Here is a 143,255-nt window from a genome sequence, read left to right on the forward strand (position 1 = left end):
TTGACACAACGGCCAAAAAGCAGGAATCCACTCTTTCCAAAAATCTCACACACTTACCAGTCCAAAATCATCAGGATTCACAGAGCAAACAGTGGGAAGTCTCTACCACACCTGTCGCCACAGGTAGGCCCATTTCATTACACTTCATCTGGCTCAACTTAAGAGCGCCGACTGACTTCATTTCGAGATCCTAAAGGTTCTCAAGGGAGCATGTAAACTTATCAGTAAGTTTACTTGGTTTGTATTCAGGAGACAAAAGTGTGTACACAGGAGACACATGATCTATTCTGCACTTCTGCATTGAGGAGTAGAGGGGTGTGCAGTGAGTTTGCACAACGTCAGCAGCATCTCTAGACTAGTTGCCTATTGAGCCGACTGCGAGCTGGGGTAGTTTGTTTCACGTCCAGGGAGGCAAATCCAGGGTGACGCAGGCGAACATGATTCCACTTGTTCCCATAGAGGCAAGTGCGATCAGAACTCAGTCAGATCAAGAATATAAGCGTTCTGAGCTTTGATCAACGCTGGGAGCAATATTTAGATGTTGACCCGTAAAATCCCTAGGAAATCAGCTCAAAGTAATTTTAATTTTGGAAATATGTTCATAAGTATTCCCACCCCACGCATTGCGAGAGAGACATATACTGAGTGTACAACACATTAGGAACACCATCCTAATATTGAGTTGCACCCCTTTTTGCCCTCAGAACAACCTCAATTCGTCGGGGCATGGACTCTACAAGGTGTCAAAAGCGTTCCCCAGGGATGCTGACCCAATGCTTCCCACAATTGTGTCAAGTTGGCTCGATGTCCTTTGGGGGACCATTCTTGATACACACGGGAAACTGTTGAGCTTGAAAAGTGAGAGCCTCAAGGTCGAAGTGAAAGATATCGAGAGGTATCTTTATGTCTATTGATGATGCATTTGTTTTTACCGTGCCTCTTGAGGTGGGCTAGAAGGGATGGATTTGTCTCTGCTGTAAATAGACAGAGTTTTGTTTTGAGGTGATAAAACAGGTCCCCGTGTTTAAATGGTTGTTTCCCGCAGAATGTCTGAAGCTTGTTTTTGGTGGATTTAATTTTCTGCTGGTTTTTGAATTAAACACATTCTCAAGCCATTTATTAGCAAATTTTCGCGTTGCCGCAATTAGGCGGCAACTCCTTCTCACAACGCATTGGAGGAAAGGGTCAGAGGTTCCTCCCCTTGGACCGTCTCCTCCGATGCGTTTCGAGAAGGAAGCGAGGAACGGACATGCGAAAAGTCAAGGAAGTACAATTTGAGATGCACCATTCAGGAAATTCTGTTTAAGCAATCAGAGATAATGTCTCCACCCAGTGGTCACATTTGGTACTGTCTGATGACTTGTAACCCATCTGCATTTCTATGGGTATGTACAGTACATGTTCAAACATTTCCCCTCTGCACCTCTAAGTAGATCTCAGAGCTAACCCCTGACCTGAAAGAGATGGATGGATGGGACAAACCTGTAGGGTCCTCTGTAGGGGCCATGATGTCCAAAGACAATGGCAGCACCCCCACATCACCTCCGGGTATGTATATTAGAATATTATGTCATTATATTTTAAATAGAATAACTTTGTAATAGAGACACATGAAATATAAGGATGATAATGATTGGTAATGTGTTGACATTGGCTGCCATACAACATAAGCCAATCACTGATGTCTGAATTGTGTTCCTGTGTCAACAGTCAACCGGTCCTGTGCGGACCTGAAGTGCTATATGGTTCTGTTCGAGGCGGAGAAGACAGCCATCGGCTCCATCTGTTTCCTGGCCGGACCCTTCACTTTCCTGGAGAATGCTTTGGTCCTGGGTGTGATCGCCGCCACGGCCGCCCTGCGCCAGCGCCCCTCCTACCTCTTCATTGGCAGCCTGGCCCTGGCCGACGTCTTTGCCAGCTGCTTCTTCACCACCAGCTTCCTGGACTTCCACCTGTTCCACCGCCTTGATGGCCCCATCGCCTACCTCTTCAAGCTGGGCGGGGTGACGATGGCTTTCACCGGCTCGGTGGGAAGTCTTCTGCTGACTGCTCTGGACCGCTATCTGTGTATACATCAGGCGTCGAGTTATAAAGTGGTGTTGACGCGCCGCAGGGCCCTGTTGGCTCTCCTTGCCCTGTGGAGCGCCACCATCCTCATCTCCTTCCTCCCTCTGATGGGCTGGAGGTGCCCCACAGGGCTCAGCCCGCCCTGCTCGCGCCTCTTCCCATACATCGACCACCGCTACCTGGCCTGCTGGGTCAGCTTCATCCTGGTGCTGCTGTCACTCATCCTGAGCGCCTACGCCCTGATCCTGTGGAGGGCCAATCGGCATGAGGCCTCCATGACGGGCCTCCAGGGGGCGCCTACCGGTGGTCAGGCCCGCATGCGGCTGGACATCCGATTGGCACGTACCCTGGGCCTGATTCTGCTCATAATGGTGGGCTGTTGGCTGCCGACCCTCTCCTTCATGCTGGCAGATATCTCGGTGCAGCTCACACACACCCAGCAGAGGGCCTTTGCTTTCTGCAGCACCATGTGCCTGGTCAACTCAGCCGTCAACCCACTGCTGTATGCCCTGCGCTGCCGGGAGCTGAGGTTGGCACTGATGCGGCTGTTGGGGGGCCTGAGTGAGGGGCTGGGGTGCTGCCAGAGGCATGTAGGGCGAGACTCGACCACTACCCTTCCCTTAGGCGAGGGCAACAGCTGTAGCGCGCACTCCGAGAGTGAGGAGCCCAGACTCGTTAGCTGCCGACCGAACACAGTCTCAGAAATGGTTGGGAACCAGCAGCTGGACATGACTGGAAAATGAGAAGGGGTGAGAGGCTTACTGTATATCAGGGTTATTATAGTGTGTTGTGAACTTGTGTTTCTTCTGTTGTGTTCATAGCGATGAGGAGGTAATGTCTCTAAAATGAACTGTGATAACAGGGACTAAAACAAAGATATAGACCATGTTACCATAAATTGTGTTGACCCACCTACAAGCCAAGTCACTACGAGATAATATTATTTTATTATTTGTCCAAGGGACAAATAATAGCAACAAGCTATGTGTTTTTTTTTACAAACCAGTAGAAATTAGGGGAATTATCCCAAATTAACACCTTTGGGAAAACAACAGCATTGTTAATGTTGGCAGTGCAAATGTAGATAGCTATGTGTATCCTATGCTTGTTTTAGCTTGAGTGTTTGTCCTTTAGCGTCCAGAAGAGGATCCTGCCGTGTTCCCATCTGCACATATACACCTGTCCTGAACAGAGGCCCTATGGATTGCAAACAATGTTCTCCACATGTGACTGCGAGCAGTGTCGAGATCAGAGGTGTAGGCAAGGCAGAGCCTGAGTGGGTCCACTCAGATTTTGTATTATTTTAAAAAAAAGTTTTTTTTTAATGCTCTTTACTTGTCAGTGTTCCAAATGGGATATTATGTATTTTACCTAAATATGCAAACACTATTAGAATTCATAGCAAGCAGTGCACTGGGTTAGTCAGATTTGATTAAATATAACAAAACAGATGACCTGGAATGACATCACTTGCCAAAAAGAACTAACTGAAAGCCACACCCCCAATGAGCAACGAATATGACTGTATTGAGGCATATGTCACTGTGCTTTTATGGCTACATGCACCATGCCACTACCTACTTCATTTGTTCATTTAGCAAACAAGACAGCTCATAATCCAGCGCCTTTATCACATTCTACACACACCTATATTTTAGTTTTAATTAGCTTTAAAAATCCTACATTTTCTCTCAGCCTCATGGCAAAATGTGTAGAATAGCATGAGATGAGCTGAAAAAAAATGGCACATAAACCTCTAAACCCTATGGCAAAATGTGTAAAATATAATTGGGGGCCCAGACAAATTTCTACAGGCCCAACCAACAACATATTTCTGGCTACGCCACTGGTCGAGATGAGTGGGGCACAGGTCAGAAAGATAGAGAATCACACAACACAGAGACGAGAACACTCTTTTCTATAGAACACTATAAATATCATATCAAATCAAATCAAATTTTATTTGTCACATACACATGGTTAGCAGATGTTAATGCGAGTGTAGCGAAATGCTTGTGCTTCTAGTTCCGACAATGCGGTAATAACCAACAAGTAATCTAACTAACAATTCCAAAATTACTGTCTTATACACAAGTGTGAGGGGATAAAGAATATGTACATAAAGATATATGAATGAGTGATGGTACAGAGCAGCATAGGCAAGATACAGTAGATGGTATCGAGTACAGTATATACATATGAGATGAGTATGTAAACAAAGTGGCAAAGTTAAAGTGGCTAGTGATACATGTATTACATAAAGATGCAGTAGATGATATAGAGTACAGTACTATAGTTCACAAGTCATTTTAGTAGATCAATCACAAAACAATCAAACACAAAAGGTAGATGTTTTGTCTTGTTATGTGTCACATGCTTCTTAAACAACAGGTGTAGACTAACAGTGAAATGCTTAACCACGGGCCCTTTTCCAACAATGCAGAGTTAAAGATAAAAATAGAAATAGTGATATGAGGAATAAATACACAGTGAATAATGAATAACAATAACAAGTTAAAACTCTAAGCCAAACTGCACCGCTGCTAAGACAATTTGGTGTTTACTCTGCAGCATTTGAAACAAAGTGTTGTGTGTTTATAGTCCCCCTCCCTCAAGAGGACAATCCTTCTAAACACAGATGACAGCCTGAAGACAGGGAGTCTGCCATTTCAGGCCAGAAAATAGTGGGAGGGGAAAGGACAGACAGCATGGTTTATGTGAGGGGGTGAGATGGCAGAGACTAGATAGAGACAGTCATTTCTGGGTAACAATTAAGTACCTTACTGTGATTGTTTTCAATTAAAATGGTCAAAAATAAACAAAAATAGCTTCTTAGCTAAGAGCAATTTCTCAAGCAAGACTTTTGCTATGACTGTCTGGGAGTGGTCTGAATGGGGAGGGGGAAACTGAAAATTAGCTCTGGTTGGCAGAGAGGTTTGGCACTCTATTTCTTATAAACTCAGCAAAAAACAAATGTCCCTTTTTCAGGAACCTGTCTTTCAAAGATAATTTGGAAAAATCCAAATAACTTCACATCTTCATTGTAAAGGGTTTAAACACAGTTTCCCATGCTTGTTCAATGAAACAAACAATTAATGAACATGCACCTGAGGTACAGTCGATAAGACACTAACAGCTTACAGACGGTAGACAATTAAGGTCAGAGTTATGAAAACTTAGGACAATAAAGAGGCCTTTCTACTTACTCTGAAAAACACCAAAAGAAAAATGCCCAGGGTCCCTGCTCATCTGCGTGAATGTTCCTTAGGCATGCTGCAAGGAGGCACGAGGACTGCAGATGTGGCCAGGGCAATAAATTGCCATGTCCGTACTGTGAGACGCCTAAGACAGCGCTACAGGAAGACAGGACGGACAGCTGATCAACCTCGCAGTGGCAGACCACGTGTAACAACACCTGCACAGGATCGGTACATCTGAACATCACTCCTGCTGGACAGGTACCGGATGGCAACAACAACTGCCCGAGTTACACCAGGAACGCACAATCCCTCAATCAGTGCTCAGACTTTCCAATAGGTTGGATCGGAGGGTGAGGGCATATGACAAAGAACATTTGATTTGAAGCAGTGCTTTGTTATGATTCTGAACGGTCAGATAGCAAGCAACAATGACAAGAAGCTGCCATGTGTGGAATCGTAGGTTGCTCATTTCAGCTAGTTGTATCTTGTTCTTGATACCATGTCTTATTTTGAGGTGTTTTGACTTATTTCATGTCAATGTTAATATGGCTCAAATTTACCAGCTAGCTAACCAACAACTGTAAAAATGTATTTGAGAGACAATAAGTGCTCATTGTGCAAATGTATTTGTTTTCAATAAACATTTGGCGATGAAATATAGTTTACATGTTGTCAACAATGTAAGCCAACCCCATCTGTTTTGCCCCATCGTTGCACATGTGTTGGTTTTGTTGCTTAACAACCATCCCATCTATTGGTCTATTAACTCGTTTACCGCCTGGGGATGTCACCATGCAGGCAGGCCAAAACTTAATCCCGGCAAAAGTGTATTTTCAAACAGCTCTTACACTAAAGGAGCATTATCATAATTTTAATAATTTCACATTATTATTCCAACCTCAGTGTGGAAATATATATATATATATTAAGTAACATTAAAACAGTATATTCAGTTAAACGCTAGCCTTCGATGAGTTATTGTTCACTACCTCACTTGTCAGGCAAACACTACATGATATAAAACAAGAACCTTCAAGTTTCATCCTTCGATGTCGGCTCTTCCTATCATTGTGAAGCAGAATTCACCAAGTGTTGGATTGTTCACCCACTAATAGGGAACGTGAGCTGGCGTTAGACCGTCGTGAGACAGGTTAGTTTTACCCTACTGATGATGTGTTGTTACAATAGTAATCCTGCTCTATATAAAATACACCAGGAAATCAAGTTATATATAAAATACATAAAATATAAAATACATCAGGAAATCAAGTTTTTGACTGCACTGGGCCTTTAAGGGAATGTGGCACACAAGATGACCACAAATAATAAATCCATGTCAATACATAAAGCATGTCCCTCCCAGGTACGAGGGACCAGAAACCCAATGGATAACTCACTAATGATTTGACTTCAATGTTTATGTGTAACCATACATTAAATGTTACACTCTGAATAAAAAAATATGAGAATAAATTAATCTAAAAGGACACATTCAATTGCTCAGCAGAAAAAGAACACAAAGCCTGCAGATCTACATTGTGCCTGGCCCCATTAACGCTTTGTGGGGGTGAAGTGATAAAATGTCAACTTGATTAATTTAACCGAGAGCCTCCTCAACTGTGCATCACATGAATAAATGTGTCTGGTGTGTGCTTCAGTATCACCCCTTCTATCCACACACAGTGAGCTTGCAGCTACAACATATTGCCTCAGTGTCAGTGACCATTGAGGGTCACTTAGACAACGTAAACTTCTAATAGACAATGGTAGAGAAATAAGCCATGGGGAGAGACCTATAATGACATGACATGCTAATGTCCATCATGCAAAAATAAATCTCCCCTGTGCAGAGGGCTCTAGGCTACATGGTATGCAATGCAATGTATCATTTCACCTGTAGTGTCACAATGGACTCAGTATGTCATTAAATGCATCACAATTAGCAAATGTTTAGGATGTATTCTTGCAGAGACAGTGACATATTAACCTACCTTAGCCAAATCTGTCAATTTGTGGTTCAAAGGTTTTCCCTGTGATATTCTTTGCAATATTGAAAACACATGGATGAAATAATATGAAGGCAAAAAGCAAGAGAGGAGGTGAGATTGCAAAGTAACAAGAACGAATTAAATCGAGCATCTAGAGCTAGCCTGAATGCCAGTCTGTTTTTGCTATCATGATTCATGCCTACTATCACTCATTGTCATGTTTGGCTTGGCAATAAACAATGTAGTTGGAAAGAGCACCAACAGATCTGGTGCTCTTGCTTGAGTTGCTCAACCGTCATTTATAAAGACATCATTGATGGGAAGTGAAAGGACATTTGAAATGCCTTTGGTTTTCATTGATGTATGTGAAGAGGGAATACAGTGTTTTGATTTAGTATTTATAAAGAACATGATAGACATGATACTGACTGTGGCCTACCTGTTAAAAGGAGCAGAGAATGTACCCTCGTTACTCGATTAGAAAACAATCGAGTGCTCACGTGAACCTCAATTTGAGTTAAACTAAAAACAGTCGTCATAAAAGAAAAGGGGTGGATGACAACAATAAACGTGTAAAGTTGTATATTGTTGACTAAATTTACCACACATGTATGCTGAATAGATAAAATGTCAAATTAAATCTACAATTCACAATTTTGCTCTATATACGATACATTATAAGTGAATCATTTATTTTCCTAAGTCTTTAAATTCCCCCTCTTTTTGTAGAATGGTACGGCCGGCAATTGTGACGTATTGGAAATTCAGTGGATAGTCACTGCAGTTGGGTCGTTTGCTGTTTGGGCAAACCGTTGTTGTGGATAGAGGGGAACGGAAAGATAAAGTCGGCTACAGCATTTTTAGAAGATATTTATCTACTGTACATCTTCATTGTCTATTTTGCTCAGGCACCATGGCGTGTGGAGCTACGTTAAAGCGCTCGATGGAGTTTGAGGCCCTACTCAGTCCTCAGTCTCCTAAGCGTAGAAGGTGCAATGCACTACCGGGGGCTCCAAGCACCCCGTCCCCTCAAAGGTGCAACCTCCGTCCGCCAGTTGACTGCCCATCGCACTCGATGTCTCCCCCGACTATGGGAGGAGAACACAGGCTAACTCCAGGTAAGAAATGCCCAAAAGTTAGATTTAGCTGTATTTCAAGGGAATGACATGGGGGAGGGGGTTAGGGTGGAATGGAATGGAATGGGTGTTTCGCGAGAATGGGGGTTGGTTTATAAGAAGCTAATGTTAGCTAACGTTAACTTAGCTGGTTAGGTTCCTACAGTAACTAGCCTAACATTTGCTCGGTAATTAAACGCAGTCAGATAGGTAACATACCATTATAGCGGGCTAACTAGTTAGCCGTTGACTAATATATTACTTTATTTTAATTGCCTGGCATGTTAGCTAGCTAGCACCGTTATCTATGACACAAAGCAAAAAAATGCATGTTTCGGCGTCAGCTTGCGAAGATAGCTAACCTGGCTAGCTGCATAACAACCCTAACCCAGCTAGCTAACGTAATGCTTTCTTTGCATGGTCTACAATCCATGATTGGTCTCGTGTGACTAAATTAAAACATGCGAAGTTAGCAATGACCAGTTGAGTTTGCCTAGCTAGGTACTTAGTGCTGTACATCTAACCCACTTTATTCCATGAACAGACTTTTATATAGTAGAACGCTGCATTGAAACGTCCAAGATTTCTTGTTTAGAAGTGTGGGGGTAGTTGTTATTATTTTTGTTATACCTTCTCTGTTTTCCCTGGGCTGAGAGTTCATTGTTCTAACGCTTTATGCTCCCACCCGCTTGAGAATTTTATCTATCCCCTGTGAGAGTTGAGCGAGTGTGGGGGACTGCAGGGTTGGCAAGATAATTACCTGGATATCTCGACTGCAATCCAACAAAGCTCATTGAATTTGCCGTCACCGGAGTAGAGGCGAGCTATTTGACAGCATCTAATCTTCACAGTTGTCCAAACCATAATTAAAATCCTGCTCCCACTTGGCACAATTTGATGTTATTTCTTTGAGATTTGTGTATAATATTTTAACTGGAGGATTACAATGTAAGGTGGGGGCTGGTCTTTCACTTTTTTTGAACCCCTTGTTAATTTCATGCAGATTTTTTTTTTTTTATTTTGGTGCACCACAGTAAATCCTTTTAAATTCAAACCCTGCAACCTACTGCAATGGACTGGCAGCTCCTGTCACATAATTTCAATGACTCAAATCGAATTTTTACCTTTATTTAACTAGGCAAGTCAGTTAAGAACAAATTCTTATTTTCAATGACGGCCTAGGAACTGTTAAGAGGCAGAATGACAGCTCGGGGGTTTGAACTTGCAACCTTCCGGTTACTAGTCCAATGCTCTAACCACTAGGCTACCCTACCGCCCGACTAAAGGTGTATGATGGACTGCCTCCTGGGCCAGAGTTTGTATGGACTGGGCACTCCAGGTCATTTTGTTTTTGAGGCTCTCCCACCCTTATCATTAGCCAGGCCTGCGTCTTGATGTGAATGCCTCCGCTGTTGAACTGGTTAACTCCCCCCCCCCCCTCCTCCTGGTTTGTCTTTGTCTGGCCGATCTGTTTTTAAATGATTTATTTTCTAAATTGACTGCTTTTCCTTCAGCACCAAACCAAGGCAGTTAGTGGTTGCACCTTTTTACATATTTACAGGGGTGTAAATGTATTAACTATTTTGATATTTGTCATTATACCCTGATGAAGATAGCTTGTCTGTTGAAATGTTGGTTATAAAGTCATTGCGTCTGAGCTCCCAGTGTGCAGATCTCCTTTTCTACTCGCCAGCAACTCGCCTAAACAGGTGTTTTTATTTCTCTTCCAGATTGATCTCAAAATAGGTCATCTATGTGAATCGTGTAGATCTGTAAGGTTGGGTTTGACCAAGTTTGCAGACTCAGACCCATTTCGCTATAAGAGGTATAAAGTAGTGATCACACCGGGGGAAGATCTGTATCTCTCAATGTCTGCGCACAGAATGCATCTCAAAGTGTCCTATAACTAGAATATCAGAGTTAAGAGTATGATGCCAGATATGTCATATCAGAATGAGTCTTTCATCCAATATCACGTGTGGCAGCTGTGAGCAGCCAGCCACATCCCTGAACCAGCCATTAGTCTACTCAGCTGCTTTTCTTCATCTGTTATTTAGCTGGGGTGTGCAGGCAGTGCTTTATTTTGTTACATTTGTTTAATTATTGGTGCAGCTCGAATCACATCTTTTCATTTTGCCCTTGACATGCAGGCCGGTCTGACAAGGCTTCGCTCCCACGCAGCCTCAGTGTCACTGCCATAGAGGAAAAGCGGACCACAGTGACCGGCACTGAAAACCTCTGAAGTTATGCCCCATATTACCGAAGTTACCTTATCCTGCGACCAACGGTCTTGTATTGTCATGTTACCTGGCTAGCTAGCTAACAACATACCGTGGCTGTATAGACATTTGGGAGGCACAGGGGAAAAAAAGATAAATAGCATTTGATGCGTTGGATTGAGTAGAGATGTGAATGTCAGGGACAGGTTTTTGTGCATCACATGTGCCGAATGTATAGAACTGGAACAGGCATCCTGGAGGTTCGCAAACCAAATGTTATCATGATACTTCTTGGTATCGTGATGCCGGAGGGGCACAAACCCTGTGGTATCATGATACTACTTGGTATTGTGATACTAGGACCGGTATCACATCATTAGGGGTTACAGGGTAGCCTAGTGGTTAGTGTTGGACCAGTAACCGGAAGGTTGCAAGTTCAAACCCCCGAGCTGACAAGGTAAAAATCTGTCATTCTGCCCCTGAACAGGCAGTTAACCCACTGTTCCTAGGCCGTCATTGAAAATGAGAATTTGTTCTTAACTGACTTGCCTGGTTAAATAAAGGTAAAATTAAAATGTAATTTTTTAAAATTAGTACAATGCTGTTATTGTCACAACCCCACTCTGAAATCACCTTTTTGGGACCTCACCAGTTTGCATCCCTGTATTTGTCTAAAATTCCTGTCGTCAGAATATTATGTGACACTGAATTCCCATGGCTCCCAGCGTCCCACCTTTGGTCTGGTTTTAGTTTTCTTCTTGGCGCCCATCAACCTTTCAAAGGGGGTTGCACTCTCCTCTACTGTATCTAATTGAATGCCCACACAGTGAATGCCTAACATTCCCCAAGCACTTTTGTTCTCTAACGATGTTACTCCAAAATGACAATAATATCAAAAAAGATGAGCGGATATTAGAAAGTAGCTTTGAATTCGTCATCTGTCCTTGAGATATTTGTGCTTGGTCTGAACTGTGGGTTCCCAAATAGGCCATGATAGTGGTCGTGAAAGGGGAACTGTGACTGGCGACCCAGTTCTGGACAAAGCCAAACAAAGGCAGTTGACCTGGTCCTGTCTAGTCCATCGTACCAAACCAGATTGTGCAACTGACATGTAGACTAGTCCTGAGCCTGTTTTGTTTGTACAATGACTTGTTTCATAGCTACATTTTTTTTTCTCTCTTTCGAAAGGGGACATCTGTGTATCCAGGGTTTATCTGCCATTGAAATCATTGGGCGGGCTGCCTATGTCCAAACAGGGTGTATTCATTTTCTGGGTAGGGATTAACGCTTTCTGTATAAAATTAAACTGAAACCAGATATAAAGTATCTTCAAAAGATGATAGATATCTACAATCATTGAAATAAAGCTAGACAGTGGATTGAAAATTCCATAACAGTACATTTATTCATTGTATTGTGTTTGAGCAAAAGAAAACTGTATTAGCCATGGCAAAAGGCAGGAAGTTAGCTTAAAGGCTATTCTCTCTCGGCTCCATAGCAGAATGTGTAGAATCATAGGAAATTTGGTTTAAACTGAAAAAACAACTTCTCCGCTCCTTTACAAAATGTTTTCGAATTCCATGAAATTAGCTTTCGTGGAATTGCAAGAAATTGGCTTAAATGCAACACTGTCAAGAGGGGTGTCTAAAAATCTAAATCGGCTGTGCCAACGGACCCACCACATCCCCCACCTAAGCCACCTTTTGATCCAGAAAACTCTTATCCATCACAAGCTAAGTCTGATGGCACTTTTGACCCAAAAATCAGAAAAGGGTTTTGGCAGGTTCACACGCATGCAGGTTTCAACAGCTGAAGAAGCTTGTGTAACGGGCAGATGGCGGAAGAGGTGTCTTCTCTGCCTTCCTGTGTGCAATGGATTTGTCTTGCGGCTGTTTACCCTTATCACACAATCGCCTTAGCCGCTTTCCCTTGATTTACTGTGTTTTCTTTCACCACTTTAATGTTTTTTGTATGTACAGGCCAGCTATCCTCCAGCTTCATGCACACTGGCATTTTACTCAGTATCCGCCTCACTTGCTGAATTCCATACTGCATAGCAGCTGCAGAGGGGAAAGGAATGTAAGATGTTGGTGTGTCTGCAGACATTGGGCCCAGATACCTGATCTTATGCTCACCTTTACCCTGCGAGAGGCCACACTGTAGTTCTTTGCAAGCTAGCTTCTCTGCTGTGGGTTTTCCAGTGAATTCAGTTTCTGTTCAGCCCCTCACAAGCCAATCAGGTTTCCTTTGTTGTCGGTCCCAGGGCACATGGACAGGTTCTCCTCCCCCTTCAGCCCACTTGATTGGTATAATTATTAACTGATCTACGAGACTTTAATGAGGACCAGTCAACCTTTCATTCAGGATGCATTGGTGAGTATTAAAACTGTCACCTGTGATAAAGTGAAGGGTGCTATGGTAGAAGGCATCCAAAGGTTTACGTTTAGTGTCTGCTGCTGCAATCTGGTGTCACCATAGTCCAGAAATGGCAGGGAAGTTGACTGTACAATCTGCTTTCTATTTAGGGAGAGCCAAGATCTATTGAAAAAGACTACTTTAAATCTTGGAATTTTAACTAGCTCATCCATGTTTTTAAACATTTTAGTCTTTGTCCATCCAAATGTCCAGATATTTACATGCGGGAACCTGATCGATGGGAGAACCATCTAATGAATAAATGTGTAGTTCACCTGAAATGTTTTTGCAAGAATTAGAAAACAGCATATTTAGTCTTGCCCGCCTTACTTATGTCAGTATCCCTGCTGCACAAATAGCTTGTGATTTTAGTTAGGGATGTGACAAATGTTAACCGATAAAGTGCATTTGAAATATTTTATTTTAAAGTTCCACGCAAATTCACAATGTCGTGGCCAGCAACAGTTTGGGTCTCATGGTGCATTTCCTTCTCATTTAATTTTTCAAAGTATTGCCTGCCATACAGTACTTTGCTGCTGTCGCTTGCCTTTCTCTGCCATTTTTTTACAAAGTTAGCGACTATGATGTAGTGGTGGAGAGTGAATTCCTTGAGTCTTTCCATGTCGACTCCCTCTCAAATATTTTTTTATTTAACACACAATGGTGTATAGGTAGTTTGTAGAGAAGACAAATGTGAAATTCTTTAAACATAAAAGAGCAGACGGATATAAAAAGACCCAGAGTTCTAGGTAAAATAAAAAATCTGAACAAGGACACCCCCCTCACCCCTATTGCTAGGATAACGGGGCAAACACATGTTGCCCCAGGGTAGATGTAAAGATCACAGGTGAGAGTGCATTGAAATGTACAATTTCACAACCCGGAATGGTCCAAATAAGAGTGGCGAGGTTGCCAGATTTGCTCAAATTTGGGTTAATCATTGCTCAAAATATATCATGATTTCCTAAGTGTTTGCAAAATCACTGAGCCATAATTTGGTAGAGGGAACTTCCTCCTTTTTCCAAAACAAACAACAACAAAAAATCCCCAAAATTAGACAAATCTGTTGGCGTTGGGGCTTGGTTAATTTGTGTAGGGTTTCTGAGACTCCCAGGATGATCAGCAGCAGATCTGGTCAGTCAGTCTCCAGAACTTCAGAGAATCCCAAAAAGGGATGTAGGTTAGAGCATAGCGCAAAGCAGTGGAGTAGTGTACCTTCCACAGCATGACATTTATCATACATCCCCCTATATCCTATGCACCTCTAATTTTTGGAAGTGTAATCTGTAAGATCTTGGATGTCTGGAGTTAATTTAGGATGTGTGGTTATACTCCCAATATATCTTCCCAGTCTGGTACAGAAATGTCAGTGCCTAGCTCTTCCTCCCATTTTGCCTTACTGGCATCTGTAGAGGGTGCGATAACCGTTTGAAAGCGTCATATAGACGAGATATCAGTTTGCCTGAAGTGGGACAAATTGACACGGCTGTCTAACATGGAAGGTCTGTCCTTTCCAGATGTAGGAAGATGTTCTAGAACTTGGTCTCTAATCTGTAGGTATCTGAATATCACAGAAAATGTCTGTTCACATATATAGATTGGCCCAAATAGTACAAACATTGTCTGAGCATGACTCCTAATCTTTGGGAAGTTTTTTGTTTGAGAATGTATAGAACCCCGTCAGTGCTATTGTTTTGGATAGTTCTCCAATCTCTGCATCAGACTGAAAATCGATAAGCTCAAGTTGCAGGTCAGTGGGAACGTTATCCACGTTGAAGGTGAAAGAGGAAACCAACAGCATGTCATTTTCCAACATTTTGAAATCCTCAATGATGAACTCACCGTTCAAAGCACGAGGCAGCAATGTGTAATTCTCCCGCTGGTCATCTGATAGGGAACGGACTAGTAGTGTCGGAAGGTGGGTGAAATTGTTGGCTTCAACTTGGAGGAGTAATTCTTCCCCTGAAGGCTTTGACAAGGCTGTACATCTGAAGTGCAAAAATACCTTTCCCTTGTAGTTTTTGGAATTTAGTTCATTCATGAGTGCCATGATGTCCACAGTGAAGGCAAAATCAGCCAACCATTATTTATCTTGCTGTTGAGGGAAATCCACATTTTTCTTACATTTGCAGAAACTCAGAAATCTGACTTCAGGTCCCACACCCTTTTAAGCACCTTCCCCAAACTCAGCCGTTTCGCGTTTGTGTGGTAGAGATCTGCATGACCCGACTCGTTCTTCGAACAGTGAGACAAACTACCTGTGGTTCAAAGATTTTGAGCTTATGAAGTTTACCACTTTAGTGGCTATCCACACCATGGATCATTTTTCAGAACACATTTACAGAGCACCTCCTGAAGAATAGTGCAATGCAGGAAAATAATTTTCTCATCTGGGTTCAGCTCAGCTACTTGATCTTGGTTCCTTTCCAAAGGGCCAATGTTTTTTTCCCTGTCAAATTTGGGCACCCATCAGTAGTCACACTGCATAACTTTTCAAAACTCAGTCCCTGCTTTGCCACACACTTATTAAACCCCTCCAATAAATCTTTCCCTGTGGTTGTGCTCTTCATTGACTGCACGGAAGCAAGCTCCTCTGTAATTTCCAAGTCTGGGGTTATGCCTCGTAAGAATATCAACAACTGCGCCGTCTTGACGGGAACATTTTCAAACCGCTCGTCAGGGCAAAGTATTGCTGCAGTCAATTAAACAACCTTGAATGAATTTGCCCTCGGCGAATGGCTTGCGATGTGTAGCAATTAGTTGTGGGACAGTACATAGCTAGCTCTCGCAATTCTGTCGTTTTGCTGAATGCAGTTGTGAAAAGTCCTTGCTGCTTTTGCAACTGAAAGCAAGTCTTTCGACGCACTTGCCCTCTGCTCAGACATTCCTATATTTCTCTGCGTGCTTCGTCTGAACGTCTCGGGACAAGTTGTAGTCTTTCAAGACAGTGATCTCTTTGCACACAGCTTTCACTGATATCTCAATAAATAAATATTTCAATGTCCACTCTTGCTGGAACACCCTATATTCATTGTCTAATTTTCTTAGAAACAAATAGTAGCTAGCTAGAAATTTGATGTGTCGGTCTGTCCTCATGCAGTTAATTATACGTGCCTTCAAAATAAATGTCCCACCAGCGGTGGGAGTTACTTCATTACACAAAGGTGAGTATTCATTGGACTTTTATTTTAAATAACTAATACGTTTTTCAAAACTTTACTATTGCAAATTCTTTGCTCTGAGCATGATTCTGCAGGCAGTACTGAACCAGGTTGCGGGCAGTATTGAACCAGGTTGCGGGCCACATACGCCCTTAACTTCTTGTGACTCTCAAACCAGGATCCGGGAGCGTAATCATAGCCTCAAACTAATTAGCATAACGCAGCGGACATAAATCTTCCTATTCATGAAAATCACAAATGAAATATATTGAGAGACAGCTTAGAATTTTGTTAATCACACGGTCATCTCAGATTTTCAAAATATGCTTTACAGCCAACGCTAGACAAGCATTTGTGTAAGTTTATCATGGCATAATGCTATGCTAGGCTCTGCTACCAGCAGGCAACATTGTCACGAAAATAAGAAAAGCAATCAAATTAAATCATTTACCTTTGAAGAACTTCGGATGTTTTCACTCAGACTCCCAGTTAAATAGCAAGTGTTCCTTTTTTCCAAAAATATTATTTTGTGGGCGAAATAGCTCCGTTTGTTCTTCACGTTTGGCTGAGAAATCGACAGCAAAATGCAGTCACGACAACGCCAAACTTTTTCCCAAATTAGCTCCATAATATCGACAAACATGGCAAACGTTGTTTAGAATCAATCCTCAATGTGTTTTTCACATATCTATTCGATAAAATATCCACCGGGACAATTGGTTTCTCATAAGAAGCAATTGGAAAAATGGCTACTTGTGTACTTTACGCAAGATTTTCTGCGGGAGCCATCATGTGACCACATGCTCAATGTGGTCCCTTAAGACTATTCTTAAAACATAAATGCGTAAAAAGACATCACAATGCTGTAGACAACTTGGGGAATACGTAGAAAGCGTAAGCTCATTCGTAGCCCATTCACAGCCATATAAGGAGTCATTGGCATGAAGCGGTTTCAAAAAATGCGCACTTCCTGATTGGATTTATATCTGGGTTTGAGCCTGTAACATCAGTTCTGTTGCACTCACAGACAATATCTTTGCAGTTTGGAAACATCAGTGTTTTCTATCCAAAGCTGTCAATTATATGCATAGTCGAGCACCTTGTCGTGACAAAATATCTTATTTATAACGGGAACGTTTTTTATCCAAAAATGAAAATACTGCCCCTAGAGCCGCAAAAGGTTTTAATTTGATTCCAGATATGGACAATATGATTACTATAAAGTGACATCTCCAACTTAATGGGACATGATCACACCACCAATAAAGGGGTGGCAATCGTCTGGCTCCATACTAAGCGAGCAGCCATAACGTGACAGCGCGGCCCAATAGTAAAATATACAATTTGGGAGAGCCAGTCCTCCCATCTTGGACTTATAAAGGTTTTTCTTTTTTACCTATCCACTTTTAAAATACTTTAAAAAAAATATATTATTGATTTATAGTTGAGTCTTGTTATTTATGAAATCACTTAGATATCAGTACTGGGATGTTCTGGAATAGGTAAAGCATTTGCCGGAGGAAGACCATATTGAGGGCATTCATTCATTCTTCTGAGCAGTGAAATTGGGAGTTCTCTAAAATGTGTATGTTTGCCTTGAGTTTTCATCAGAGGGGGGGGGGATTTATCTTCAAATAGTGTGTTTTGGTAACTACAATTCCTAGATGGGAAATATTTTCAGCGCACAACCCTGCCTTGTTCCTCTAAAGGTTAAATTGGGGACACTGATTGGTTAGTGGGTATTCCTGCACATGGGTATGTGTATATCCAGTGGGGCAAAAAAGTATTTAGTCAGCCACCAACTGTGCAAGTTCTCCCACTTAAAAAGATGAGGCTGGTAATTTTCATCGTAGGTACACTTCAACTATGACAGACAAAATGAGGGGGGGGAATCCAGAAAATCACATTGTAGGATTTTGTATGGATTTATTTGCAAATTATGGTGGAAAATAAGTATTTGGTCAATAGCAAAAGTTTATCTCAATACTTTTTTATATACCCTTTGTTGGCAATGACAGAGGTCAAACATTTTCTGTAAGTCTTCACAAGGTTTTCACACACTGTTGTTGGTATTTTTGGCCCATTCCTCCATGCAGATCTCCTCTAGAGCAGTGATGTTTTGAGGCTGTTGCTGGGCAACACAGACTTTCAACTCCCTCAAATGTTTCTATGGGGTTGAGATCTGGAGATTGGCTAGGCCACCTTGAAATGCCAGGACGGGCGTTGTGTTTGGGAAATGCTGAAAGACCCAACCACGTTTCATCTAGAGGCATGGTGGTAAGGCACGTAAACCGAAGATCATGGGTTCAAGTCCAATCCGTGGATTTCTGATTCCATGTGGACTTTTGAAAAATCATGGATCATTTGTCATGCCACTTTACATGAAAGATTCCCCAACTTATCTTTGTGTCCACGTAGAGCATTCATCTTCAATGCCCCAGCCGACTTGTAAGTCACTTTGGACAAAAGCGTCTGCTAAATGGGATATATTAATCTTCAATGCCCTTGCTGATGGAAGGAGGTTTTCACTCAAAATCTGACGATACATGGCCCCATTCATTCTTTCCTTTACACGGATCAGTCGTCCTGGTCCCTTTGCAGAAAAACAGCCCCAAAGCATGTTTCCACCCCCATGCTTCACAGTAGGTATGGTGTTCTTTGGATGCAACTCAGCATTCTTTGTCCTCCAAACACGACGAGTTGAGTTTTTACCAAAAAGTTATATTTTGGAAGGGGGAAGGTGGACTACGTTTTCCAAACTTGCTCCTATTGAATACAGATCGCTCCGTGATCAATTTGATCGTTTATTAACGTTTACTAATACCTAAAGTTGGATTACAGAAGTAGTTTGAAGTGTTTTGTCAAAGTTTATAGGCAACTTTTTTAATTTAAAAAAATAACGTTGCGTTTAGAAACTGTTTTTCCTGGATCACAGTCTTCATAAATGGACATTTTGGGTATACAAGGAAGGATTTAATTGAAAAAAAAAACGAGATTGTGATGTTTATGGGACATATAGGAGTGCCAACAAAGAAGCTCGTCAAAGGTAATGAATGTTTTATATTTTATTTCTGCGTTTTGTGTAGCGCCGGCTACGCTAATTATTTTGTTTACGTCCCCTTCAGGTATTTCGGGGTGTTGCATGCTATCAGATAATAGCTTCTCATGCTTTCGCCGAAAAGCATTTTAAAAATCTGACTTGTTGGCAAAATTCACAATGAGTGTAGCTTGAATTGAGTACCCTGCATGTGTGTTTTAATGAACGTTTGAGTTTTAACGAGTGCTATTAGCATTTGGCGTAGCGCATTTGCATTTATTGTTGGCAAGGTGGGACGCTAGCGCGTCGGGTTGCCCAGAGAGGTTAAGCAGGGGGACACGTTTGGCACTGCAGGATTTGAGACCCTGGCGGTGTAGTGTGTTACTGATGGTAGGCTTTGTTACTTTGGTCCCAGCTCTCTGCAGGTCATTCACTAGGTCCCCCCGTGTGGCTCTGGGATTTTTGCTCACCGTTCTTGGGATCATTTGGACCCCACGGGGTGAGATCTTGCGTGGTGCCCCAGATCGAGGGAGATTATCAGTGGTCTTGTATGTCTTCCATTTACTAATAATTGCTCCCACAGTTGATTTCTTCAAACCAAGCTGCTTATCTATTGCAGATTCAGTCTTCCCAGCCTGGTGCAGGTCTACATTTTTGTTTCCGGTGTCCTTTGACAGCTCTTTGGTCTTGGCCATAGTTGAGTTTGGAGTGTGATTGTTTGAGGTTGTGGACAGGTGCCATTAATTAATACAGGTAATGAGTGGAGGACAGAGGAGCCTCTTAAAGATGAAGTTACAGGTCAGTGAGAGCCAGAAATCTTGCTTGTTTGTAGGTGAAATACGTATTTTCCACCATAATTTGCAAATAAATTCATTTTTTTAAATTTTTTTCTCATTTTGTTTGTCATAGTTGAAGTGTACCTATGATGAAAATTACAGGCCTCATCTTAAGTGAGAGAACTTCCACAATTGGTGGCTGACTAAATACTTTTTGCCCCACTGTAGCTGCTGGATCCATTTTATGAACCCGTCTCCAATATTACATTTCTGTAGAACCACTCTACTTGGTCTAAGGCTTTGCCAGCATCGAGATTTAACGGCAAGGTCATCGTTGGGTAACCTGAGAAATAAAATGTCGAAGAGGCGCCTGAGATTGAGGAATGAGTTTCTGTTGGGATAATGCCGGTCTGGTCCGACTGGACCAAGTTGCCCACTAAAGTGCTAAGCATTTTAGACAGTTTTTGCAAAGATCTTCTGGTCTGTATTGGACTGTATGACCCTACTTCCAGAGCTTTCCCTTTCGTGTATAACTGTAAAAACTGCCTAATTCAAAGTAGGTGGGAGAGCTCCATCGTCTTTGGCCTGAACTATCAGTTTGTGCAGGCAGGGAGAGAATGTTGTTGAATGTTTTATAGAATCCATCTGGGCCCGGGGTCTTATCACTCTTCAGATATTTAATTGTTTCTCAGATTTCCTTATTCTGGAAGTTAGAATCTTCCTGGTTCAGAGCAGGGAGATTAAGTCTTCCAAAAAGTTGTGCATGGTTAAAGGGTTAATACCGGCTTTAGATGGGAATCTGTCATTGATGTCCTTGGGAGAAGAGCGTAATTTCCCTAGTTATACATTTAACTTTGAATCATTGTCATTCTGTATTTCAAAGTTGTCTGGCCAGTGACTTGTATGGTTTGTCACCGAACTCAAAATATTTTATTTTTGTATAGAGGAAAGATCAAACAATTTTTATATGAACCAGATTTGTATATTCTAAAGCATATAATAAAAAAGTTTTGTTTCTCCATAGATGGATGACTATTGTCCCTGTCCAGTAAGTCGACTCCCATTTCTCAGTATCAAGATTTGGAATCGACTCCTAAGATTCAGTGTTTTTGGAATGGAGGGGACTGATTTAGTTGCCGTACTGAACACACAACTCTTTCCTATCGAGGGACACAGTATAGGCAGGTCGGCCACTATGCAGCCAGTCAGAACTGTGCACTAGGCCCATCTATTGGCACTCAAAAGCTGCATCTTGCATTTCTTGGCTCGCAACTTCAGTCAAGTCGGACCTATCATCAATGAATAGGCTAGAATATTCTATAAACAGACTGAACACATTCACATCCCTACTTGTAATACATGTGCTATATTGTCATGACAGATGGCATCAGCTCAGATGTCTTCAGTGGGTAACTTAGTTGATTTGGATCTACGTCCAGAATTTCTTAAGATTACATTCCAGGTTCTTACCTTAATGGGCAATAAATTAAACTGGTTTGTTTTTGAAGAAACTGCAACCTGACCTACTTTTGTGCTAATGTTCAACACAGTGTTAGCCTAGTACTTCTCGCCAGAATTTTCCTTCAATTCATTATACCTTAACTTCAGTTGGTAAACCCTGTGGCCAGTTGCCACCCATCGTCATGCTCTAGTAGCAACCAATTATGTCTATACTTTAAGAGGGTCTTTGCTACATCAACTTGGCCTGACTCACAATACAGCCTTCTTCCTGGTGGTTTTGGAGTCCGTAAGTCCCCCCACTATACTTCAGCATTGGAGGGTGAAATGAGTCAGACGGCCTGTTTCTCCTCTTCACCGCCACCCGTCGTCCCCACGTACAACTTATCTGGCCTATCTCTTGCCTTGTACACTGTTTTTGTTTGTTCTCTCCCTGAGCTTTTTAGCTGAGGCTTTTCCCTCTCGCAGGAAGTCTGTGATTGATTGCTTTGGCCTGGCTGTGGCAGGGTCATTGTTGCTAGGCAACACCCCAAGATCGGTATTCTGGTGGTTGGCGGTGACTGGCGGTAGGGGAGGGAGTTCACTTGTCACTCAAAAGGTTACCCTGGAGCTCTGAGATCATTCAGCACAGCACACCCAGGTGCAGATATACCCTGGTTCGGAAAAGGATGTCTCTTGTCAACTTAATGCATTTGATCAAATCAGGGGTGAAAGTAAAACGGTCCAGTATGGTGTCCCAGCCAAATAAATAGCGGAGGTACGCCATACTTGTGTAACATGATCAGCATATCACAATAATTGAAACAAAACGGAATAAACTAGGCTTTTTACACCCTTATTTGTCATTAGCCAACTATGTCACAGGCATGAAAAATTAGCAAATGGACTTGAAAATGGGTAGTATAGCTTTTGCTCCAAAAATGCAATGTGGTTCGATGAGAATACTGACATTTTGCCAAGGCAGAGATGAATGGCCGATGTGTGTGGACAGCAGTGGATGCATGAATTCTGGCCTAATGACAATCGACAAAATGTCATTGCACTTGGTGTATTGTCTAACTGGTGTCTATTTCCTTTCAATAGTTTTTGGATGCTGGAAATATGTTGCAAGTAGATGAATGTGTGTGTGTGGGTTGCACATTTTGGGGAATATTCAAAGATGGAAACTTTCCATGGGAATTAATGGAAATGTATGCAAATTATTACCATTTTAAATGTGATTTTTGCATTGGATATATTTACCATATATGGAGACAAACATTTTACCTTATAAGTAGACATAATTGCAAATGATTAAATCCTTCCAATAGGGAAAAAAACTATTTAGTTACGAATTGAACTTTAAATTAAATTGTTGACTCTTCACATGGGATGATTTTCCTGAAAAACAAAAAGGGAATATTGAATGACCCATCGCATTTCCCAAAAATGTTTTCAACATACATTTGAGAAACATCTGTGAAATGATAACCAAAGCTTGTGTTTCTAGACTGTCTTACTCTCAGGCTTCCATGTCTTCTCCTTGGACCTCCTCAATGTCCACCTCTTGAACATCAGACTCTGAAGCCTTATCTTCACTGTCATTTTCCAACCTTGTTGAGAATGGCTTGTTGTCAGGCTTAAAAAGCCTCAAATTTGCCTGTATGGCCACCAATTTTTCAATCCTTGTATTGGTCAGACTGTTGAGTGCTTTGGTGTGTGTTCAAACAAGGACAGCACTCTGAGGCGGCTGATGTTGGTGGTATTTGGAGGATGATAATGGCAACCTGGGAAAGAGCCTCCGATCCACAAAGTTGATGAGATATGTTGGCATGACTGCCATATTGCATCTCCACCCCAAAGCCCTTGCTTGGAAGTGTATTTTGCTAGACTGCCAAGAACCTTGCCATTATCCAGGCCAAGGTGGTGAGACACTGTAGTGATGACACCATAGGCCTTGTTGAGCTCTGCACCAGGCAGGATGCTCTTGCCAGCATACTTGGGGTCCAACATGTACACTGCTGCGTGTATGGGATTCAGGCAGAATCCTAGTCTTCACGCTTTTTGATGTATTTCAGAACTGCAGTTTCCTCTGCTTAGAGCAGCAGTGAAAGCAGTATGTAATTCTTCTCTTACATCTGCAAGCAGAGTCTGAACATCAGAAAGGATGGCATTGTCTCCCTCAATCTGTGCAATGGCTACTGCTATAGATTTCAGGCTGCTTACCACTCTCTCCCAAAATACATCATCCAGGAGGATCCTCTTGATGGGGCTGTCCATATTGGCAGACTGTGATATGACTATTTCTTGGAGAGACTTCTTCCCCTCAAGGAGACTGTCAAACATGACAACACCACCCCAATGGGTGTTGCTGAGCAGCTTCAATGTGGTGCTCTTATTCTTCTCACTTTGTGCTTTGTGAGGTAGATTGCTGCTATAACTTGATGACCCTTCACATACCTAACCATTTCCTTGGTTCTATTGTAGAGTGTATCCATTGTTTTTAGTGCCATAATATCCTTGAGGAGCAGATGCAATGCATGAGCATTACAGCCAATGGCTGGGTAGACCAAGCAGCCTTCACGTTCGCAGCATTGTTGTCACCAGTGCAAATACCTTCTGTGGTCCAAGGTCATTGACTGCCTTCAGCTCATCTGCAATGTAGAGACCGGTGTGTCTATCCCTTGTCTGTGCTCATGTAGAATACTAGTTGAGGGTTGGAGATGTAGTTAATTATTCCTTGCCTACAAACATTTGACCAGCCATCAGATTGCAATAGTCTGCTTTCTCAATGATTTGCTTGACCTTCACTTGACCTCTGCATCCAGCAAATGAGTAGACAGCATGTCTGGTTGGAGGGGTGTATGCTGAGCGCAGAACAGAAATCTCTTCCAGCAAACTTTTTTTTAATGAATTTAATTCAAATTCCCGGGCCTAACTTCCCATGGAAATTTACCGGAACGTTTATGACCCTTTGCAACCCTTATAGCTTAGTAAAGGAGCCCTTTTTTAAAGTGGTTTGTTTGACAATCAGATGCAAATATCATGACTTGTTTATGCTACATTAAAGGTAATGCATTTCAAAACTTAAATGATAAATCTTTTACGACGAGGCCCACAGAGATCTGATTAGAATTACATTTTCCCTATTAATTCAATTATTTTATTTAATGCACACATAGGAAGTCCCGTACCGGGATGAAATGAAATCTACTTTCACCCCTGTATCAAATGGAGTGTTTCAAAATGTAGCCTACAGGAATTGAGATGCCGGTGACTTTTGCGGTCATGGCACTGACATAAAGAACCAAACCTTTTGACAACTTCATTTTAATGAGTGATTTATAACTTGGGCTTAAGCCTCATTGTAGGTAAGCTATTTAGATAAACAACGTGATGCTCAAGCTAATAGCTCATTGCACCAATCTATTTGGGGTAGCATTTGCAGACAATCTCACACAGTGGCCTTTCAACGAGTACGTTCATGCAGCATCGTGAAACATTTTTGTCATGCCTCCAAACAACTGTTCAAAGGGGACTCAAGCCCCTTTCATATACTCCTGTCTCTGGGGTAAGTACAGCTTTTATTAAGTTAACATTTAGCAGTGGCTAAATAAACACTGCTTGTCAGATTCTCGCTGCATTGTTAACACAGGAAGGCTTCAGCTCATCAACTCCCTTGCTGGTCCTGTCCTGCTCTTCTTGTGGTTGTGTACTCTGCAAATTTGAAGCCTCCAGCTTGATAATACATGGCCGGCCAGTCAGTCACGTCTAGCTACCTCCCTCTCGAAATGGCATCTGAGAAAAGCTGGTTTACAGTTTGTCTTGCCTAGATTCCGATCTCTCCTTGCCTCAGAGCGCATTGGACGCAAATATTCAATATGTCTCTCCCCTCAGACTACTACTTACAATGCATTTTGAGGAGGTGAAGAAATATGAATTGAGAATGCTGGCTTGCTTCTCCCTCAGAACAGCTCACAGAGACATGCATGTTTGCTCTTAACTTGATATGGCTGCTGCTCTCTCAACCCAAGATAGGTGAGGTAGGCCTCCCTAGACGGGCCCTTCGCCCTTTGAGGTGGAATAAGGATGTTACGTCACACTCTGGTTATCAACACTGGTCACGGGAACGGCATAGCCTAAACATGTTTTTTTCTTGTTTTCGTTCCTAATATATCTTTGAACTTTACACCCAATCTGTGAAATTTCAGTTCAGCACCAGGTTGATAAGGTTTAGTTTTGTCTTGTATGTTGGCTAATGTTCTTAGCCTAGTCAAAACCCTATGCAAATGAGGTGCCAGATCTTAGTGGATCTGATTTGAAATGGTTTCCAGTGGGATATGGACTAGCCAAGAAAAGTCTTCACTGATTAGGGGCTACCTACTTCCTCCAGGGTTGTTTGCTGAATACTGGAATTGGCCCTGAAGTTAAGTCAAGGCTTTAGTTGTAGTCTCACTGCTTAGGCTGGGTTTCCACCACAGCCTGAGCACATGTAAGGCCTAGCTCTGTCCAGATCTCTAGGCTCGTCCCTAGGCTAATTCAACCTAGCTACCTTTTTCTGCTGAAGACTGGATGTGGGAACTCCACTGTGGTGTTTTTCCTTTACGCCTGCTATGTTAGATTACCTCATCCCAAATGGCACTCTAATCCCTTCATAGCGTAGTGTCCTACCTTTTGACCGGAACCTTTTGATCAGAACCCTACATGGAGAGTAGGGTGCCATAGGGACGTAGCCTGGCTGAGGCCCAGCTATGCAGTGATCAAAGACCTTGGAGTATGAAATCCAACCCAATTTCTCTGGAAAGGAGGCTGTAGCATGGCAGGCCGGTGCCCTGTTTCATGCTCCTTCCTGCCCTCTATTGCAGTTAGATGTCACCAAGATCTATTTAAATGAATCACTGCTTTGTGCTTGTTGCTCCTGCTTGTCAACAAAGGTCTCCAGCTTTAGCACCACTGCCAAGTAGACCTGTGCATCAAATATTAGAGTAGTTTTCTTGCTGTGTTATTGCCGGACATGCAGGTACAAGATAAGCGGTCTACTATTTTTGTCTTGGCTTATTTAGCCTCTCAGACATGAAGACCTGTTTAGCCTGACTGTCTCCTAGTCAACTATGGGTTTGTCACAATTCCTGAAAGATTTGAAGGAAGTGAAACTGAAACTGACTCCTTTGCCCTTTCTTGCCAGTCACGGGATCTGAAGGGGTGGATTATTTTTGAGGAAGTGTGCTGTGGGGGTTGACACAGCTGGTGTATTTGTCGCTGATGTTAGTCTCACCCAGCTTTAAAGCGCTCCTTCCTGTTAGTGCATTTTGTTTTGAAAACCACATCAGCTGAACACTGCAGTTCACAGGATGTGTGCATAGCTGTGGGCCTTCATTTAGGCTTGAGGGAAAACATTCTGCTCTCATTGAACACTACGCCAACTAGGCCTATAGCATGATTGTAGCTTGTAGTAATCAACAACATGCAATTTTGGAACACATTGTCATTCTCAGAAGCTGAATGTTTCTAGCTTTCTGACATGGCTGGTTTGCTATGATCAAAGACCATCTAAAATAAACCGGTCACCTCTTATGTTTGTGCTTTCAAGGCAGGCTGTGGCTTGTCTTCTAAAATTAACTAGACGGGCACCATTTTCATATTGGTGGTCCCGGCATTATTTGTCCTGTGTGCTGGTTGTTCACGGCCCTGTTTATGACTGTGTCCCCTGTGTTCTGTCCCCTCTACAGAGCAGATCTTCCAGAACATCCGTCAGGAGTACAGCCGCTACCAGAGGCGACGGCAGCTGGAGGGTGCCTTCAACCAGAGTGAGGCTGCCTGTAGCTCCGCCGATGCCCCCAGTTCCGCCCTCACCGCCCCCAGCTCCCCGCCAGGTGAGACCCTGTGAGAGAGAGAGGGGGGGGGGAGAGAGAGAGAGAAACAACTGAGTCCCCTGCCAAACCCCATCACCACTCATATGGTGTTTAGTGTGAGCACGCAGCGGTAATCCAAACCCCAAAAATTTCAGCCACAGACGTTACATAATGATGCTTGGAGTCGGTATACGTTTTTATAGATGCCATTGGCTCAAGTCGGTGCCCTCTTCTTTTTGATGTCTCCAAACACATAGACAATTAAATGTTTTTTTTTTTTATTAACTTTTAACTAGGCAAGTCGGTTAAGAACAAATTCTTATTTACGGTGACTGCCTACTCCGGGCAAATCCTCCCGTAACTTGAACGACGCTGGGTAAATTGTGCGCCGCTCTATGGGACTCCCGATCACGGCCAGTTGTGATAGAGCCCGGGATCGAACCAGGATCTGCAGTGACTCCTCCTTTAGATCTCTGCATCACTCGGGAAACCATTGACTTGTATGCGATTAACTGCCACTCCGTTATAGTAATTATAGGTTTCTCTCCTAGTTTGGAGACTATTGCCTGGAATTTAGCTTATGTAAGTTTGGTCAGATTCGAAATGGGTCAAAGTACACTTAAAAGCCCAGGGTATGAATCATTCAGCCTTCCCCTGGTTCCAGCTCCAAGGTCACGAGACTTTGGCAACGGGGCCTCGTTCGTGCCATGTGACCCTCTTTGATGGAATATTAAATTCTGCGGCACACCTAATGTCCATATTAATTTATTTAGAGGTAATGACCTCCCATCTGATTCATTCTGCAAACCATCTATTTTCTGTGACAAACGTTTTTTTTATCATAATAATAATTTAGGGTTTATTTTAAATATTTTGATAGTTCCTTACTCATTATGGTTAAGTTGTTTGTACCCCTTAGGAGCGTCCCAAGAATCTGCGCAAGAAATAAGAAAATTAAGCTCTGGTATGTTTTTTTTTTACTATGTTTCTTTTGGGCTGAAGTTGCAACCACGGACACCGTCATGTTTGTTTCTATAGCAGAGGCTCTGGTATAGCTAACCCAGAGCCATGTGTATATACAAATAAAAGCCTAATCAGACTTGCCTGAGCTAATGGTTTTCACAGACTATAAGTAAAATGATACATGACGCGTGCCCCTCAAGTGATACAAATGTAACAGCCTGAGCGCACTAGACTTAAAACAAGATACAGATGCAACCAGGTGCCATTTTCATGTTTGAGACCAGCCACCTGGAAAGCTGAAACTGGGGAGTATTTCTGTCTAATAAAGCCCTCTAGTGGGTAGAAACTCAATCTGATTGGCAGGTCCTGGCTCCCCAGTAGGTGGGCCTATGCCCACCCATGGCTGAACACCTGAGTTCAAGGCACGCAACACACCGGTTGAGAACCAGTGCTCTGGGCTGCTGCTGAGTCGAAGGCGACAAATGTTTGCGCAACAATTTCTTGCTTGCCATCTATTCCTAGAGAGGACATAGGCTGATATTGCCCAGGTCAGAGTTCACTATTTAAAATCTCTTTGTCCCAGGTGCCTCGAGGAAGGACCAGCCGTCGTTCACACTGAGGCAGGTGAGCTACCTGTGCGAGCGCTTGCTCAAAGACCATGAGGAGAAGATCCGGGAGGAGTATGAACAGATCCTCAACACAAAACTTGCAGGTACAGACAGCACATTGCATATCACCATCCTTAAACCTCAGTCAAAAGGGCTTTTCACATTACTTAGCCAAACCGAGCCAGAACAAGCTGAGCTGGCATGGTTACGCATCAACTGTAGATGCTAGATCCATGCTAAAAATGTCAGCTAGCGGAGTGGTTTGGGTCAACACGATAGTGTGAAAATAGCTGTAAGTTTGTTCCTTCTGTCATAAGAAAAATCTTAAATGTTATGGCACCCTGTGTGCAATAGGAGAGGCCTATTTGCTGCTCCCCCAGAACACATTTAATGCCTTTATCTAATGTCCTGCTGATTTTGTTTAAGGGCTGCTCTTGGCAGAGATGAATTTATAGAATAGACACTACTAGCCAAGACTGCTAATATTTCTAGAATATAAATCTGCTCTGACTGGAATGATCAACTGTTTCGTTGATGTTTAGTGAAGGCTGATGCACCAAGTATTCTTTTTTTTTTTTGCTTCACATGGAGAAATGACACCAATATGTGTTGATATATATCTGGTACTTGAATCTGCACCGTCACAGTTTTGTACTAATCCAACAGCCATTTTGATCTTCTGTTACAGAACAATACGAATCTTTTGTGAAATTCACACAAGACCAGATCATGCGAAGATACGGCGCAAGGCCTGCTAGTTGTAAGTATCAGGAGTTTGTCTTCACATTCTACCATACACAATTTTGCTTCTGAAGTGTAAACAAAGCAATCCCTACAGACACAAAATAGATTTCTCTGTTCAGAATTCTAATGCATTATCTTGTCATCTCATTTCTGTCTTCATGCTGTTTTCATCCATTATTCATCCCACTGTTTCAGATGTCTCTTGAATTCCCCATTGACGAGGTACCAGCTTTTCTCACAAGATGGCTGCTCTTCTACTGCCCCTTCCTCAACTAGATTTGTGTTTTTTTTAATGCTTTTTGGGTGCCATGGTTTATCCATTTTTATTATTTTTAATTTTTTTGTCAAACTGTCTGCTGGCCAAAGTGCTAATGAATCGGACGAAAATGTAATGATTGGAGATATGCTATTGCTCTGGATTTTTGACGAAAGCAGCTCTGTCGTTCTCCCCAGTGCTGTACTGGCTTTTCTGATCCTTCTGTATTATAACCTGCCAGCACTGCCCCCTCTGCAGAAGCTGTATTACTAAAGCACCCTGGCCTCATCCAACCAGGTTCTTTTTCTTTTCCAACTCTTTACCTGAGGATGTGGAATTCTTTTGAAAATAAAATTTCTGTGATTTAAAGTGGTTTCCATCGATGACTTTTTTGTTATGCTTTGTTGAACAAACTGTTTTGGTCTTTTTTAATTATAAAGTAAATGACTAAGTTAGTATTTGGTCAAAGGAAGGTTTATTTGTGCAGTGCATGTGCTTTAAGGTTGCATAATCAGTTGAAGACCATTACAGAGCATTCGGAAGGATTTCAGACCCCTTCACTTTTTCCACATTTTATGACAGCCTTGTTCTAAAATTAGGTAAATACATTTTTTTTTACACATTTATTAAATATTAACTGACCTTATTCATACCTTTTGCAAAAGACTTGATATTGAGCTCCGGTGCATCCTGTTTCCATTGTTTCTACAACTTGGACTCCACATGTGGTAAATAAAATTGATCGAACATGATTTGGAAATGAGCACACACCTGTCTATATAAGGTCCTACAGTTGACAGTGCATGTCAGAGCAAAAACCAAGCCATGTGGTCGAAGGAATTGTCCGTAGAACTCCGAGACAGGATTGTGTCGAGGCACGGATTTTTCAGAAGGACCATATCTGCAGCACTCCACCAATCAGGCCTTTATGGTTGTGGCCAGAAGGAAACCACTCTAAAAGGCATATGACAGCCTGCTTGGAGTTTGCAAAAAGGCACCTGAAGGACTCAGACCATGAGAAACAAGATTCTCAGGTCTGATGAAACCAAAATTGAACTCTGGCCTGAATGCCAAGCGTCACGTCTGGGGGGGGGGGAACAGGCAGTACCAACACCATTCTACGGTGAAGCATGGTGGCAGCAGCTTGCTATGGGGATGTTTTTAAGCGACAGGGATGAGACGGAGTAAAGTACAAACGGCCAAAAGTTGACAAATATTCATTTTCACAACGTCTGCTGCCTCAGTGTCTTTAGATATTTTTGTCAGATGTTACACTGAGGTAAAATTACAAGCATTTTGTAAGTGTCAGGCTTTTATTGACAATTACATGAAGTTGATGCAGAGTCAATATTTGCAGTGTTGACCCTTCAAGATCTCTGCAATCTGTCCTGGCTTGCTGTCAATTAACTTCTGGGCCACATCCTGACTGATGGCAGCCCATTCTTGCATAATCAATGCTTGGAACTTGTCAGAATTTGTGGGTTTTTGCTTGTCCACCTCCCTCTTGAGGATTGACCACAAGTTCTCAATGGGATTAAGGTCTGGGAGTGTCCTGGCCATGGACCCAAAATATCAACATTTTGTTTGTTGAGCCACTTAGTTATCACTTTTGCCTTATGGCAAGGTGCTCCATCATGCTAGAAAAGGCATTGTTTGTCACCAAACTGTTTCTGGATGGTTGGGAGAAGTTGCTCTCGGAGGTGTTGGTACATTCTTTATTCATGGCTGTGTTCTTAGGCAACATTGTGAGTGAGTCCAGTCCCTTGGCTGAGAAGCAACCCACACATTAATGGTCATTTACTTTACTGTTACTTTACTTTACTGTTGGCATGACACAGGACTGATGGTAGCGCTCACCTTGTCTTCTCCGGACAAGCTTTTTTCCAGATGCCACAAACAATCAAAGGGGAAGTCATCAGAGAAAATGACTTTACCCCAGTCCTCAGCAGTCCAATCCCTGTACCTTTTACAGAATATCAGTCTGTCCCTGATGTTTTTCCTGGAGAGAAGTGGCTTTTTTTTGCTGCCCTTCTTGATACTAGGCCGTTCTCCAAAAGTCTTCACCTCACTGTGCGTGCAGATGTGCTCACACCTGCCTGCTGCCATTCCTGAGCAAGCTCTGTACTGGTGGTGCCCTGAACCAGCAGCTGAATCAACTTTAGGAGACGGTCCTGGCGCTTGCTGGACTTTCTTGGGCACCCTGAAGCCTTCTTCACAACAATTGAACCACTCTCCTTGAAGTTCTTGATGATCTGATAAATGGTTGATTTAGTTGCAATCTTACTGGCAGCAATACCCTTGCCTGTGAAGCCCTTTTTGTGCAAAACAATGATGACGGCACATGTTTCCTTGTAGGTAACCATGGTTGACAGAGGAAGAACAATGATTCCAAGTACCACCCTCCTTTTGAAGGTTCCAGTCTGTTATTCGAACTCAATCAGCATGACAGAGTGATCGCCAGCCTTGTCCTCGTCAACACTCACACCTGTGTTAACGAGAGAATCACTGACATGATGTTAGTTGGTCCTTTTGTGGCAGGGCTGAAATGCAGTGGAAATGTTTTTGGGGGATTCAGTTCATTTGCATGGCAAAGAGGGACTTTGGCCACGACTGTACATGCCACCATTGACTGAGGCTGGCACTAAAACCACACTCAATGAGCTGTATTCCGCCGTAAGCAAACAGGAAAACGCTCATCCAGTGGCGGCGCTCCGAGTGGCCAGGGACTTAAATCAGTTTTACCTCATTTCTGTCAGCATGTTAAATGTGCAACCAGAGGGAAAACATTTCTAGACCACCTTTACTCCACATGTACAAAGCTCTCCCTTGCCCTCCATTTGGCAAATCTGACCATAACTCTATCCTCCTGATTCCTGCATACAAGCACAAATTAAAGCAGGAAGCACCAGTGACTCGGTCTATAAAAGAAATGGTCAGATGAAGCAGATGCCAAACTACAGGACTGTTTTGCTAGCAGAGACTGGAATATGTTCCGGGATTCTTCCGATGGCATTGAGGAGTACACCTCATCAGTCACTGGTTTTATCAATAAGTGCATCGTCGACGTAGTCCCCACTGTGACTGTTCGTACATACCCCAACCAGAAGCCATGGATTACAGGCAACATTCGCACTGAGCTAAAGGGTAGAGCTGCCGCTTTCAAGGAGCGGGACTCTAACCCGAAAGCTCATAAGAAATCCCGCTATGCCCCCTGACAAACCATCAAACAGGCACAGCGTCAATACAGGACTAAGATCAAATCGTCCTACACTGGCTCCGACACTCACGGCAGGCCTTGCATACTATTACAGACTACAAACGGAATCGCAGCCGAGAGCTGCCCAGTGACACGAGCCTACCAGACGAGCTAAATAACTTCTATGCTCGCCTCGAGGCAAGTAACACTGAAACATGCATGAGAGCATCAGCTGTTCCGGACGACTGTGTGATCACGCTCTCCGCAGCTGATGTAAGACCTTTAAACAGGACAACATTCACAAGCCCGCTGGGCTAGACAGATTACCAGGACGTGTACTTCGAGCATGTGCTGACCAACTGGCTGAGTCTGTAATACCAACATGTTTCAAGCAGACCACCATAGTCCCTGTGCCCAATAACACTAAGGTAACCTGCCTAAGTGAGACTACCGACCTGAAGCACTCACGTCTGTAGCCATGAAGTGCTTTGAAAGGCTGGCTCACATCAACACCATTATCCCAGAAACCCTAGACACACTCCAAATAGCATAACGCACCAACAAATCCACAGATGATGCGATCTCCACACTGCCCTTTCCCATTCCCACTTGGACAAAAGGAACACCTATGTGAAAAATGCTATTCATTGATAACAGCTCAGCTCTGGATCCTGGACTTCCTGATGGGCCGCCCCCCAGGTGGTAAGGGTAGGTAACAACACATCTGCCACGCTGATCCTCAACACGGGGGCCCCTCAGGTCGTGCATGCTCAGTCCCGTCCTGTACTCCCTGACCACGCACGCTCCCATTCTCATCAACGGGGCTGTAGTGGAGCAGGTTGAGAGCTTCAAGTTCCTTGGTGTCCACATCATCAACAAACTAACATGGTCCAAGCACACCAAGACTGCTGTGGAGAGGGCACAACAAAACCTATTCCCCCTCAAGAGACTTTAGAGTTTAGTTCATGGATCCTCAGAACATCAAAAGGTTTTACAGCTGCACCATCGAGAGCATCCTGACAGGTTGCATCATTGTCTGATATGGAAACTGCTCGGCCTCCGACCGCAAGGCACTACAGAGGGTAGTGCGTACAGCCCGGTACATCACTGGGGCCAAGCTTCCTGCCATCCAGGACCTCTGTACCAGACGGCGTCAGAGGAAGGCCCTAAAATTGTCAAAGACTCCAGCCACCCTAGTCATAGACTATTGTCTTGTTACGGATACCAGTATCCTGTGTGTGTATTCGGTGTGTCTGTGTGTATCCTGTGTTCTTTGGTCTCCTTCTCCCCTCACAGGTGAAAATCATCACTCCCCAATCAGTCACCAATCAATCATCAATCAGAAGACACACCTCCTCCTGTTTTCCTACCCTATAACAGTTCCTTTCCCTTGGTTTAAAACCCTGTCAGTTGTTTGCTCTAGAGCTCAATCTCTCTCTGTAAATTTCATGTCTGTAGGTCTCTGTGTTTCACTCTCTCGTTGTGTATTAACCTCTCTTTTGTTTGAGCACCTCCATAGCACTTTGTCATCACCTGTGAGTATTGTTTTGGTTATGGTGTTTGTGTTTGATTGCTGGTGGGAAAAGGAGAAACCAAGACAAGTCGCCCATGGGCATACACTACCCGTAGGTAGACTTTGTTAAATACACTAGTTAGAACTGGGCGGACCACCCACTGTATTATTTTTGTTTAGTTAGCTGTTAAAGTAAGCTAGTCTAGCTTAGGGGTGTTTTTGAATACTTATTGTTTCTTTCCTTGGGTCCAGCTCAGCCCCTTTTCCTGCTCCCCCCATTACTGTGTGTTTTCAAATAAACCTTGAGTTTGACAGTAGATTTCAGTTGTCCTGGTTATTTCGTTCTCACTTTTACTTTGTCACAATTATAATTTGCATGAGTTATGTTACGGGTCTCATTACCATCCCCCCTAGACTGTCAGGCCAAAAGGGATTCGTAACATAAGTGGGGGCTCATCCGGGATCTGTCATAACTGACACCCATGCCGCTCATGTAGATTGTGATAGTGGTATAGTTCAATGTTGAGCGTCATAGCTGAAGTAGCATTAGTGTTTGCTATTTTCTTTGGCACTTGTGAAGTAGTGTAAAATGACTACTTTTGATTAGAAATCCTTTTTGGATAACCCTTCGTGGGAGGTTTTTGATAAATGTCGTAGAGTTGATTTAATGACCTTGGCTGACCATTATTCAGTATCGATTCCACAGAATGTAGTTAAGTCTGAGGTTAAAAAGCTGGTGTTAAATGTATTGTTGGAAGAGCAGGTGCTTGTGTTACCGCTGCCTGAGCCTACTACCCCTGTAGCGGATGTTGCTGCTCCTGTAAGCCCATTGGTGTCTGATAATGAGGTTGAGGCTAAAACACCAGCCACATTGTCCCGTTTTGATCCACTCTCCCCAGTGTCAAACGGTGATGCCAGGAGGGATGTTCGTTTTAGCACAGTTCCAACTGGAGGCGGAAGAGAGAGCCCATATTAGGCAAGAGACTCTCCAGTTGGAGATGTGTAAAATTGAGGCAGAAAGAGAGCAACGGCATTAGGAGATGTGTAAAATTGAGGCAGACAGAGAACAAAGGCAGTTGGAGTTCAAAATGCGCCAGATGGAACTGGAGGCAGAGACAGCAAGGCTAGCCTTCGTTCCTACTGTGCCTGTTTGTGAGCCGTCCTCACCAGCTGTGTCCTCAAACACGTTTGACATTAGTAGGCAGATTGCCTTAGTACCTTTGTTCCGAGAGTCTGAGGTTGACTCCTATTTTTGTGTATTTGAGCGTATAGCTGTAGCATTGAAATGGCCTGAAGAGGTATGGTGTCTATTACTTCAGTGTAAATTAACTGGTAAAGCCCAAGAGGTTTTTGTCAGCGCTACCTCTGGAGGACAGTTTGAATTATGAATTGGTCAAAGCTACTGTTCTTCGTGCCTATGAGCTTGTGCCTGAGGCATACCGATAGAGATTTAGGTCTCATAGAAAGTCTTCTAGTAAGACTTATGTGGAATTTACTAGAGACAAGGGAAATCTGTTTGATAAATGGCATGCTGCTAGTAAGGTAACCGATTTCAACTCTCTCCGGGAGTTAATCTTGTCGGAAGAGTTAAAAAATTGCTTACCCGAACGCATTGTAGTTTACCTAAACGAACAAAGTATCCTCCCTGGCAGAAGCGTCTGTGTTGGCAGACGAGTTTGTGTTTTTAATTTTTTTAATTTTACCTTTATTTTACTAGGCAAGTCAGTTAAGAACAAATTCTTATTTTCAATGACGGCCTAGGAACAGTGGGTTAACTGCCTGTTCAGGGGCAGAACGACAGATTTTGTACCTTGTCAGCTCGGGGATTTGAACTTGCAACCTTTCGGTTATTATTCCCATGCTCTAAACACTAGGCTACACTGTTGCACAAGAGTGTGTTTTCGGCTCATACTGAGAGTAGATCCACAGAGTTGCCTACTTTTAGCCCTAGTCGGCCAGCAGTAGTATATCAAGCACGCCAGAAGAATGAGCGTCCCTGTTTCTATTGTCATAAAGTGGGACATATGATTAATGATTGTTTCCTGCTAAAACGCAAACAAGGGATGCCTCTTCGTGCCAAGCCACCAACAGGTGTTGCTCTAATTCGTACGGTTGTGAGGTCTGCAACAAAACAGGTGCCTCCTGGTAACTGTAGTTTGAAAGTCTCAGTCCCTGACCGCAGTTATGAACCATTCATTTCCGAGGGGTTTGTGTCCCTAACGAATGACGAAGCGTCTCAGCGTCCGGTTAAAATCCTTAGAGATACTGGTGCGACGCAGTCGTTTATATTGTCTGATGTGTTGCCCTTATCTGACGATACATACTGTGGTTCCAGTGTGTTAGTGCAGGGTATTGAAATGGGTTTTGTCCCAGTGCCATTGCACTTTGTGAAAGTACACTCTGAGTTAATCAGTGGAATATTCAGTGGGGGTACGTCCTATGTTGCCAGTGAAAGGTGTGACCTTTATAATGGGTAACGATATTGCCGGAGGAAAGGTAGTACCCGTATTGGAAGTATTGGATGACCACTCTCTCTCCAATGAGCTGGCACAGAGTTATCCACATGTGTTCCCCACTTGTGCTGTCACTCGTGCTCAGGCACTACAAGAGGGTGACGTGATAGATTTGTCGAACACTGTTCTGTTCAAAGAGGTTGATCAAGAGGATGGATTGTGTGATACCTCTGAGAAGCTGATCACCTCTGACAAACAGCCCAGGAAAGAATCAAAGAACGTTGAACTTATTGCTGATGCAATACAGTTACCAGTCACTCGTGAGCAGCAGATTACTAACCAAAAGGTTGACAACAAGCTTGCTAAATGTTTTTCTAGTGTTGTCTCATTGGAAGATGTGAAGAAGAAGAACGTGGCTTACTTCATTGATGGTAATCTACTCATGCATGCGTAAATGGAAATCCCATGTTGACGCGTGTGGAGATTGGAATGCTGTTTACCAAATAGTGATTCCTACAGCCTTTCGACAAACTGTATTATCCCTTGCTCATGATCACCAGGGGTCTGGTCATTTAGGAATCACAAAGACTTATGATCGGATCAGTTCTGTCGAACATGCCACACATGTCAGATAACAGGAAAACCAAATCAGGTTATTCCTCCCACTCCTCTTTGTCCCATACCTGTCATAGGTGAACCATTCGAGCATGTGGTGGTTGATTGTGTCGGACCCTTACCGAAGACAAAATCGGGTAACCAGTTTTTGTTAACGATTATGTGTATAGCTACAAGATACCCCGAGGCCATTCCTCTGCGAAGGATTACAGCCCCGGTAGTGAGTAAAGCCTTAATAAAATTCTTCAAGACATTCGAGTTACCTAAGGTGGTACAAAGCGATCAAGGTACCAATTACCTATCCAAGCTCATCAAGCAGGTGTTAAAATCCTTGTCAATTACGCACCGTGTGTCAAGCGCCTATCACCCAGAGTCTCAGGGTGTGCTTGAAAGATGGCATCAGACACTGAAGTCTATGCTATGTAAATATTGTTTGGAATCTGAGAAAGATTGGGAAAAAGGGATCCATAACAGTCCATACTACCGAATGGGAAGAGGTACCGGAGTGCCAAGTCTAGGTCCAGGAGGCTTCTAAACAGCTTCTACCCCCAAGCGTGAGACTCCTGAACACCTGATCAAATGGCTACCCAGACTATTTGCATTGCCCCCCCCCCACGCTCTTCTGTTACTCTTTTATTATCTATGTATAGGTCACTTTAATAACTAACTATATGTACATCATTGTCTCAATTACCTCGACACCGGTGCCCCCCGCACATTGACTCCGTACCGGTACCCCCTTTATATAGCCCCGTTATTGTTATTTACTGCTGCTCTTTAATTATTTGTTATTTTTATCTCTTACTTTTTTAGGGATTTTCTTCTAAGTATGATTTTAGCCTTCTAAGTGAGATAATGGCATTTCATATAAACCTGGGCACAGTCAGTAACCATGCCCACGTGAGCCCAGACATTGTGTTGGCGTGATGGAACGCCCCAAAGACCAGAGTGCTTAAAAGGACTTGCTAACAAAATTTACATTAGACCAAAACATGCCGGGTTGCTGCCGGCGTGCAAAGTGATCCTCGCTGTACCCTGAATAATCAACCATTGAGACCAGAGAACGTGAGGCTGAGGTCCACACATTGACATGGTTAGAACCTTTGTAAACCAGACCAAAACATGAAACTTTGCATGTAAAGTAGCCTAGGACATTCAACCAAAGATGAGAGGGAAGGATAGATCCCTCTGAACACCATGTGGTACACCTGAAGTATCCATTCTACAGAACACTCTAGAACAGAAGAAAGCCTACAACGAGGAAGGACATTGTGACCTCTGGTGGACAACCAGAGACTTACATTGAAGCACTTCCCATAGACGGATCGAGTGGTTTCAACAGACGACAGAGAAAGACTCCGAATGGAGTGGTCGTTCATGTGCAAAGTATTCATATTTCTTTCCGTGAGCGTAGCTTCCAAATGTGTGTGAGAAGTTGGCTCTTTGTCTCTCCCTCTCCTTGCATACCCCTCCCCTTTCCATTGTGCAACCAATCGGTCATGCTTTTGTTAGTCCCCTAGGGACCTGTTTTCATTGTATTATGTATGTAATCAATAACCTAAGCTGTGTGTTTACATATTATGTGTGATTTAGTTAGTTAGTTAAATAATTAAGCCAATTTGTGTATCGTTGATTCGTCACTTAGGTTAGGGTTATGCAGATATCCAAGGATTGTGCAACGTTCAGAATGAGACTGGTGAGGTAATAATTTATAAGAGATCTTTAGAGTTTAAGTCGGGAGATAGTAACTTGATAAACAACTGTTCCCCTGATGCCCCAAATTCCTAATGAGTTAATTGTTACATGATTAATTTAAACATGGTATGTAATTTTTGATAAAAAGCAGTCATCACATTAATGATAGTCACGTCAACAGACAGGTGTGCCTATACAAATAATGTCCAATCAATCAATTGTATTTACCAGAGTTGGACTCCAATAAAGTTGTAGAAACATCTCAAGGATGAGATCAATGGAAAAAGGATGCACCTGAGCTCAATTTTGAGTCTCATAGCAAAGTGTCTGAATACTTATGTAAAGAAGTTTTATTTTAATGCATGCCAATTATTGACTCATGAGCCAATGCACTTTGCGTCTAAAGGTCTATACCCAGAAAGCAACTAGCCAACAACAGCCCTGACTGACAGTTTGACTACCTTTCTAAAAGTGAAATTTAGGTCAAAGTTTTGACCTTCTAACAGTTGTGGGCTCCGGTTACCTTTTGGCCCAAACAGCTTATACCAGTGTTTCTCAAACTACTCTCTAGTACATCCAACTGTTCCAGTTAGTTGTCCACTGACAGCAGTGGGATTCAAACCCACGCCCCCGAAGAGATTGGTGCCTTGATCCAGCGACTTGGACTGCTCGGATGTAGGGGTCTCTCTCTCTCCCTCTCTCTGCTCCATTGGATTCCCCTCCGGACCCGTTTACCCTGTCACAACCCAGCACACTCCAACCTCAGCCTCCACATCTGGTTTCCTACAACTCATCCAAGCTTCCCCGGATCTGCACTCCATATCTCACTGTGTTACATAAATACCTTGGTTCATTCATCTCTGTTTCCGAGTCTGCTCTTGGGTCCCCCTGTTCTGCTCCACTTAACAGTGGCTTCTGCATTATGTCACATGGATGATGAAGGAGGTAGGGGGAGTAAAACATTTAATAAAGAACGAACATGGAACAAAAAAGGAACAGCATCAGCAAACGGGTGACACAAAGAAAAGATAATCAATGCATCAGCAGGGAACAGAGCAGGGGAACTGACAAATACAGGGGAGGTAATAAACAGGTGATGAGTGAGTCCAGGTGAATACAATATCGCTGATGTGTGTAACAAGGGAAGGCAGGTGTGTGTAATTGATGATGGCAGGAGTGCGTGATGCAGGGCAGCCTGGCGCCATCGAGCGCCAGGGGGAAAAGCGGGTGCAGACGTGACAGTACCCCCCCCTCTAGAACAGCTAGATTCAGGCAAGAGTGTCACAGGGCGGTATTGAATGTGTCACTGTCAGTCACCTTGATTACTCAAAATTATCTTTACCTGTGCACCTACGTTGTAAAATTTCATTCATAGGCTGGGTTGTAGCAACCTCATGATGGGTACAGGGAACATTTGAGTATCATTTAGTAGACTTAACCTATCAATGTTTCATTGCCCAGGGTGAATGGAATATGTATGACACTCATCCAATATCTGTAATAGAAATAAGGCCATGCTCATAAAAAATCATCATCCTCCCTCATCTTAAATGGCACTGACTGCCACTGAACCTGACCACAACCTGACCACAAAGTCACAAAAAATGCTGATCTCTAGGAGACACAGGTGTAGACAATATGAGAGCCAGTCATCACTCTGAAGTTCTTTACCAGGTCTTATTCTGTCCTCTAGTCAGTTATCTACAGTACCTGACCCATAACATCACACCATTAAGTCCTTACAACCTGCTACAGCCTGGATGGACGGACGGATGGACGAACGCACACACACACACACAGAGAGAGAACATTCAAGAATAGCAAAGCACCCTTTACTGGCTCAAATAGCCGACCAATCAACACGTTACCAACCGTTGGGGTGTGTGTGTGTGTGTGGGTCAAATTGAAGATAGGGAACTGCAGTTGGCTTTGTGCCTCACGGATTGAGTGCCTCTCTCGGCGGGCATATGCTCACATGCCCCCCTCCGTGCAAAGCGAGCTAGCACAGGTAACAAAAGTTCATACAGGCGCTCTCTCCTACGGAGCTGCGCATACAGACCCAGCTGGCTCATCCTGAGTCATTGCAGATAGCCTTGGAGATGGCTTTGGAGAGGGAGCTGGTGTGGGCTGGAGCTTCAGCTGGGGCTTTGGTGGGGGTGCAGGGAGACAGACCCAGTGTGCGGGCTGGGGGGCAGAGCAGCCCAGAGCTGGAAAAGCCTGCATGGGTGGCTGAAATGACTGAACTCATTCATGCTGTGTCGCTACAGGCGGCACGAAACACACGCCCTGGTCCCAGGGTCTGCTGGGGGTGTGGCCAACCAGGCCATCTGCGCCGGGATTGCCCCATGTCCCCCGGAGCTCAGGGATACGGCTCTGGGTCCACATAGACCGGGTAGTGCGGACCCCTGGCTCTCTTTCCCAACCACCATCATCTTCAGGAGGAGCCCACCGGCACAGACGGGGAAGCAAGGCTCCACTTCCCCCAGAAGCAGATGAGGGCAAGCTGATGGAGCCTTTTGCTGTGGTGGGCCGGACCTGTGTTGTGGACATTTGTCATGCCCCTGTCACTGTGGAGGGGGTGCCCTGCTCTGCCCTGGTTGACACTGGGTCCACACTAACCCTGGTGAGGCCGGATATTATGCGAGGTTGGACTCAGTTTGAGTCCACAACTGTGCAGCTCCACACAGTCCACAGGTGAGCTGGAACCCATGAAAGGGAAGGGAATAATGATTCTGACAGTAGGGGGCAGGTCCGTGCGTCATCCTGTGTGGGTGGCGGCTGTGCAGGACCCTTGTATCCTGGGGTTGGACTTTCTTAGGACACAGGCTGCCAGTTAGACCTGAATGGGGGCACACTAAGCTTCCAGGGAGGGCCGGCAGTCACCATGCCCTCCTCCCCCGCCCTCCCCCCCCCCCTCCCCCGAATGTCACATTCACTCAACCCAACAAACCCTTTACTCCAACAGTTAAAGCAGCAGAGACTGCCACTTCATGAGGAGAGAGGTGTCCTGCTTGGGCCACCAAGTGGGGAAGGAGGGTATCAGCACCATGGAGGACAAAGGTGGGGGCTATCCGAGACTGGCCCACCCCCACCGACTAGCATCAGCTGGAGAGATTCCTGGGCCTGCCCTTGTACTACAGGCGGTTTGTACGGGGCTTCTCAAGCGTTGCCCCTGAACCGCCTGCTGCCGAAGGACAGGGCATTCACTTGGACAGTGGAGTGTGAGGAGACCTTCAACACCCTCAAACGTGCACTGATCGGGGCCCCCGTGCCTGCCCCCCTGACCTCACCTTGCCCTTATCCTGGACACAGTCGTGAGCAATGTGGGCATGGGTGGGGTGCTGGCTCAGGTGGGGCCAGAGGGGGTGAGAGTGGTGGCGTACTTCAGCGAAACATTTGACAAACATGAGCACCGCTACTGTGTCACCTGGCGGGAGCTCCTTGCAGTTGTGGCTTCCATCAAACACTTCAAGTACTACCTGGGTGGCCTGCCCTTTACTTGTCTTTCAGAGAGCCAGAGGGGCAGGTGTCACGCTGGTTGGAGGAGCTTCAGCCGTACGACTTCACAGTGGTGCACAGGGCAGGGGCACGCCACTCCAATGCCGACGCCATGTCCCGTCGGCCCTGTATTGCAGACGGGTGCCGCCACGGTGAGCGGAGAGAGGGACGGGAGAAAGAGCTGTGTGCAGAGGAGGGGGTCTGTGCCGCAGTGTGTCGGGCGAGCGGGTCTGTCTGCTGTGAGCTGCAGACTGTCGACGTGGCTGAATGGGGGCAGCAGCAGGGGCGGGACACAGACCTACAGCCGGTGTTACAGTGGGTAGAAGCGCAGCTGAGGCCACCGTGGGAAGAGGTGGCAGCGCTCTCACTCACGACCAAAGGGTTGTGGTCAAAGTTTGAGAGATGGCTGATGGCGTGCTACAGCAGGCATGGAAGGAGTCAGCTACGGGAGAGGAGAGGTGGCAGGTGGTGGTCCCAAAAGCACTGCGGGAGGCTGTGCTCCAGAGCACTCATGGGGGGGTGGGGCCTGGACACTTTGGGGTCACAAAAACACTCCGCCGCCTCCGTCAGGAGTTTTACTGGGGGCAGCACAAGAGGGATGTGGAGGACTTTTGCCGCCACTGTGACAACTGCACAGCGAGAAAGGGCCCCCAGGCCGCTCTCATGCTCAGCTCCAACAGTTCCCAGTGGGGGCTCCCATGGAGAGGGTGAGAGTGGATGTAGTTGGGCTGTTCCCCACCACAGACAGTGGAAACCGCTTGGTGCTCATAGCCATGGAATATTGGCCCGAGGCCTATGCTCTGCCTGACCAGGAGGCAGAGACCATCGTCGACACTCTGACAGCGGGGATGTAATGGAGCATTGGAAGTTAAGACCAGGTTTAGCCTTTGTTCTCTCTCTTACGTCTGGCCTTCACAAGAGAAGTGAGATGGTTTTATTGGGTGTCCATTTATTTGGAGTGGGCTACGGCCAAACAGTAGCCTGTGTGAAGTTGGGTTAATAAACCGTCAATTTGTAAACTCAACCCTCTGTCTGGACAATTGTTCCTTTATGATCTTGCCAGGTCTTTACAATACATAAAAAAAGTTCTACTTTAAATGCAAATGTTTAATAGAATTATTTTTCATCACAAACCAATGCATTTTTTAATATACATTGTGGTTAAAGTAGAGTATGATTTAATTTAATGAGAATTGTTTTAACACCAACCATAGTAAAACTATTGCAAACTGTTTGTCTTTAAAAAATACAAAACCATTTTTTTTAAAGAGCCGTTTGGGAGCCAAAAGCTCTTTTTGGTGATCTGAACCGAACGAGCTGGCTCACTGAAAAGGGGCGGAATGCCCATCACTATTAAGGGGAAGTGTGTCTGCACTCGTGCGGCAGCGGCAGGTGCACGAGACAAAATTTTACTAGCATCATAGTATACATATCGGTGAATCGTTGTGACATATCGAATAGGATTTCTAGTGTAATCAATGTGTGATAACTACGTAAAGAATGTATCAACGTGTTAAATGATTATGTGACGTGCAGTCAGTCATATTCAGGTCCCGATTGGTGAACAAGCTTATTTGACATGCCAAATAGTGTTATTTGAGGTATATATTTTTTGACAAGCAAAGACTCAAATGGCGTTCCATACCCGAATGCACTCTATGACTTGAGGAATTATCAGGTTGGGGGTAACTATTGTGACAATTCCAAAATGTCTAATTTAACACTACTTCCTACCCCCATGGGCACTTATGAAGATCTGAGGGGATTGGTGTATACAGTGTTGCCAACTCATTTTCAGGGTAAGTTGCTGGAGGCAGGTTGATTTGTTGCTAAAAGTTGCTAAATGACGTTGTGATGTCTTTTGCGTGATAACGTAAAATGCGTCATTACGTGGTATACACAATAACGTTACTCAAATTGACATCTCTGCAAAAAATATGATTTGACATTTGTTCAGGTACAGACTCACACTCTTTTCTGTACTTCTGGCTGTACAGTTTTGATTGTGACATGTTGATTGATGTTGTAAGTTCTGTTCAAGATCAAACATTCGTGACCAACTATATTCCGTGGGTTTGGCTGTCAAACCCGTGCTGCTGCAGTCAGCCAACAATGATTTGCAAATTTGCTGAAATTGCTTCTGGCCTGCTGCTGACGTCACTCACAATGCACTTTTGCAGCCAGGCACGTGTGTTGTGACTGAGTGTGTGACAGAGAATATCGTTTTTTGTGTCATTTAGAGGGAAAATGCATGCATTTGAATCACTTTACAAAAGTTGCGAAAAGTTCCAAATACATTTTTTAAAAGTAGCTAAATTTGTTGCTAGGTGCTGTTTGAAAAAAGGTTGCCAGGGTAGTCTGAAAAGTTGCTAAATCTAGCAACAAAATTGCTAAATTGGCATCACTGGGTGTATATGTGAAAATCAACAAGCAGCCCAATAGTCAGTACATGTAAAAATTAAATAATTATGGGTGTCTCTCTTTTGTAATGGGCTCTTACACCCTCTAGTGGTACAACTCGTATTGTGCAGAAATTGCATTGATAGGATGCTTGATAGTACAAGCTTTTCCTTTGGAACAATTAAAATATTTGAACACCAGAATCGTTGATAAACAAGTTTATGACTCGTTTGTCTGTGGTCCACGAAACAACGATGCATATCACACTTTGAATAATATGTTGTTGATGGAGGACATTTCATCAATGGGGACCTCTAGCCAAAGCCTCAAGCCCATAATGGCGTCACCGGTCTCAGGTGTTACCGGAAGCGCAGGTGAGTTGTTGCAAAATGCCTGCGAAATTTGCGCTACATTCAACTTTTTAGATTTATGAAATGAGATTCAGTAGTCTATTCGTTTCAAGTGGGGGTGCTTCAGTGGTTTGTTTGGAAAAGGAAGGAAGTTCGTAGCAGGAAAAGCGAAGGGAGGTCTATAATTATCTCAAGTCATTTATCAGAATTTACCGTCATTTTCCCAAGGACAGTATGGTGAGGATTTTACGCGCCTTGGAATGTCCGGACTGTTTTAGAATTGCTTGAAAATATAAAAACAAAATAAAAAGTATTAAAGAGAAACTTCTACAGTAATTTATATATTTTAAGATGCTAGTGGAAACGTTGAGTTGAATCATTTTACACGACAGCACTACCAATCAGTAACGTTACGTAAGTTACTTCTAAACTTTCCAAACACCATTGCCTGCTATATAGGCCTCTGTTATTATGGAAAATGTGTAGACCAACTTCTGTACTGAATGGGACATGATTATATGTGTGTGGGTTACGTTTACATGGTTCATATACAGGTAAATTGGAAAAAAAGCCACGTTGTCAAAAAAAGAAGCCAAGGAAAATTCACTTTGAAATTGTATTGATGGGCTTGTATTTCTGTCACTCATATTGACCCAACAGTGGCGGACTCCAAAGTAGTCCAATATATCAGCCATTGATGTATTAGGCCAGGGTTCCCCAATGGGCGGTCCGAATTTATTTGTACCCCCCCCCCCTAAGTTTTCTGAGAAGGCCTATATATATTGTAAAAATTGTAATTTAAAAAATGTTAGCCAGTATTCCCACACATTAATAGAGTGGCATATGTGATTGTATCCCAATGTAATCAATGTTTTAATTATTGTTTTTGCCAAATACTGTAACTGTTTGGGATTCTTGCAGTAAATTTCCGGCCCCATGACCGTCAGCTCCAGTAAATATCATCCTATGTCTGAATGTAATTGGGGAGCCCTTTATTAGGATAATTCCAAAAAGCATTTGCTCTGTGTTCCAGGAAGATTTGTATAGCTACTGTAATTGTCCCTAGAGACAACAATTATTTACTCAAAGCTGAACTTCAGCTCTTTCTCATGTTTATCACAGCATCAAATACCTCACTAATGTGTCGTTAACCCTGTAGCTACTCAACCAATAATTCGGAAGACAATATCTCACCCTTAGTTTTGTTAATCTGACGCAAACCCAACCCATTTAACACAACATACACTCTTAACAAATCAATTGCTGTTACATTGAATGGTGCAATCCTCACCTTTTAATGGTTTTATTCCATAAGAAAATCCTCTGCCTGTGGTCTAGTTTCCCAGACACAGATGAAGTCCAATTTAATCCGTGTCTAGGAAACCAGTGTCTATCGACACAATACTGAAAAGACAATGACATACTTTCATAGAGATCTGAAATGTATTGTGTTCTTCCTGTCAATTCATTTGACTGTAGGACTCATCCACTCTATTTGTCTAGGCTACGATCTGAGTGATGGACAGAGACATTGAAGAGCAGGACCCCCTCGCCGTAGACCCGGTAGACAGAGATGGGAGACAGATGGGGGATGCGGAAGGTGATGATGACGGGAATAGGAAGGTTGGATGCTGCGAGAGGTTCCATCGCTCCATCTCCAAGTGGATGCTTCCGGAAGAACTCCACGAACAGTACCGGGAGCGAGCCAACTGCTGCCCCCCTCCCATCTTCATCATCCTCATCAGCATCGGAGAGGTGAGGGTTAAAACGCATCATGGTTAATACGCATCCTACTAATGGCAAGCGCAGCATTGACAACAAGTAGCCTCTTTTGCATCTGCATACGTTGTTATGATTGTGTTATACCTGAGTGAATTTTCGATTTCAGGAAATGCTCTGAACATGGTATTTAAAGAGAGAGGTGCAGCTGATATTATACCTCCACCATGGTTCATTGGACAAAGCCTATGGGGATTTTTTTTTTAAATGCCAGAAATAAGGTCTGTGGTAAACACAGGCTTAGGAGATCTTATACGTTTTGTTCTATGAGATCTTAATCTTAATCAGCTAATGTCACTTTTTGTGAGTTTTGAAGCACATGAAGTACAAAGGCTTCATAATTCATAAAGGTCATTTTAACTGACCTATTATCTCTTAGAATAAAGCGTCTCTCCCTTGGCCTGTGTTAACCTCAGACCTTGTTTTCTATGTTTATCCCAAAACCCTATTCTTTCCCCATTAATTTCCCCCATAGGAATGGCTGAACGAACCAGAGGTAACTCATTTCCGTTTTTTAGGACTACAAGCTGGCGAGCTCGATTAAATGGTCAACCATTGGTATTTGTGTATTCACACTCTCTGAGTTTGGATGTGGCTAAGGTCCAAACTGAAGAGCTCTCGTAGCAGACATTCCTCTCTCTCCTTCTGCTGTGGGAGGTCTCGGCCAGCTTATCCATCTCAATGTCTGAATTCATCCAAGATTCTTAGAGCAATCCCTCGACCTATGCGTTGGCTCAATGAAAATAGAGTTTGAGCACAATTAACATTGGGACCAGGGTTTAAGGCTATCCTCCCAAGGAATGTGATTGTAATCATACACTACGGACACCGTGTCCATGACATTTCCCAGATATTTTAGTAGTATGGTGAGCTTGTTATGGCAAAATAATTGAGATGTGTGTTAGATATTAAAGGTGAAATGAGTTTGTGAGTAGAAAAATGTGCGACGTCGACACAGTTTGTTAAAGGAATTTGTCTAGGGTTCTCTCTGCTCTTCTCATTAACTTTGTTGCCATTGTGTGTTATCAGTTTGGAGTATGTTTGTATTCTGCTATAATGGGCTGCTCTGCCCATACTGCAACACAATGCAAAAGGCTGACTCATGGCTACATTTAAAGCAACTGTTTAAGCCTTTCAGGACCCCTCCTGTCATTATGTAGCTAGTCACTGATCTAACCTGTGTCTGTCTGGACAGCTAGCAGTGTTCATCTACTATGCGGTGTGGAAGCCCCAGAAGCAGTGGGTCACCCTGGGCGAGGGCATCTGGAACAGCCCTCTCACTTACAAGTCTGACCGGCGGGAGGAGGCGTGGCGCTTCGTCTCCTACATGTTTGTCCATGCTGGGTAAGGGTCACCTCACCTCACACAGATGCCCAAACCCACTGGAGATTTACCATTGACCAAACTTTTTAGTCCAGGACTAGGCGTAATCCACAGGAGGCTGTTGAAGGGAGGACGGCTCATAATAAGAGCGAATGGAATGGCATGAAACGCATGGAAGCCATGTGTTTGAAATCATTCCACTGATTCTGCTCCAGCCATTACCATGAGCCTGCCCTCCCCAATTAAGGTGCCACCAACCTCCTGTGGCTTAATCTGTGTCCAAAAGAGTAGAGCATTGCAGGTCATTGCTCTTGCCACATCTCACTGAAATGATTCACTCTCTCCCATATCATCTGTTTATATAACACTTGGCCACTGCTAAAGCAGTTCTGGGTTCTTCAGAGTTTGAGGTCACGATTCAATCCAAGTGAAAGGCTTTAAAAGGCAATTTCCCAAATGTTCACAGAGCTTGCATTCACTGTAAACACTGGATGTCGGCTCAAGCAAAAATAACCTTTTAAAAGTAAATTGCAGTGTGCACATTGTTTGTGTTTGTGAGTCTTTCTACAGGTTCCGATTCATTGGTAAGACATTCACTCGACTATCCACTCAATCATACTCTCACACTGGCGGCGCTAGGGGGTAGCAAGATGGTGGTGGAAGCCCCCTCTAAAATAGGCCTGTTTTAAATTGTCAATTTATAACGAAAGTTCAAATATTTCAATCAAATCAATCAAACGTAATCATAAAACCATTTTTACATCACCCGATGTCACGAAGAGCTAAATCCACAGGATTTCTCTCTCTCAAAATCCTGTTCTCACGAACGTGCTCCGACTGCTCAGCAAGACGGCACAGCCTACATAACGCCGTGCCTCCTCATTGGCTAAGCCAGAATTTCATGAATTTGAATGGTTGTAAAATCCTGTTAATTGAGATACTGTATCTTCGGACTATGTAAAAGTTGCTTATAGCTATCTATACCCTATGAAAGTCTCGCCTACTTCCTGGTGCAAGTCCTGTGCTGTTTTTGAATGGGCTTCAATCTTATATTATCAAATTCATGAAAATGTGGTCATTTAAGATATGTACAATTCTATTCGTATTCATGGCCTAATTTACTTCTACCTGATGCCTTTTAGGAAGATTTTAGATAGCATTATTTCTCCAGAATTGTGGAATGTACCCCATAATGACTTTTTACCAGAAATAATTTAAGAGGATCTTCTCAGGTAAAATAATGTTTTTGAGGATGTGCTGAAATGTACTTTGCTTGCAAATACGTGCCAACCAAGCCGACAGCTAAAAGCTAAATGTTTTGCAGTTAACATTAACTGTGTTGTTTCATATAGGCAGCCTGACCTTACGTATCCACATAACATGATGTGGGTGATGAAACAATGGAGCCTCATATCATTTTTAGTGAAGTGGGCGGGGGGGGGGACAGTTGGGTGACGCGAGGGAGTGTGAACCGGGTGGGACCAAAGTTGTGGAAAGCTGAACTTTATGCATATACTCTGCGATATGGTGTCGCTTTTGACCAATAAAAGCTGACTATAGCTTCTAGCCCCTACTGGATTGGCTGTTGACGCTTGCGTTCTAGTTTTTCTAGCAGCCACATAAGAAGCTGGTGGTTATCCGATTTAACGTTGATATTTCAACATCAACAAAAATATTGTACCTTTATTTAACTAGGCAGGTCAGTTAAGAACAAATTCTTATTTACATTGACGGCCTAGGAACAGTGGGTTAACTGCCTTGTTCAGGGGGGATTCGATCTAGCAACCTTTCGGTTCCTGGGCCAATGCTCTAACCACTAGGCAACCTGCCGCCCTATTAGCTGGAAAATATTTAATGCTAGAATGCAAAGTTGTTTTCACTTTGGTTGGCAATTTTACCAGCTGACACTTCTGCTTCTGATAGGTTTTCTGTGGCTTCAATGTCAATGATAGATGAACTTCTCTTTGACACTGGCCCCAGTGTGCATGTATCCCAGGGCGCAGAGGCTACCATTGTACAGATAGTATCTATCTAGCTTGGATTTTAGCTTGTGTGCGTGTGTGAGTACTTCATAGATTGCAAGCACCCCTTTGCAATGACCAAGCTACCCCAGTGAAAAATTCCTGGCGCCACCACTACTCCTAAGTCTCAACTCCCATGTCTCCATCTCCTCTCTATGTCTTCCTTCCCCACAGCGTGGAGCACATCCTGGGCAACCTGGTGATGCAGCTACTGCTGGGCATCCCGCTGGAGCTGGTCCACAAAGGCTTTGAAGTGGGCATGGTCTACATGGCAGGCGTCCTAGCAGGTGGCCATCCACATACACCCCCTTTGTCCATTGACGCACAGTCAATTAGACACAGTTGTCTTCAAAGGTCTGTTACGACTGAATGAAGTTGCTTTTAAGTTGACTCTGTTTTAGCTAGTGACATGAATAGTATAGCATGTGATTGGTTAACCAACACAATGTGCGCGACAGGTTGCCTTAGTTTTTATTAGCTCACTTGTTACATACCTCTTCTGGATTTTTGCTGATCATGACTGTACAATGCTAGCAACTCACAGGCACAGAGCTGTGTAGATGGTATTCACGTTTCACACTTAAGTCTCTGACATTCTTTCGCTTCTCAAAAGTTAGATTTTTCCTGTTTGGGTTTCATAGCTGAAATGTCTATAATGCTATAGATGACTTCTCATGCATGTTGTCCTCAGGCTCCCTGGCCAGCTCCATATTTGATCCCCACAGTGCTCTGGTAGGGGCCTCTGGGGGGGTATATGCCCTCATAGGTGGATACTTCATGAACGCTGTTGTGGTGAGTTCTGGCTAACTACTGATTCTACTATTTTAGCAGTATTTTTTTTCTCTCTCTCTCATTATTTCCCTGTTCTTTCCTCTTGCGTAACTCCCTGGCCTACAGAACTTCAGAGAGATGATTCCTCTCCTTGGAGTGTTTCGTATTGGAGTGATTGTGATTATCGGTAGGTCCCTTCCAAGATCCACTCGACTTATTTTCCCACCAGTGCCTCAAGGTTTACTGTTCCAGCAGCGCCCACGCCTCTGTGGTTGTATTTCAGTAACTAAACGTTCAATGTTTTTTTTCTCTCAAGTCGGGACAGATGTCGGATTCGCCCTTTACAGAAGATTTCTTACTCACGACGTTGGCTTGAAGGTAAGACATCTTTTTGTGTTTGTCCTGCATGCCCTTTCTCTTCTTAAAATGCATGGCATTTAAAGATTCTCCACAGACAGATAAGTATTGTTTCAGCAGAGAGCAAGGCTTTTTTAGAGCAGTCTTTAGTTCACAACTGGAGAGGCTCTTATGCGAAGTCCAAGCCTAGACCAATATAACAGTAGATCTGGCTTTTGTCAGTGTGCCTAAATAGAAAACTAGAGAGAAAAAAAACTGCAGTAGCAGTACCACCCAACCGCATTATATGGCTTACAGTTACACAGGACTGACTAATCTCTAAACCAGATTGCCCTATACACACTCTGTCACACACACATCCTGTCTGGTCCCTCTGTATTATTGCACCCAAGCCATTCCTGTCACTAGACTGTGATGAGTGTGATCCTTGATTTTGTTCTCTGCTTTAGGAGAAGCGGAGAGCAAGATGAGGGTTGCAGCTGTTTGTCTTTCCAGCAGCCTAACTGACTGGGCTATAAGCTACTAATCTATCACCTTCTTCCCCTCTCTCATCTTGCTTTTATTTCATGTTTTCTTAGTCTTTGCGAGAAATGCGGTTTCAAATGCACTGTCTGCATTTAAACTGGTCCTGCTATTTTTACTGTCCACCCTTTGCATACTAACCACAGCGACAGGGCAGAGGATGCTAATTGTAAGGCTGTAGCACAGCATGACTTTGTTGGTTTGAAGGGAAAATTAGACTGAAATGAGACTTCTCCCTGGTCTCTCTCAGGTTTCGTTTGTGGCGCACATTGGAGGAGGAGTGGCTGGGATGACCATTGGTTACGTGTTCTTCAGCGCCTACAACCAGAAGCTCCTGAAGGACCCGCGCTTCTGGCTTTGCATAGTCGGCTACGTAGTCTTCCTCTTGTTCGCTGTGCTCTTCAACTTCTTCCTTTCCCCTGCATAATTTCACACTATACAAATGAATGCGTTTTGAATAACGGAAATAGGGCATTTCAGGGACTTGGTAGGTTATCTAAAAAAATGTAAACCTCTACTGCAGGAGAGAAGAGATTTAAATTGAAAGAGGGATTCCTAGTTGAAGTGTAGCATTTCACTCAGCGCACATTATCTTTGTTACATGTTTTTTTTTGTGATGTTGATAATGAAATGCATTATTAATTTGATCTCTAGGTTTTGTACTGAACTCAATATACCTCAGTTAATTGGTGTTACGGGTATTTTATCCATATGATGTGTGTCCTGATTTAGTCAGTGAGGTAGGACATTATTTCCCCAAGCAGGTCCTTTCCTCTAAGTTTTAGATTGGCCTACAAGTGTGTGTGTTTAGGTGTGTTTTGGGGGAATTTTCAAGCCATCAGGAGCAAGTGTGTCATCTGTTGGTTAACGGCGTGTCAATTCGTAAACAAGCCATGAGAATGGCCCAATGCCAGGTTATTGTTTCACTTCCCTGTTGACAGGATGAGACACTGTCTGACAATAGCACATATCAATGTTAATCTGCTCACATATCCTTGGCTAAGCCTCTTTCAAGTATAATTTATTGAAGGCATGATATTAATTTGTGTTTCTCTTTAGCTTTTACTACTTGCCAGCAGTTTTGAATTTCAGTCAGTCTGTTAACCCTTTGGTTGTTTAGGATGTTTGTGTACAGTGGAACAGTAGAGGGCAGCACTTTCCATTGTATATTAGGCATTGTCTATATAATTTCCATTGTGCCACTGTGTATTAGTCTACATAACTGTTTAGTATGACAGTCCATGAGGAAAATGAAAAGGTCATTGAAAAGGCCTCATCTTATGCCATTTGTATGGCATATTTTTTTATTGGTGATATCTTCAAATGTTTTTCCTAAACTTATTTGTGGTGATATTTGTTAGTTGGTATGTGAAACCAAATGGCGGTTCAACAAACCTCAAAGAAACCAATACATACTTTAGGTATTTATTATGTAATTACAACTTGTACAATGTACTTTCAAAGTGTATGTCAGGTAGATAGCATAACATTCCAATTGTAAATGACTTGTTTTGTATTTTAAGCTCTTTTTTTTCATCTCCAGACTCAATCTTGTATCTTTTCATCACTTTTACATTAAATGTTATTTTACATTTCCAAAATTCCCTTCGGATCTTAGATCTGTGTTGACAAAGCCACGCATAATCTGATCTCTGTGAAAATGATTGGATTATGAGTTTTTTTTCTTGTGTAAACTCTATTTGGTGTTATACGACAAATAGTTCATCTTGGTAAAACATATCTTAATTCATCTGGTCTATAGCAAGCCAGACATGGGGGTTAGTGAATGGGTACGGAGCAGAATATTTGCTTGACTGATGTCTGACCTGACCTAGGGTGCCACGCTTCTATTATTAGCTAACAGTGGCTTCAAAAAAGACAATTGATCGTACCCCAATGACAGCCACCACTCTAGCCAGTTTATGTGGAACATTCCATAGTTCCAGACCCGGAACATCAATACAGTGCCATTATTTAATTGTGTGCTTGCTAGTCTGCTTTGTGGACACTTAAACCATTGGTTAAGAAGGATAATGAACTTCAGAAAGTACTGATAAATTAGTAATGGACAAGTTGTCATAAATATTGGTTCTTAAATTCAACAAACTGCTGGAAAATAGGCTAAATAAAATCCTCAAACAAGGTTCACCTAACGTGAATCCCTGACTATAAATGTATTTGAACCCGACTCATTTGGAAAGTGAATCAATCCCCCCTCTTGTTGCCAAATGATTTGACCAAAATTCTAAAGAGAGACCATTTCAGGGCAGTACACAGGGTTCTCAGGTGAATGGTATAGTCAGTCTATATTGGGTACCAGTCTGTTTGAGATTGAACAATGTTAGCTCCTGTAGTAAAGCAGAACCAGACTGGCACACCATCTGCTCAGCAATAATCCACCCAGGATTTGGGGTTAAGGTTTTCTACTGAGAACCAATATTTTCACATTTTCCCTTTTGTGCAGGTCATTAGTTAGAGCATGACAATCTGGTTTACTCATCATGGGGAGATACTAGTAGAAAATGTTTGGATTTGGGCCAGTAGATATATGTAATTGATTCTTTAGCCACATTTAAAATGAATGAGTGGGAGGTGCTTTGGAAAGCTGGAAAGTGTTCCAGATAGACATTAGGGATTGCATTTGAAAGAATGTGTTCTAGTACTCTCATGAAGTTATTTTCAGTAAGCTTATATTAGTTTTAAATTAAACGGGTTTGACGGGAAAATGTATCCTGTATGCAATTGGTTGTTCCAATTACTGGTTGTTCTGAAACACAACTGAAAAGAAAGCGTCATGTATTTTCACTGCACTTGATACACTCCACAAACTATAAACAGAGCTTGAAATTGTGGCATTGCTTATAAATTTAACTGGCTAAATATACAGAACAAAAATGGGAGCTAGCCCCACCCACTGGAGAGCCAGGACCAGCCAATCAAAATGGGGTTTCTCCCCCACAAAAGGGCTTTATTACAGATGTAAATACTCCTCAGTTTCATCAGCTTTCCGGGTGGCTGGTCTCAAGACAATCCCGCAGGTGAAGAAGCCGGATGTGGGGGTCCTGGGCTAGCGTGGTAACAAGTGGCCTGTGGTTGTGAGGCTGGTTGGACATACTGCCAGATTCTCTAAAATGAAGTTGAAGTGGCTTATGGTAAAGAAATTAAAATTACATTCTCTGGCAACAGCACTGATGGACAATCCTGCTGTCAGCATGCCAATTGCACACTTCCTCAAAACTTCAGACATCTGTGGCATTGTGTTGTGTGACAAAACTGCACATTTTAGAGTGGCCTTTTATTGTCCCCAGCACAAAGTGCACCTCATACAGCTTAATATGCCACATCTGTCAGGTGGATGGATTATTGTGAAAAATGAGAAATGCTCACAAACAAGGATGTAAAAAAAATGCCTGCACAAAATGTGAGAGAAATAAGCTTTTTTGTGCGTACGGAAATTTTCTGAGATCTTTTATTTCAGCTCATGAAGCATGGGACCAACACTTGACATGTTGCATTTCTAAATTCAGTGTACAGGAATTTGATTATTAGTAATAGAATATAAACTTTTAATCAAGTACTCACACCCATCCCTAATAGACATCAATTGCACATCACACAGATTGGCAAACTCCTATTGGTGTTAGTCTACTTGTTGATAGGCAAAATGACAGACCCATGTAACTGCACAGTGCATTGACCAAAGTCGATTATCAAAATCTCATCGACAATCCATTCCTTTGGAAATAATGATAGTATGATCTGGTTCAAGGAAAACCACAAAGAAAGTTGTGTTTTCTGGCCATCACATGACACTATATGTAGGCTACAATGATCAGAACTGCATTTCATTTTGTAACTGATTTATAAACACTTTTGTAACTGATTTCAGGTCAAGTTACAGGACCCAGGATTATGCCAACTCCTGGACAAAAAAAAGCAGACAAAGTTTTGAATATACCCTTAACATCTGTGGTAATCAGGTTTAGGCTCAATTTGAATTGAGGCAGTCAATTTAGGAGTACACTGATATTCCAATTCAATGAAAAAGGGAATCTCTTTTCCACTACTTCTCAATAAACTGAAATGGAGAAGCTATTTATGTCAAAAGTTGTCAAATGTTCTGATTTTAAATTCAACTCACTTCCTGAATTGACTGACTTCAATTGCAACAAGCCAGAGTAATCGATTTCTTGTAAATTAATACAAATATTGTGTCAACTGCCAGAGACAACTTAATTACAGAGAGGAAGCACCAGAGTATGAAATCGGACATGACCCATTGATTGCATTACAAGAGTAAAAAACTATAGATCTGAACGAGTTGTGGCACAGTCCCATAGCGTTATGTTGTTTGGGAGGGACACCAGAACCAGTAACTGATTTCAAAACAAACTCCCATCACATTGCCTATGTTTACCTTGATCATCAAACATCAGATAAACTGCACCAAACATCTCTCACGGGGGCTATGGCGTATAGCCTTTAGAATCTACAGACGGCAGACAAGAGGAAACCTAATAAGTAGGCCGTCTGTCCAGTACAACAGCTTTCCATGCTTCACTCTTATATTCCTAGCTATACATTCAAGCCACACTGGACTGTTGAAATTTAAGTTCAGCTAGTCCTTTAGGAGAAGCCAAATATCTTTTCAACCAAGGTAATTCCACTGTTTCTTTTTAATTAAGGACATTATTTAACTAACCTATAACCCTGAATCAATAAATGGCAAGCATGAATAGGCTGAAACTATTGCTGTGTGGCTATGATTTATCTTGTACTGTATTGGTAGAACTCTGATTATTGATTTTATCTCGCTGACTGACCAGAATCTGGCACTGGCAGCTGTCTCAACTGTTCAGTCATATGTGGTGTACTGTCGGCACTGGAAACCCTGGTAAAATTTGGGTCACAGAAGTTCAGGTGATGCGCATCGACAGATGTGGAGGGGGCACAAACGATTTTCTTTTAAAGCTTTTTGGTGGCCTCATCGCGGCTGGATGACCCGTGGGGATTCAAATCACCGGCAGTCTGTCCATGCTGCTGCAAGGTAAATGGAAATGACTCTCTCATTGATTTCTCTCATTGTTTATAAGTTAAATCACCGAGGGGAATGGCTTTATTTTTGGCAAAACAGGACTACTGAAAGGAGCAAGAGAGGCAAATAATAAACATGATAATCGACGGCTTGCTTATTCATACATTTTGATATCTGCTTTACAAATATGTGATGCTCCATATTCATTGTAAATTTACAGCTGTCTTCGATGTACATTGCCTTTTTTTCCCCTGATAAAGGTATGTTACAATTCATTATTTATATGTCAATGACTTAACCAAGTTTAGTTTTAAATTGTATTTATTGATATGAAAGGACTGAGGCATTATTTTAATTGGTAAATCAACCTTTGTGGGATTAAAATAGTCTCTGGAATAATATATTTTTCATAGAGTATTTGTTAATGAAATACAGGTTTTAAAACAAACTGCATAGAAAATAACATTTACATGTACTTTTTATGATGTATTTTTGAAGATACTAGTGTAAGAAAGTTCAGTTGCTTATTGTTACACACCAAATTGTGGCTTGAAAGTTGGTTGAATGGTTTATATATAGATATTAATATGAATAAATGTTGTATTTCACAAAAAAACAATGCTTTTGCTCATTATTGGGGAGGAATGCCCCTTTATGTCCAATTAGAATTTCTGAGCAATATTTCTGTCCATTGAGGGGCCTTGGGCTCAAGAACCATCCAAAAAGGCAAAAGTTCCATATAGCCTCTTTAAATGACAAAATTGCCTCGATCCTCTCTCTGCCTCCTACTCACAGACACAACGATGCCCGTGTAAAGATGGGGGATTGGAATTTCCTAGGGGGGATATTGGAGGAGGTGCATATCCACTCCACTATGGTGGGAAAAATCTGGCTCACCATCCTATTCATCTTCCGCATGCTGGTGTTGGGTGTGGCGGCCGAGGACGTGTGGAACGATGAGCAGGCCGACTTCATCTGCAACACGGAGCAGCCCGGGTGCCGGAACGTCTGCTACGACCTGGCTTTCCCCATCTCCCTCATCCGCTTCTGGGTCCTTCAGGTCATCTTTGTCTCATCGCCCTCACTGGTGTACATGGGCCATGCTCTCTACCGCCTCCGAGCCCTGGAGAAGGAGCGGCAGAAAAAGAAGGTCCTGCTACGTCGCGAGCTGGAGCTGGTGGACGTGGACATGGTGGCTGCTCGGAAAACGATTGAGCGAGAGGTGAGGCAGCTGGAGCAAGGCAAGCTCAACAAGGCTCCGCTGTCGGGGTCCCTGCTGCGCACCTACGTGGCCCACATCATTACCCGCTCCGCCGTGGAGGTAGGTTTTATAACGGGCCAGTACATCCTCTATGGCTTCCAGCTCGCCCCTCTCTTCAAGTGCGAGCGTGAGCCTTGCCCCAACGCGGTGGACTGCTTTGTTTCCCGGCCCACAGAGAAGAGTGTCTTCATGGTCTTTATGCAATGCATCGCTGTAGTCTCCCTCTTCCTAAACATCTTGGAGATCATGCACCTGGGCTACAAGAAGGTCAAGAAGGGCATCCTGGATTACTATCCACACCTGCAAGACGAGCTTGACGACTTCTACTCAAGCAAAACCAAGAAAGACTCCGTGGTGCATCAGACAGGCATTGCTTCCTCCGGCTGCAATCCCACCATGGCCTCCGCGCCCAGTGGCTACAACCTCCTACTGGAGCGGGCCCAGGAGGGTCACACCTACCCCTCCCTTATCAACCCCTCTGCCTTCCTCCCTGTTCAGGGTGAACTGGCTGGTAAAAGGAGTGTGGAAGAACTCAAAGATGCTGCACATAGCCCGACGGAGCACAACTCCAACTCCAATAACACCAGCAGTGACAGCCGTTCACCGCCCTGTGACTCAGTGACCCCGCCAAAGCAGGAGCCAGAGGAGTCTGCACACCTTCCCCCTCACAGCGAGGAAGAGAAGAGGGGGAGCCCAGACTCTCCCAGGCGCCCAAGGGATGCATCTCACGCCTCCTCCTGCCCGACATTGCTAGTAGGCACCGGAAGGAAAACATGGAGGGTCAACGCTCCCTCAAATTGTTCCACAGTGGTGGAGGGCAAAAGCTCAGACACAGATTCTTATGGGGGTGCTAAGGCCAGTGGTGGGTACCAAGCCCGGACTGCGTCGAAATCGGAACCCAAAATGCGTCCCTCCACCCCAGACTCACTGGGGGACTCAAGTTCAGGGTCACAGCACAGTCCGAGAACACCCTCTTCCAATCGCCGACCATCATCCACAAGCAACGCAAGTAGTAGGCGAGCCCCTACAGACTTACAAGTCTGAATGCTAAGAGTAAAACCTTATCGCTTGTCCCTCAGACAAAAAAATACTTTATTTCAAACACAGGGATCAGAAGAACATGACATGAGTTGTGACATTGTGCGAACTGCTTTGGAGGGAAATCTGTTGCAGTAGTCCAGCAAAATGGATAGATGTGTTTTATAAGATGTCACCTCTGTTTCTGTTGATCTCTATGTGGTAGTTTATTTTTGTATTCACCAGCTTCAAAGCCTCTGTCATGCTTTGTGATGACGTAAGACACAGTAGATCAAACATTGGGTGTGGTGACCTGCTTTTAAAATGTGTTGTGGCTAAGAGAGAAAAACAATGGAACAGTACAGATCACATAGCAGTGACACCGTTAATGCTTTCTGTAGGTTTCAGTTCATTTTAAACACCATTGTTTATGGCAAGCCCAATTCAGAATTTTGTTTCACTAATTGGTCTTTTGACCAATCATATCAGCTCTGAAAAATATCTGATATGAAAAGATCTGATTGATCAAAAGACCAATTAGTGGAAAAAGATCAGAATTGGGCTGCTTTTGACCACTGAAAATAGAGTATGTAGACTAAATGATGTATATTGCATGAAAGAATGACCTAATTTCCTATTTATAAAAGTGTATATCTTGGTTTTTTATTTTGCATTAACTACTGTATGTCCATACGAACATCGTAAAACCATTTCAGACGGTTACAATGGCCCTCCATGTTCTTTTAGGCACAGCTCTTCTTTTAAGGGTTGTGGGGTATTTCAGTTTCTTATGCATTTCAAGTAATGCCAGCAGAGCCTCTGTGTGCACACAGTACAAAAGTGATATCATGAGGTAAGATGTCTATATTGTAACAAATATGTGAACGTGATTAAAAAGGAAAACACCCATTACGTTAATGTTTGTTTACTAGATACAAAGCATTGGTGTACAGTAGGATAAGTACACTGAAAGCAGAAAAGGGGGTTTGCTTTTATGAGGGGGAGACAGTCAAAGGACAAAAGCTATTATATTTCAATATATCAAATATACAAATTAAGTTAAATACTTAAACTTAGTAGAAAAAAAAATAACAGAGGTGAATAAAATCCCTCGCCTCCAGTTGTTGGTTTCGACTTGCCATAAAAATCTGAGTTTCTAACAAAATTACTTCAATAAAGCCGAGGCACATCCTAGTCGGCAGCTCCATCCTCTTGTGTAGGCTCATAGCGTTGAAGCTAAGGAAGTGTGTAAAAACAGAGATTCAATTATTTTGTTCGTTTTGAAAAGTTCAAGCCTACCATGTACAGATCATCACACTCAATGAAAAATAATCATAGGCAGGCCTACCCTGTTCTTGAGGTCTTTGTTCTCCTCGGCCAGCAGCTCACACCTCTGCCTCATGTCTCTTAGGTCCTGCTGGAGTGCCTCAGTGTCTGCAAACTCCTGGCCAGCCACACCCAAGTGCTGCTTGAGGAAACTGGAACTTATTAAAGAAATTGCAGTGTGCTGAGGGAGGAATTCAACTCATTCTCAACCTTATTGTCATTGAAAATGAGTAATATTTTAGAGAAGCATCCCATCATGAGCTGTGACAGTCAACACTTGTTCTGTCATCTGTGTGAGTACGTCAGGTTGCTATACCACTAAAGGCAACAGAAAGGTCAGACTGAATGTGAGGAGGGGCTTCAGTGGAGTTTCAACACCTTCCAAAAACATAGCTATACATGTCTACATTATGTAGGAAATATTCATTACAAAAACAGAGCAAACATTTTTAAAAGGATACTCAAGCGCATTGTTGGGTTTCTCCGTCTCTTCATACAATGCCAACAGCACTGTAATAAGGAAAGGCACAAGCCGTTTTGGTAATTTGCGTAGGTCAAATAAAATTAACAATTAAAGTTAATGAAATATTTGAAATAAACACACCACTGGTGAGGCTGTCAAGGACACCAGCCTTCTCCAGGTATCTTTGAAACTGCTCTCGTTTGGACTCTGAAGCCTGTAGACACATTGGCATTGAGACAAATGATACTTGATTACCTGATTAACAACAAGACGGTCTATATCGAGGAGGTGAGGGTCCTCGGAGTGTGGTGTCAGGAAAATAACCTCTCACTCAATGTCAACAAAACAAAGGAGATGATCGTGGACTACAGGAAACAGCAGAGGGAGCACACCCCTGTCCACATCAACGGGACAGTAGTTAAGGAAGGTGGAAAGATAAGTTCCTCTGCGTACACATCACTGACAAACTGAAATGGTCCACCCACACAGACAGCGTGGTGAAGAAGGCGCAACAGTGCCTCTTCAACCTCAGGAGGCTGAAGAAATTTGGCTTGTCATCTAAAACACTCACAAACTTCTACAGATGCACAATCGAGAGCATCCTGTCGGCCTGTATCACTGCCTGGTATGGCAATTGAACCGCCCTCAACCGCAAGGCTCCCCAGAAGGTAGTGCAGTCTGCACAACACATCACCGGGGGTAAACTACCTGCCCTCCAGAACACCTACACCACCCGATGTCACAGGAAGGCCAAACAGATCATCAAGGACAACAACCAAACGAGCCACTGCCTGTTCACCCAGCTATCATCCAGAAGGCGAGGCCAGTACAGGTGCATCAAAGCTGGGACCATGAGACTGAAAAACAGCTTCTATCTCAAGGTCATCTGACTGTTAAACAGCCATCACTAACACGGAGAGGCTGCTGCCAACATACAGAATCAAATCTCTGGCCACTTAAATAAATTGACTTTATAAAGGTATCACTAGTCACTTTAAATAACACCACTTTAATAATGTTCACATATCCTACATTACTAATCTCATATGTATATACTGAATTCTATACCATCTACAGCATCTTGCTTATGCTGCACACCATCACTCATCCATATATTTATATGTACATATTCTACTCATCCCTTTACATTTGTGTGTATAAGGTACTTGTTGTGAATTTGTTAGATATTACTGCATTGTCGGAACTAGAAGCACAAACATTTCGCTACACTCACATTAACATCTGGTAAACATGTGTATGTGATCAAAAAAATGTGATTTGATTTTTTACTTCCAATTTATTTAGGGTTCAGTAATTAGCTAGTTCATCCATGATGCTGCTAGATGTTTGCTGGCACCATTTTTCCCAAGAAAGGGAAGGAACAAGACCCTGTGCATTCATACCTCCCATGATGTAATCACTGTTAAAAAAACAGGGTTGAACAGGTGAACTCAAGGGCTTCATCACACAGCTTTCACCTGTCCAGTAATTTCTAATTAATGATTCCACCAAGGAACCTAATTCAAGCATAAATGGGACTAGTATGATTGCTATAAATATTATAGCCTTCCTTACTGGGTACTGAAAAAAAAAACAAAAAAAACATCCAAACTGAATATTGTACCTCGGTAATAAACTATCTAGCTACAGGTTAAGTTAGCCAGCCAGTAATGGACTAAACTCCATGGTGAAGTTTGTTTCTGATTAACTTCACCAACTGAGTGTCGCCGAGAACAGGCTTTGTGGTAATCTAGCTCAGACTACATCGATTCGCCCAAGGTCAATACTTTAAATTATAAAACTTGTACTCATGTTAGCGTGGCTTTGTTTGCTTTAAATGCATACTTTTCAATATACGTTCATTCAAATACAACAACCGAGTGTTTGCGCATTGCTCTAAGATGGGCACTCATCGCAAATGCGCATGTGCTAATTGAATCTCAACAAGGAAACAGTCCGTGGTGGTATCAATTTTACCCCAAAGGCAGTACAATATGAAGATAAGCTAAAACTGCTCGGTCAATTGAAATCTCCATCACACTGTAGGCGACTTCACCGTGATGTTAGCGCATGCGTAGAAATACGTTGTCGGGTCGAACGGTCGTCTCACGCTGAACTGCGCATGTGCAGCCCATCAAACCCAAAGGCAGGCCTTTGATATGTTGTTTTTGACGAAAATGAAAACGTGCCAGTTTGTAACTTTCACGAAATTGGACTAATAACATGTTCAACTACTTAAGATATTGTCTCGAATCTAGCTTGTGCCTTTAGATTTCAAGAAAATTAACTACCGAAAACATTTTCACTCATCTCATTTACATCCCAAACCCCGACCTGCCCGGTTTGGTCTGTTTCGCAAGCTTTCTTGGAAGTCTCGCGATGTTGTGACTGTGGGTTTGGAAACTGACTGACTTTACCTGTGGTATTTGATTACCGTTTATTGAAAAAGTATGATTTTAGCACACAAAGAAAGTCACGCAACTACAGAGGACAAACATAGGTACACGGTGGGCGTTTCATATATATATATATATATATAGACCTTGAGCGAATCGATGTAGTTGAGACTACATTCCACAAAGCCTGGTCTCGGCTCCACTCAGTTGGTGAAATTCATCAGAAAATTCCTTCACCATGGATTGGAGTTCAGTCCGCTACCTAGCAAATGTGTAAAGGGTTAAATTAGCACACTTAACGCGTGGGAAAACTTTAAGCTCTCCTGGTTGTTTTACAATGCCATTGTTGTATTTTACACACTACATCGTTACTCACGCCAATGTAAAACATTATTATGTAGTCCACTTACTCTGTAGTGTGCCATTATGAAGTTAACGTTAAACTTTACTGCTAACTAACGTTCTTACGACTCACTGCCTGCAACAGAGGTTTGCCTTGACGTCAACACAAGCACGCTCGGGCTTAGAGGGGTAGTTTATTGAAATACTTTCTGTACTGTCTTTTTCTGCCCTCTGCTGGTGATTTTGTAGGCTTCACACAGACAGTTTTCACTTTTTATTTGATGAATTTCACCTTTATTTAAACGAGGTAGACTCGTTGAGAACAAGTTCTTATTTGCAGCTGCGACCTGGCCAAGATAAAGCAAAGCAGTTCGACACATACAACAACACAGAGTTACACAGGAATAAACAAACATACAATCAATAATACAGTAGAAAAATATATATGCAGCATGTGCAAATGAGGTAGGATAAGAGAGGTAAGGCAATAAATAGGCCATGGTGGCGAAGTAATTACAATATAGCAATTAAACACTGGAATGGTAGGGTGTGCAGAAGATGAATGTGCAAGTAGAGATACTGGGGTGCAAAGGAGCAAGATAAATAAATAAATACAGTATGGGGATGAGGTATTTGGAAGGGCTGTTTACAGATGCAGTGATCTGTGAGCTGCTCTGACAGCTGGTGCTTAAAGCTAGTGAGGGAGGTAAGAGTCTCTATCTTCAGAGATATTTTCAGTTCGTTCCAGTCATTGGCAGCAGAGAACTGGAAGGAGAGGCGCCAAAGGAAGAATTGGCTTTGGGGGTGACCAGTGAGATATACCTGCTGGAGCACGTGCTACTTTATATTTTGTTTGAATGTGGATTCATTCCACAGATGGAAAACAATACTGGAATTACTGGAATAACATTGATTGTACAATTTTACTATGATTCAAAGAGATACATCCATCGTGAATTGACCATCAGTCAAACTAAATTTCCTGCCAAAATAACTCCAGGTGAAAGGTCACAAAACAAACCTGTGCACTAGCAGAGATACTGTATATAATGACGAGATGCTCTTATCTCCGCACTAACTGGCGCGAAGGCAGACGGTCTACTTATCTGTCTCATTTTTTATCTTGTTTAAATTAAGTTCGGTCTGCTTATCGCTGTATTCCCGCGGGGACATATTTTGACAGGAATTGACCCTCTCGCTTCGTTTCTTCCTCTCTGGCACTAGTCTACTTGGTCAGCTGACTGCAAAACATCTGACAAGGGTAGAACCAGTCTCGACAGATTGACACCCTGGTTATCCAATTATTATTCGCATCCTATGTACATCATCCAATTAGATTCGGAGGTGGTTCAAGAGCAGGGTTTTCGGCGAAAGGGAAACATAGGGGACCCGAAGATCTAAAGGATAAGGGAGAATATTACAACACACTCTGGATTTGCAAGTAACATTGGCATAATTGATGCATTTAAACTGTATTTTACGTTTTAACGGCGGTGTGGAAGGATCTGTCGGTAAAAGCAGGACTGCGTAAAACTAATAGGGTGAGGGGGGATTGGGGAAGCGAGTTGTTGGGTCAAAATGTCGATTCAGTACGAAGTGGAACCGTTGGCAGACAGCTACGGGGTTGCGGACTCGTTTCCCAAAGATTTTGGATATGGAGAAGAGGAGGCCGATATCGAGGATAGCCCAACTCCATCTGACAGCAAACCTAGAATTCTGTTAATGGGTTTGCGAAGAAGTGGCAAGTCGTCAATACAGAAGGTAGGAAGCGATGTCGGCAGACATGATTAATCTGTCTTTACATAACGCCTGTTTTGAGTTCAATCAGCAACTATAGCTATCATCACCGGTTATTGTGAAAGCTTGCTAACATTGCCACAACTTCCAAACATTCCTGAGGTTAATATAGTAACATGAATCCATTCTGAAAGCCAGACTTTACTTCTATGTGAAAGACCAGATGTCATCCTGGTCTGAATAGCAAGTTACTGCTACATGACATGCAAGCAAACACTTCAGTATAGCTAGCATCTACAGAGATGGTCTGGTTTAAAAACTGTGTAAAGTACTTAATAAGTAGAACTAATTTGTTTCTAAAGTATTTTTTGTTGTTGTGGTACCTGTAGTTTACTATTTATATTCTGGAGAACTCTTACCTTACTACATTCCTAAAGAAAATAATACATTTTTACACCATACATTTTCCCTGACACCCAGAAGTACTCGTAACATTTTGCATGACTAGCAGGACAGGAAAATGGTCAAATTAAAGGTACTTATCAAGAGAACATCCTTGGTCATCCCTATTGCCTCTGATCTGGCGGACTCACGAAACACACATGCTTCATTTGTAAATGTTGTCTGAGTGTTGGCGTGTGCTCCTGGCTATCCGTAAATAAATAAAAAATGGTGCTGTTTGGTTTGTTTAATATAGGGAATTTTAAATGATTTGTACTTTTTCTTTCAATACTTAAGTATATTTGAGCAATTACATTTACTTTTGATACTTAAGTATATTTAAAACCAAATACTTTCAGACTTTTACTCAAGTAGTATTTTACTGGGTGACTTTCACTTTAATGTTACTTGAGTCATTTTATCGTTACAGTATCTTTTACTTTTACTCAACTATGACAATTGGGTACTTTTCCAACTATTTCAATTGATGTTAGCCAGTGAGCTGGCTAGTTGGTTCAGCTAACGAGTGCATTCAACCGTATGTATGTAAAATAAACGTTTGCTAGGTTACTTGTTGATCATTTATCAGATGAAAACATGTTTCTTGCGCGGTGTGATCACTTGTATGGATTGGGCACGTGACTGTCTGCCTGTCTCAAATCTCTTCTCTGGCGTTCCAGATCTTGTGAGACACTCGCATTCAGCATTATATTGCTAAACAACCTCACCCATGACAGCAGAGCTACAGCCACACGCCATACATTTTACAAGTCATATTATCACTTATATGATTCAATAAGTATGCTCTTTCCAGGGAAATGCAATTCATTCTAGATGCACCACATTTTCCATCCCTGTTTGCTAGTTGTAGATGTAGTTGTTTTGTAGCAGACTTTTTTGCGTTCTTGTTAAGATGTTGGGGGCAATGCCTTCACCCATTTGATACAGGGAGGAGGAAATCATGTAACCTGAAATGAATCTGAAGGCATTTCTGCTTCAGTAGTAGAAGATACAAGACTTACAACACGTAACGTATTAGAGACGTTCTGGTACTTTTGCCTACTTTTTAGCCAGTAGTTCTGAAAGTAACACAGATGTGGTGGCAAATTGAAGTAAAACAATAAATCTGCTCATATTATGCATATATGAACTACACATTGACACATCCAGCCCAAGGTGAGAGGTTTAAAAATAAAATACTTCTAGTCTCCAAAGAGCATGTATTTCTAAGGGCGCCAAACTATTTAGTTACATGGTTTATTTGTGTTCTTCTCATATATTTTCATTCATAGGCTATAGTTGTGCAGAGCTACACCTGTTCTTGAAGGTCCATCTAAATCCATGACCCTAAATACTGAGCCGCAGAGTACGTTCTTCCCTTAAGCCTCTTGCTAGTTTCAAAACATGTGATTTGGCTTTTTCCTCTGATAGTCGTGACCCCAGTTACTACTACAAACTCTCAAAATGGAGTGTCTCTCTTTGGTCTTGAGGAGGAGGCAGTAGGTCTAGGTCTGGTCATTTTGTCTTTACAGCACTGTCTAATTTCCTGTTTCAGGTGGTATTCCACAAAATGTCTCCTAACGAGACGTTGTTTCTGGAGAGCACCAACAAGATCTACAAGGATGACATCTCCAGTAGCTCGTTTGTCAACTTCCAGATCTGGGACTTCCCGGGTCAAGTGGACTTCTTCGACCCCACCTTTGACTACGAGATGATTTTCAGAGGCACGGGTGCTTTGATATTCGTCATTGACGCACAGGTGAAAAGATTGAGTGGAAAAGTGTATTAAACACACAATGCTTGACTGACTTACTGACATGTTGAACACCATAATTGATAAATTATGAAATAGAATTACTAGAAAGGGAAAAAGCCCTTCAGACCACAGCATTTTAACAGAATACTCATGTCATGGGTAATGTCTGAACCTGTTCTATGGTCTTTAAATGAAATGTATTCAAACTGACTAAACTGTGTAGTTTATACATTTAATTTGTGTTCATAGAGAAGTGGATGATATAAGTGTGGGCTAGACTACTTCTACTCTGCAGCACAGGATAAGCTTCTCATGTTGAAACGTTGAATGACCCAACACTTCAAAGACAATTGATTGTCACAGACGTTTTCTGAAGACAGTGCACATTGTTATCCTAACTGCTGGAACAAAGTGATCTTAACCATGATCTAAATCAAAGCTAATTTAATCAGGGAGGCCATTTATCCTTTATCTCAATTTAATGATCACATTGAAAGGAGTTACCAGTGTCACTACATTTTCTATTTTTCTGGTTTGTGTTTAGTAGAGCAGGCAAATAAAAATGCTTTCAAACATTTTTCAATGGAATACGAAATTGAGCGTTTCTCATTGGACGTGTCCAGGTAGTCCCCCCCCTGTTTCACTCCATTTTCTTCCGTTTGGTGCCTAATGAACTAGGAGTGAACGTTAAAACGTTTAAAGGAAATTGGCATCCTTAACGTTAACACGGAATCCAAATCGGCTGCGTCCGTGCGCTATCGTGCATACATTTATTTTGTCCCCCTACACCAAACGCGATCACGACACGCAGGTTAAAATATCAAAACAAACTCTGAACCAATGTCATTAATTTGGGGACAGGTCGAAAAGCATTAAACATGTATGGCAATTTAGCTATTTAGCTTGCACTTGCTAGCTAATTTGTCCTGGGATATAAACATTGTTATTTTACCTAATATGCACAAGGTCCTCTACTCCAACAATTAATCCACACACAGAACAACCAACCGACTCGTTTCTAGTCATCTCTCCTCCTTCCAGCCTTTTTCATCTTTAAACTTATATGATTATCGGCATCTACACTTTCATAGTATTACCACGACCACCAGCAAAACAGTTTGTCTTTCAATCACCCACTTGGGTATAACCAATGAGGAGATGGCACGTGGGTACCTGCTTCTATAAACCAATGAGGAGATGGGAGAGGCAGGCCTTTCAGCGCGATCTGTGTCAGAAATATAAATTAGTTCTATTTTAGCCCTTGGCATCGCAGACGCTCGTTGCAATAATTGAATAACATGGATTTCAAAATTCATTTTGCGACGTGTCTGGTCAGCATGTAAGAAGAATCCCTAACCGAAAATCGATGCATTTATTTATTTTTTACTTAGATGAACAAAGTAACAGCATAGTAGGGCAGTTTAAGTCAACCCTAGGAGGGTTGAAACGTGTGGATCAACTTCTCTGCTGTTTTGGTGCCCTTGCTACTTCGCTGTGAACAGCGTGAAGTGAACCCGCGCACATGTGCATATACTGTGTGTGACTGTGAGAGTGAACTGTTGCATCTGGCTCAATATCATAGCCTTTTCATTGATGATAGGCCCTGCTTTACTGAAGTTGAGAGACATTGCAAGCTAAGAAATTGTGAGGTACAGCATTCCATTGTGAGATACAGCTTTTAATTACCGATAGATCGGCCAAGTGCACAGTTCTGCCTGTCTGGTGGCCGGCCTGCCTATATTGTGCCCTTCTCTCCGTCCCTCGCTAGCACGCAAGTGTTTGTATTTTCGGAAGTACTACATCTAATCAGCCTCCTCCGTTCTAAAAACATGAATCTTAGGAGTCAATTCGTAGCTGAATCGAATCTTGACACTCAGAAATGGGAGTCGACGTGGAAGGAATCAAGGAATAAATGATTTTGGTGTCAACTATCCACCACTACGTCATCATAGTAACAGTTCGTAAAAAAGGCAAGGGACAACAATGAAGTCCTGTATGGCAACACTTTGAGAAGGAAATGCAAGCTTTGCATGGTGGAATTGAGGTACAGTTAAAAAAAACATTTGCATTAATGGACCCCCCCCTAATTTTTTGTTTTGCAGTTTAAACATTAAGAAAAATTGTCCATTTGTCATATTCCTATAACCCGCAATAGGACACCGTATCCACATTGCTGGTGTTTTCGCACAACCTTAAAGATAAGGTTGTTAATCCAGGAATTGGTCTGAAATAACCTTTTTTTTGTGAACACATGTTTAATTTTGTCATTTATAAGGTTGGTAGCAATGTGAAAATTGTTGCGCAAATCTGTTGCAGTTCTTGTCAACTACAAAACCCACAATGCAATACTCTCTTTGGGCAGGCTGGCTGGCTAGCTAGCAAACATAGCTACGCACAATAATACCAAAGTCAATATCAGCATGTGAAGTAGCTAGCTGTAAAATTGCCTAAAACGGCACTATCAATTTATGCGTCTCTCACAGAGTTTGCCTCTCCCCAAAGTGAGTACAGAGTACATTGCTATAGCAATAACGGCCCTTTCCCACATTTCCAACAGGCACACAGGGCACATTGCAATATAGTACTTGAAGGAGAAACTGAGTTGAATAAATTTGGTTCACTGTTTAGATTGAGAACATCTAAGGGAAAAAAACAGCATATACTTTGTCATGATGATTTTTAAATGGATGTATGTGTTCTAGACAAGTATGCCCATACCTTCTATTGGCTAATTTGGAGATCTGCAGTGCAGGTAGGCCTAATTGTTATAAAAGCGTTATGAAATATCATAGTGTGTTGTCCCATATCTCCAGTGACGAGAACCATGTAGCTGTGACGTGTTCCTACAAGATTTCCTGATTTCAGACAGACTTGGAAGTTAAATCATGAGGGAAATTGTTATTTTACCCACTGCTAGAACCTAGGCTATCACCAAATTGTCAGGAGTTTCATGATTTTTCTTTCTGTGGGTGGATTATCCTGTTAATGTTGTCAATTATCTGTGCGGTATAACTAGGTTGTAACCACTTAACGTGTCCTAGGTGTTGTATGTCCAACAAAGCTACTGTATCCTTTTGCCAGTTTATTAAGACTTTTCCAGCTGAGTTAAATTTAGGAAGTGTTTGTACAAGCCACTGTACTGATGCAGAGTGGCACTCCATATCTCACTAGCGTTCAGTATCTCTCAGTGCAGATGCAGAATTCGCAGGGAAATAAATTGACAAGCTTGCTCAACACATCCAATGTTGTCACTCACTTTTGCAGTGGGACTTTGAGATTTCGCAATCTGTAGTATTATGATGGTTATGTTGAAATCTTCGATTGCTTTAATCTAAAAAGTAGCCTAATTATCCAGGAATTCTGGCAAACTCTCCCCACCACTGGGATTATGTCAAGTAGGATATATGAGCGTAGGGGATTGCGTTATGCATGTTGGATAGTATGGATGTGGAAATGTGCATGCAGGCAGCAAGATGCATGTCGTCTACTTTTTAGGCACACTTGTACACTACTTTGTTTTAAGCCACTTTTTCTATGTGTGTCTGTCTCTGTTTGTGCTTGTGTTCTTCTTTGATCTTCTTTCTGCCCAGGATGACTATGTGGAGGCGTTGGGCAGACTCCACCTCACCGTGTCGCGGGCCTACAGGGTCAACCCTGAGATTAACTTTGAGGTGTTCATCCACAAAGTGGACGGCCTCTCCGACGACCACAAGATCGAGACCCAGAGGGACATCCACCAGAGAGCCAACGACGACCTGGCAGACGCCAGCTTAGAGAAGCTTCACCTCAGGTAGATCCGCAGACACTCACCCTCAAAGGGATAGTTCAGAAAATCTAACCGTCCCTTTAATCCTCCCCTTTTGAGTTTACAGTATGCCAAGGGAAAAGCATTGAAAGCCTACAGAAAGAGCAGCTACACTAAACTAATTAGCCTTCTCAGCTTATTACCTTGCTATTGTTGGTTAGTATTCTATTGTAGGCCTAATTCTCTTTTTTTTCTACTGTTCAACCCAGCAATGACCTCATGGGAGTTCAGGTGATGTGCATTTGACTAAAATGTTAGCAGTTTTAGCATTGGTCAGCCATCTTTTTATCAACATAAGCTAGTCATCTGTGCAGCCAAGTCATTTCTTGTGGCCTCTTGTCACTTTGATTATTTTCTATATATCATGATTGGTTTTGGAATATGGCTGAAATCTAAGTGAATCAGATCACACTTGCGATTCCACTGATGTTGATACAGTGAAAATAGATTCAGGTAGTTTTGTTAGTGTTAGCCTAGCTGTTATAACTCTCTCACTCTGCAGAAGGAATGCTGGCTTGTAAGATTGGTTTCCCAGAAATTACTTGCCTCACATGTCCCTTGTTTTGGTCCAACATTTGACTGTGAGTGGGGCAGTAACATATTAGTGACAAGCACACTTGTCAGTGTGTGGTCCTGTATTATAGGGTTTGCTTGTATACTTCCAGCGCATGGTTGTCATACTCCGAGCATTACTGTCAGATTCCACCCCGGCCTCTTAATGAACAAACACCACAGCGAGTGTTCATGGTGCAAACTGTCTATGTTAAAGGATCAGAAGGATTACATGTCGCCTATATATCATGTACCGTTACGCTTATACTGCCTTCAATGTTTGCCATTTTCTCTTCTGAAATTGAAACCATAGCCTCAAATTTGAGTTCTGCTGAAATGGTTGTTTTCGATGGGGGATATCATCACATGCCCTGATGATCATTTCCCAGATATTGGCCTAGGCCCTTTATACATTAATGATACTGAGCCTAGCGAGTCGTTTTATGAAAACACAAACCGGTTCAAACACGCTCTGGAGGAGGGATGTCATGTTGAGTTGTTGTGTTCTGTTCTCTGCACTGCAAAGACATCTCCGTGCAAAGTCTTTGGATCTGTTGGTTAGAACTGCGGTCTCTAAAGTTTCCCAATTTTCAATTTGGGACAATGAAGTTACAATCACTACTGTTTTTATAGAATTCTTTAAAATGCTACGCTACCTTAATGCTTTTGTAATACTTTGCTAATATTTTCAATTCTGCAGTTGGACTGTCCCAAAATGTAGCATCATGGTCATTATTAAGTGATGGCTTATCTTTGTGTGTTTTTTAAAGCTGAGAAATGCTTTCAGTTTCTCATGTTCCCTACTGTTTTGTGATATGATCCAGTCTCACTTTGTTTTTACTTGAATTACAGCGCACAAAGAACTAAGTCATCAACTCAGTCCTAACTTGTGCAAGCCTATAGCTACAGTGAGGGGGAAAAGTATTTGATCCCCTGCTGATTTTGTACATTTGCCCACTGACAAAGAAATGATCTCTCTATAATTTTAATGGTAGGTTTATTTGAACAGTGAGAGACAGAATAACACCAACAAACAGAAAAACGCATGTCAAAAAGTTTATACATTGATTTGCATTTTAATGAGGGAAATAAGTATTTAACCCCCTCTCAATTAGAAAGATTTCTGGCTCCCAGGTGTCTTTTATACAGGTAACGAGCTGAGATTGGGCCTCCCGGGTGGCGCAGTGTTTAAGGGCACGGCACTGCACTGCAGCGCTAGCTGTGCCACCAGAGACTCTGGTGGCTCTGTCGCAACTGGCTGCGACCGGGAGGTCCGTGGGGCGACGCACAATTGGCCTAGCGTCTTCCGGTTTAGGGAGGGTTTGACCGGTAGGGATATCCTTGTCTCACCGCAGTGCATGCTAACCAAGGTCGCCAGGTGCACGGTGTTTCCTCCGACACATTGGTGTGGCTGGCTTCCAGGTTGGATGCGCGCTGTGTTAGAAGCAGTGTGGCTTGGTTGGGTTGTGTTTTGGAGGACGCATGACTCAGAAGCAATCAATCAGATTCCAAACTCTCCACCATGGCCAAGACCAAAGAGCTCTCCAAGGATGTCAGGGACAAGATTGTAGACCTACACAAGGCTGGAATGGGCTACAAGACCATCGCCAAGCAGCTTGGTGAGAAGGTGACGACAGTTGGTGCGACTATTCGCAAATGGAAGAAACACAAAAGAACTCTCAATCTCCCTGGGGCTCCATGCAAGATCTCACCTCGTGGAGTTGCAATGATCATGAGAACGGTGAAGAATCAGCCCAGAACTACACGGGAGGATCTTGTCAATGATCTCTAGGCAGCTGGGACCATAGTCACCAAGAAAACAATTGGTAACACACTACGCCTTGAAGGACTGAAATCCTGCAGCGCCCGCAAGGTCCCCTGCTCAAGAAAGCATATATGCATGCCCGTCTGAAGTTTGCCAATGAACATCTGAATGTTTCAGAGGACAACTGGGTGAAAGTGTTGTAGTCAGATGAGACCAAAATGGAGCTCTTTGGCATCAATTCAACTCGTTGTGTTTGGAGGAGGAATGCTGCCTATGACCCCAAGAACACCATCCCCACCGTTAAACATGGATGTGGAAACATGCTTTGGGGTTGCTTTTCTGCTAAGGGGACAGGACAACTTCACCGCATCAAAGTGACGATGGACGGGGCCATGTACCGTCAAATCTTGGGTGAGACCCTTCTTCCTTCAGCCAGGGCATTGAAAATAGGTCGTGGATGGGTATTCCAGCATGACAATGACCCAAAACACACGGCCAAGGCAACAAAGGAGTGACTCAAGAAGAAGCACATTAAGGTCCTGGAGTGGCCTAGCCAGTCTCCAGACCTTAATCCCATAGAAAATCTGTGGAGGGAGCTGAAGGTTCGAGTTTCCAAACGTCATCCTCGAAACCTTAATGACTTGGAGAAGATCTGCAAAGAGGAGTGGGACAACATCCCTCCTGAGATGTGTGCAAACCTGGTGGCCAACTACAAGAAACGTCTGACCTCTGTGATTGCAACAAGGATTTTGCCACCAAGTACTAAGTCATGTTTTGCGGAGGGGTCAAATACTTATTTCCCTCATTAAAATGCAAACCAATTTATAACATTTTTTACATCTATTTTTCTGGATTTTATTGTTGTTATTCTGTCTCTCACTGTTCAAATAAACCTACCATTAAAATTCTAGACTGATCATTTCTTTGTCAGTGGGAAAATGTACAAAATCAGCAGGGGATCAAATACTTTTTCCTGTAACTTCCCATTCTTTTCTATATCTTTCAGTTTTTATTTGACAAGTATCTATGACCACTCAATATTCGAGGCCTTCAGTAAAGTGGTTCAGAAGCTTATCCCACAGCTGCCAACACTGGAAAACCTTCTAAACATCTTTATATCCGTAAGTACCAAATTCCCTCTTGATTTAGTTCTCGCTGTTTGATTTGAATGCTTTTTTGCATTTCTTTCATTTGTTTTACCTGGGTTGTGTTCATTCGTGTACACCATAACATAACATTCTTTCAACGGAAAATGGAAAGTAATGTTTCTCATTGGACGAGTTCAGCTAGTCCCTCCCTGCTACTTGGCTGTACCTGCACCAAAACTCCAGTATTTTTCATAGCTTGTTCTCTGTCTTTTTAAATAGGGAGACAAATGTTTTCAGCACTTTTTTTTATTTCTATGTCTGATCAAAACTTGTTTCCTCATGGCTCCCTCTTGTCCCTCTGCAGCAATATGTGTGGAACATCAAATCACAATAAAATCCCATTGTTGAATAGCAGTACATGTAGAATCGTGAGAATTGCAGTACATGTAGAATTGTGAGAATTGCAGTACATGTAGAATCGTGAGAATTGCAGTACATGTAGAATCGTGAGAATTGCAGTACATGTAGAATTGTGAGAATTGCAGTACATGTAGAATTGTGAGAATTGCAGTACATGTAGAATCGTGAGAATTGCAGTACATGTAGAATCGTGAGAATTGCAGTACATGTAGAATCGTGAGAATTGCAGTACATATTGTATCGGCACTAAAGTGTTGTGATAATATTGTACCATGAGTAGGGCTGTTGTGGTGGTCGTATTACCGCCACACCGGCAGTCATGAGTCCCGACCACAGTCAAATTCCACGTGACCGCTGAGTCACGGTAATCTCCACTTATGCACTGTGGACATGTGTTGGTACGTAGTATCCAACTCTCTAATGACCATCAGGTCCTAATGGCCTGGTACTCAGGGCTCTGTTGACCCTCTAACCACTCTAATATCAATGCAAATGCCATCGAAAATCACATCAAACACTTTTCATCAAAACAGTATCATGCTTTTAGAAAACACCGCACTGTAATTGATCAATTTTGAAGGAAGAAGTGCAACAACCGCTTGGAACTGAGTGGAAAACATGGTCATTGTAGATGTTGTTCAAAGCCTTAACACAATGATTTGGATAGCGCTTTCTACGGCGACGATTAATTCAAAACACCCATATTAAATATGAGCCCGACAACCCCCAGAAATAAAATGTTTGCCGTTATACAATACATGCCAATTGGGATAGCCTTTACTCTAGTAATCACCTTTGAGTGTGGACTGTTATTATGCATACTGGATGGACTGGTTACCTTATGCTCCAAACTAGAGGTCGACCGATTGTGATTTTTCAACACTGATATTGATTATTGGAGGACCAAAAAAGCCAACACCGATTAATTGGACGATTTTTTTTTAAATCTTTTATTTATATATTTGTAATAATGACAATTACAACAATACTGAATGAACACTTTAACTTAATATAATACATCAATAAAATCAATTTAGCTTCAAATAAATAATGAAACCTGTTCAAATTGGTTTAAATAATGCAAAAACAAAGTGTTGAAGGAAAAAGTAAAAGTGCAATATGTGCCATGTAAAAAAAGCTAACGTTTCAGTTCCTTGCTCAGAACATGAGAACATATGAAAGCTGGTGGTTCCTGTTAATGAGTCTTCAATATTCCCAGGTAAGAAGTTTCAGGTTGTAGTTCTGGATAAGAGCGTCTGCCAAATGACTTAAATGTAAATAATAGGACTTTCTCTCTACGATTTGTATTTCATATGCCTTTGACTATTGGATGTTCTTATAGGCACTTTAGTATTGCCAGTGTAACAGTATAGCTTCCGTCCCTCTCCTCGCCCCTACCTGGGCTCGAACCAGCAACACCTCGACAACAGCCACCCTCGAAGCAGCGTTACCCATGCAGAGCAAGGGGAACAACTACTCCAAGTCTCAGAGCAAGTGATGTTTCAAACGCTATTAGCGCGCACCCCACTAACTAGCTAGCCATTTCACATCGGTTACACCAGCCTAATCTCGGGAGTTGATAGGCTTGAAGTCATAAACAGCTCAATGCTTGAATCACAGCGAAGAGCTGCTGGCAAACGCACAAAAGTGCTGTTTGAATGAATGCTTACGAGCCTGCTGGTGCCTGCCATCGCTCAGTCAGACTGCTCTATCAAATCATAGACTTAATTATAATATAATAACCCAGAAATACGAGCCTTTGGTCATTAAAATGGTTGAATCCGAAAATTATCATTTCCAAATCAAAACGTTTATTCTTTCAGTGAAATACGGAACCGTTCCGTATGTTATCTAATGGGTGGCATCCCTAAGTCTAAATATTGCTGTTACATTGTACAACCTTCAATGTCATAATTATGTACAATTCTGGCAAATTAACTACGGCCTTTGTTAGGAATAAATGGATATCACACGGTTCGCAATGAGCCAGGCGGCCAAAACTGCTGCATATAACCTGACTGCTTGCACGGCACGCAAGAGAAATGACACAATTTCCCTAGTTATAAGAAATTCATGTTAGCAGGCAATATTAACTAAATATGCAGGTTAAAAAATATATACTTGTGTATTGATTTTAAAGAAAGGCATTGATGTTTATGGTTAGGTACACTGGTGTAACGACGGTGCTTTTTTTCCCGCAAATGCGCTTGTTAAATCATCACCCATTTTCGAAGTAGGCTGTGATTCATTCGGAAATTAACAGGCAACACAGCGATTATATGCAACGTAGGACACGCTAGATAACTTCACATGGTTGATGATATTACTAGTTTATCTAGTGATTAAGTTACGATTGATTGTTTTTTTAGCAACTTACCTTGGCTTCTTGCTGCCCTCGCCTAACAGGTAGTCAACCTGCCACGCAGGCTCCTCGTGGAGTGCAATGTAAGGCAGGCATTGCACTCCACGGCAGAATGAGGAGGGGCAGAACGAGGGGCCTGCGTGGCAGGATTGGACTAGTAACCGGAAGGTTGCAAAAACGAATCCCCGAGCTGGTAAAAATCTGTGGTTCTGCCCCTGAACAAGGCAGTTAACCCACCGTTCCTAGGCCGTCATTGAAAATAAGAATGTGTTCTTAACTGACTTAGTTAAATAAAAGTGTTGGAAAAAAATAATAATCGGCAAATCGGTGTCCAAAAATAGAGATTACCGATTGTTATGAAAACTTGAAATCGGCCCTAATTAGTCGGCCATTCCGATTAATCGGTCGACCTCTACTCCAAACTGCTGTTGAGACTGGGAGAGAACGTTTAGGTGATGCTGTTCATTGAATGTGCAGGGCGGCTTACAGAGTTTGCCTACAACTTATAGTGCATATTTGTATAGCCTAGTAATAGGGAATTGTTTTTATATTTTCCAACTCAATAGGCTGACACTACCTTAAGGTACAGAATATCTCACCACTGTGCATTTCCATCTCCTCCCCTCTCTCCTTCATTCCTTTCTCCAGAGTGACTGTCAGCTTAATGAAATGTGTTTTGAAAACAACTTACTATTGATGATCCCAAACAGATTTCACTTGGGTTTCCCAAATGAAGCACTGGGTAGCTGCAGTAACAGGGTTGTAGAGCCCATGGCATACAGAAGCTGCATGCTCCTCAAACAGTGGTTGATGCAGTGTGTAATAATAACCAGAGTAACCTACCCGGCATCAGTTTTTTTTTTTAAAGAGCTGGCAGGAAAGCGGCCTCCGTTTGTTATACTCCTGTTCCTGCCCAATTGATAATGGGGCATCATGCAGCTCATATATATGTTTTGATTTCTAAGGTTTGTATTCATTCACAACTAAAGTTGCCAAATAACTCTGAATCTAGCATATAGGACCTGTTCCAAATGATCACTCTCTTTTACGCTCAACATAGCCACTTCATATGCGTACTCACATTGGAATGGGGAAAAAATATCCTTTCTGTTTTATTCAGCTAAGTTCAATTATATTCTTTTTAGTATTAAATCAAATAATGGCACTGGACTTATAAGCATATCTTGTCTGCTAAATGAACAAGTCTACTGCCTTCTGTTCTTCTGAAATGCATTTTCTTCACATTGTTATGTTTCTTTAGACCTGCCTAAAATAAATCATGGATTTATTGTGAGGGTCTGTATTAAATTGATTTACTAGACTTTTTAAAATGTAGATGTTCCAAAGGTGCTCATCAGCGGCTTGTATGTGTGCAGGCCTGGAGATGCTAAATGTTTTTCTGTTCATTAACTGTCAATTACCGTGGGACTGGAAGTCTTTTGCATGACAATAACCGTCTGACAAAAGAATCATGCACTCCACAGCCCTAACCATGAGGTCTCTGGCAATTCCCAGCCCTAGCAGAAATGGTGTCTGGTGTGTGACTTACATTGTGACGTGTGTCATCGTCAGCCCTGATGACCCTTTCGTACACTGCTTTTATGGTTGTTGTCTAATATCAACGTTCCAGAGTCCAAAGTCTCTTCGATCCCGGTCAACATACGTTTTGCGGGCCTCCCGGGTGGCGCAGTGGTTAAGGGCGCTGTAGTGCAGCGCCAGCTCTGCCATCAGACTGGGTTCGCACAATTGGCCTAGCGTCGCCCGGGTTAGGGAGGGGTTGGCCGGTAGGGATGTCCTTGTCTCATCGCGCACCAGCGACCCTGTGGCGGGCCAGGCACAGTGCGCGCTAACCAAGGTTGCCAGGTGCACGGTGTTTCCTCCGACACATTGGTGTGGCTGGCTTCCGGGTTGGATGCGCGCTGTGTTAAGAAGCAGTGCGGCTTGGTTGGGTTGTGTATCGGAGGACGCGTGACTTTCAACCTTCGTCTCTCCCGAGCCCGTATGGGAGTTGTAGCGATGAGACAAGATAGTAGCTACTAAAACAATTGAATACCATGAAATTGGGGAGGAAAACAGGGTAAAAATATTTAAAGAAAAAACGTTTTGCATTGGTAAATAAAATGTATTTTCTTTACTTAGTAAACCCTTGCTGTTGACATGAACTGAAAGATGGCTCTGAGAGATTTCTGCCAAGCTTGCTTTTAGAAGAACCAAATGGGCACTCATGGTGTTTTCTATGTCCCTCCTCCTTCCCTTCCTCCCCTATTCCCCTCCTTCCATCCTCAGAACTCCGGCATAGAGAAGGCCTTTCTGTTCGACGTGGTCAGTAAGATCTACATTGCCACAGACAGCAGTCCGGTGGACATGCAGTCTTATGAGCTGTGCTGTGACATGATCGACGTGGTTATAGATGTCTCCTGCATCTATGGGTAAGTCCCCTAGAACTGAATTCCTGTCCGATATGTATGGTTTACAGCTGTGTGCGTGCATGCGTTTGTGGTAATCTTTGTGACAACACTTTACTTCAAGCTGAATGGTATAAAATCATACTTTTACCCCTTGTTATAGCGTGTATGAGGCGTTTAACGTCTTATTATAAAGTTTGAAATGTTAGGTCCCTGTATCGAACACACTTTCAATTTTGAATGAGTTCCCTTACGTTGACTTCTATTTTGTGTGTGTTGATCCAGTCTGAAGGAGGATGGCAGTGGTAGTGCCTACGACAAGGAGTCCATGGCCATCATCAAGCTGAACAACACCACAGTCCTCTACCTGAAAGAGGTCACCAAGTTCCTGGCGTTGGTCTGCATCCTCCGAGAGGAGAGCTTTGAGCGCAAAGGCAAGCCATCCACCCCAGCACTTCCTCATTACTGCATTAAGCAAACTCTCGATCAAGTGTGACTTCACGCCCACAAGCGCGACATTCAGACCGATGCCAATGGAGGAGTGGCACAGTCTTATTTAAGGAAGTAATCATGTCTTGAGTCTCTTGAATTTCAAGCTTCTCAGGCGGTAGCACGCATATAAGTGGTTAGTTTTTCTTTGCCACTGTAGATGTTCTTCACACAGGGCGTTATTGGTTTATCTTGATAGGGGGATCCTTTATTCACGTCTTATTCTTTGTTTCAACAATACGTGACTTATGGAGTAATCGACTGAGTGATGTTCAAAGTCTCTAAGATCACAAAGTGAAAATATATTCACACCCTTCTCTCATTGACACGTATCTCTCCCCAGGCTTGATAGACTACAACTTCCACTGTTTCCGGAAGGCCATCCACGAGGTGTTTGAGGTGGGTGTTTCCACACCGTGGACGGGCTCCCAGGCGGCCGGCACGCCCTGCACCAAGGCTGTGACACTCAACGGCACGCCCCGGAGCACTGTCTAATCAAATAGACAGACGGAGAGAGGATAGGAAAGGACAGAGAGATAGAAAAGAAAGATGGGGAGGGATCGTGCGGAAAAGACTAATGGATTGGGGTTTTCAGTAAACCAATCATAACTCTCGCACCCAGATCCTAAAAATCACAGGAAGAGGACTAGAGCTAAAAATTCAAATGAGGAGTCAGGGCTGAACCTGAAGCTCAGAGTGTAAGGAGGACTGCGAGCTTACAAAGCTAGGATGAAAGGGAAACTAAATGCAGAGATACTAGGAACATTCGTACATTTCGTGTGAATGCGAGGCATTGTTTTCCGCTGTTTGGCACTCTTTGCCAGGAGTAAAAACAGCTAAATGAAAGTCCAACAGAACTGGTATACGTAAGCAAAAGCTTATTTGTCATTTGGGAACTTTCAGTGAGAGAGGCCTCACCGTGCTCCAAGTCCCAAGAGACCTGAGGAAGCTTGGTAATATCCTTGTCTGTTTTAGCTGCTGGTTCATCCATGTGAAGAAGTACTTAAAAAATAATAATGTAAACGTTGACATAACCCTCGATAAGGAGAAGAAACTGCATAGGCTGTAACGGGGATCAGTATAGTTGTGTAACCCTGTGCAGACTTATGGGTCGAAGTCTCTAAGAAATGCTTGGTGTTTATCCAAAACGCACATGGTAACACTTTCTCAAGGCCTTATTTAGATAGAAAGCTTGCAGCAGGCAAAGCTCAATCACTACTCACCCGCCTGTATGCTGCCCAAGACTTTGCTTCTGATTTCATTCATTCTGAAGAAAACAGGGTTCCTCAGAGTGCAAAAGGGATTGTAGTGTCCACTTTTTCTGCTTCTGTTCTCTGTGCGTGTGTGTGTGTGTGTGTGTGTCTGGAAAAGAGGATAGTTGGGGATTATGGATTCATGACTGCCCCATGTTGATTTGCCAGTGCAGGCCCTATGCTCAAAGTTGCTGTAGTGTCATGCTGTATAATGCTATGCCATGTTGGAAAATTGAGCTAAAGAATAAACCTGTTACCAGTGGTTTGATCAGTGACGCTTATAGATTCTAACTAGGATTTGTTGCAGTTGGATATCTGATTCATTAGAATCTTGCACAGACAAAACATTCTACCGTTTGTCTTCTGGAAATAATCCATTGCATTGGCTTATTCTCTTGGTTTGGCTATCAAATGATGTGTGCAGTACAAGCACATTCTAGATATATCTATCTCCCTTATGCATAAAGTAGTCAGTTTAGCCATATTGACACTCAATTGTAATACTGCCCCGCATGGATGCTTGCCATAGACCAAATGCTACTAACAGCCAACCAACTATACCAATCTTCAACTAATGTGTGCAACTCATACATTTATGACATCACAAGTTCTTTGAGCATGACCCTTCTCTTTACTGAAGCAGGTGGAGTCCGATGCCATTAGGAATGAGCTAATCTGGTCCCAGATCTGTTTGTGCGGTCTTGCCAAGGCGTGACAATGAATAAAAGAGTTGGCGAGACGGCACAAACGGATCACGGACCAGCCTAACTAGGAAAGGTCTCTGATGGGACCTATACATTCCGGTTGTGTGGCACCAATTGACATTATATCATTTAATGATGGTTATGATCATGATAAACAGAATGGTGGCAATGAAACACCAGTCACCACTTCAAACCCTGCCTTACGTGACTAGTTGTTTCATTCACTCATCCCCCATCGCACAGGGGCGGAAGGTGGCCTAGTGGTTAGAGCGTCGGGCTAGTAACCGAAAGGTTGCAAGATCGAATCCCCAAGCTGACATGATAAAAATCTGTCGTTCTGCCCCTGAACAAGGCAGTTAACCCACTGTTCCTAGGCCGTCATTGAAAATAAGAATTTGTTCTTAATTGACATGCCAAGTTAAATAAAGGTACAATTAAAAACACATTTGTTTTTAAATCGCGCCGTCTGGCGCATATAGGACAGCAACAACAGCTTTCCACTTCTGGCACTTTGGAAATCTTCTCCACTGTGCTTTGCTGATGTTGATCAGCATTTCGGTGTCTATTAGGTTTGTCTCGGAGCTTGTTTGTCTGGGGAGGTTGGCGTTTAATGCATTAGGCCAATAGATGTGGAGTATTCTTTGCAGACAAGTTGCATGGAAGGTGAATTGTTTGTTCTGGTCAGTCACTTTCCAGCACTCTGTACCATACAGCACAACACTGGTGGATTTAGAATTTGATCTTTGTGCTGTTATCTATCATCTTGACTTACAAATTTGTTGGAACTTTTTATGAAGGTTTCACTTTAGCTGAGGGTTCTGCTCAAGGACTTTGTCAGTTTTATCACAGCAATCCACACACACAAAAACAAACGCAGCATGAAGCCAATATGAAAACCCATTCCAAGCATGTATGCAATAATGTGTCGTCAGGCTAAATTATTCTCAACATAACATTGCTCATTGTATTTCACTGTGGGTAAGGGAGACCAGGTCTAACCATGAAAATGAATCCTGGCAAAAAATGACCAAATTGCATTATTCTTCCCTGAATGCAAGAAAGGTTGTTGTTTTTTTGCCTGTGTTTGTTTTGTTCATTTGATTTTTGCAAATAGTAGAGATTTGGGACTATAGTAAATCCACTGTTGTCAGTTCTGCCAAAGGTTTTATCATTCACATGAAATAAACACTTGCACATCAAAAGCAAATGTTTCTGGTTTTACTTGATGTTTTAGTACATTTAGTTATTTGGCAGACTAGGGCACAATGATGTATCGTATGAAATCTGGTATCTGGCACTGTATCATAGGCTTGTGCTGGCTTGCCAAATCTGCAGGCTCTTTTGACACACCTGGAAATGAACACTAGATGGTGCCAAATTACTGTTCTCATTTCTTCATTGTGTATTGCGATTCAGTTGTTTGCCAAACTACCTGAATAATTTCACTATGCATTTCAGGGATGACTACATTGGCTATGATGGACTCGATGCAAATGTTTTTAACCCTAGCCACAACCACAGGGATCGAACCAGAAACTCTTGGAGGTGAGATGTCCAGGCAGAGAGAACTGAGATCGCGTGAAAGAACTTGCCCCGAACCGAGAGAGATGGAGACCAATGGCCTTCGTCAATGGCCTGTGCTGAAGTATATAAATACAAAAAACAACAACTTGCCTAAAAACATCTGTATTTGATAGGCTAAATATGTAGGCCTATATTTTCAACAATGCTATTATTTGAAACCTTAGCCCAAAAAATGGCACATTTTGGTTTGTTGCTGTGGTTCAATATCGTGGTCTTAAAAAAAATAATGTACCAAACCATAAACCCCCACTGGTTTACTGTGCAAAATATCAGTTGAATGGCTCTGCTATGAAAGTGCCTTGCCAGTTAAAATAATCCTCACAGCCACTGATGACCCATCATGTGCAGAGGTAGGCAAGGCAACTAAATACCACTTCCCCACAATTTAGATGCAATAAAACACTGACAGCTTTTTTTTTTTTATCCACTTCATTAAGCCTCTAATTTCTTATGAAAATCCTGCATTAATCTTGGTGATGGCTTCCCCGCGGTTCTTTAAACTCTAAAAATAATAAATAAATAAATAATGCATTCCCACTGTAGTAACCATGCCAAGGAATCTACAATGTGACTGCGACATACTAAAATCATAAATTAACAATCAAAGTATAAGGTCTCTCAAACCCTACATCCCAAACCGAGTACACCATTCTGCCACCTCTGGTGTCTTGGCCATCCCACCACTACGGAAGGGCAGCTCCCGCTCAGCCCAGTCAATGCTCTTTTCTGTCCTGTCACACCAATGGTGGAACCAGCTTTTCCCTAAAGGTAGGACAGTAGAGTCCCTGCCCATCTTCCCAAAAACATCTGAAACCCTCCGTCTTCAAAGCGTGTCCTAAATAATCCCACAGCACCGCCTGACTTTGCTGATAGTAAGTACATTTTTATTCAAAAAATTAGCTATGACTGAGGTATGTGGTTGTCCCACCTAGCTATTTTAAGATGAATGCATTCACTGTAAGTCACTCTGGATAAGAGGGTCTGCTAAATGACTATAATGTAAATGTCTCAAATTGTAGACTAATCACATTCTCTGATCGACCGCCTGCCAGCCTGATGTTATGTGAATACTTAAGGTATTGCTCCGCAGTTTTAAGATGTTTTTAATTTTTTTCACAAGTTGAAATAGGTTTGACCTTTTAGGTATGGTGTGAATAAGGACTTGATGTCATGGCTTACTATGTTAAAGTTGAAGTCAATGTTTTTGGGCTCTACTGCCAACATTGGTCATAGACCTTAAGTCATTGTGATGTGATGATGGTACACTATACACAGTGCATTCAGAAAGTATTCAGACCCCTTGATGTTTTCCACATTTTATACAAAAATGTATGATTTTTTTCCCCCCTCATCGATCTACACACAATACCCCATAATGACAAAGCAAAAACAGGTTTTTAGAAATTGTAGCAAATTTATTACAAATAAAACAACTTAAATATCACATTTACATTTAGTATTCAGATCCTTTACTCAGTACTTTGTTGAAGCGCCTTTGGAAGCGATTGCAGCCTCGAGTCTTCTTGGGTATGACGCTACAAGCTTGGCACGCCTGTATTTGGGGAGTTTCTCCCATTCGTCTCTGCAGATCCTCTCAAGCTCAGTCAGGTTGGAGGAGGAGCATCGCTTCACAGCTATTTTCAGGTCTCCAGATATGTTTGATTAGGTTCAAGTCCGGGTTCTGGCTGGGCCACTCAAGAACATTCTGAGACTTGTACTGAAGCCACTGCTATGTTGTCTTGGCTGTGTGCTTAATGTCGTTGTCCTGTTGGAAGGTGAACCTTCACCCCAGTCTGAGGTCCTGGGGCAGGTTTTCATCAAGGATCTCTCTATACTTTTCTGTTCCTTTTACCCCTCAATCCTGACTGGTCTCCCAGTCCCTGCCGCTGAAAAACATCCACACAGCATGATGCTACCACCACCATCCTTCACTGTAGGGATGGTGCCAGTTTTCCTCCAAACGTGACATTCAGGCCAAAGACTTTAATCTTGGTTACACCAGAGCATCTTATTTCTCATGGTCTGAGATTCCTTTCAGTGCCTTTTGGCAAACTCCAAGTGGGCTGTCGTGCCTTTTACTGAGGAGTGGCTTCCGTCTAGCCACTCTACCATAAAGGCCTGATTGGTGGAGTGCTGCAGAGATGGTTGTCCTTCTGGAAGTTTCTCCCATCTCCACATAGGAACTCTGACAGAGAGCCAGAGTTACTAACAGGTCCTTGGTCACCCCCCACACCTTTTATTTAACCAGGTAGTCTAGTTGAGAACAAGTTCTCATTTACAACCTGGCTAAGATAAAGCAAAGCAGTTCGACACATACAACAATACAGAGTTACACATGGACTAAACAAACATACAGTCCATATACAGTGTGTGCAAATGAGGTAAGATAAGGGAGGTAAAGGCAATAAATAATGGTGGTGAAATAATTACAATATAGCAATTAAACACTGGAGTGATGGATGTGCAGAAGATGAATGTGCAAGTTGAGATACTGGGGTGCAAAGGAGCAAATAAATACAGTATGGGGAGGAGGTAGTTGGATGGGCTATTTACAGATGGGCTATGTACAGGTGCAGTGATCTGTGAGTTGCTTTGCAGTTCATTCCAGTCATTGGCAGCAGAGAACTGGAAGGAAAGGCGGCCAAAGGAATAATTGGCTTTAGGGGTGACCAGTGAGAGATACCTGCTGGAGCGTGTGTTATGGGTGGGTGCTGCTATGGTGACCAGTGAGCTGAGAAGGCGTGGGTTTACCTAGCAAAGACTTATAGATGACCTGGAGCCAATGGGTGTGGTGACGAGTATGAAGCGAGGGCTAGCCAACGAGAGCTTACAGGTCGCAGTGGTGGGTAGTATATGGGGCTTTGGTGACAAAACGGAGAGGCACTGTGATAGACTGCATCTAATTTGTTGAGTATGAGTAAGTGTTGGAGGCTATTTTGTAAATGACATCGTCGAGGATCAGTAGGATGGTCAGTTTTACGAGGGTATGTTTGGCAGCATGAGTGAAGGATGCTTTGTTGCGAAATAGGAAGCCGATTCTAGATTTCATTTTGTATTGGAGATGCTTAATGTGAGTCTGGAAGGAGAGTTTACAGTCTAACCAGGTGCGGGCAGCGATCTGTTGAAGAGCATGCATTTAGTTTTACTTGCATTTAAGAACAGTTGGAGGCCACAGAAGGAGAGTTGTATGACGCTGAAGCTCGTCTGGAGGGTAGTTAACACAGTGTCCAAAGAAGGGCCAGAAGTATACAGAATGGTGTAATCTGCATAGAGGTGGATCAGAGACTCACCAGCAGCAAGAGCGACATCATTGATGTATACAGAGAAGAGAGTCAGCCTGAGACTTGAACCCTCTGTGGCCAGGCGGACAGTTCTAGGAAGAGTCTTGGTGGTTCTAAACTTCTTCCATTTAAAAATGATGGAGGCCACTGTGTTCTTGGGGACCTTCAATGCTGCAGAAATGTTTTGGTGCCCTTCCCCAGAGCGTTGGTCTAGTAACCGGAAGGTTGCAAGTTCAAGCCCCCGAGCTGACAAGGTACAAATCTGTCATTCTGCCCCTGAACAGGCAGTTAACCCACTGTTCCTAGGCCGTCATTGAAAATAAGAATTTGTTCTTAACTGACTTGCCTAGTAAAATAAAGGTAAAAAAAAATTTAATCTGTACCTCGACAAAATCCTGTCTTGGAGCTCTACGGACAATTCCTTCAACCTCATGGCTTGGTTTTTGATCTGACATTCACTGTCAACTGTGGGAACATATAGACAGGTGTGTGTGGTTTTCCAAATCATGTCCAATCAATTGAATTTACCACAGGTGGACTCCAATCAAATAGTAGAAACATCTCAACAATGATCAATGGAAACAGGATGCACCTGAGCTCAATTTGAAGTCTCATAGCAAAGGGTCTGAATACTTATGTAAATAAGGTATTTCTGTCATTTATTTTATACATTTGCAAAACATTCTAAAAACCTGTTTTCGCTTTGTCATCATGGTGTGTGTGTGTAGACTGAGGATTTTTTAAGCTGTAATGTAACAATGTGGAGAATTCAAGGGGTCTGAATACTTCCCGAATGCACTGTAAGTACATAGGCCAGCATCACACATAGGCCTATGTTGATACCAGCTAAGCACTCCAGTCTGTAAGCAAAACAAAATATAGTGATGAAAGGCACAGCAACAGACCTTTTATTCATGACATACTTTTACTGTCCAACATAATGACATAATAATCACATTTAAAACTTTTTCAGGCAGGCTGACATGACTGCCATAAACATTGACACGTTTCATACTTCCAGAATCCCTGTAGCACTTCCTTTCGATCTCTGGATGGCGCTAGTGTCTACGTTTTGAATCTTCCTGAGTCACTAATATTCTGTCTTCACCCATCACTCTTTCTCACTGTGGTGGGCAACATGCAAATCAAATGTTAACGTCGCAGACTTGCACAATGAGAGAGAGGAAGAGCAGCTTGATGTACAGCTGTAATTTGGCACTATAGCAGCTTCTGAAATTGCCTTGCTTTATCAAAACCGACGCTTGTCTCCTCCTCACCATCTAATAAGAAAACTCACCCAATAATGAAATTAAACCAGCAGAACATACTCTTGGCTGTCTGTGATGTCACACTCTCGGCTCCATTACGTTGCGAGCACATGCACGTCTAGTTGAACCTTTATCTTATTTGCGTGCGCTGTCATTATAGCAACGATACAGTCCGTGAAACCCTTAATAAAGCTCTAACTCCGTGAACTATCTTTTTGATCTGTGTGTTAGTATTAGACGTGATGAGGAGGAAATGAAGTCGACTTGGGCAGGCATGTTGGAATTTGTGACAAATGTGAAGGTAGTTAATTGATTTCTTTCTATTTGTCAGGCAATACATCCTCACCGTGTGTACTGTCGTACTTTCAAGCAAAGGAGGATTCATTCATTAGGATTGTATGGTTTTCATATCAAGACTCACTTTTTGTCTTAGATCAGCCTTATCAGAGTAATTAGGATTCAATAACATTATGTAACAAATTAGTAAGTATATAGAATCCCATTTGTACTCATTTGAAAGTTGAAGTCTGCTTGGTACACGATTCCCCTGTTCTCCTATATAGATACCCTGAAACGATGCCACTGCAATTGTGTTGTCATGTTCAGTAGCCTTGAAACATGGGTCTCAGTGCGGGGGGCAGGAGCACCTATATCTGGGCCCTGACTGTCAAACCCCCTTGCCTGATTTCCTCTCCCCTCCCACCCCCTGACCCTGCACTGGAGGGGGAAAAGAGGAAGAGGAGAAACGGAGAGAAAGAAAGAGGGAGGTAGAGGCAGCCGTCTCCTGTATTTCCGTGGCTGGTCAGCCAGTAGACCAGATAGTGCAGGGCCAGTCAGACAACAGCCAGCTAATGGGCAGTAGCAGAGCAGCCACAGTGACAAAAGGAGCAGTGACAGATGCCATTATCTCAGCCTCATGCAGATACAACTGGATGCAGACACAGGCCTGGAGACAGACAGACAGGCAGGCAGCCCTGTGTGTGTGTGTGTGTGTGTGTGTGTGTGAGGGGGTAAAGTGGTGTGCGTTTCTGAGTGTATTGGATGTGTGGGTGTGTGGAGGGGATATGGTTTGGTGTGTGTCTACGTGTGCGTGTGCAAAGTTAATGAAACGCAAGAGAAGCACTGGATTATCACTGGGACTAGACTTGCCTGTTCACACTCGTCTGAGCACCTCCATACTCCTCCAAGTGTGTGTGTGTGTGACTGACTGTGTGTGTGCAACTGACTGTGAGTCTGTGCTTGAGTATGCATGACCAGTGTAGTTACTGCTAGACATTTGGATCACTCACCCAGTTCTCGCTCAGTATTCAGAGGGATCATGAAAACCATATTGCATGCTCTCCGCGTTTCATCTGGTGTTGGGTTTATAACATATGCAGTTTCCACTTCACCAAGGATGTTCTGGTCATTTGGAGAACCAAAATGGGGCCGTACGGGGGATGTGGCAGCATATTTAACAGGCTTGGCAGAGGGAGAGAGTCATTAGGCAGCGTTTTTGGGGTATAACAAATTTGTGCTAGCTCTGCTCAGTGTGGTGTGGTGACATGGGACAGTGATGTAGACTGTGGAGATGGATGTTGACAGTGGAATGTCAGCCCTCCAGTCATTTTCTATACTGAGACTGAACACTGGGTTGGAGTTTCTGTTTTTGGAGTTTTTAGCCAGAGAGAGGGAGGGAGGGAGGGAGGGCGAGGCAGACAGTCTGTGATGGAGGAGTGAAGGCCTCTCTGCAGTGATACATTTCCTCCCATCGTCTTTGAATCTCCACAGGTGAATGATAAATCCAGTTAGTTGTGAGGAAACAGATCTTGGCTTTAGGCCTCTCTTTACTCATTACTGCTACTTCGCCAATCCAGCCTCAACCACCACTGAGGCTTGCACACAAACACACAGCCCCCCCGCTGAGTGTCTGACACCGTTGCTGCCAGACTAATCAGGGCACTACTGTACCCCCTCCAGTCCTACATTCTAAACTCTCTCTCTCTCTCTTTTTAATCAGTGTGACTGGAAACAGACCTTCGGTATGACGCCATGCCTTGCTTAGGTGACAATGATCGGCATCATTGGAGATGACAAAAATACAGGAAAATCATGTTCAAATCCCGATTTTTAAGAAGACAACATCTATTAAAGGATTCGGTGCAGTCATGGTGAGGCCTTTTTCTAAGAGAGGCCTGTATGTGAGCATTATGACACAGAGGAGTCTTATGCTGCTGGGTCTTCTCAGGAAGAGGAGCGCATTACAGGGAGACTGCAATGAGAACCATGGAGCCCTGATACACACACACACACACACACACGCACGCGCGCACACACACACACACTTGTGCATGTAGAAGTGTGTGTGTGTGTGTGCACAGACACGCACACCCTTCTATGGCACTGTGAAGCAGTAGCATGGACATCCAGCAGAGTGATGTCCTGATGCTGTGTGAAGTGCAGTCTCTCCATGGTAACTACTGGAGCTGTGTATTCAAACGGCACTGCGAGACACCACCCCCACCACGTTCTATACTTAGTCTCTGTCCCTGGGTCTCTGCCTTCTCTATTTTGCTCTAAAGCGAACTCTCTTGTTGTACTGACGAGCTTCTTATAGTCTGGTCGTATACTTAGTATTCTCATCGGAAGTGATCTGTCTTCTTTATTCTTCTTTATTTAAGCGAGAGAGTGTGTGTGTGTGTGTTTGCCCCTTAGAGCATTCCAGGGGCAACACACTGAGAGAGTGCAAGTGAGAAGTGAGTGTGACGGATTGCATCCTGCCGCCGAGCGTGTGTGTGTGCGTGCACAAGAAAACGAGAGCAACTACATGTAACCAGCCATGGGACAGAGGATTAGAGGAAGATGACTGTAGAGGAATGGAGCGGGATGTGACAGTGGATGGAGAGGTGCTGATACGTAACACAGAGAACACAGGTAGAGAGAGACCAATAGGCACGGACAGGTGGACACAGACAATAGCCCAGCCTACATACATTGCATCCACGGGTCCAGTCTCAGCCTCTTGCTCCTGCTCTTTATACAGTATCTGGGGCCAGGCAAGCAACACAAGATCTACATGCTAATGGTATGGCCCTGCAATTTGTGCAGAGCATTGGAGTATAGGCCCTTTGAACTGTACACTCACTTGTACTCAATGCACACACGCATGCATGCATGCATGCATGCACAAAACCTGGCACGCACGCACGCACGGACACACACACACACACACACATACACACTTATGGATTCACATGTGTGCACACTTGGACACGTGCACACAGAAACAGTGGGAGATGGGTGTTTTGCAGCTTGGATCCACACCAGTGGTTTCCCTCACTGCAGTATTGTTATTTAAATGTGGGAGAGCGATCAGCGAGCATTAATGGCATCTTCAACACTGCAGAGGCAATTCTCCTCCAGTTCCCTACTCTCCTTTCTTTCACACATGGCTCGTGGGCACACCTTGAGGGGCATATGAATACCAAATATCACCGGCATCCGCAATGCAACACATTTCCCAGTTTTTCTGCACATTTTGGTATTGTAGTCAGCAATACTCCAGTTTGTGGTTTAGTAACGGCAAATGATGTATTTGTCATCTCTGCACGTTAGTAATCATTTAGAACACATGCATACATTTAGAACACATGCATATTGTGTCGATGTATTTGGGTTTGTTAGAAGTAGGTGGGTTTTTAGGTTGTTTTCAAAGCTCTGTGTTTTGATGAAACTTTAGTGTCAGGCCTGCCCCGACCTTGTCTGTCTCCCAGACTTTGATGTTCCTGAAGCCCTCGTGATGTTTACTCTGTCACGGACAATCAGAGCCCGGCTTTAACACCTGTGGTGATGGGATCATTTGAGCTGCGTAGAAGAAATCCCCAACTCAACAGTAAATAGAATGAGACTGGACAAGCACCCCTGGCAATCGCCCCTTAGCCTTTACCTGTTTAAGATTCTTTTTTTTGTAAACCAACTAGGACCATTGGCACAAAATTCAACACATTCTTCCACTTTTCTAGTTCTCAGGTGTGTCCTAATGCTTTATATTAAGAAGGCATAAATAGTTATTTATTTCATCCCTAAATGAGATATTTCGTGTTTTTTTATGTTTTGATATTTGATATTTGATATGGTATAGAGGCTTCCTGATGTTTAGTGGTCAAGCAATTAATAACATGTCTTGTGGGCTCGGCATTGGAACACTTAATATTCTCTATATTCAAGTAAAAAATTTGAACAAAACCGTTGAATGTCGACAGATGTAAGAACGACAAGTTAAACCGCACAGAGGACAGATAATGGGGACATTTCATTGCATATGCCGAAGTGCTTTGTAATTGGTGAGCAATTTACATAAGTTTTGTCCCACAATTAGCTAGACAATGAAATTCTCTGTCACATTTTCATTTTAAACAAGAGAATGAAAGCACATAAATTCATGTCAATTAATGAACTTGCAGAAGACATGTTAAATAGACAAGGGGCACAATGTTCACATTTTAAATAGTTCACCTTCTTCGGACAGACTGACTTTTTATTTAGCACAAAACCTTTCTTTACATTTCAAGATTAATAAATGTAACAAAATTGTAGAGCTATTTTTTTAATATAAAAAAAAAAATCTAATTTAAATTGAATATTAATGTAAATGGAATAGAGAACATGACAAATGTGGTGCATGTTCACTAAACTCAGTCCAACACCTTAAGTTGGGAGCATGGCTGACTCATGGGGCTACGTGTGTGTGTGTGTGTGTGTGTGGGTACGCACGTCTTTCTCTGTGTATTTGAGTGGATGTTTGTGTGTGTTGTGTGTGTGTGTGTGTGTGGGGGGGGGGGTGCAAGCCTGTACACACACACACACACACACACACACACACACACACACACACACACCACAGTAGGTGTTGTCAGAAATGATCCCTTTTTCATTACTCACCAGTTCAAAGAAGGAGGTGATGCCCTGCCTTGCAGCCGTGATAAATGCATTACCCCAATAAACCCTGTCTCCACAGAGGTGCTGAGTAGGGAGACACACACACACTGTTGTGAGAGAGAGAGAGGATCAGATGAGAAAAGAAGAGGAATGACAACGAAGAAGTGATGAAGAGGGAGAATGAGGAGGGGACACAAAGGACAGACAGCGAAGGAGGAATAAAAAGGAGACGCGAAAGAAAAGTAACAGATGTCAGAGAGAGGAAAGAGAAGGGACCGGGAAGGACCGACCCGAGAGGAAAAGAGACAGACAGACGCCGAGGAGGGAGGGAGGAAGCGAGCGATCAAGGGAGGGTGGGAGGAAGGGAGGGGGTGAGAGACAGAAGGTCAGGGGTAGAGGAGGGCTAATGCAGGATTTGTGGCACTGGGTGTGTGGAAGGAGGGATGTAGGGAGAGCTCCAGGATCACTGATGTCCAGCTGGCCCCTGCCTCTGCCCCTCATCAGAACAGGGCCATGTCCCCGTCCCGAATAGTAATCCAGGGAGGAAGTGGCGAGGGGGCAGGAGGAGAAGTGTATGTGTGTGGATAAATGGAGTGCATGTGTGTGTGTGTGTGTGTGTGTGTACCTCTGAATGTGTGTCTTTGCTAACTGTGGATAGGCCTTTCGCCCGGCTCGGCCACCTCCTCCGGTAATGAGGTGAGAAGAAACGGATTCAAACATTTTAGAGGAAGTGGACCAGTGTTGCATCAGTTAAACACACAAGGTCACGATCCTTCATTACCACCCATTAAATGACATCAGTGCGCCAAAGCCACACGCATGCAAATTGAAACGGGCGGCGAGTTCATCAAAGTCAAATCAAAACCTGAACCAATGCAACGGCCAGGACTTTTCAACCTAACCACCAGGTCTTCCCTCGCTCTTTTTGCACTCCGTAAGGAACAATGCTGTGGGGGTGGGGGTGCAGGATGGCGGTGGGGGGAGGGCATGCAGCATACAATTAAAAGGCGGAGCAGTGAGTCAAGGGGACTGACCCGGGTGGAGAAAGTGTTGTGTGTGTGTGTGCGCCACATAATGAAAGGTTGAACTTTGCAGTTGCCGGGGTGGCATACCAAATCAACTTGCCACTGGGAGAGGCTCGTAGAGGGTGGAGCGGGACCGACTGAGACAGAGGGCCGGAGAGGGGGACTGTGTGCGAGTGGGAGGGAGAGGGGCCGAGAACAAGCAATGGGGAGGAGAGAGGGACTGAGCAGGAGGAGGAGGGAGGGGGAGAGAGCCGGAGCGCGTCGTAGCCACAGGGGCTGAGTGACAGAAATTAATAATTAGTGACAATGATTGACAGCGCTCCCTCCATCTGCGGCTCTCCGCTGCCTCGCAGGCGCTCGCCTCCGCCGGCGACCGGCGGGCACAATGAGTTCCAGAGGGATTCTGGGAGAAGCACATGATTGACAACTGCCGTCCTGGAGAGACGGGGACAGGGAGCGTGGAGGGGCGCTGAGTAAGGGGGGCGGAGGGGGAGGATTGAGGGGGCAGGGAGACAGTTAGGAGGAGGGAGGGGATGGGGTGCTTTGGGAGAGGGGGTCAGAGATGGCCCCACACCACAATCCCTCCACCACACCACGACCCCTACACTACAGCACGACCCCCTACACCACACCACGATCCCCACACCACGATCCCTCCACCACAATAGTATTATGCAAAACAAACAAATTTACCGCAGAGAGGGGGAAATAAACAGAAGAAAATGAGAAGTGTTCAAGCCCTGGCTTCTGCTGTAAGGGGAAATGTGTTTGCTTTGCTTCTAAATAGCCATCAGCTGTGAATTTGTCAGCCTTCTCTCCTCTGTCACCTCTTGTCATTCGGTCTCATTCCCTTCTTCAACCTGAACTGCTGTGCAGCTCTCCCAGCTGTCTGTCTTTTACTGTCAAATCTGACACCATATTGCCATAAAAAAGTGATGTGATTATACATAGCCTACATTTTTGGTACAACAATAGAATTTCACTTTTACCCAACACTATCAAGTTGTAGGCCTGAACAAAGGTGAAGTTTGCCCAATATCCCCATGTATTTTTTGATCAGGACATTGCCCCCCCCCCCCCCCAAATCTTTTCTCCATCCCTCCGCCTCTCACTCTCTGCCCAGCGAGCAGACAGACACATGTATCCCATGCCAGGCCAGCTCTAGCCCTCTTTGACATGGGCCTGGCTAATATGCTCCAGCACAGCAAGACGAACTCCAAGGCTTACAGCTACAACACTGTAACAAAGTACTGCTATATACCTCAGGGGCGCACAGGGAAGAATGTGCAGGGCAAAGGAAAATCCAGTGGGGAAATGGTTCATATCACAAGACATTATTGATTCCCCCCCCCCCCCTCAAAAAACAAAAACAGCTCTGTTTTTCAGCGTTTCCTCTGCGGTCAGCTGGGGGTTTCCTAAGTCATGGCCTGGAAGTGAGTGCAGTAAGTTGTCTCATTTTTCAGTATAGTCCACTATTATTTCACAAATTGTTATGTTGAAACGGATATGGAAAGGATTCTTTGGGGGACTCGAATGTTGTAAGACAGAGCACTGACTGTTTGATAAGGGAGTGCATGTTTTTGAAAGGAGCCAAGGAGGAGAATCTTGTTGATTTTGTGTGTGTGTTTTCAGAAGTGCCACAGGGAAGTCTGAGGGGGGGGGTGATGGAAGAGGTTAATATAGCATTATTGGTCATCTCCTTCCCCCCTTATATACCCTTAAGGGTCTGTCAGTCCTCCCACCTCACCAACTGAGCCACACAACTTTTGTTTCTTTCCTTATTCCTGGACACACACACACACACACACACACACACACACACACACCAGTAAACAGACATGGGGGCACACGTGTAGTTGTAGACTTGACAGTTGGTTACTGCAGGGCCCGGCAGGTGTGGTGTGTGTGGCCCCAGAGGGCCCCTGACTCATGGGCAGAGAGGTGTGTTCTGGGTCCTGGGCTGACTAGCCTGGAGTTTACTTCACCTCCACTACACTGATTGATTGGAACCGGCCTGGACACACAGGCTCCCATCGCCTTTGGACATCAACCCAGCTTTTCCTACCGCCAACCCTCCAACATTATGTATTCATCTATTTGTTTCCTCTCGCTCTCGCTCTGCCTGTCACGTTCTTCTTGTTGTTTTTTGTTGTTCTTTCAGACCGTCCCAACTCTCCAACTTAGAAAGTTGACTCCGTTCGTATAGATGATTCACGAAGAGCTTGGGTAGGAGGTTGAATTATTGTGGAGTATGAATTAAATAGTAGGATAGGCCCTTTGCTCCACTAGTAGCTAAAAGGAACAAGTCACGTATGAGAGCCGGGTGTTCAGTGTACAGTGTGTTCATTCTGGTAATTGGTAATGGAATGACACATTGATAGTGACATCAGACATAATGATATATTTTAGTCTGGGTCAGGAACTGTGTTAGAAAAATGCTCTGTATGAGATCAGATAAAAATATCCCTCTTTTCACTGATTAATTTATGAATACTAAGTGATTGATGTACAGATGAGAGGGTGACCGTGATGAGGTTCTTACCCTGACACTCCTGACACATATACCTCTATTTATTTCCTTCTCTCTGTATCCATCCCTCTCTCTTTCTCTCTACTTCCCACCCTCCTTATCTCTCCCTGCCTCTCCCCTTCTTTCTTTCTCTCTCTGTCTCCCTTTTTCTCTCTCTCTCACTCTTTCTCTGTTTCCTTCTTTCTCACTCGCTCTCTTTCTGTTTCCTTCTCTTTCTCTGTCTCCCCCTCTCTCTTTCTCTGTCTCCCCCCTCTCTCTTTCTGTCTCCCCCGCTTTCTCATCCCCTCTCTCTTTCTCTGTCTCCCCCTCTCTTTCTCTGTCTCCCCCTCTCTCTTTCTCTGTCTCCCCCTCTCTCTTTCTCTGTCTCCCCCTCTCTCTTTCTCTGTCTCCCCTCTCTCTTTCTCTGTCTCCCCCCTCTCTTTCTCTGTCTCCCCCTCTTTCTCTGTCTTCCCCTCTCCCTTTCTCTGTCTCCCCCTCTCTCTTTCTCTGTCTCCCCCTCTCTCTTTCTCTGTCTCCCCCCCCCTCTGTCTCCTCCTTTCTCTGTCTCCCCTCTTTCTCTCTCTCTTTCTCTGTCTCCCCCTCTTTCTCTTTCTCTGTCTCTGTCTCCCCCTCTCTCTTTCTCTGTCTCCCCCTCTCTCTTTCTCTGTCTCCCCCTCTCTCTTTCTCTGTCTCCCCCTCTCTCTTTCTCTGACCTCCCCCCTCTCTCTTTCTCTGTCTCCCCCCTCTCTCTTTCTCTGTCTCCCTCCTCTCTCTTTCTCTGTCTCCTCCTCTCTCTTTCTCTGTCTCCTCCTCTCTCTTTCTCTGTCTCTCTCTTTTCTCTGTCTCCCCCTCTTTCTCTGTCTCCCCCTCTTTCTCTGTCTCCCCCTCTTTCTCTGTCTCCCCCTCTTTCTCTGTCTCCCCCTCTTTCTCTCCCCCTCTCTCTTTCTCTGTCTCCCCCCCTCTCTCTTTCTGTCTTCCTTTCTTTCTCTCCACCTCCTCTCACCGCCACCGGAACAAGCCAGTTCTTGGTCAGTGTCGGCTGACGGTCAGAGTCCGAGCTCGGTGCGGTCTTGAAAGGCGCCGCGCCACACACACCTGGCCCGCCGGCTGCCTCTTTGGTCTACATCACCTTTTGTCAGCGCCATGTTAATGAAGCTTCCGCACACACTGGGGCGCCTTTTTTAATGAGCACGGCATTTGATCGCAATAGACACCCGACCCTGGTTTCGGCCGTGTTTTATTTCTGGACACCACCTTTGCATGTGTGTTCTGAGGAGGCTAGGATGAGTAGGAGGGAGGGGTAGGTCAGCTGATGAGAGATTGTTTTTTGAAAAAAGGGGTGTTTGTCATCTATTTTTTTCTTTCTCTTTTTTTCCTTTTTTTGTACCCAAGTCAGACGTGCCTCGTGGCTCTCCCTTTTCAAGCAGGGAGATGAAAGAGGCCCCCGCGTGTGGCTTCCAACAAAAGTGGCAGCGATCACAAACAAACCTTCAAATGAAACACATCAAAGCCGCTGCCCCAATTGTTAGCCTCTCGTATCCGAGGAAAATTGGCTCATTAAGGGCAAAAAATGACATTGTTTACATTAGCCGGGGCCCTGATTAGATCCCGCCATGTTTGTTGTGTTGTCCGCCTTCGCCCCGCTGCCGCTTACCAACAGACCACTTCAGCCACAACGCCGCACAATCGCTCCTTTGAAGGCTTTCTTCATTTCTCCGGGCAAAAAAAGAAAAAAAAAGAAGAGTGGGACGAGAAACTCGCAAACACACACAGGTGGACATGATACCTCTGGGGCTTTTTCTCTCTCTCCTCCCCCTCCTCGTTTCTCTCTCTCTAGAACTCATTAGGTTGCCTGTGGAAATGGAGCCGATTGGAGAGGACAGTTGGGTCCGTGATGAGACTGTTTGTGGCGTAATTGTGCTGATAAAGAGCAGGGTGATGTTGGAGAAAAATAAAATAAATGCTTGACAATGAAAGGACCCGGGCTCTTTTAGCGCCTATGGGGCTCAGCTCCATCTCTTCAATGAAAATAACACCTTTTGTGGTCTTTTGAGCCTTTTGTAAGCGGAGATGAGTTCTAATCGTCGCGTCCCGTGTTTTTGGACAGGCCGGCCATGCGCTGTGTCATGAATTTGTTGCTGTGTAAGAGCCCGTCTGCTGTCATTCATCTACCACTCAAGCTCTCTCTCTTTCTCTTTCTTTTTCTTTCTTTCTTTTTCTTTCTTTCTTTCTCTTTCTCTTTCTTTTTCTCTTTCTTTCTTTTTCTTTCTTTTTCTCTTTCTTTTTCTTTCTTTCTTTCTTTGCTTTCTTTTTTACTCTTTTTCTTTCTTTTTTCGCTTTCTTTTACTCTTTCTCTTTCTTTTTCTCTTTCTTTCTTTTTTCTCTTTCTTTTCTCTTTTCTTTTCTTTTTCTTTTCTTTCTTTTTCTTTCTTTTTTGTTTTTCTCTTTCTTTTTTCTCTTTCTTTTTTCTCTTTCTTTCTTTCTTTCTTTCTTTCTTTTTCGCTTTCTTTTACTCTTTTTCTTTCTTTTTCTCTTTCTTTCTCTCTTTCTTTTTCTTTCTTTTTTTTCTTTCTTTTTCTCTTTCTTTTTCTTTCTTTCTTTCTTTCTTTCTTTCTTTCTTTCTTTTTTTCTCTTCAAGCTTTCTTTTTCTCTTTCTTTTTCTCTTTCTTTCTTTCTTTCTTTTTCGCTTTCTTTTACTCTTTTTCTTTCTTTTTTCTCTTTCTTTCTCTTTCTCTTTCTTTTTCTCTTTCTTTCTTTCTTTTTCTTTCTTTTTCTCTTTCTTTTTCTTTCTTTCTTTCTTTCTTTCTTTCTTTCTTTGTTTTTCGCTTTCTTTTTCTCTTTCTTTTTCTCTTTCTTTCTTTCTTTCTTTTTTCGCTTTCTTTTACTCTTTCTTTTTCTTTCTTTTTTCTCTTTCTTTCTTTCTTTTTCTCTTTTTTTCTCTCTTTTTGTCTCTTCAAGCCTTTGTCCAGCCTGGATCATTCCCACTTATGGTACACATGGCGATAGAACACAACTGTGATCATTGAAGATCTATAATCAAATTCAATCTTTAAAAACAGATTCATGATCCATTATGAGTTACTTTACACTGAACAAAAGTTACCAGGGGAAAGTATTTGGAACTGAAAATTCAGGAGGTGTAATTGATATTTTGCTCAATTAAAACTGCAAGAGCAACTAACAGTTTACCTATGCTATTTTATTTACTTTTTTGTGCGCTGCACCTGCAATTTACTGGATGTGTGTACACTACTTCCAAACAAATGGTAATTGCCAAGTAAGGCCTGAGTTATAGTGGTACTGCCTGCCTGCCTGCCTGCCTGCCTGCCTAAACTTGAAGGTGAGGTGAGCGTCGCTAACATCGTTGCATCGCTAACGACAACCAGTGACCCTGGCCGTGCCCTCCGCTGGCCCTCAACTCTCCTTATTCCCCGGGCTGCCTCCGAGAGAGAGAGCCCTCTTTCCTCACACACTGATGACCTCTCCCAAACATGATAATAACCACTGAGAGATGGCCACTGGCCCCCAAACACCCAGCCCTCAGGTCAGGGCCCCACATTATTTAGACCGCTTCCTCCTGAACTCTGACTCCCTATTTACATATCTTCAGTTTTTTTCCTCTTTCTTTCTCTCTTTTTCTCTCTTGTCGTCTTTCCGTCTCTTCCTTTCCTTCCTCTTACTCTCTCTGTTTCTGTCTTTTGTTTCTCTCTCATTCCTCCCTTCCCTTTTCTCTCTCTTTTTATTTTGCATTGTGGCAGTCATGTCCTAAAAACTAATAATTACCATTTAGAATATTATGGAATCTGTCAGGGAGGGGGCCCGGAGTTTGCCCAGTTGCCTATAGAATTGTTGAGATGTTTGGTTTGTTTGGAATCTGAATTTCCTTGACTTTTGACCGCCTCAGTCTCCAGGGGGGAGCTGGGAGCGAAAGAAGGGCACGCAATGAGTTACATTTGCCATTTTAAGGACCCATATGAAAAATAAAAATTGGTAGCAGCAGGAAGGAGAGGGAGGAGAGACGACATTGGCGTTCTGGGGCAGCCACCATTTGAATTCATGAGGTTGGGTTGTGTGTCTCTGCCCACACTTCTCGATTAGAATATAAAGTTGTCTTTACTTGAACTGTCTTCCTCTTTTGTTTCTCCTCTCAGAGTAGGGCATCACACGCTTAGATAATTAGTTTATTTTCGGATTAGAATTAGTTGAATTTAAGTGGTTTAAAAAAAATATGTTCTTGCATATTGCATTGTATACATTGCATACATGTCGTGAAATATATAGTGAACAAATATAGTAAAATACACTGAGTGTACAAAACATTATGAACATAGCCTGACTAGATGAAAGCTATGCTCCCTTAAAGATAACTTTCACAGTCAAAATGCAAGCCGAGATCTACCGCTTAATTTCTTTAAAAAAAAAACATGACTTCAAAAATGTTCTGCAGGAATGAGGTTTGTGCAGTAGGCCTAATACATTTTCACAGCATATTGGCGATATTCTTGGCCCACCAATATTGTGCGTCTAAAAACATATCACAAAATAGATCAGTTCGTGTAGCACTTGAGGCACAACTGAGCGGGGGCGGGTGTCTGTAGGCTGACCCCGGTCGCCAGTTGAGCGGTGTTTCCTCCGACACATTGGTGCGGCTGGCTCCCGGGTGGCGGGTATTAAGGATCGCTGTTTGGCGGGTCATGTTTCAGAGGACACATGACTCCACCTTCGCCTCTAAACGAGACTGTTGGGAAGACTGTGTTGACAGTGCTGAATAAAAAATTCAACACGAACAACAACAAAAAAGGAGCGTAAAGCCTTTATCGTTGGCTTTTCCTCAGAAATGTTTGGTGATCGACTAGGAATGCCTTGAAGATCGACCAGTTTGGTGATCGACTAGGAATGCCTTGAAGATCAACCAGTTTGGTGATCGACTAGGAATGCCTTGAAGATCGACCAGTTTGGTGATCGACTAGGAATGCCTTGAAGATCGACGACAGTTTCAACCAGTTTGATCGACTAGGAATGCCTTGAAGATCGACCAGTTTGGTGATCGACTAGGAATGCCTTGAAGATCGACCAGTTTGGTGATCGACTAGGAATGCCTTGAAGATCGACCAGTTTGGTGATCGACTAGGAATGCCTTGAAGATCGAACAGTTTGGTGACCACTGGTGTAGATGAAGGGAAGGAGTCCTGTTAAAGAAGGATTTTTAAACCCTGAGACAATTGATACACGGATTGTGTGTGTGTGCCATTCAGAGGGTGAATGGGCAAGACAAACAATTTAAGTGCCTTTTAAACAGGGTATGGTAGTAGGTGCCAGGTACACCAGTTTGGGTTTTTCATACTCAAAAATGGTCCACCACATCCAGTCAACTTGACACAACTGTGGGAAGCATTGGAGTCTACATGGCCCAGCATCCCAGTGGAAACATTTTTGACACATTGTATGGTCCATGCTCTGATGAATTGAGTCTGTTCTGAGGGCAAATGGGGGGGGTTGGGGGCCGGGGTTCAATGTTAGGAAGGGGTTCTTAACATTCTGTACACTGTGCATAGAGATACAGTAAGCACAATTCAATGTAACACCGTTTTCATCATTTATAATGACAGTAACACATTTATTGAGCCCTTAGTTCAGACATTATCCTAGGATGGAACCACCACTACTCAGGCAAACCACAGCAGTATAAATCTATGATGAGAAAGACCGGGAGAGATTCTTTCTCTGACAGCCTCATCAGAATGATGTCACGTACCGTATAGTTCCTTGTCTCTCTGCTACGCCTCTATATCTCCATGTAGGAACAACAGTGAGAGGAGGGAGGGGCTGGTGCTGAGAATAGGCGGGGGGGGGGGGGAGGCAGGCCCAGTGGGGGACTACATTAGGAGGGTCTGTGTCCTGCTCGTGGGACAGGGGTCCGGTCCGTGACCTTGCGGATAATAACTGTCACAGAGGTCAGTGCTTCAGGTCCATGTCCCCGGGCTGCTCTTAAGAAGGACCGGGAAGAGAATAAAACCCCATCACTTCCTCTTTCTCTCTCCATCATCCCATCTTCCTCTGAGTGCTCTCCACCGCTCATGTCACCGCTATCAGTTTAAATAGTGCATTATGCAAAGCGGAGATGATTTAGCTGGGGGTATGATAGGGAGAATTGCTTGGGGGGCGAGAGAAAAAGAAAGAGGGGATTTTTTGTAGAATGTAAGGGGAGTGGGTGAGAGGTTTTGGAGGGGTGGAGGAGTTTGGGGTGTAAAGGAGGGTTAATATAACTGACATGGGAGTCCTTCATTCTATCTAAGCTAGCCTCTAAGACAGGTAACTCACTTAGTGGATCGGCTCACTGAGATGGGCTGTTGAGAGGATCTCCACTTTGGTGTCTCTCTCAATATGAGCCAGAGGCGATACATGGCCTAGGGGTCCCACTTTACCATGCAGAGGGGCCACTGGAGAGCCACCGCAATAAAGATGACTTAGGCAGGTGTGATATGGCCGGAGGGGAATTTGTGAAAAACAGATTTGGTAAATGAAATTGAAACTCAAGAATTATGATTTTCTTAAAATCAAAAACCCCAGGTTGACTTAGGAGAGTCATCCATATAAGATCTATGGTTATATCGTCTAGTTAAATGAATTTGGTTTGACCTGACTCAAAGAAAAAGGTTATTGCGGAATAAGATTTGGGGAGGTTGTGGTTCCTGATGTGCCACTACTGATACTGTGGCTGAACAAAATATTTCCAAAGTATTTTTGATTTCCAATTTATGCCACAATGTTCTCTAAAACGATCAACTTCTCAAAATATGCAGGCAAAACCACCAAAGCAGCTTTCTCGGTTAGCTTCTATAGTATTTTGAGACATGCTAATAGTGCTTTAGAGTCAAAATATGAACATGTGAATCTCTTTGTCTCATATCTCAGTCATGTGGCTAATGATATGCACAAGTTCATTTGGCATGCTTTGTTCTGTTTATTTATCTCTCCAACCTTACTGGAGCGACGACGCAATGTGACTGTTTAAAGCGTCAGATTGCGATTGTTTGAAAGGCGGCCATTTTGTCCGTCAAAGTGGCCATTGATTAGCCCAAGGCATCCCCCTGGGGTGAGTTAAATGGTTTCTGTGTATCGCTATTACGGAGGTTAACAATCATTTTTTTCACTGCAATGAAGGGCATTGACCCTAATATGGGGCTATGTAGCTCCCATAATAAGATGATAATGATCCTGCCCCCTCCCCCCACCACCAAACTGTCAGTTAACAGTATTAGATTACCTATGCATTGCTTACGAGAGAGAGAGAGAGAGAGAGAGAGATGGAGGGAGAGAACTTGAAATGATAACACATCAAATAATTTCCTCTCTCTGTCTCTATCCTGACGTTTTCTTCCGCACACTGCCCCTCTTCTTCACGTGCATGCTTCACTGATGACTGTCGTAATTGCGTGTGCACAAGCACGATTTCCCCCGAGGGGGTCCCCAAATTAAAAGAAGTCATCCCATCCCTCCAGCTCCCACTCTCTGCTCCAGGGACCCCATGCTTATTTGAATGGAACTTTATATTTTTCTCTCTTCTTTGCTAAGCTTCGTGTCACTAATGAATAAATAAACACAAGTGTGCAGTGGATTGACTTTCACGCCTGGGTGCTCCGGCTTTGATGAGATCTCCTCTTCTTATAGATGAGCTGGAGAGGAGAGGACAGTCGTCTTTAGTCCTGCCCCACTGCTCTAGCTCACTTGATGTAGATAGAGGAGATGTTGAGTGCTGCAGTCTATAGGACCAGACACGTCTCTAATGTGTCACTGCTGCTTTCTTGGACCTGCTACTGTTTGACGAAGAGATTTGATAAAATAAGATGCATGTACTGTAAATAAATGAAGGTGAAACAAAAAAAGATATGATATTCTGAGGCTGGTTTTCCTTCTAGCTGGTTAAAATTCTGATAGAGGAAGTCACTTTCTAGTGGGTCTCTCAGTTGTTCCTTTTGAGGACATGAAGCAGCTACTTTTAAAGGCCTGCTCTGTGATACTTACAGCAGCTTTTGATCATTTAAATGAATGATATATACCCATTGATAATTGAAGAATATCACGTATGAATACATAATGAGCTGAGTTCAACTGTCTAACCCTGTCTATGATTTACAATGTCGCATGACTGATAATATAGTCTTTGTTACTAGCTTTAGAAGTAGAAAGGTAGCCGTGTGCCTGTGCCTAAGAGCCAAGAGCGCTAACCATGTGCTGTGCTGAGCTGAACGGGGCACAGGGATTGTGGCACTAATTAGCCCATAATGGCATCATAAATTATGGTCAAATAAATGCTGGTCGTCGGGCAGACGTTTTAATGAAAAGTTGTACTGGGTCACCCACAGACGCCTGAGGGGGGCTGGAGGTCCTCACTCATGCCATGGCCATTCATCACCTGGCCTCTCGCAACAGTTGCTGGTACTGTGCTAATGTGTTATCCACCAAACCAGAGAACCATGGCATAAACAACACTGGTATAGAGGTACAGCAGCCTAGTGCTAGCCAGTATGGCCATGGAGGCTGAACAGCAGGCCTGTCGTTTGAGTGAGTGGTGTGTTGGTGCACCCTGAGTTCTGTCGTTTAATGTTAGATTTAAGAATGTTCCATCCTCCTCGATCTTAGCATGACCAATATTGTAAGGGTGCTGTAATTGGTGTTTAATGAATGCCTTGTCGGTTTGAAATCCCTGAAACACAATGTGGAGCATCCAAAATTAGACTGGTCCCACATCTGTTTGTGCTGTCTTGCCATTTGTTGTGCTTGACAATGACCATAGGAGCTAGCAAGATCGCACAAACAGATCTGGAACCAGGTTATACAAATGCCAAATGTCTGGGGTTTGTTGTTTGCAAATACCAAATGCTTATACATGACCAGAAATGTCCTCCTTGTACATGTGATGCAATGATGGCCATGACTTTTCACTGACTTTTCACTTTCCTTCTGAGAAATCCTTGACTGACAGAGTGTCAATGCCTTGAAAGAGTGGTGAGATTAAATAGTTTTGGGACTTATTGATGATTTTTTTGTCCCCCCCCCCCATACACGACTCGATGGGTTCTAGCCGATCCTGCCAGAGTGAGAAGAATCATTAACGAGGCTGCTGTGATTTACGTCCTCTGTAGATGGGCCACCCAAATGATCTGCCTTGCCATCGCTCTCATCAATCACCCACAACCAGAGGGCACTGCAGGCACACAGAGTGGGGTGCCGCATGGAGCGTGGGGTGGCACTGAAATGCACCGAGAGGGTTGGGTGGGGGGTGTTTCTGTGTGTTTGTGTGTGTTGGGGGTGGGTATAAATATGTGTGTGTGTGGATTAATGTGTATGTGTGAGTGTGTATATGCATGTGTACGTGTGTATCTGTGTGTATTTGCACAAGTGTGTGAGTGGGGGGGCTAATGACAAATGGCTGCTTTTACACACCGGAGAGGGATGAGTGATTTTACTGACCATTGGCTGAGCAGAGTGTTGTGGTTGGCAGCCTTCCACACAGTGTTGTACACTCTGAGTGGGTTGGCAGCCACTCCAAACCTCAGTAGGACAGCATAATGCACACGGTTTGGATTCCATCGCACTATTGCGTCACAAAATAATCTATTCAAGCCAACAACACACAGCGAAATGGATCAGAGCTACCTCGGTTCCGTTGACCTTATCCTAACCTCCTATCTCATCCAAATTCAATTGAAAGACCATACAGGATATATTGGAATATACATACAGGCCTATTCATCTGAGATACACTATACATACAAAAGTAGGTGTACACACCTTCAAATGAGTGGATACAGCCACACCTGTTGCTGACAGTTGTATAAAATCAAGCACACAGCCATGCAATCTCCAAAGACTAACATTGGCAGTAGAATGGCCTTACTGAAGAGCTCAGTGACTTTCAATGTGGCACCGTTATAGGATGCTACCTTTCCAACAAGTCAGTTCGTCAAATATCTACCCTGCTAGAGCTGTCCCAGTCAACTTTAAGTGCTGCTATTGTGAAGCGAAACATCTAGGAGCAACCAGTGAAGTGGTAGGCCACACAAGCTTACAGAACAGGACTGCTGAGTGCTGAAGCGCGTAGCACATAACAATCATCTGTCCTCCGTTGAAGCACTCCAAACTGCCTCTGGAAGCAACGTCAGCACAAGAACTGTTCGTCAGGAGCTTCATGAAATGGGTTTCCATGGCCGAGCAGCCATGCACAATGCCAAGCATCGGCTGGAGTGCTGTGAAGCTCGCAGTCACTGAACTCTGGTGCAGTGGAAACGCGTTCTCTGGAGTGATGGATCCCGCGTCACCATCTGGCAGTCCGATGGACGAATCTGGGTTTGGCGGATGCCAGGAGAACTCTGCCTGCCTGAATACATAGTGTCAATTGTAAAGTTTGGTGGAGGAGGAACAATGGTCTGGGGCTGTTTTTCATGGTTCGGGCTAAGCCCCTTAGTTCCAGTGAAGGGAAATCTTAACACCACAGCATATAATGACATTCTAGATAATTCTGTGCTTCTAACATTGTGGCAACAGTTTGGGGAAGGCCCTTTCCTGTTTCAGCATGACAATGCCCTATGCAACAAAGTGAGGTCCATACAGAAATGGTTTGTCGAAATCGGTGTGGAAGAATTTGACTGGCCTGCACAGAGCCCTGACCTCAACCCCATCAAACACTTTTGGGATGAATTGGAATGTAAAATGTAATGAATGCCGACTGCGAGCCAGGCCTAATCGCCCAAGATTAGTGCCCGACCTCACTAATGTTCTTCTGGCTGAATTGACACAAGTCCCTGCAGCAATGTTCCAACATCTAGTGGAAAGCCTTCCCAGAAGGTTGGAGGCTGTTATAGCAGTAAAGGGGGGACCAACTCCATATTAATGCTCATGATTTTTGGAATGAGATGTTTGACGAGACGGTGTCACATACTTTTGGTCATGTAGTGTATGTTAATGAAAAAGTATAATTACTGACATTATCATTAATTATCTGGTGTTTCTTTGCACCTTTAATATGTTATATCAATAAGCTCTCACAATTTCACTGTAGAATTTGATGTTTTTTGTTATTTTCTCCAAACATTGAATTTCGAAGTTACTCCAAACGTCAAAGTGTTTTGACAGCCTGGGTTGCTCCCCCGAATCAGCATCGTTCTGTTTATCCAAATTTCGAAGTTAAGGGTTAAGATTTTGGATCGGGTTAAAACATTTAGCCATTCATCAGACATTCATTCCGAATGGTTAAATTAAGGGTACAGTTTTGGGATAGGGTTAAAACAATTAAAATAAAAACCTTTAAAACACGGAGTCCACCACTGGGCTGAAACATTCAACCTTCTGATCCGGAGTCATAGGATTAGTCTCTAGCAAAACCCAAGGCTACTAAGTAGGCCCAACTTGATGGTAATTGTGTTCACTGTTGCCCCTAGTGGCCGGTTTTGAAGGTATTTCCTGACATCCTCAGGACATAGGGCGGCAGGGTAGTAACCGGAAGGTTGCAAGTTCAAACCTTTAAGCTGACAACCATACAGAAATCTGTCGTTCTGCCCCTGAACAGGCAGTTAATCCACTGTTCCTAGGCTGTCATTGAAAATAAGAATTTGTTCTTAACTGACTTGCCTAGTTAAATAAAGGTGAAATAAATAAAATAGACCGATTTCAAAGTAAATCTTCAGCAATCTACCTGGTCATATACAATATGAGATAAATTTTATATACCAAATTAAAGAGCCTACACCTGACACAGTCTACTGAGCCTGACTAACCATAGAATCCTTTATTCTCTTCTCTGAAGCACTGTTGGTTTAGCAACTTGAAATATCACCTAATGGGGGAGACGAGGGAGAAAAGAGGGGTGTGCAGAATTAGCCTGGTTGTATAAGCCATTATTGGGGCAGGGTATGTTGCTAAGCACCCTAATATGTATCTAGAGGCGGCATTATTCAATTAAGGTGGCGGCTGGCAGTGCGCGGGGGACAGAGCACCGGTGACAGCAGCGGTGTCTTCTCCTTATGAAACAACCTATTTAAGCTAAATCAACTCCCACTTAAGAGCGGTGGTAATAAGCACTGGTGCGACACTCGCCAGTCCGCTGGGGCCCATCCGTCATGCTGTAATACGGAATCAGGATGAGTGATAACACCTTGCTAGGCCGCTATTCTCCTCGGTCCTAGCCGAGGTGTTGCTACACACATAGAGACACACGCATAGTGAAACAAAAATGAACACACACACACAAACATGTTTTGTTCTTCTATCCTCATGGGGACCCAAAACCTTAACCTTAATCCGTAACCCTAACCTAAACCATAAACTAATTCTTAACCCTAATTCTATACCTAACCGTAACCCTAATTGTAACCCTAAACCTAAGTTTAAAATAGCCTTTGTCCTCATGGGGACATGGGAAATGTCCCCACGAGGGAGAATTTCCCTTTTTTTTACTATCCTTGTGGGGACTTTTTTTTGCAATTTTGGGTCCCCTCAAGGATAGAAGAACCAACCCACATAGCCACATGCACGCCAGCCAGCCCAAGCTTTACAGGCTCATTCTCCTACGCCTCTTCCTTGCCCACACCTACCTACCTATATACCAAACAAGGTCTCACTGAATAATTAGAAGTATTTTTGACACTCTGGGTTGACTCATTCTGCTCAGGATCATAACGTTTCTCCATACATCAAATTTTGATGTTGCTCCAAATGTAAAAATCTAGAAGGTTGAGGTTCTGGGTAGGGTTAAAACATAAAGTTCAGGCACTCATTCCACATGGTTAAGGTAAAGATTAAGGCTTGGGGTAGGGTTAAAACGTGTCCATGTTGCCCCTAGTGGCCGGTTTTGAAAGCATTCCCCGATGTCCTCAGGACATGGATAGACGTCCAATTCCGAAGTCACTCTTGAATTTTCTGCCTGATCTACCTCCCACCTCTGCATATGAACAGGGAAATTGTGGCTGGACGCAGTTGCATGCGTATGCTTGAGATTGAAAGGGGCGGCAGGTAGCCTATTGGTGTTGGGCCAGTAACCGAAAGGTTGCAAGATCAAATCCCTGAGCTGACAAGGTAAAAATCTGTCATTCTGCCCCTGAGCAAGGCAGTTAACCCACTGTTCCTAGGCAATCATTGTAAATAAGAATTTCTTCTTAACTGACTTGCCTTGTTAAATAAAGGTAAATGATAAATAAAAAATAAAACAGTGTGACGTGTGTGAGGTCTCTCTCTCTCTGTGTGTGTGGGTCTGGTCTGGTCTTAATCTCATTAACTCAGAAGACCAACTATTGTATCTGATTGATCACTCCTACCAGGTCCTGTATCCACAGTCTTTACCCAACCTCCACAACAAAAAGAAACAAACAAGTAAAATGATCCAGTTAATGTTGAACAATTTCTATTGTATATGAACAGATAAATGAACATGTAAAAACAGCAACAACAAAACATCTATGATGAAAAAAGCTCAAATGAGTGGCACGCCCGGAATGTTTGCCAGTTCTGTCTCTCTGTCTCTCTGTCTGTCTGTCTCTCTGTCTGTCTGTCTGTCTGTCTGTCTGTCTGTCTGTCTGTCGGTGTGTGCTCGGCAATGACTTCCACGGTGGCAGGGCTCCTTTAAGGCTGGGGTCCCCCCCTCAAGTCTCCCCTAACTATGCATTATTCATTCAAATCAAATGAGGGAACAACAGTAGCATGAGACATGGTGCATGCTTCCCCCAAAAGTCCCTGAGGTGCCCCAGTCTGGTACCCCACCCAGCCCCATGGCAGATATTTAAGGGTGGACAGAGACAGAAGAGGGCCTCCTCCCAGCCCCAACCTCCACCTTTCCTCTGCGTTTGTTGGCACTCAGTCTTTTTTTGAGGTGGCACGCCTGTGGCGACCTCTGCTGCTCTTTGGGGTCTGCTTTCTCTTTCTCGCCAAAACATTTTAAAGCTTTTGCTGTTTATTTGGGGGGGGGGGGGGTGTTCGGTTATTATTTCAGTAGCACTACCATGCTATCAAAAGTTGTTGTGTGTTTTAGAAAGGCAGTTTGAAAATGTATGTGATTGTAAAGTTAGCGAGGTCCAAACTGTGGATTCTTCAGCAATAAATCAGAAGTCTGTCCTTTGACCTTTTTCAAGCAGGCAACCTGTGTGTGTGTTGTTATTATTGTAAATACTGTCTTGAGTACTGTGAGTTACTGTACACTATACACATCAGTATTATCTCGTTCATATGTGTACAGTACTCTCTGTCCTTCCCTTCTCCCTACTACTGGTAAATGAGTATGATCTTAGTGGCCCCAGAAGAGCAGAGAAGGTTTCACACCATCTCTGATGCTGCTCTAATATTTGCTTGAGCACAGGAGGTGGCTGATGGAGTTCCCTGACTCCATTACACTAGTCTTCTGATTTCTGCTCTGCATTAGAAAAGTAGGACACAGAGATGAGAGCGAGAGAGAATGTACACTACATTACCAAAAGTATGTGGACACCTGCTCGTCGAACATCTCATCCAAAATCATGGGTAGTAATATGGAGTTGGTCCTCTCTTCGCTGCTATAACCTAGCCTCCACTCTTCTGCAAGTACTTGCTTCCATTCAACCACAAGAGCATTAGTGAGGTCGGGCACTGATGTTGGGCGATTAGCCTGGCTCGCAGTCGGCATTCCATTCATCCCAAAGATGTTCGATGGGGTTGAGGACAGGGCTCTGTGCAGGCCAGTCAAATTCTTCCTCACTGACCTCGACACACCTTTTCTGTATAGACCTCGCTTTGTACTCTGAGGCATTGTCATGCTGAAACAGAAAAGTGCCTTCCCCAAACTGTTGCCACAGAGTTGGAAGCACAGAATTGTCTAGAATGGCATTGTATGCTGTAGCATGAATATTTCCCTTCACTGGAACTAAGAGGCATTTCACGAACCATGAAAAACAGCCCCAGACCATTGGCGCTATGCATTGGAGTAGATATTGTTCTCGTGGCATCCGTCAAACCCAGATTCATCCGTTGTACTGCCAGATGGTGAAGCTTGATTCATCACTCCAGAGAACGCGTTTCCACTGCACAAGAGTCCAATAGTGGCGAGCTTTACACCACTCTAGCAGACGCTTGGCATTACGCAGGGTGATCAAATACTTGTGTGCGGCTGCTCGGCCATGAAAACCCATTTCATTATGCTCTTGACGAACAGTTCTTGTGCTGAAGTTGCTTCACCGTACAGTTTGGAACTCGGGAGTGAGTGTTGAAACTCAGCGGCCCCGTTCTATGAGCTTGTGTGGTCTACCACTTCGCAGCTGAGTCGTTGTTGCTCCTAGACGTTTCCACTTCACAATAACAGTACTTACAGTTAACTGGGGCGGCTCGAGCAGGGCAGAAATTTGACAAACTGACTTCTTGGAAAGGTGGCATTCTACGATGGTGCCACGTTAAAAGTCACTGAGTTCTTTCGTAAGGCCATTCTACTGACAATGTTTGTCTATGGAGATTGCATGGCGGTGTGCTCGATTTTATACACGTCAGCAACCGATGTGGCTGAAGTAGCCGAATCCACTAATTTGAAGGGGTGTCCATATACTTCATTTCTTCAAAAAGTATGATCTATGATTTATAAGCAAACAGCTGGAGGCAGGGCTTTCTTCTATAGAGCTCCATTTTTATGGAATGGTCTGCTTACCCATGTGAGAGACGCAGACTCAGTCTCGACCTTTAAGTCTTTGTTGAAGACTCATCTCTTCAGTTGGTCCTATGATTGAGTGTAGTCAGGCCCAGGAGTGTGAAGGTGAACGGAAAGGCACTGGAGCAATGAACCACCTTTGCTTGTCTCTGCCTGGCCGGTTCCCCTCTCTCCACTGGGATTCTCTGCCTCTAACCCTATTACAGGGGCTGAGTCACTGGCTTACTGTTGCTCTTCCATGCCGTCCATAGGAGAGGTGCGTCACTTGAGTGGGTTGAGTTACTGACATGATCTTCCTGTTCGGGTTGGCGCCCCCCCCCCTTGGGTTGTGCTGTGGGGGAGATCTTCGTGGGCTATACTCGGTCTTGTCTCAGGATGGTAAGTTGGTGGTTGAAGATATCCCTCGAGTGGTGTGGGGGCTGTGCTTTGGCAAAGTGGGTGGGGTTATATCCTGCCTGTTTGGCCCTGTCCGGTGGTATCGCCGGACAGGGCCACAGTGTCTCCCGACGCCTCCTTTCTCAGCCTCCAGTATTTATGCTGCAGTAGTTTGTGTCGGGGGGCTAGGGTATTTCTCCTGTCTTATACGGTGTCCTGTGTGATTTTAAGTATGCTTCTTTCTTCTCTCTTCTCTTCTCTTACATTTACTCCTGAGGCGCTGACCTGTTGCACCCTCGACCACCACTGCAATTATTATTATTTGACCCTGCTGGTCATCTATAAACATTTGAACATCTTGTCAATATTCTGTTATAATCTCCACCTGGCACAGCCAGAGAAGGACTGGCCACCCCTCATAGCCTGGTTCCTCTCTAGGTTTCTTCCAAGGTTCTGGCCTTTCTAGGGAGTTTTTCCTAGCCACCGTGCTTCTACACCTGCATTGCTTGCTGTTTGGGGTTTTAGGTTGTGTTTCTGTACAGCACTTTGTGACATCAGCTGATGCAAGAAGGACTTTATAAATACATTTGATTGTTTGATTGATCTTTGTCCCCATGTGCAGCTGCAAACCGTAGTCTGTTTTTTTTATGGCAGTTTTGGAGCAGGGGCTTCTTCCTTGCTGAGCGGCCTTTCAGGTGATGTCGATATAGGACTCGTTTTACTGTGGATATAGATTCTTTTGTACCTGTTTCTTCCAGCATCTTCACAAGGTCCTTTGCACTTTTTGCACCAAAGCACATTCATCTCCAGGAGACAGAACATGTCTCCTTCCTGAGCGGTACGACGGCTGCGTGGTCCCATGGTGTTTATACTTGCGTACTATTGTTTAAATAGATGAACGTGGTACCTTCAGTAATTTGGAAATTGCTCCCAAGGATGAACCAGACTTGTGGAGGTCTACATTTTTTTTTCTTCTTTTGGTTTTCCAATGATGTCAAGCAAAGAGGCATTAAGTTTGAAGGCAGGCCTTGAAATACATCCACAGGTACACCTCCAATCAACTCAAATTATGTCAATTAGCCTATCAGAAGCTTCTAAAGCCATGACATAATTTTCTGTGAACTTAGTGTATGTAAACCTCTGACCCACTGGAATTGTGATACAGTGAATTATAAGTGAAATAATCTGTCTGTAAACAATTGTTAGAAAAATTACTTGTGTCATGCACAAAGTAGATGTCCTAACCAACATGCCACAACTACAGTTTGTTAACAAGAAATGTGTGGAGGGGTTGAAAAACGGGTTTTAATGACTCCAACCTAAGTGTATGTAAACTTCAGACTTCTTCAACTGTATATCCATTTATTATTTGAAATCTGACTGATGTAACCCACAAGGTTCTGTGGTACCCTGAGATGGGCTGTAGACTCCGTCCCGGTCACTCCCTAGCCACACCCATAGTCACTTCCTGGTTTTGAGGAGCCATTTTTAGAGGGAAGCCATGTTGTGGTCAGAAATGTTTGTTAACTAGAAATCTATAGTCTAAAAGTCTCGTTCTCTCACATCGTACATGTGAGACCTTTCTCAAAGACATGTAAGGTATATTGCTTTGATTATTAAAATATGTTTTCTTTGTGTGGACTATTGACTTCCAATAAGTGTGGATGGCTGTTACTAAGGCCTACTTACATATTTGTTTTGTTTTCTCTATGGTCTATTTTTCCTTGGATCATTACACAGACGTACAACTGAACAGGTTAGATCAGTCCTTATTATATTTCTGGTTGCTGGAATATTTAGATTTTTGCTAATTTTAGTTTTTTTAAAGATTTGTAAAATGTATTCTATTAGTGACATTGCTAACTGACCGTTTTACCGATAAAGAACATTCTGTGTTTGATTGAAGTTCAGTAGCACGTAGTTCTGGTTATGACGCACTATATTATGTCCACATTGATTCTAAAAATGTGTTTGAAGTTATAGGACTGAATTGATCACTTATGAGTCGTTCAACTGGGCACTCACCATTTCAGAGACTCATCGGGTTATACAATAAAAAATTCTCCCGAAGCATCCCTTTCAGAAATAACCACCCTTATCAGAAAGACTCCTCTACTTCTCATATCCCTCCCAGGCAATAAATAAGCCATGATGGTTTTATTATTGTACTCATTATTTGGGTGGTGGGAGTCTCATCACCCCCTCTAATCTGGATCTAATGGCTCTGACCCACCCGAGACACAGGTGGTCGCCAGAACCGCCCTGATTGGGTCAATTTATTAGGCCAGTCAGAGACGGTGTCGGCCTGACTTGTCATTACGTTCTGGAGATCCATGGTTTCATTCCATGGCCAATGAGGGGCTAATATGTGGATATTAGCCCGCTCCTCTCACGTCTCCCAATAGCCGAAGCTTTGTTCTCTTCTAATGGGTCAATTAGGCTAGGTTAATTCTGAATGGGACCCTCTGCAAATCACTGATTATCACCTACCCTCAAACCACAACCCCCGTCCGACCACAACTCCCCTCCAACCAGCGACCGGCATTCGTCTATTTATTATTCATCGCAATCAAGAGTGGTGGCTGGAGAAAGTTGCTTTTCTCTCCCTCTCCACCTCCCTCCATCCCTCGCCTCACCTCCTCTCTTTTATTCACCTCTCCTCTCCTCTTGGAAGAATTGCTTTTATTGAGTAACGGCAGGCAAACACTCCCCACTCCTGGATGCCAAGCTTCCAGCAGCCAGCCCTCCCTCCCTATAGCCCTCCCCTTGTGGAAAATGAGGCAATTCTCTCATTGTAATAATGCGCCTCTGTCATCTCCCCATTATCGGCATGATAAAAGATGAAATATTCACAGAGGCTGGCCTCCTAACCTGATCTGGGCTTGATATTGGGGCTTTGGAAAATGAGTTTTATCAGCTTTAATATACTCCTTGGCAGACTGACCCTTGAAATTAAACATTATTACAGAGCGGATATTTAAAAAACCGGGGCCACAAATTACATCAAAATGAAAATATTAAGGAACATTACGAATATATCAAGTGGCGCTCGGTGGCTTGCCGGCTTGGCGGCTCCATGCCCCCCCCGCTCCCCCAGTCTCTGCCTGCCACCACTGAGGAGCATTGCCGGTCGGGGTGGCGGTGGCGGCGGCGTTGTAAGTGTCACCGCGGCGACGTCGGGGCTAGGGAAATAATAACAATGCAGCCTGTCCCACCGTCATGTGTCTGCATAAACTTATTATCCTCCCAGCACTTCTCATTGCAAAGCTTTATTAGGAGAGAACAGCACTGGCGGAAGTGTTGCATTCAGAGTCAGAATGCTTGTGTGTGTGTGTGTGTGTGTGTGTTTAAGAGTGTTGGTTTGTTTCAGAGTGGGAGTGCATTTATGTGTGTGTACGTTTGTGTGTGGATGAAGGTGTGTGTGTGTTTAAGAGTGGGAGAACATTCATGTGTGGGAGTGTATTTGTATGTCTGTGTGTGTAGGATGGGTGAAATTGCCAGACTTTTCCTGCCTGCTTCTCCTGTCTAGTGGCTACAGGTTCACTACATGTTTCACTGCAACACAATGGACATTAGATAGATAATTGAAGCCAGTAGGCAGTCAGTCTCTCTCTCTCTCTCTCTCTCTCTCTCTCTCTCTCTCTCTCTCTCTCTCTCTCGCTCTCAGTAATCACTTTAAAAGTGAAGCCCAAATCCCCAAAATGGAGAGAAAACGGATCCAGTTCCCTGAAGTGTGTGGTGATTTGTCACTTTGTGATCGGGGATATGAGAAATGCAATAAAAAGCGGAGGAGATGTGATTTGAATAGATTTCAGAGGAAGTCACTCCTTAGGGGAGCAGGATGAGTAAGCAGCCTCCCCGAGGACCGAATTAAAACTTTACTTTTGGTCACGGCACTCTCCCCACAGTGCTGTCGCTTATCGCCTGTCTATGTGTGTGTGTATGTGTGCGCATGTGTTATTGCCTCTGTCTGTATGTTTATATGTATGTGTGTATGTCCTGCGTGAATGGAAACCCAACCAGTGCCCCTCACCCTGAGGTTACACAGCAAAGCTCTCCTCCGGTCTCAGATGAGTATTCACAGCAGCACTTCTCTCGCTCTCTCTCTTTCAATCTCTCTCTCTCGTTCAATCTATCTATCTATCTCCCTCTCTCATTCTCTCTCAAAACCCAGTGCTGGGGCTTTGCATACTGAGGCGTTACGTGTGTGTGCTCCCCACACTCAATTCCCCCCAGAAACGAGAATCCGGGTAGACTCCAGTCCATGCACATGCATTTTTACTCCTGGGTGGGGATCCGCTCAGCCAAAGTCATACAAACACTCTCCACTCCTGGATGCCAAGCTTCCAGCAGCCAGAAGCCAGCCCTCCCCTTGTGGAAAAGGGGAGGGCTATAGCTGCATACACACCCCAAGATACATTTATGCGAAATAGTATTACGTTACCTATGTGTTGTGTAAATGTTGCTGGGAAATTCTGAGGGTTAAGATGTTTCTGTGACAGAGATCGAAGGTCATTTAGGCATCTTTTCAAAGACATTTAATATTACATTGACTATATGTTGTGTACATGTTTTGTAAATGTTGCTTGGAGGTTGAATCATCATCATGAGGGTAACAGAGACAGAATGATCAGCCCAAGGAGAGAATGACTAGGGAAAAATGACTTCCTCCCTCTGCTCTCTCTCTCTCTCTCTCTCTCTCTCAATTCAATGGGGCTTTATTGGCAAGGGAAACATATGTTTACATTGCCAAAGCAATTGAACAAACAATACACAAACGTGAGATGAAACAAATGTAACATCATCAACAAAGGAGACTATTAGAAATCAACAGTAAACATTGCACTCAATAAGGTTTCAAAAATAAATAAATAAATACATATATTGATATTATCAGTGTTTTAACAATCTGAACATTGTTGTAGTACGAAAAGTGAGGGAAGATAAATAAACAGATACGTATTGGTGGTATTTCCAATGTTGTTTGTGCTCCACTGGTTGCCCTATTCTCGTGGCAATGTCCCACCAATCTTGGTGCTGTGATTGCAATTCATCAATTTTAGATTTGTTTTCAAAATCTTTGAGTCTGTGTGATCTGTGAGAAATATGTTTCTCTAATGTGGTCTGTCACACCGTGATCTGTTTCACCTGTGTTTGTGCTTGTCTCCACCCCCCTCCAGGTGTCGCCAATCTTCCCCATTATCCCCAGTGTATTTATACCCGTGTTCTCTGTTTGCCTGTTGCCAGTTAGTTTTATATTGTGAAACCTACCAGTGGTTTTCCCCTTGCTCCTGTCTGTTCTAGTTCCTGTTTTCTAGTTTTTCACGGTTTTGACCTTTCTGCCTGCCCTGACACTGAGCCTGCCTGCCGTTCTGTAACTTGCCACACCTCACTGGATTATTGACACCTGCCTGCTCTGACCCTGAGACTGCCTGCCGTTCCGGACCTTTTGAACCTGGATTACTTCTGCCTGCCCTGTTGTTTTGCCTGCCCCTGTTCTAGTAATACACTTTTTTTTACTTCGACACTGTCTGCATCTGGGTCATACCTGAAACGTGATATGGTCATACATTTGGCAGGAGGTTAGGAAGTGCAGCTCAGTTTTCACTAAAGTTGAATGGTGGGAATCCGGTTACCGGGATTTACAGCCTAAAATCACTCCCTTTTCCCGGAACAAATAACTGTGAGAAATGATTTAAATGAGCAACATGGCATGAAATGGAACTGTTTAATTATATGCAATGCACTGAATAGCCCTATATATAGATGTCCTAGCCTACCTCTTTCAGGTTTATAAATTCAATGCAGTATTAGCCTTATATTTAGCTAATTAATGATGGGTTATGCATAATAAGCTTCTATGTCTCTTGTGCAATATGCAAGCTCCTGTATTCCCCTGGCCTCTGTGGGTTCTTTGTTCTAACCAACTGTGCTATTTTGTATGTTTTTTTCGTATTGTTTGTAACGTATTATGTACATAAAGTTGCTGCTACCATCTCTTATGACCAAAAATAGCTTCTGGACATCAGAACAGAGATTACTCACCTCAAACTGGACAAAGATGTTTTTCTTTAATGAGTGTGACACGAAGGATATAGAGCTTTATGGAGAAGAGGTCCAAATTCCCGTCATTCGCGTGAAGAAAATGTAGCGATACCGAGGGAGAAGGTTGGGATGCCTTGTTAGGATTTGTAGGCGAGTGAGCAAATCGCCATTGCCGTCTGTTCTATTGGCCAATGTGCAATCACTGGAAAACAAACTCGATGGTCTACGGTCGAAACTATCCTACCAATGGAACATTAAAAACTGAACGACGACACGGATAACATAGAGCTGGCTGTTTTTTCTGTGTATCGCCAGGACAGAGTAGCTACGTCTGGTAAGACGAGGGGCAGGCGGGGGGGGGTCCATTTGTCAATAACTTCTACTGTGCGATGTCAAATTTTTTAAAGGTCTTGAGGTATTGCTCACCTGAGGTAGAGTACCTCATGATAAGCTGTAGACCACCCTACCTACCAAGAGAGTTCTCATCTATATTATTAGCAGTCGTCTAAATACCACCACAAACCGTTGCTGGCACTAAGACCGCACTCAACAAGCTGTATAAGGCCATAAGCAAACAAGAAAATGCTCATCCAGAAGCGGCGCTCCTAGTGGCCGGGCACTTTAATGCAGGCAAACTTAAACTCATTTTACCTAATTTCTACATGCAACCAGAGGCTAAAAAAAATTATAGACCACCTTTACTCCACACACAGAGATGCATACAAAGCTCTCCCTCGCCCTCCATTTGGCAAATCTGACAATAACTCTATCTTCCTGATTCCTGCTTGCAAGCAAAAACTAAAGCAGGAAGCACCAGTGACTTGGTCAATAAAAAAGTGGTCAGATGAAGCAGATGCTAAGCTACAGGACTGTTCTGGGATTCATCCAATGGCATTGAGGAGTATACCACCTCCGTCACCGGATACATCAATAAGTGCATTGAGGACGTCGTCCCCACAGTGACCGTGCATTCATATCCCAACCAGAAACCATGGACTACAGGCAAAATGTACACCGAGCTAAAGGCTAGAACTGCCACTTTTAAGGAGAGGGACACTAATCTGGATGCTCATGAGAAATCCCGCTATGCCCTCAGACGAACAGGCAAAGAATCAATACAGGACTAAGATTGAATCCCACTACGACGGCTCTGACATTCATTGAATGTGGCAGGTCTTGTAAACTATTACAAACTAAAAGGGAAACCCAGCCACGAGCTGCCCAGTGACGCGAGCCTACCAGACGAGCTACAGTTTAAGTCGGAAGTTGACATTCACTTAGGTTGGAGTCATTAAAACTCATTTTCCAACATTCCACATGTCTTATTAACAAACTACAGTTTTGGCAAGTAGGTTAGGACATCTACTTTGTGCATGACACGAGTAATTTTTTCAACAACTGTTTACAGACAGATTATTTCACTTATATTTCACTGTATTACAATTCCAGCGGGTCAGAAGTTTACATGCACTAAGTTGACTGTGCCTTTAAACGGCTTGGAAAATTCCAGAAAATTATGTCATGGCTAATTGACATCATTTGAGTCAATTGGAGGCCTACCTTCAAACTCAGTGCCTCTTTGCTTGACATCATGGGAAAATCAAAAGAAATCAGCCAAGACCCAAGGAAAATAAATGTAGACCTCCACAAGACTGGTTCATCTTTGGGAGCAATTTCCAAACTCCTGAAGGTCCCACATTCATCTATTCAAACAATAGTACGCAAGTATAAACACCATAGGACTACGCAACTGTCATACTGCTCAGGAAGGAGATGTGTTCTGTCTCCTGAAGATGAACGTACTTTGGTGCGAAATGTGCAAATCAATCTCAGAACAACAGCAAAGGACCCTGTGAAGATGCTGGAGGAAACAGGTACAAGCATATCTATATCCACAGTAAAAGGAGTCCTATTTCAACGAAAGGCCGCTCAGCAAGGAAGAAGCCATTGCTCCAAAAGCCAGACTACAGTTTGCAACTACACACGGGGACAAAGATTGTACTTTTTGGAGAAATGTCCTCTGGTCTGTTGAACCAAAAATAGAACTGTTTGGCCATAATGACTATTATTATGTTTGGAAGGAAAAGGGGGAAGATGGCAAACTGAAGAACACCATCCCAACTGTGAAGCACAGGGATGGCAGCATCATGTTGTGGGGGTGCGTTGCTGCAGGAGGGACTGGTGCACTTCACAAAATACATGGCATCATGAGGCAGTACAATTATGTGGATATATTGAAGCAACATCTCAAGACATCAGTCAGAAAGTTAAAGCTTGGTCGCAAATGGGTCTTCCAAATGGACAATGACACCAAGCATACTTCCAAAGATGTGGCAAAATGGCTTAAGGACAACAAAGTCAAGGTATTGGAGTGGCCATCACAAAGGGCTGACCTCAATCCCATAGACAATTTGTGGGCAGAGCTGAAAAAGCGTGTGTTTGCAAGGAGGCCTACAACCCCTGACTCAGTTACACCAATTATGTCAGGAGGAATGGGTCAAAATTCACCCAACATAAGCTTGTGGAAGTCTATCCAAAATGTTTGACCCAAGTTAAACAATTTAAAAGCAATGCTATCAGATACTAATTGAGTGTATATACACTTCTGACCCACTGGGAATGTGATGAAAGAAATAAAAGCTGATATAAATCATTCCCGTTGGTAGGATATATGTGCTTTTATTTCATCACATTTATTATCCAGCGATTGTACGTTGGCCAATAGTACAGATGGCAAAGGCAGATTAGCCACTTGTCAAAAGATCCTCACAAGGCACCCCGATCTCTTTAATAGCAAAATCTCAGTCTCTTTCTCCTGCGAATGACGGGGATGAGGGCCTGTTCGGGTGTCTGGAGTAAATCCCTCTCGTCCGACTCATTAAAGAAAAATTATTCATCCAATTCAAGGCGAGTAAACGCTGTTCTGACATTCAGAATCTCTTTTCGATCATAAGAGACGGTAGCAGCAACATTAAGTACAAAATAAGTTAATCTGTCCTGCAAGTTTGACAAGCGTTCTCAACATCCCAGAAGAATCACTTTTCCATAATCCCATTTCACAGTCACCAACATTTTCTTCAGCCAGCCTGCATTTAAGCTTGGTGGGTGCAGGATACACCAAGCTGTGGCACATGATGTAGAGCATGAGCAGATCTGTGGAGGAACTGGGAGAGAGTGTGGGGATCCGATCATCTCGCCTGTTGAAGCAGGTAGTAACAGAGTTCTCTAAATCCTTGCATCTTGTGTCCAGTTACACACACACTGACCAGTGGAAGGAGGGCCAAGATTACGTAGTCCCTACTCTGAATGTCACCGCTGCTGCTACGGGGGCAGTGCAGGAGGGTAAGGGGCTGCTCCTGTATTTCACGGCTATGGGAAGAAAAGTGATGTACATGATATATGTGAAGGTGTAGTATGCGTCCTCCCTGGAAGGGATGAGATCAACGAGGTGGGCTGATTTGTTTGGACCAGGCGCTTTCACGAAGGGCTGCTGGCGGTCTCTATGTTAGCTGCCGATTGATAAACGGACAGCTGACCTCCAATGGAGGATAATACGTGGGGCGATAGCCACCAACACTCACCTGATGCACCTGGATCCTAGCATTGGGGAGGGGTGTCCGTTCTGTGTCTGCTAGCTCATCTTCTTGTACAATGTCCCAGACTGGTGGGGCTGTTTACACTGGTAACCATCTGGTTTTCTGCCTTGGTGGAGGTTTAATCTACCTACCTGTTTGTTTTTGAACCAAAGTATAGTTTTAGGCTCAGGGGAGTGGTCATCCTACTCAACTTCGTATCAGGAGCAGCCAAGCTAGCTATCTGGAAGACCAGGAAACATTGCATACAGGGACAGGGGTCTGTGGATGTGGTGGGCATGCTCAGGGTGATGTTGGCTATTACAGTCTGGTGGGGAACCTTAGGTTCTTCGTTGGGACATAGAGTCTTCGGGGGGTGTTGTTCTCTGCCAATGAGGAGGGGGATTTGGAGTTGTGTATGTAAGTCTTCTTTACGTTGTTTTCTCTTACGGGCTGGTACGTTTTGGAGTATGACACCCGAGGGCTGAATGGTGATGTAATGTACTGTGGTGTGGGGTCTTGACCCAATAAAGGGGATTTATAAATTCTCTCTGTCTCTCTCTCAATCTGTCTCTCTCAATCTCTCTCTCTCTCTCTCTCAAAACCGATTGCCGGGGCTTTGCATACTGAGGCTGTATGTGTGTGCGCCCATTTCCCCCAGAAACGAGAGACCATGCACATGCATTTGTATTCCTGGGTGGGGATCCGCTCAGCCAATGTCATGCAGCCGCATGCACACCACAAGATACATTTAGGCTATTTAGTAATGCATTATCTATGTGTTGTGTAAATGTTGTATAAATGTTGCTGGGAAATGAAATGATCATCATGAGGGTTACGATGTATTTGTGACAGAGACAGAAGAACATTAAGCATCCTTCCAGACACATAGCCTATCAAATGGCGTGTCCAGTCCATCTTGTGCTGCCTGAACGCATCGTGGTGTTAATGATCAGCCCAAGGAGAGAATGACTATCAGATAAGCTCAGGCAGAAGAATAAAATGAGGGAGAGGGAAGGAAAAAAGAGGAAGGCAAAAGAAGAAGAGAAGGAATTGACACCACAGGGGTTTGTTGCCAGAAGGGGAAAAATGGCTCCCTCCCTCCCTCCCTCCCCCTCCCTCCCTCCCTCCCTCCCCCTCCCTCCCTCCCTCCCTCCCTCCCTCCCTCCCTCCCTCCCTCCCTCCCTCCCTCCCTCCCTCCCTCCCGCCTCCCTCCCTCCCTCCCTCCCTCGCCTCTCTCTTCCCCTCGCTCTCCTCTCTCTCTCTCTCTCCCCTCTCTCTCTCTTTCTCTCTCTCTCCCCCTCTCTTTCTCTCTCTCTCCACTCTTTCTCTCTCTCTCTCTCTCCCCTCTCTCTTTCTCTCTCTCCCCTCTCTCATTCATTATGTTGATATATTCATATTATTTGCTTCCTGAACGAGCCCCCTCCCTCACCCTCATTCGCAAATGCTCGCTCACACACACGCACACAGAAGTCCCCCCCCCCCCCACACACACATGTATAGTGCAAGGTGGTGGTGCCATAAATATAGCAAACGACAGAGCCTAGCAGCTGAGCAAGGTCAGCCGTGGCCCCTGAAGACAGCGCCGTGGGCGCTGCAGTGGGCTCTTGTTAGGCTTGCACACAGAGAGCTCATTAGGAGGGTCCCCTGAGGCCCCCTAGACACATACACGCGCATATATAAACACACACAACTACATACTGTATATACTGATCAGTCTGTTTACCAGTAATTACAAAGTTCTATGTTGAGCCTGGAGACCAGGGAACACTGGATCTGTTTAGACTTCTATGTGATCTGCCGAGCTATACCTGCCTCCATGACTTCTCCCTCTAACCCTTTCAGTTCTCAGTTTAAATGCTCAATCAGGTTAAAAGGTGTGTTTGTTTATGTTTGTTTGTGTGTATGCATATTATAGTGTGTGTGTGTTACAGTGGGAGTAACAGTGTTAATGTCTGCCTGTGTGTGTTACAGTGTGACTGTCTATCTCTCTGTGTGTACAGCAGGGGCTCTGATCCCCAATGGGTCTGCAGCATTAAAGAGGATGTGCATCATACGTCCTGCATAGTGACATCGGGGAAGCCTTTTCTTTCACACATACCCTTTATTTGTGGTGTATGTTCCATTAAATGCGGTCAGCGTCCCTGGCCTGAGCTTGTACTCTCCCTGGCCTGAGCTTGTACTCTCCCTGGCCTGAGCATGTACTCTCCCTGGCCTGAGCATGTACTGTCCCTGGCCTGAGCTTGTACTCTCCCTGGCCTGAGCATGTACTCTCCCTGGCCTAAGCATGTACTGTCCCTGGCCTGAGCATGTACACTCCCTGGCCTGAGCATGTACACTCCCTGGCCTGAGCATGTACTGTCCCTGGCTTGGCCTGAGCATGTACTGTCCCTGGCCTGAGCATGTACTGTCCCTGGCTTGGCCTGAGCATGTACTCTCCCTGGCCTGAGCATGTACACTCCCTGGCCTGAGCATGTACTGTCCCTGGCCTGAGCATGTACTCTCCCTGGCCTGAGCATGTACTGTCCCTGGCCTGAGCATGTACTCTTCCTGGCCTGAGCATGTACTGTCCCTGGCCTGAGCATGTACTCTCCCTGGCCTGAGCATGTACTGTCCCTGGCCTGAGCATGTACTCTCCCTGGCCTGAGCATGTACTGTCCCTGGCCTGAGCTTGTACTCTCCCCGGCCTGAGCATGTACTCTCCCTGGCCTGAGCATGTACTGTCCCTGGCCTGAGCATGTACTCTCCCTGGCCTGAGCATGTACTGTCCCTGGCTTGGCCTGAGCATGTACTGTCCCTGGCCTGAGCATGTACTGTCCCTGGCTTGGCCTGAGCATGTACTCTCCCTGGCCTGAGCATGTACACTCCCTGGCCTGAGCATGTACTGTCCCTGGCCTGAGCATGTATTCTCCCTGGCCTGAGCATGTACTGTCCCTGGCCTGAGCATGTACTCTTCCTGGCCTGAGCATGTACTGTCCCTGGCCTGAGCATGTACTCTCCCTGGCCTGAGCATGTACTGTCCCTGGCCTGAGCATGTACTGTCCCTGGCCTGAGCATGTACTCTCCCTGGCCTGGGCATGTACTGTCCCTGGCCTGAGCATGTACTGTCCCTGGCCTGAGCATGTACTCTCCCTGGCCTGAGCATGTACTGTCCCTGGCCTGAGCATGTACTCTCCCTGGCCTGAGCATGTACTCTCCCTGGCCTGAGCATGTACTGTCCCTGGTCTGAGCATGTACTCTCCCTGGCCTGAGCATGTACTGTCCCTGGCCTGAGCATGTACTGTCCCTGGCCTGAGCATGTACTCTCCCTGGCCTGAGCATGTACTGTCCCTGGCCTGAGCATGTACTGTCCCTGGCCTGATCATGTACTGTCCCTGGCCTGAGCATGTACTGTCCCTGGCCTGAGCATGTACTGTCCCTGGCCTGAGCATGTACTGTCCCTGGCCTGAGCATGTACTGTCCCTGGCTTGGCCTGAGCATTCATCTGTGAGCATATATTGTTTACATTGGTGCTCAACAATCCTGAAAGGTGTTACGTCGACACAAAGACACACACAGACACACACAGACACACACAGACACACACTCGCTGCTCAGTGTCAACGTGATTGTCTGGAGCATGTCTGTCTCTCTCAAAAGGGAGGGAGAGGGAGAGGGAGAGGGAGGGAGAGGGAGAGGGAGAGGGAGAGGGGAGAGAGGGAGGGAGAGGGAGAGGGAGAGAGGGAGAGAGGAGAGAGGGAGAGAGAGAGAGGCAAATAGCAAATGATTCTAACATATTTACTGCAAAGCCTGGGAATGTATACAGCATACTGTAGCAGTGGTTGACGTTTTAGACTTTTTGTGTGTGCGTGCGCTTGGCTCATGCCCAGGACACGCCTGAGAGACTTTCTGAGTCCTGCCCTCCTCCCTGCCTTGCACCACACCAGCAGACACATGCTGTGGCAAAGAGGAGAACTAGCTTCATATACTGTAATCTCAATTCTATTTCAGTCAATCGCAAGTGTTTGTCAGCGAATCTCAGGTGAGAATTATCTGCTGTGTCTGGGTGTCGTCACTTCAGTGATATAAAGCACCTTGACCTAATACACTTGCAAAATTATGAAGGTCACTGCTCATGGAACAGAATGTGTTATAGAAAGTTTTTCTTACAAGTAGAAATTTTTTTTTATTTTTTTTTTAACCTTTATTTAACCAGGCAAGTCAGTTAAGAACAAATTCTTATTTTCAATGACGGCCTGGGAACAGTGGGTTAACTGCCTGTTCAGGGGCAGAACGACAGATTTTGTACCTTGAACTCTCAACCTTCCGGTTACTAGTCCAACGCTCTAACCACTAGGCTACACTGCCGCCCCATAGAACTCAACTTAGACTAGGTTACAGTCAAAGCACTCTGAGCAAACAGACTGCAATGACCAGTTCTCTCTCTTGAGTGTCGCCTGCAACTTCTGTCTACGGCACTGGGTGCACTGCAGGATACCAGGATGTTCCTCTCTCTGTGTCTTCAGCACCTCTCACCCCCCCTCATCTCTGTCCACTCTGGTGAAATCACTAGACTATATAAATACAATACATTTCTTATTGTCCTCCACCACCTCTATATACCTCCTCCACCCTCTCGCCTCCTCCATTCCCCCCTCCACCCCTCCCTGTCCCCTTTGCCTCCTGCCCAGGCAGGGTGTCAGTCTGCCAGGCCCCAGGCCGTCAGACAGGCAGTGGGCTGTGACGGGCAGCTACTGCACCTCTTCCTCGCCCCTCTCCCCGCAGTCTGGCACCCACCGGGATCTCGTCCGGGGCCCAGCCTGCCAAAGTGACCTCCCCAGGCAGCACAAAAATCCACCCCCGCCACCCCTCTGTCCCCACCTCCGTTTCTTTCCACCATCTTCAATCCAGTCCGATGCAAAACACCTGCTATTTCAACAAATCGAAATCTGTTTAATATGTTGAAATGTGACAATACTGTAGTGGAGAACCTCTGCCTCTCCAATGTTACCAGGAGAACCGGGAAACAAGTATCATTCACTGGAAAGACCACCATAACAACTCATCAAGTTATACAATTTTATAACCACTGACCAAACATGAAAACTGTTCTTCAGCAAGTCTGCTATAATTGTTTCTTCTTTGCTTATTTAAAATAACCTTAACCTTTGAAAAAAAAACGTACATTTTGCTGAACCTTCTGCTTTGACAATAGGCATCCAATATATTACATCGGAGGTAGCATTCATTCATATTCCATTTACTATACTATCTCTAGCTTGCTGGGTCAGTGAAGAACCTTAGATCTCCATAACATTAGAGACCATAAGATCAAGCTGCTCCAGCACATTCGAGAGTGTACTAGTATTTCTTATAGTACCCCTGACTTTGTGTTATTTGGGAGAATACATGAGCAATTATTAGAAAAACAGAGACTATCTCATGTGGAAAAAAGACAACCACAGCCTCTCTCTCCTGTACCCAGCGTTCCAGTTCTAACTGGAGAGAGGAGAACCTCCCACTGCGTCCCAGAGAAGGTGGTGCAGCAGGGTGACACTATTAGGGCAGAGGGTTGTGTGTGTGTTTGTGTGTGTGTGTGTGTGTGTACTGCTATCCCCCCTCCACACACTGTGCCTTATGCGTTTATGTGTTTGTGTATGAGTGTTGCCTACATGCGTGTGTGTACTGTATGTTTTTGTGTGTGTATGCAGTCTATAGTGTTATCCCCCGCTCATTGCCCCGCCCTACCTCAACCCCTGTGAGATCCGACGGGGTCAGGGAATATGGAGAGAGGAACACAGGGAGACCGCACTCCACAACTTGAAAAGAATTCTAATGAACCCACACAGTCGCACTGCCTATTCCCACGACAACAGGCCCCAAACAAATAGCTGCATTTGAAGTCCCCTCGTTTTATGACTTTGAAAGCGTGTGTGTGTGTGTGTGTGTGTGTGTGTGTGTGTGTGTGTGTGTGTTTGTTTGTTTGTGTATCTGGTGTGTGTGTGTGTGAGTGAGTGTGTGTGTGTGTCTGTTTTTGTTTGTAGTTTGATGTTAGTGCTTGTTTATGTGTTAATCTACTCTAGAAATTTGGATGAAATTGACATGGGACCTGATGGGCTTAACATCTACGGTACAGACATGTAATTATTGTCCCGTATGGCCAAATATATTTTTTTCTTCAAAATATTGTAAACAATATGTGTATGCACACAGGCTCACAGATGTGTAGGCTACAAAAATAATCCATGAATTATACTCTAGTCTGTCCATTCTGTCCTATCATTTGTATGTTACCAGAGACCTGTTCCGCATGTCATGCCGATATCTGGGAGTGTGACCATGTGGTGACAGTGTACATTTACAGTATAGTCATCTGGCATACACTCTTATCCAGAGCCACTTACAATCAGTGCATTCAACTGAGGTAGGTAAAACAATCCCATATCCCAATCATTGCAAGTAAAACTTCAAAATAGCCGCTATCTGCGCAATCAGTGCTAGTAAGAAAGGACAGTTGTGAGTGTGACTGCATTAAGACAAGTACAACTCTCTAAAGTATTAGTGGATACACACTCTCTTACCCTCGGGTAGCATGAAGAAACAAACAATCTTCCTTTTCTCTCCCTCTTAGGCCAGATAAATCCCACTTACTGTAGCGCAACCTGGAAACTCAAAGGAGGAACCGTCTGAGATGTAAAGGCTGAGGCTCAATGGCCAGTCACCAGTTAGGTGGCTCCCTCCCTCCCTCCCTCCCTCCCTCCCTCCCTCCCTCCCTCCCTCCCTCCCTCCCTCCCTCCCTCCCTCCCTCCCTCCCTCCCTCCCTCCCTCCCTCCCTCCCTCCCTCCCTCCCTCCCTCCCTCCCTCCCTCCCTCCCTCCCTCCTTACATTAATATTAATATTTAATACCCCCCCCCTATTTCTCTCTCTTTGACTACCTCAGGATGCATGTACAACAGCTCACGTGAACCGACATGTCTTTTATTTTTCAGTCCAGTGCCACGGGTTTCGACAGAGCGTGGCAGCATGAACGCCGGCTGGCGTGCTCGGCTTGTCTCGTTCATCTCAGATGGCGGCGGCGGGTGAGAGTGACACTCCACAGAAGCAGCATGAGTCTCTCTGTGTAAACAGTAAATAATAAACAAGAGCTCCAATACATTATTGACAGAATCACTTTAGGCAACTGCATGTGGCAGTACTTTTTGTTGTTGTATCCACCTGACTCCAGAGTATGCTCTCTATGTTTGAGTTACTGATACTGTAAGGGTGCCACAATACAATTTAATCCTTCTAAGTTATATTTTGTCATACATTTTGTTTTTTTTTAAAGATTTCATAGTTTCTGATTGACCTCATTGACCTGAGTGTTTTATTTGCATAACTCAGATTATGGAGATTAATGCCACTATTATCTGAACAATGAAATGCATTATTTTTATTTAAAAATAGAGATGTGTTTTTTTGAATAGGCTAGTTTAGTGTAAAGACACATGGTCTGACTGTGCAAGAGCAGCCTCTTTCTTTGGAATAACTTTTAAATCAAATAACATCCTCTTGTGGGAAAATAATTATATTCCTCACATTAAATCTCACTAATGTGTCACAGGAAGTCCTTATTTAATAATAACACAAATCCCTGAGGGTGTTAAACCAGATTTGGAGCACATATCTACTCGTTGCTTCATTTAGAACAGATAGACTTGTATAAGAAAATGGAATTGCTTTAGTGCAACTTGGATATGAAACTGGTCTTATTTCTATCTAGGAATTTTACTGAAATGATTTTGTTCTACTGAACTGATTTATCTGAAATTATTTTATGAATCACAATGATTTCTACCTAAATGAATATTGTGTACTTACATATTCCAACTTCATCAAATATACTACACAGGATTTTTTACAAATCAAATTAAGTAAAAACGGTGCTGAAATACAATAAATGGGAAACGAGGTGTTAATGTAATCAGATTCCGTATTTCTGGATAATTTGCAACTTAAGTCTTAGGTGACAACATTTACAAATCCTTTAATTAACATAAAAATGGAGAGGGAGATATGGAATTTTCAAGAAACCCGATATCACCATATTTGGCTTGAGGGTTTGTAAATGAAATCCATGGGGTCCTAATGGTGCAATACTGAAACACATCTGTAGATGGCGCTCAGAACCTAGCCTGTAGCAGCAGCATGTGGATTTACAGTCCATTGTCAGAAAATTACTTCATAGGTCAGACAGAGAGAGAACTCAAGAACATGTTTTACCGACCCATGTATTACACTTCTATCATTTCAGATTTAGTGTCAGACAGACGATGGAATGAAGCTGACTCCGAGCCCTTCCTCATCTTTAAGTAAGATGCACCTGCTAGAGAAGAAAGCTCGCATCAAAACAGATGAGCCAAAGCATGAAATATCACGGCGTAAGGAAAATATGACATTAGATTGTACAAATGAAAACAGGACAGAACATTTGTTTGAGTGGGACTGCCCTAAGAAAAGTGATTTTCACATTTCACCGCATTGACATATTCAAAGCCTTAAAGCTTGTAGCTTAGAATACACTGATTAAACAACCACAGTCGAGAAAAAATGATTCAAGCAAAAAAAAACAGAACATATCTAAAACTTTATACTTGTTTGCTTTTCATCGAAACGTGAAGTGAAAACTTGATCATTTAGACTTATATATCATATTATCATATTCACTACATTTTTTCTACTTTACCTGACTAAGTTGTGCAGAAGGACACACATGGTAAACAAATCTCTGTGTTATGGTATGAATCTCAGAACCATGCAAAGCCTTCTGATGATCAGCCCTCTTTCACAGCTGCTCATTTTGCCATTCTCAGCTGAGACAATAGTGGAGGAGAGGGAACAATGGCCTGCGATGGAGAGGAAAGGGAAAGGAGTGAGCTGGTGAAAGAGAGGCTAGGGCACACGGGACCGACAGCAGGAGGGAGGGAGAGCAGGGGAAAGGAGCGAGCTGGTGAAAGAGAGGCTAGGGCACACGGGACCGGCAGCAGGAGGGAGGGAGAGCAGGGGAAAGGAGCGAGCTGGTGAAAGAGAGGCTAGGGCACACGGGACCGACAGCAGGAGGGAGGGAGAGCAGGGGAAAGGAGCGAGCTGGTGAAAGAGAGGCTAGGGCACACGGGACCGACAGCAGGAGGGAGGGAGAGCAGGGGAAAGGAGCGAGCTGGTGAAAGAGAGGCTAGGGCACACGGGACCGGCAGCAGGAGGGAGGGAGAGCAGGGGAAAGGAGCGAGCTGGTGAAAGAGAGGCTAGGGCACACGGGACCGGCAGCAGGAGGGAGGGAGAGCAGGGGAAAGGAGCGAGCTGGTGAAAGAGAGGCTAGGGCACACGGGACCGGCAGCAGGAGGGAGGGAGAGCAGGGGAAAGGAGCGAGCTGGTGAAAGAGAGGCTAGGGCACACGGGGCCGACAGCAGGAGGGAGGGAGAGCAGGGGAAAGGAGCGAGCTGGTGAAAGAGAGGCTAGGGCACACGGGACCGGCAGCAGGAGGGAGGGAGAGCAGGGGAAAGGAGCGAGCTGGTGAAAGAGAGGCTAGGGCACACGGGACCGACAGCAGGAGGGAGGGAGAGCAGGGGAAAGGAGCGAGCTGGTGAAAGAGAGGCTAGGGCACACGGGACCGACAGCAGGAGGGAGGGAGAGCAGGGGAAAGGAGCGAGCTGGTGAAAGAGAGGCTAGGGCACACGGGACCGGCAGCAGGAGGGAGGGAGAGCAGGGGAAAGGAGCGAGCTGGTGAAAGAGAGGCTAGGGCACACGGGACCGGCAGCAGGAGGGAGGGAGAGCAGGGGAAGGTCAGTAGGGTCATTGATCACGGGTGTGTGAGTGTGTGTCTCTCTCACTCTCTCTCGACCCCCCCCACACACACACACACCCTGGGCAGACTGGGTCACGCCTGTCCCTTCACACTCGCCTGCTCCATTATTGACGGCCTGAACTGATACCCCAATAGGGGGACAGAGGTGGGCCAGGGTGGTACCCCACTCCCACCGATGTCACTGAAACCAGGGATCCCAACCCTTCACCCCAAACTCCATCCCTCTCTCTCCCACACCGCCTCTGTTGACACACCAACTGCTGGTATTTTGCACACATGCACACGCACACACAATAGGCTCAGGCCTGAGCGCCAAAGACTGGGGGCCGTAGGGAGGGGCGATATGACTCAAATCAATAAATGAGAAGTCATGCAAATAGAACAGAATCATTACTCTTGGGGAGGCTTTACAGTGTGTGTCTATGTGTGAGAGTGTTCAACACCTGTTATCTTGTCTCCATATTGCTGTTGTCACTTTTTAAGCAATTGCCACTGTCCCCGTTCTAGATTCCCTTCTAAAAGAATGGCGATGTCATGAGTGCTTGACAGTGTGTTATGCATATTCAATGTTTCTCCCAGAAATGCATGTACTTACTCCAGACCCCACAACAACACTACAACTATAGAAGTATGCTTTGAAACATACACTGAGTGCACAAAGCACGAGGAACACCTTCCTAATATTGAGTTCCACTTCCTTTTGCCATCAGAACAGCCTCAGTTCGCCGGAGGATGGACTCTTCAAGGTGTTGAAAGCGTTCCACAGGGATGCTGGCCCATGTTGATTCAAATGCTTCCCACAGTTGTGTTAAGTTGGCTGAATGTCCTTTGGGTGTGGGACCATTCTTGAAACACACGTACACAGTTGAGTGTGAAAAACCCAGCAGCGTTGCAGTTCTTAACATACTCAAACCGGTGCACCTGGCACCTACTACCATACCCTGTTCAAAGGCACTTAAATATTCTGTCTTGCCCATTCACCCTCTGAATGGTATACATACACTATCCATATCTCAAGGCTTAAAAATCATTATTGAACCTGTGTCCTCCCCTTCATCTACACTGGTTGAAGTAGACGTCAATAAGGGACCGTAGCTTTCTCCTGGATTCACCTGGTCATTATGTCATGGGATGAGCAGGATGTTCCTGATGTTTTGCACACTCGGTGTATGGTATATGTGTGAAGAAGAAAGAGTTATCGATGTGACAATTTACCTAATGACAGGACTATATTAGTGCGAAGTGTCCAACTCGGTCCTAATTTGAACACGGTCGCAGTAAACATGCTCTTAATCGTTACTGCAACTCCCCTTTTACCAGCACATCAATGACAATCTGTTTTTCATCTTTTCGATGAGGAGTTACATTAAGACAAATGTATTTACAAGTCCCCCAAAATGAATAGAGCGATTATTATTAGACATGTAAATTCACGAGATGATGATCAAAAGCCAAGTCCTCCTCCTCCTCTACTCAGTCAGGCTTCTCGGGGGCTAAAGCATTGACAGGCCCTCCTTTTATTATTTCATGGGCTGTTTAAAGATTTAGTGAGGCCTACAAATGACTACCTTTAATGACCAATTAACAGGAGTAAAGCTCTCGGAGCGACGCAAGCCTCGGCCTAGCTTGCGGATTTGCGAAAGTAAATAGGAGCTCGGCGGCAACGGTGAGGGAGGGCCATGTCTCGTTACCGGCTCACCGTTAAAACACGAACACACACACACACACACACACACACACACACACACACACACACACACACACACACACACACACACACACACACACACACACACACACACACACACACACACACACACACACACACACACACACACACACACACACACACACACACACACACACACACACTTATCTCCAGTGCTTATTAAAACCAGGAAGAGCAGCTCAACTTAAATAATGACAGACAGGGAGAGAGAGATGGAGGGACTGAAAGACAGAGACAGATGTAACTACAGGAGGAGAAAAAGAGAGATAACGATAGAAAGAGTTAGAACTCTCCACATGGTAGTTAAAAAAACAAACATACAAAAAAAGAACTTGTACCCCCTTTTCGTGATATCCAATTTGTAGTTACAGTCCCATCGCTGCAACTCACCTACGGACTCGGGTGAGGCGAATGTTAAGTGCCATGCGTCCCACGAAACACTACCCTGCCAAGCCGCGCTGCTTCTTGACACACTCGCTTAACCCGGAAGCCAGCCGCACCAATGTGTCAGAGGAAACACCGTCCAGCTGGCGTCCAGAGTCAGCGTGTAGGCACCCGGCCCGCCACAAGGAGTCGCTAGAGTGCGACGGGACAAGGAAATCCCATCCAGGTAAATCTTCCCCTAACCCAGATGACGCTGGGCCAATTGTGCGCCGCCTCATGGGTGTCCCTGTCAAGCCCGGCTGTGACACAGCCTAGGATCGATCCCGGGGCTGTAGTGACGCCTCAAGCACTGCGATGCAGTGCCTTAGACTTCTGCGCCACTCGGGAGGCCTACATGGTAGCTTTAAAAATAAAATAAAACATATATATATAAACCCTCTTGAAAGTCTTCTCTTTAAAGCTCGTGTTGGTGAGTGTTGCTGGATGGTGCTGAAGTGAGTGTAAATAAGTGAAGTTTAGGTTGTTAGCATTGCTCAATAATGTAGCTGCGGGGTAGGACACTGCTACTCAAGGCCATGGGCTTTCCGAGCAGCTAATTTGGACCCATCTTGTTTGTGGGTTAGTACCCCAGCCCAAAGACGAGTAGCAAGCCTCTGAATCGAGCCAAAACGAATGAATTACACATACACGCACACACACACACTTAGATGAAAATATATATACACATGCATGAGTGAACATGTGCAGACATATTCATATTTTTATAAAGTACACTTTTTGCAAACTTGTCAATGTTTTGGGTTTTTGCATAGAACAGTAGGAGTAATTGATTGTTTGATCCATCACCAATCTACATAGCAATGGTCATCCACAGCTTCATCCCGGTAGGAGCTTGTATACTGCATATCAGCTTCACACCCATAGAAATATAATTCCTAGACCGGTCATTCCAATTCATATAACCGTGGTCCGAGGGGCTGCCACTTCGAGAAATTCAATTTCTACGGTCACACCTTTCTGTTTCCATTGAAATAACACACACGCTTCATAATTCTGTTCTATAACAGGTCCCCTTGTATTCACCTCACATCACATTAGTCAAAAAGCCTTTCCCTCTCATAGCTCTTTTCCACATTAGCAGATAAGCGAGTCATGCTGTACGGAAACCAGCATCTGCATTCGCCCATGTAAAGTCTATACGTCAGCATGTACAAACTGCATCCTGAACACAGTCACATTGTACATTGTGTGGCATAGGGAGGGATCAGACCACACAGGATAATAAGACAGCACGTTGATTGCATTCTCTCCCTCTTTTGTGTCACAACGTTTGCATTAGAAACACTCGCCATAATTAAGCCACTAAGTGAAATTGAAACAGGCAAGTCAGGGCATTTATGTGAGAGAGAGAAAGAAAGACGAGAGAGGAAGAAGAATGAAAGAAGAAATAACTATGAGTGAAAGTTTCCCCATCATGATTCTCTTATTGTATCGGAAAAACAAACAAACAAACAAAACAAACAAAAACAGGAGAGAAAACACTCGTTTACTACAACGGATTGATGCCGGGGAATTTAGCATAATACAGCGACGCTATCTTGCACCCAAAGTAAGGTATTATGTAGAGATTTATTAGTGCATGTAAACATATTTGATCATCGTGAAATGTGTAAGCATCAGACAGGTTTAGCGCCTGTGGGGAGGTTCCTAGCTGTACAGGGAAGGGGAATGTGGGGAGGTTCCTAGCTGTACAGGGAAAGGGGAATGTGGGGAGGTTCCTAGCTGTACAGGGAAAGGGGAATGTGGGGAGGTTCCTAGCTGTACAGGGTAAGGGGAATGTGGGGAGGTTCCTAGCTGTACAGGGAAAGGGGAATGTGGGGAGGTTCCTAGCTGTACAGGGAAAGGGGAATGTGGGGAGGTTCCTAGCTGTACAGGGGAAGGGGAATGTGGGGAGGTTCCTAGCTGTACAGGGAAAGGGGAATGTGGGGAGGTTCCTAGCTGTACAGGGAAAGGGGAATGTGGGGAGGTTCCTAGCTGTACAGGGAAAGGGGAATGTACAGGGGGGAGGTTCCTAGCTGTACAGGGAAAGGGGAATGTGGGGAGGTTCCTAGCTGTACAGGGAAAGGGGAATGTGGGGAGGTTCCTAGCTGTACAGGGAAAGGGGAATGTGGGGAGGTTCCTAACTGTTCAGGGAAAGGGGAATGTGGGGAGGTTCCTAGCTGTACAGGGAAAGGGGAATGTGGGGAGGTTCCTAGCTGTACAGGGAAAGGGGAATGTGGGGAGGTTCCTAGCTGTACAGGGGGAGGTTCCTAGCTGTACAGGGAAAGGGGAATGTGGGGAGGTTCCTAGCTGTACAGGGAAAGGGGAATGTGGGGAGGTTCCTAGCTGTACAGTGAAAGGGGAATGTCGGGAGGTTCCTAGCTGTACAGGGAAAGGGGAATGTGGGGAAGGAGGGGAGAGAGAAAGAAAGATAAATGCATAGTGATGCTTTGTTCATGATTTTTCACTGTGAGGCGGTTGTTGTGCTGCCGCCTGTTGTCTCTTTGGGCCTCTCCCTGTCTGTCTGTCTCTGTCTGTCTGTCTCTGTCTGTCTGTCTCTGTCTGTCTGTCTGTCTGTCTGTCTGTCTGTCTGTCTGTCTGTCTGTCTGTCTGTCTGTCTGTCTGTCTGTCTGTCTTTCTCTATCCCTCATCTCTCTCTCTGTCTGTTTGTTTGTTGGTCTCTCTCGCTCTCTCTCTCTCTCTCTCTCTCTCTCTCTCTCTCTCTCTCTCTCTCTCTCTCAATTTCTATTTCAATTTCAATTCCATTCAATTTGCTGTATAAATTTATTGCCAAAGCGTACTTTGGAGGTTAAGTGATACATTTACAATGTTAACATAATTAAAATAATAATAATCAGGATTATCAAAGGGACAATCAGTAACAACAAAAATAAGCGTACAATGGACAATAACAATAACAATGACATAGAGGACATGTGCAGGTTGGTTGGTCTGTCAGACACTGTCCCTCATTTTATGGCAGGCAGCAATGTAGTGCGCTGCCAAGCCACAGCCCTCTGCTTCTTCCCCCAACAGGACGGGTAGCCTATTCTCATCCCAGAGGTCTTTATAACCTTGAATAAGAGTTTCACATTTGGGGAAATGACACTCTCTAATGGTTTTATATTTTTTAAACATCTCTGTCTTGGGTTCTGCTGTGGTGCAGTGGTTGCACAGCTTCTACAGGGAGCCAGGTTTTCCTGTGTCTACCTTTCTCAATGGCAAGGCTGTGCTCATTGAGCCTGTACTTTGTCAAGGTTTTTCAAAGTTTTGATCAGTAACCACGGTCAAATAGTTATCCATGGTGTGCTGTTGATTTAGGGCCAGATAACACTGCATTTTGCTTGATGCTTGCGCTTCCCAATAGGTAATGTAGTTTTGTTTTGACTGTTGTAATTAGTTTTATTCTGATTGATTGATGGTCCTGGGGCTTCAGTGTGTTAGTAGAAAAGGTTTGTGAACTCGGCCCCAGGACCGTCTGGATGTGGGGACTCTTTTCTTTGCTCTGCTCTTGGCATTGCAGGGCTTGGTAATGATATGAGAGGGGGTCACAGTATTTAGCGGTTTCCAAAACGTAATTGCTCCTTTTTGAGTTTTTATTATTAGTTGATATTGGCCAAATTCTGCAAATGGACCCCACACCTCACTGCCATACAGTGCAATTGGCTCAATGGCACATTCAGTTGGGTTTAGCCAATTGTTTTTTAATGGTGTTAGAATGGCCTGCATGCCTTCTCCTTCTCTTGTAATTCATTGCCTCATTGTAGTGTGCAGTACTCTATATATTGTGTACCAATAGAGAACTTTGGTCTAATTCCCTGAGATCTGCATCTTCTCTGGAAAGTCATTATCTTTGTATTTTTGGGCCCAGGTCTGGAAGTACTGCTCTAGCAGGTCCAGGCTCTGCTGTAGGCAATGTGCTGTGGGTGACATCAGGCACAGGTCACTTAACCTCTGAATTGTGGAGACTGTCTCTCTCTCTCTGTCTCTGTCTCTGTCTCTGTCTCTATCTCTCTCTCTCTCTCTCTCTCTCTCTCTCTCTCGCTCTCTCTCTCTCGCTCTCTCGCTCTCTCTGTTCCCAGAGAAGGACGAATGCCAGCCATGCCAGGCCCTCTCCATTCTCCCATCCACCTGCCATCCCAGCTCTAGGCCAATGAACCCTAGCAACAAATCAATGGGCGGGATGAGCAAAAATCCCCCTGTAGAGGTGACTTACAGAAAACAATTTGAACTGCACACACCTCTGCTTAAGGCCTCCGCACCAGCATTTACGGTGCTGCTAACCTCACACCCCCTCGCAGTCAATTGAAATTAGATTACAGGTAGAGAAGCAATGGCAGGTCGGAGCTGGCTGTCAGAATAGAGCATCACTGTACGCTGGAGGAATACATGCTTGTGTAAATATATCCCTTGATGCTGTGCAAACATAACAAGGCCTCAGAGTAGTGTGTTTTGAAGAACATTCCAGAACTGCGCTGAAAATGCTACATCAAAAGCTTCACATTGTAGGTGATAGTACCCAGCCTGATACCAATGCTGCACCTGATAATGTGAAACTCTGACATGCAATGACATGTGTGATAACTAATGAACAGATTTTATGTTACAACACACAACATAACCATGGACTAGAATTACAGTAGTATTAAATGCATATAATCTCAGACTACCTCTCATCATACTGATGTATTGTGCTATAGGCCTTTACAGTAGATGCGCATAGAATGAGTCATAAGCGGTAGACGATGTCTGTGCCTATAGACCCCTTGTTGTGTTTGTAAACATTGCTGCACGAGGGTGATGTGCACAAGTTGGTGGCAGAACACGGGGGACGGAACGGCAAGAAAAAACAACAAAAAAGCCTCTATTTACATGTCGCCTCTGAGTGCATTTCACACTACTTTTATATAATAAAATAATCATTGGATTTGAATTGGATTAGAATTATTGTGGGGGGATTTTAAGGCTCGTATGAATGTCCTGCTGAATATAATGTTTGTGTCATCATCGCAAATGAACTGCGTCAACTTCAACCCGTGAAGTTTGGCTAGCTTTGGCTACAGTCTATGGCAACGAGCGTTAGCATTCTAGCTAACATCTGCTGCATCCAAAATAGTTATTTTGGCCCAGTGTCGTCTGGGTTTGGCCTGGGTAGGCCGTCATTGTAAATAAGAATTTCTTCTTAACTGCCTTGCCTAGTTAAATAAAAGTTAAGTTAATATTAAAAAATATATATGTTGAATGGGCACAGATGGCGATGGCTTTCTTACTGCAGCCAAGAGCAGCACGCAATACGTGTGTGACGTCAGTGTGTCGTGTACTGGAAAAGGGGTGTACAGTGTAATGTAATGACAGTGACTATGGAGCCGCGGTTTATAGATGAGACCTTGGCCTCATGGGGTGGGGGGGGGGGGGCTGGGCCTGGTGAGATCCCCTGCTCCCCTCCCTATGCAGATCCAGGGGTGCTTCAGTGCTTCTTTATTCTACTCAGGACTGCTCTCTGGTCATGCTAATTGCTCCCAAGGTCAGAGTGTGTTTTGTGCTCGGCTCGCTCCCCTCGACGCCTCAACGCCACGTCTCCTCAACGCCACGTCTCCTCAAAGCCACGTCTCTTGAATGGCATGTTTTGATCGGGCCTAATTTGATCAGTCAACATTTTCTGGGGCAGAGCAGACAGGGAATGCTTTGCTGTGGCCCACTACTTTGGATGTGGGTGTGTGTGCGTGTGTGTGTGTGTGTGTGTGTGTTTGTGTGTGTTTGTGTGCGTGTGTGCATGTGTGTGTGTGTGCATGTGTGTGTGTGTGCATGTGTGTGTGTGTGCGCGTGTGTGTGTGTGCGTCAGCATGATGGGTGTCAGGGTATGTCTCAGTGAATGTGCATAAGGCTGTTATGTGTTGGTGTAGGGGGGTGTCAGTAAGGGTTTATGATGGGGGAAATATTTGTCTTGGTACTGTATGTCTATGTGTGTCTTAGGTTTACAGTTATATTGTTTTATGTAAAGGAAATATAGGGTAATATATTTTTATACAAGGGTCATGTTAGAGCAATATATTTTGTATGCCAAGTACTACATGAAAGAGTACAGAATATGTTGTGTTAGTGAAGTGAACAGTAGGCAGGGTCGTGGGTCAACTGAAATAAGTAAGAATAGTACACTCCCTTCTGAGGTGGAGTAGGGTAGGTAGAGGTAGTAAAGTGGTAGAATCCCCTATGAGTCAGTCCAGGTACAGTAGTAGAATCCCCTATGACTGTTAGCTAGAGTAGAGCAGAGTACAGATACAGGTCCAGGTACAGTAGTAGAATCCCCTATGACTGTTAGCTAGAGTAGAGCAGAGTACAGATACAGGTCCAGGTACTGTAGTAGAATCCCCTATGACTGTTAGCTAGAGTAGAGCAGAGTACAGATACAGGTCCAGGTACAGTAGTAGAATCCCCTATGACTGTTAGCTAGAGTAGAGCAGAGTACAGATACAGGTCCAGGTACTGTAGTAGAATCCCCTATGACTGTTAGCTAAAGTAGAGCAGAGTACAGATACAGGTCCAGGTACTGTAGTAGAATCCCCTATGACTGTTAGCTAGAGTAGAGCAGAGTACAGATACAGGTCCAGGTACTGTAGTAGAATCCCCTATGACTGTTAGCTAGAGTAGAGCAGAGTACATATACAGGTCCAGGTACTGTAGTAGAATCCCCTATGACTGTCAGCTAGAGTAGAGCAGAGTACAGGTCCAGGTACTGTAGTAGAATCCCCTATGACTGTCAGCTAGAGTAGAGCAGAGTACAGATACAGGTCCAGGTACTGTAGTAGAATCCCCTATGACTGTTAGCTAGAGTAGAGCAGAGTACAGATACAGGTCCAGGTACTGTAGTAGAATCCCCTATGACTGTTAGCTAGAGTAGAGCAGAGTACAGATACAGGTCCAGGTACTGTAGTAGAATCCCCTATGACTGTTAGCTAGAGTAGAGCAGAGTACAGATACAGGTCCAGGTACAGGTACTGACTGTTAGTAGAGTAGAGCAGAGTACAGATACAGGTCCAGGTACAGTAGTAGAATCCCCTATGACTGTTAGCTAGAGTAGAGCAGAGTACAGATACAGGTCCAGGTACTGTAGTAGAATCCCCTATGATCAGCTAGAGTAGAGCAGAGTACAGATACAGGTGACTGTTAGCTATGACTGAGCTAGAGCAGAGTACAGATACAGGTCCAGGTACTGTAGTAGAATCCCCTATGACTGTTAGCTAGAGTAGAGCAGAGTACAGATACAGGTCCAGGTACAGTAGTAGAATCCCCTATGACTGTTAGCTAGAGTAGAGCAGAGTACAGATACAGGTCCAGGTACTGTAGTAGAATCCCCTATGACTGTTAGCTAGAGTAGAGCAGAGTACAGATACAGGTCCAGGTACAGTAGTAGAATCCCCTATGACTGTCAGCTAGAGTAGAGCAGAGTACAGATACAGGTCCAGGTACAGTAGGTATAGTTCCAGGCTGTGACGGTGTGACATCTGTGACAGTGGCGCTGATACAGCCCTCTGAGTGAGATTGATAGAGCCTGTGATCAGGGACGCTCTGGTCCACCCATCGTCACGGAGAATGTTCGCGTCACAGTGCCATCTCCTCCGCTTCCAGGATAAATTAACTGAGGGAAAATCCATCACTCCCCGAGAAGGAGAGAGGGAAAAAAGAGAGAGTGAAGAGAGAGAGAGAGAGAGAGAGAGAGAGAGAGAGAGAGAGAGAGAGAGAGAGAGAGACTGCTGTGGCGGCCTGCTGGGAGGTCAACCCCCCTGGCTCCCTGTCACAGTTTAGGTGTTAGGATGTGGGCTTTTTGGGGATCTGGTGTCACACTGTGATTTGTCACAGTGAGCGATCTGATGTTCATGTGAATCCATCACAAGGAGGAGCTGTTTTGTGTGTGTGTGTGAGTGTGTGTATGTTTGTGAGCATCTGTGTGCATGCCTGTGTGGGTGTGTTTGCGTGTGTGTGTATGCTTGGGTGTGTGTCTGCGTTTGTGGGAGAGGGTGCTAGGGCAGAAACACGAAACACTCCTCTTTGTGTGATCCTGTTCTGTACAGCCTCTTAATCATCCTGGAAAAAATGACTTTTT

General features: G+C 44.0%; 6 protein-coding genes across 15 annotated transcripts; 5 read left to right on the top strand and 1 right to left on the bottom strand.

Moving 5' to 3' along the window:
- The first annotated feature begins 1,353 nt into the window (after positions 1-1,353).
- LOC135522381 (cannabinoid receptor 2-like) lies at positions 1,354-6,079 on the top strand. Of its 2 annotated transcripts, XM_064948572.1 has the most exons (3): positions 1,354-1,548; positions 1,711-2,816; positions 5,336-6,079. In XM_064948572.1, exons 1-2 carry the CDS (start codon positions 1,464-1,466, stop codon positions 2,808-2,810), a joined length of 1,185 nt encoding a protein of 394 aa, XP_064804644.1. In that variant the 5' UTR covers positions 1,354-1,463; the 3' UTR covers positions 2,811-2,816; positions 5,336-6,079. The 2 variants fall into 2 exon arrangements, with proteins under 2 accessions (XP_064804644.1, XP_064804642.1); XM_064948570.1 differs by having other exon boundaries at positions 1,711-6,079.
- A 1,940-nt stretch (positions 6,080-8,019) lies between these two features.
- Positions 8,020-30,207, top strand: LOC135522382 (akirin-1-like). Of its 2 annotated transcripts, XM_064948573.1 has the most exons (6): positions 8,020-8,373; positions 27,145-27,288; positions 28,187-28,231; positions 28,814-28,942; positions 29,527-29,598; positions 29,778-30,207. In XM_064948573.1, the coding sequence occupies exons 1-6, from the start codon at positions 8,169-8,171 to the stop codon at positions 29,786-29,788; spliced, it is 606 nt and encodes a 201-aa protein (XP_064804645.1). In that variant the 5' UTR covers positions 8,020-8,168; the 3' UTR covers positions 29,789-30,207. The 2 variants fall into 2 exon arrangements, with proteins under 2 accessions (XP_064804645.1, XP_064804646.1); XM_064948574.1 differs by lacking the exon at positions 28,187-28,231 and having other exon boundaries at positions 8,023-8,373.
- Positions 30,208-45,432: 15,225 nt separating this feature from the next.
- On the top strand, positions 45,433-53,932 carry LOC135522384 (rhomboid-related protein 2-like). Of its 6 annotated transcripts, none has more exons than XM_064948582.1 (8): positions 45,433-45,582; positions 47,062-47,313; positions 48,533-48,681; positions 50,856-50,968; positions 51,373-51,473; positions 51,579-51,639; positions 51,769-51,830; positions 52,582-53,932. In XM_064948582.1, exons 2-8 carry the CDS (start codon positions 47,077-47,079, stop codon positions 52,756-52,758), a joined length of 900 nt encoding a protein of 299 aa, XP_064804654.1. In that variant the 5' UTR covers positions 45,433-45,582; positions 47,062-47,076; the 3' UTR covers positions 52,759-53,932. The 6 variants fall into 6 exon arrangements, with proteins under 6 accessions (XP_064804654.1, XP_064804650.1, XP_064804648.1 ...); XM_064948578.1 differs by having other exon boundaries at positions 45,434-45,582; positions 47,038-47,313; XM_064948576.1 differs by lacking the exon at positions 45,433-45,582 and adding an exon at positions 45,589-45,972 and having other exon boundaries at positions 47,038-47,313.
- An 82-nt stretch (positions 53,933-54,014) lies between these two features.
- LOC135522383 (gap junction alpha-9 protein-like) lies at positions 54,015-59,685 on the top strand. The gene is made up of 2 exons (XM_064948575.1): positions 54,015-57,378; positions 58,162-59,685. The coding sequence occupies exons 1-2, from the start codon at positions 57,269-57,271 to the stop codon at positions 59,669-59,671; spliced, it is 1,620 nt and encodes a 539-aa protein (XP_064804647.1). The 5' UTR covers positions 54,015-57,268; the 3' UTR covers positions 59,672-59,685.
- An 868-nt stretch (positions 59,686-60,553) lies between these two features.
- LOC135522386 (c-Myc-binding protein-like) lies at positions 60,554-64,350 on the bottom strand. 3 transcript variants are annotated; one of them, XM_064948584.1, is made up of 5 exons: positions 64,240-64,350; positions 61,575-61,647; positions 61,432-61,480; positions 60,993-61,122; positions 60,554-60,880 (listed from the first exon to the last, which is right to left on the bottom strand). In XM_064948584.1, the coding sequence occupies exons 1-5, from the start codon at positions 64,252-64,254 to the stop codon at positions 60,836-60,838; spliced, it is 312 nt and encodes a 103-aa protein (XP_064804656.1). In that variant the 5' UTR covers positions 64,255-64,350; the 3' UTR covers positions 60,554-60,835. The 3 variants fall into 3 exon arrangements, with proteins under 3 accessions (XP_064804656.1, XP_064804657.1, XP_064804655.1); XM_064948585.1 differs by lacking the exon at positions 64,240-64,350 and adding an exon at positions 63,725-63,943; XM_064948583.1 differs by lacking the exon at positions 64,240-64,350 and having other exon boundaries at positions 61,575-62,938.
- A 1,183-nt stretch (positions 64,351-65,533) lies between these two features.
- LOC135522387 (ras-related GTP-binding protein C) lies at positions 65,534-84,155 on the top strand. Its single transcript, XM_064948586.1, has 7 exons — positions 65,534-65,932; positions 67,905-68,108; positions 71,696-71,895; positions 75,234-75,348; positions 80,384-80,526; positions 80,788-80,936; positions 81,335-84,155. The coding sequence occupies exons 1-7, from the start codon at positions 65,750-65,752 to the stop codon at positions 81,484-81,486; spliced, it is 1,146 nt and encodes a 381-aa protein (XP_064804658.1). The 5' UTR covers positions 65,534-65,749; the 3' UTR covers positions 81,487-84,155.
- The last annotated feature ends 59,100 nt before the right edge of the window (positions 84,156-143,255 follow it).

The sequence above is a fragment of the Oncorhynchus masou genome, chromosome 30, assembly GCF_036934945.1.
Source record: "Oncorhynchus masou masou isolate Uvic2021 chromosome 30, UVic_Omas_1.1, whole genome shotgun sequence".
In the NCBI taxonomy this organism is placed as follows: Eukaryota; Metazoa; Chordata; class Actinopteri; order Salmoniformes; family Salmonidae; genus Oncorhynchus; species Oncorhynchus masou.

What these genes read in the sequence shown, in the direction of transcription:
- LOC135522381 (XM_064948570.1), top strand. Translation starts at nt 1,464, where the DNA reads ATGGATGGATGGGACAAACCTGTAGGGTCCTCTGTAGGGGCCATGATG. An exon ending in CACCCCCACATCACCTCCGG is followed by an intron (nt 1,549 to 1,710) that starts GTATGTATATTA and finishes CTGTGTCAACAG; the next exon opens with TCAACCGGTCCTGTGCGGAC.
- LOC135522387 (XM_064948586.1), top strand. Translation starts at nt 65,750, where the DNA reads ATGTCGATTCAGTACGAAGTGGAACCGTTGGCAGACAGCTACGGGGTT. An exon ending in TATTCGTCATTGACGCACAG is followed by an intron (nt 68,109 to 71,695) that starts GTGAAAAGATTG and finishes CTTTCTGCCCAG; the next exon opens with GATGACTATGTGGAGGCGTT. An exon ending in TTCTAAACATCTTTATATCC is followed by an intron (nt 75,349 to 80,383) that starts GTAAGTACCAAA and finishes TTCCATCCTCAG; the next exon opens with AACTCCGGCATAGAGAAGGC.
- LOC135522386 (XM_064948583.1), bottom strand. Translation starts at nt 61,665, where the DNA reads ATGCCAATGTGTCTACAGGCTTCAGAGTCCAAACGAGAGCAGTTTCAA. An exon ending in CCTTGACAGCCTCACCAGTG is followed by an intron (nt 61,481 to 61,574) that starts GTGTGTTTATTT and finishes TCCTTATTACAG; the next exon opens with TGCTGTTGGCATTGTATGAA. An exon ending in ACAAAGACCTCAAGAACAGG is followed by an intron (nt 60,881 to 60,992) that starts GTAGGCCTGCCT and finishes ACACTTCCTTAG; the next exon opens with CTTCAACGCTATGAGCCTAC.
- LOC135522384 (XM_064948582.1), top strand. Translation starts at nt 47,077, where the DNA reads ATGGACAGAGACATTGAAGAGCAGGACCCCCTCGCCGTAGACCCGGTA. An exon ending in CATGGCAGGCGTCCTAGCAG is followed by an intron (nt 50,969 to 51,372) that starts GTGGCCATCCAC and finishes TGTTGTCCTCAG; the next exon opens with GCTCCCTGGCCAGCTCCATA. An exon ending in TGGAGTGATTGTGATTATCG is followed by an intron (nt 51,640 to 51,768) that starts GTAGGTCCCTTC and finishes TTTTCTCTCAAG; the next exon opens with TCGGGACAGATGTCGGATTC.
- LOC135522383 (XM_064948575.1), top strand. Translation starts at nt 57,269, where the DNA reads ATGTGGAGGGGGCACAAACGATTTTCTTTTAAAGCTTTTTGGTGGCCT. An exon ending in TCTGTCCATGCTGCTGCAAG is followed by an intron (nt 57,379 to 58,161) that starts GTAAATGGAAAT and finishes TCCTACTCACAG; the next exon opens with ACACAACGATGCCCGTGTAA.
- LOC135522382 (XM_064948573.1), top strand. Translation starts at nt 8,169, where the DNA reads ATGGCGTGTGGAGCTACGTTAAAGCGCTCGATGGAGTTTGAGGCCCTA. An exon ending in AGAACACAGGCTAACTCCAG is followed by an intron (nt 8,374 to 27,144) that starts GTAAGAAATGCC and finishes TCCCCTCTACAG; the next exon opens with AGCAGATCTTCCAGAACATC. An exon ending in CGCCCCCAGCTCCCCGCCAG is followed by an intron (nt 27,289 to 28,186) that starts GTGAGACCCTGT and finishes TGTACCCCTTAG; the next exon opens with GAGCGTCCCAAGAATCTGCG.